Source organism: Monodelphis domestica, chromosome 2 (genome assembly GCF_027887165.1).
Source record: "Monodelphis domestica isolate mMonDom1 chromosome 2, mMonDom1.pri, whole genome shotgun sequence".
Lineage (NCBI taxonomy): Eukaryota > Metazoa > Chordata > Mammalia > Didelphimorphia > Didelphidae > Monodelphis > Monodelphis domestica.
Window position 1 is genome coordinate 257,522,947 of NC_077228.1, and position 144,179 is coordinate 257,667,125.

At 36.9% G+C, this 144,179-nt stretch overlaps 1 protein-coding gene across 8 annotated transcripts; it reads right to left on the reverse strand.

The window, feature by feature from the left end:
- Nucleotides 1–13,525: 13,525 nt before the first annotated feature.
- Nucleotides 13,526–103,385, reverse strand: NDEL1 (nudE neurodevelopment protein 1 like 1). 8 transcript variants are annotated; one of them, XM_007483115.3, is made up of 10 exons: nt 103,043–103,385; nt 81,214–81,363; nt 68,128–68,225; nt 48,313–48,466; nt 47,140–47,288; nt 40,261–40,397; nt 38,765–38,938; nt 32,863–32,954; nt 30,363–30,514; nt 13,526–15,530 (listed from the first exon to the last, which is right to left on the reverse strand). In XM_007483115.3, the coding sequence occupies exons 3-10, from the start codon at nt 68,211–68,213 to the stop codon at nt 15,440–15,442; spliced, it is 1,035 nt and encodes a 344-aa protein (XP_007483177.1). In that variant the 5' UTR covers nt 68,214–68,225; nt 81,214–81,363; nt 103,043–103,385; the 3' UTR covers nt 13,526–15,439. The 8 variants fall into 8 exon arrangements, with proteins under 8 accessions (XP_007483177.1, XP_056673511.1, XP_007483180.1 ...); XM_056817533.1 differs by lacking the exons at nt 81,214–81,363; nt 103,043–103,385 and adding exons at nt 23,771–23,805; nt 102,577–102,754; XM_007483118.3 differs by lacking the exons at nt 81,214–81,363; nt 103,043–103,385 and adding exons at nt 23,771–23,805; nt 68,662–68,892.
- Nucleotides 103,386–144,179: the final 40,794 nt, after the last annotated feature.

Below are 144,179 nucleotides of genomic sequence, written 5' to 3' on the forward strand. Positions count from 1 at the left end.
TTCTTCTAATTACTATAATAGTGAATATAATTTTTGAGTTACAAATAACATTTCCCCCATATATATATATATATATATATATATATGTAATTTGATCTAATTGTAGCCCTTAAAGAAGAAAGTTTGAATAAACATTTTCCCCTTTCCCTCTCTTTCTTATTTACCTTTTAATGTTTCTCTTGATCTTTGTGTTTGGATATCACACTTTCCACTTAGTTCTGGTATTTTCTTTACAAATACTTGGAAATCTTCTATTTTGTTGAATGCCCATACTTTCCCCTGGAAGCATATAGTCAGTTTTGATGGGTAGGTGATCCTTGGTTGAAGACCCAATTCTTTTGCCTTTCTGAATATCATGTTCAGGCCTTGAGGTCCTTTAGTGTGGAAGCTGCCAGGTCTTGTGTGATCCTGATTGGTGTTCTTTGGTATCTGACTTGTCTCTTTTTGGTTTCTTGTAGAATTTTCTCCTTAGCTTGAAAGCTCTGGAATTTGGCAATTACATTCTTGGGACTTGTCTTTTGAGGAGTTAGTGTAGAGGGTGTTCTATGAACTCTTTCAATGCCTATTTTCCCCCCTTGTTCAAGAACATCAGGGCAGATTTCTTGGATGATTTCTTGTACTATGATGTCAATATTTCTGTTTATTTCTGGCTTTTCAGATAGACCAGTGATTCTCAAATTGTCTCTCCTTGCTCTGTTTTCCTGATCTGTCATCTTGTCAGTGAGATAGTTTGTTTTCTTTTATTTTGTCAGTCTTTTGACTTTGCTTTATTAATTCTTGCTGTTTTGCAAGATCATTGTCTTCCAGTTGCCTAATTCTGGTCTTTAAGGACTGATTTTCCACTATAATCTTTTGATTTCCCTTTTTGGTTTGGTCTAGCCTGCTTTTCATGGCTTCAAGCTGTTTCTCCAATTGGGAGTTCTTGTCCTTTAAACTGTTATTTTCTCTTTGAATTATTTCCCATTTTTCTTTCCAGAAGGCTTCCATCTTTTTGATAAGCTCCAATTTAAATTCTTTCAAGAGCTTGTGGACAATTTCCATTTTTTTGGAAGGTTTTGGCTTCATTTGAATTTCCTCCTCTATTTCCTCTGTAGCCTTGGTTTTTCCTCTGTAAAAATTTTCCAGGGTCAACCCCTTCTTCCTATTTTTCTTGGAGGGAGGTTGTTGCTCCTGGGCACAATTTGCCATCACTGTGGAGGTTTTTCCTTCCCTTTTTAGTCAGAAATCTGAGATGGGCAGGCTCTCTTTGTATGGAGCTAAGGAGCAAGGATTTTGCCTGAGGCAAGCTCTCAAATCTCCACAGCTTCTGCTGTTTTCTTACCTTCTATGTGCTATTTTCCTGAGAGAGCCCACAGTCTGCGCTCTTTAGCCTGCTGAGGTTTCAGGTGTAGCTGCTCTCAGGGGTAGGTCTTTGGTGGTCTTAGTCAGCTCCCAAGGACCTAGAGACCCTTACTCACTCTAGAGGTGTCCTTTGCTCACTGATTCTGGCATGAGCTGGCTCTGCCTCTGCCTCCGTAGGTGGGGTGGGGGAGGGTAGATCAGTTTGCAGTTTTGGTCGGAGCCTTTTTCACCCTTATTGTGTGGAAATGCCCAAATCCCACATACCTTCAATTCTGCACCCTACTGTAGAGTCCCTTTGTTCTTATGAATTTAGTTTTTTTGGTCTTTTGATGTAGTCTATATCAGTGGGTGCTGAGGACAGGATGAGTCTTGAGTCTAGACTGCCGCCATGTTTACCCGGAAGTCCCAGACTCAGTTGTTTTAATGGAATTTCTCTTCCTACTGGGTTTAATGAATAATATACAAAAATGGTGATCGATCAAAGTTACTGTTTCAATTAATTTTAGTTGATTTTTTATTCTCTCATCAGTTAAATAATTTGTTAGAAACAATAATCTTTATTTTACCTGAACTTGTTTTTCTTACTCTATAACCATATTTGGCATTTTTAGAACTATATTAACAAATAGTAGTGTTGAAGAATACCTTTGTTTCACCTCTGATCTTAATAGATCATACTATATAGAAAAATATAGAAAAAAACTTAATAGAAAATACTATAATTTCTGCGACTCTGGGCAGGTCACATCCTTAGTCACCTAGCCATTATTGTACTGATACTTGAGCCTTGCTTGGAACTGATACTTGGTGTCCATTCTAAGGCAGTAGGTAAGGGACTTAAAATTATTTTAAATTATTAATTAAAATGTTCTTAAGAATAAAAAACACTTTACCCTTTCTGCATATCATACACATAATGCTGGTTCCTGGTTTTTATAGATGCCACTAAAGTTCATTTATTTATATCTTTCTAGTGTTTCTCACAGAAATAGGTGTTTTGTCAGAAGTCTTTTCAGAATAGCAGCATTTCACTTCAATTATTTTTGTTATAAATATTAATAGTTTCCCTCATATTTAATCCAGCTTTACATTCCTGGTGTGAAACCATCTTGTTTGTGGTATATTTTTTTTTAATATATTGCTGTAGCTTCTTATATTTTGCCTAATAATTTTACATTGATGTTGACTAAGAACACAATAGCACCTCATTTTACAGAAACTCAGCATTCAAATTCAGGTTTATGGTTCAGGTAATCAGCAATCAAAAAAAGAAAGGCAGAAAAATATGTGAAATAAAAATTTTTATTTACATTCTAAATTTGTGCCATATCCCTGTGTGGTGTAAAGTCTTGTGGCAGTTGCTTTGAGAAGCATTAATTTGTAATTACTTTGTTTTGCCCCAATATTAGCTGCTGTATCAGTCTTTGTCTGGGGTTCACACTTGTAACAAATCATGTCCTTGTCAGAGCAGTACTTCTGTTTCATTAACTCGATTTGCCTATTTATAATGGTTGCAAAATATAGGAGTAGTCATGCTGGTAGCTCTCATAATCTAGGTATGTTTGTATAAGAAATACTTATTAGACCTTGGGGTTCGTTATTGTGCCCTGTGGGTCATATAAAACAAGGTCCTACCATTTTCTTTTTCTGTCTCTCCTTAGTATAATGAGCCCCTTCTTTTTCCATTTTTTGCATTTATATAAAAATCATTTGAATATTTGATAGAATTTTCTTTATAAAGCTGTTTCTGTGTTTTTCTCTTTTTAAGGAGTGAATTTTTAGCTTGTTCCATCTTTTTCTGATACTGAGTTATTCTGTTAATTATGAGCATGTTATATTTTTATAAGTATTAATTCCCTTTATCACTTTTGAATGGTTTCTTAGATTTTCATCTCCAATTATGAAATCTTTTAAATTTGGTCCCAAGACGGAATTCCTTTTATATTATCCCTGACAAGTGGAGAATATTTAAGTCTCTGCTTAAAGGCTTCCAACAGTAATGGAGACACCAGACATCCTATATCCAATTCTACTTTTGTACAGCATTTATTATCAGGAAATTTTTCCTTATATTAAGCTAAAAATCTTGCTTTCTGCAACTTTCCTCCATTCTGACCTCAGTAAAATTTGTTTCAAAGGCATCCATTTGGTATTGTCTAATTAATCTACTCATTTCCTGAGAATTCCTGATATGGTAGCTTTGGCCAAATCTGGCACACTACTGAAATAACAAAGTATCAAGAAACCAAGAGTTGGAAGCCTTTGCAGAACAGCAGGAATCTTTCTCTAATACTCTAACAGGTAGAAGGTATCCAAGCACAGGGAACCCCACTGTCTATGTTTGAGATGTTCAAGTTCCACAATTAAAACAAATAATGTGATATAATGGAAACACCACTAGAATTGGAGTTAGAGGATCTGGATTCAAATTCTACTACCTATGTGTTCCTGGGTAAGTCACAATTAAAATTTCTGAACTTTATCTTCATCATTGGTAAAGTGGAAGGTGGTGGAGGCAGAGGGGGATAATACAAATTCTCTTCTGAGGTTCTTTTCCAGTGCTAATATGTTTCCACTGGCTCTACATGTCCAAGTCTCCTTCATCCTTACCATCCTTTTCCTTTCCTCTATTCTCTCACTCAACTCTTTACAATCTTTCAACTGAAATGATTCTCTCCAGTTACCAACAATCTGATGCTTCCAGTAGCTTCATCTCAGTCTTCATCAATCATATCCTCCTGGATACTCTTCTTTGCGGTTTCATGACACTTCTTTTCTTGGCTTTCCTATATATCTTGACCATTCCCTTCTTGGTCTCTTTTGTTTGGACCATCACCTTTTCTATGCTCCAACTGTATGTATATCCAAAGGTGCTCACTGCCCATTAGGCATTTTGAACTAGTTGTCCTATAGGCATCTCAAATTCTAAATGCCCAAAATAATTCATTATCATATATTATCATAAACCAAAAAATATTGCTTTAAGAAACTTCCCCATTTTTGTTGAGGAAATCCAGTTACCCGAGTTCACTTACTTCAGAGTCATCCTCCACTCCTCACTGATCCTCATACCACATATCCAATCTATTGTCAAGCATTATCATTTCTGCCTCCACATGGTCATTCTGCTCAGCTACTGCTGTAGTTGAGATACTCTAATGAGTATCTCATTTAAACTATATATTGCAAAGCCCCCTAATTGGTTTCCCTGCCTTGTCCTCCCTGCCTTGTTCAATCCATCTTCCACATAACTAGCAAAAGCTTTCCTGAAGCATTTATAAGGCCATTCGACTTTCCTCTCCTATTCCTTCTTGGATCAAATAGTCTCCCCTGGCATTTAAAGCCCTTCAAAACCTTGTTCCGATCTATATTTCCAGTCTTTTTGTATATTTCTCCTTCTGATTCATTCTAAAACTGGTCTTCCTATTTCTCAACCATTTTGCTTAAGTTGTGCCTCATGCCTCCCTCCTCCTGCCTGCCCCTAAAAAATCTCTAAAGCTCAACTTAAGCATTAATTTTTATATGAGGCCTTTCTGGAGCCCCCAGGTACTAGTTCTTGCCCTTCAAATTACATTGGATTTATTTCTTCTTTATGATATATGTGATATATACATGTTTTACATGTATGTATGTATATGTGTCCCACATAAAACCTGAGGCTGAGATAAGTTCTCACAAGATAAATCTTAGTACTGAAGTGTTGGATGCATACATATATACACACACTATATATTTATATATATATATGTATACATATATATATATGTATACACATTTATGTAAATATCTCCTAATTTAAGCTTTTAAGCAGGGATTTAATTTTGTCTTTGTATCCCCAGCACCTAGCACAGAGCTTGGGATACAGGAAGTATTGAATGAATGCTTGATAAATTCCACATGATGGTCCTTAAAGTTTTGAAGATATTTGTCAATCTGCAGGAAATTGTCTCTTACTCAAACTAAAAATTCCCAGATTTTTTATTCAATTATTAATAAGCATGATTTTTAATTCCCTCATTCACCACATCCTCCCCTACTAAATATTTTTTATCAAAAATCTTTCCCAAAATGTCATTCTCAGAACTGAACATACAAGGGCAGAAAACTGCAGGACTACCACCATCCTAATCCTGAACACTCTCCGAATACAGGGAAATACATTCATTTTGCCTTTTTTTTTTTTAAACCCTTACCTTCCATCTTGGAGTCAGTACTGTGTAAGGGCTAGGCAATGGGGGTCAAGTGACTTGCCCAGGGTCACAAAGCTAGGAAGTGGCTGAGGCCAGATTTGGACCTAGGACCTCCCATCTCTAGGTCTGGTTCTCCATCCACTGAGCTACCCAGCTGCCCCCGCTTTTTTTGTTTTTAGCTGCCACATCAGACTAAATGTTTGAAGTTACCTCAGTTCATTTTGGGATTATACTCACCTACCTTGGAAGAAACTAGTGGTCAATAAAAGTTATCACACAGCCTCTCTTCTATAATTTTTAATGATTATCCAGTAACATTTGGTACAAGACAATGTTACAGAAATAAATGTCTTATATTTACCATATTGAAACTGGCATTTTGTTCATTCTCTTTGCCCTGGAGGAAAAATTCCATTACATATGTGGGCAGACGGGCCTCTGGCTGCTCTTGAGTTCACAGAACCGCTACAATGACATCACTCATTAGTAGGGAATTGAGTCTACTGCAGAGTGGAAAAATCTTATTTGTAAGACATAACTATATATGGTGAAAGCAGAAAAGGCTATAAGGTGAGTACTTGTTTTCCCCAATATCAATATTATATTTTATATAGTACTTTCATTCTAGGATCTTTAAAAAAATTTCATAGGAGTCTAACAAAATATTAATGATCATTTCTCCTCTAAATTTGCACTGAATTTGCAATCCTTATGTCAAAAGCAGGGCCATATAGTTTCCCAGAAGTCCACATCTGAAATGACAATTAGTATTTTATTTACAAAAACTTAATTCTCAAATATTTTCAGGAGTGGATTTAGCCAACAGTGAGAGGTACAGCTGAATGTGAAGGTGGCCAACTTGAGGTCTTTGGTTTAGTTGGTGTGCTTTATTTTTTTAATCTGACATGAGAAGAATGAAGGAAAAATACTCAGAAGGTGTCAGAAGGGTCTACAGACAAGAGTTTGAGGGCAACATCTAGCTTCAAATCTGCATGGAATCTCCTCCCTTCTGCTTTAGCTTCATCACAAGTCGCAGGTAGCTGTTGCCTGAGGATGTACAGTTAGTTACAGGCAATAAGTTGTGGCACAATGGTGAAAGGAAACAAAAGAATGGTTCCTTTTATAGGAAGAGACACCTTAGACCTCCCTAGAGGGGTCTGGGTAGCAAACTAGTTTGTGGTCAAGGATGAAGATACCTTTTGTGAGGCAGCTCCAAGCCTCAGTGAAGATTTTCCTCTGTTCTCTGCCTTGCACAGCTCAGAAAAACAAGCCCTGTTATTCTATGGTTTAGTCTGTGGCTTTCTCAACAGCATATAACCTCTCAGCTTCTCCCCAGGGCTCCCTTCCTCCCCACAGCCTTCCAGCTTCTCTCAACAGAAACTCATTTGGCTCTATAACTAGAAGGCTCACTTTGAGCCCTGCTCGATAGACCACAGGGAGCCAGCTCCTTTTCCAAGGTAAGCCTCCAAGTAGCATAAGGTTTAGGAAAAAAAATAAATAGGGCAGGATTAGGGGAAGACTGTGATGGTAGCACCAGGCACCTAAGAGTCTTCTAAAGGTTAAATGTAATAGGGATAAGCTGGCTTGTAGTTACTCTTTGCCCACTTTCAATATAACTGCATGAAAACTTTGGAGAAGGAAAAGTTGATACTATGGCTCATTTTCATTGGCTGCAGTCAGAACTGATGACTTGGGAACTGTTGAGTTGAAACAGAAGTGGTGAAATAGGATGCACTCACAAGGGCCAACCCACCTTTCACTCCTTCCATTGCAGCTTCCAAAGAGGTGCTGCTCTGAGCTGCCAGAGAAGCACAGGCTAGCTGGCCAAATTCCCTTATCTTAACTGTTCTTTATGACTCCTCAGTAAATTGTGTTTCTGATGGTTATTTGGGAACACACCAGTGGAGACTCATGAACACCAGTACTAGAAACCCTAGCTGCTCAGTTATCCCTAGAATCATCAAAGTACTGGTCAACCAACCCTCTAGGACCCCTACCTTTTGAAGGGGACTGTAGGTTAGGGAACTAATGCCACAGTGTTCTCAAGAGAACATGACTAATGCTCTAATAAAGGCTCCAAGTCAGCTCACCCAAATAGGGCCATGCAAGGAAGAAGTTAGTGTAGTCCATCCATCACTCCCCCACCAAATAATAGTTTGTATGACAGTGGGCAAGCTATTCCCTTTTATGGACTTCAGAATTATCTATAAAATGAAGGGATTGGAACTCCCAGTCCACAATAAAATTTTTCAAGATCATAAATGAAATGTTGATAATTATTTGGAAAAATGTTCAACCTCATTCATCAAAGGGGCTAAAACTACATTAAAACTACTTTAACCTATCAAATTGGCAAAAATTATTAAAACAAACTAGATTGTTCAGAAACAAGATCCCAGTGAAATGATAAACTAGCAGAATCTTTTTCGACATTACATAATAATCATTTCTGACCCATTAACGTACCAAGATTTACTTTTTTTTTCCATTTTAATCACCTTTCAAAGATTTTTATGGTGTATTTTTGTGTATTTTTTTTGAAAGCTTGAAGTATCTAGATGTATCGCAAAAAGGAAATATGATATAATAGCCAACTACTATAATGCAAATCAAATGAGGAATCCTGGAAATATAGAATGCATTTTGTAAAGGAGAGGCACAAGTGGGAAAATGCTGGCGTTTCAGTCAAGGGACCTGGGTTTGTATCTTAGCACTACTTTTTACTATGTCTTTGAACAAGTCAAAACTCTTTAGTTCTAAGGTTTTTCCTCTGTAAAATTAGGTTAAATGAGAATAGGATCAGCATTTCTGGGTGAAAAGGACTCTCATCATTTAGTACTTCTAATTATTTAGTACAACCCCTTCTAACTAAATTTATGATCCTAAACTCCTAAGATAGTAAGGAATGCAAAGTGGGAGGGAAAACAAAACAACCAATATTTACCACAGAAGATAAAATGGGAATTGATCAAGAATCCTAATAAGCAGTGACAAAAATCATAGCATTTTATGCTAAAATTCATTAAACACAAATAGTTGTAAAGCGAGCAAAATTGATTATTAATGCTTAAGGGGCGTGCATGTTTCACAGAAGCTGGAATGAGTTTCCTTTTTTGAAGGTGTGGAGGCTACCTTCAGGTTGATCTGGGGCTGTGATGTCAAACTCAAATAGAAATGGATCACTACAGGCTATATATTGACTTAGAAAACTGAATATTAACATCTAAAACATTGTTTAATTGAATTTTTATTCATTTTGTTAAACATTTCCAAATGACATTTTAGTCTCGTTCAGGTTGTACTAGTCAGTTTTGCCATCCCAAAGACGCTGAGTCACATCTCTGGTCTGAGAGATTAGGGCAATGGCATTGCCTTCTTCCCATGTTGAGCATTATGGGCTCAGTCAACAGGGAGGAGGTTTGTTGGATTTCTCATTAATGTGTCATCTTTCTGACTCAGTCTGCTGTTTACATTTTTTATTTTCCTCTCCTCCCTCGCCCCCCCCCCCGCCCCACCAGCCATCACCCAAATCCCTTAGTGATGAAAGCCCATCCACCTTCTGGAAGAAGTTACCCCTCCCCAAGGGGCCCTAACAGACCACTGCCCATGAGACTCTATTATCAATGAAGCCTGTTCTTAGTTCTCATTCTTGCTTTTCTTTCCTTAGAGCTTCCTATCTCGATAGGATTTAACACATTCTTAAACAAAATCTCCAAGTCAGAGATCATACATCGAGCCTGTATACATTTGGTACCTGTCCTTATTAGCCCTGGCTTGTGTTTAGACCATAAACTGTTCTTCTACCTTCTGCTCTTAAAAAACAAAAACACATTGATATCTATTTCTAATGATGAATTGCAGACTTTCATTTTATGTACTGTCATTTTTCTTTTTCTGGCAATCTAGCCCTTGTAAAAACCTTAGCAAAACTACTTGTAATACACTTATACTCTCCTCTCAATTCTTAAGCATCCATCCATCTGGCAAATCCTACAGTGTCAGTGGGGTGGGTGGGGTGTCTTGTTTCTTCCTTTGGAAGGGTTCCCTCTAAAACTAAAAGTGTGGCAGCTTCAGAGTACCACGTTCCTATATCTGGCCATCAGTCACCTATGGATACCTTCTCCATTACCCTTCCCCTATTTCAAGCTTGTCTTATTTAATCATAACATCAAATGTTTTAGGTCAGGCAAGTGCCAAGAAGGCACTTGAAATACTCATGAACCATAAAACGAGATAACAAATTTACTTACTTCCTAAACTTATAACTGGGCTTTTTATGCCTCAAGCAATGAAGGAGCAAAACTTTAAGCTCTGGTCTTCCATAACCACCAAATCCCACGGGCAGTCTTCTTGCATGACCCACTGCAAATTACCCAACAAACTGGCAAAAATAATTAAAATGAGACAAATCGTTGAGAACAAGCTGTTGGCTAAATTAAAACACTAATAAATGTTAGCTATTGTTATGCTATTATCTTCTATAATGCAAACAATTCCTATCAGGATTGTTGTGATGATAAAATTAAATAAAAAATATGAAAGGCTTTGCTGGTGGCAAAGAATTGGAATAGGTATCTATCATCTGGGAAATGTAATGGAAGATTACTATACTGTAAGAAATAATGAATAAGAAGAATTCAAGAGAATTATGGGTAGACTTGCATAATAATTGATTCACAGTGAAATAAGTAGAACCAAGAAAGCAATAAACATAATGGCTATTACAATAGAAATGAAAAGAATGAAAAAATGTCCAATGGCAGATTTAATTACTGGACATTTCTAATTGGATGTTCAGTAGGTATCTCAAATTAAATATGTCCAAAACAGAATTCATTTTCTCTCATTGGTTGCCCTACTCCACTTCCTAACTTCTCTGATAGAGGCACTATTGCCCTTCTAGTGAACCCAGGTTCACATCATCATCTTCAAATCTACCTCATCTCACACACCCAATTAGTTGCCAAATCTATGTCATTCTCATGCTCAAAAAATTCCAGTGGCTTCCCAGAGCCTCTAGGATAAAATACAAATTCTTCTTGATGGTCCAGTCAAACTGGTTTGCCATTCTTCACACACAACATTCTTCCATCTCCAAGCCTTGCAAAAGCCATTCCTCATAAAATAATGTTTAAAAGTTAAAAAAAAAAAAGCCGTCCCTCATGTTTGGAATGCATTCCTTTCTCTCCTCCACTTTGTAGAATTCCTATCTTCTTTCAAAGTTCAGTCAAACTACTATCTCCTTTTAAAAAAAAATAATTTCAGTTCCAAATTTTCTCCCTCTCTCCACCTCCTCAACTCATTGAGAAAGCAAGAAATATAATACCCATTATACATATGAAGTCATGTAAAATATTAGCTATGTCTTGCTGTCTCTTAACGAGGCCTTCTTGGTTATCCCCAGCTCCTCATGCCTCCACCACAAAATTATTTTTTCTAAATTCTGTGTATTTATTGTTGCTCTTGTTAAAAATTAAACTATCTGGGAGCAGCTGGGTAGCTCAATGGATTAAGAGCCAGGTCTAGAGATGGGAAGTCCTTGGTTCAAATCTGGCCTCAGACACTTCCTGGCTATGTGACCCTGGGCAAGTCAATTAACCTCCACTGCCTAGCCCTTACTTCTTTCTGCCTTGGAACCAATATACAGTATTGATTCTAAGACAGAAGGTAAGGGTTTTAAAAAAATGTTAAGCTTTTTTGTTTTGCTCTTCTCTCTCTAACACATATTAGGTATTACTAAATGCTTGCAAACTGACTGAACTTATCCCATTAAACCTTTTCCTCCTGAATTAAATTCAGTTTCCAAATCCTTCTAATAATACTTCCCTCCTCTCCCTTCCCACTCTAGCCTAAGGTTCTCATTACTTATAAAATGTATTTTTATATGAACCTAACTTGTTTCTCAGTATCTATTCCTGCCCTTCCTATCCATCCTTCACAACATTGCCAGAATAATTTTCTAAGTCAGTCAACCTCAAAAAACCTTAAAGTATCCCAAATTGCCTATTAGATGAAGTATGATTTTCTTAGTTTAGCTCTAGGCCCCTGTGGTTCCAATCTCATCCTCATAGATGGTTTCCTTGAGCAAAACTTACCTATATTCCCCTCTCCTGACGACATTCCATTCTTTCTGGTGTTCCATGCCCTTTTACATTCCCCTCTTTGAGATAATGCTCATCCCCGTAAGTCCATCTTTCAAGGTCTAGTTCAAATAAATGCCAGCCATCTTCTATGATACTCCTTTCCCCCAACAGAAGTGATCTTTCTCATAGCACTCAGGCTCTGATCATGCCTGTAGACATGTAGTAGATATGATCTGTACAACAATTAACTGTATACAAGTCTGTCTCTTACTTGATCTGGGAGCAAGGCTGTCTTTATTCACCTTTACTTTTTGGTGGCACAGATAAACAATGATAAATTATGATTCTCTATTAATTTTATGGGGGTTTTTTTGAATGAAAATGTGCCTGTCTCTCTGGTCATCTTTGTTTCTTATCTTCACTTCCAGCTTATATTTTGTGTCATTTCGAAGAGATTGTTCATGGACGCCTCAGATGACCTCCAGGTTTCTGCTACCTTAATCATATGAATTGCATTAATTGGTCACCAGCATCCTTACAACACTAGTCAAGGAAGATCTGTAAAAGTGGCAATTCTGACAGAGTTAAGATACTGAAAAGGATCCCTGATGGTGACAATACAGGTTTTATTTAGAAGAAAACACTAAGGAGATGTTGCAATAAAATCCCAGGCTTCCAAGGCCAAATATGATAAACTTACCCTCATTATTAGGTAAGTACTTCCAGCTAAGAAAGACAACTTCTTTCAGTTTATCCCTTGCAATAAAGTGTGTTCTTGGACCACAAATTTCACACACAGATTTAAAGCTAGCAAGGGCCTTAGTGATTATCTAGCCCATCCCCTTCTCATTATACTGTTGAGAAAACCAGGCCTCCTTAATGATTTGTCCAGGGTTGAAAAGACAGTATATGGCTGGGTTGGGACTCAAACCAAGAAACTTCATTCCACTGTGTCTCTGTACCAGTTTGCTCTTGCATCATATCACCAAACAGAACTATTCCTAGAGGAACAATTACAGATGATGGAACTGAAAAGGCAAAAAGAGTACAAGCAGCAAGGAATGTACAAAAATGGTGTATATATGATTGTCATGGCTATGACAGCTAATGGAGTCCTGTTAGCAGGATGAGAAGGAATGGAACCAACTGACCTTTTAGGTGTTTAATAAATGTTTACTCACTAATGTTTATTGACTAAAGTTACCAGGTTGACCACTTAGAAATAAAAGAAAATTATGCAGGAACAGATTGAAATTTATCCAAGAGTACATAGAAATAAGCTCTAGGAAAGTAAAGGGACCTTAGCTACAGAAAAAGCTAATGATCACAGATAATACTATAAAAGACTATTGGGAATCACTGAATATCAAAAGTGTAAGTGACCTCAGAGACAACAGATTTTTGAACTAGAAGCATCCTTTGAAATTATCTAGTTCAACCACCTCCATTTTACAAATGAAGAACCTGAAGCCCAGAGAAGCAGCTTGCCCAAAGTCACACATCATGTCTTCTGATTCCAAATAATTGTTTCTCCTGTCCCATGATCACCTAGCCCAATAAAAATTTATATGTTGATGTTTACAAAGTACTTTCTTCATAACAACACTGAGAAGTTATTTGTCCATGGTAGCACCTATATCTAAAACAGGATCCAACCCCTAAAAATTTAAAGTTGGAAAACAATATTCTTCCACTACATAGGTTGCAACTTTAAATAAAAAAGATTCCATCAGTGAAAATAGGTAGGCCTCATTTTTCATTGCTGCCTTAATAAACACACTCTACCTTCCCTAGCTCCTGCACAGGCCCTTGCTCCTGCACAGGAAGACATCTATGTCAGGATTCTGTCTTGTGAAAAGCTTGTTTACAACCCAGATTCCAAAAGAATGCAGTATGTCTAAAAGCAGAGACTACTTGCAATATATTTTATTATTTTTACAAATGTGGAATATCACTTGATATTGCTTATTTATTTAGCATTATTTAGTTTCTGTTTGCTCTTAATGCCAAGTTCATCTGTTATAACAAAAGCAGAATTCAAAACCCGCTGTACAAAGAGCTGTGAGCATCAGTCTGCATGTTTCTGAGGCTATTCTTGTCACTTCTATCAAATACCTGGAACCTTCTCTCACCTGGTATCAATCAGCAAGCCTGAGAGATGAGGTGAAAATTCTGAGTTGGAAACTAAGAAGCCTAGTTTGAAATGACCTGAAACTACAGAGTGACAAAAGTGAGTAATATCTCATTTGATAAAAAATGGTGGTAGGATACACCCTATATACCTACCCCATAAACTAACTCTAACAAAATACAAATACACTCTGCTCCCATGGCTCCATTAGTCAACCTGGCCTGCTTCTGATCTTGAGATTAAGGATCTCTCATTTTATGAGCACAGGTGGTTAGAGAGAGAGAAAAAAGGGGGGAAAAGGCATATGCCCCTGAAAGTAAAATGTAGGTCTCTTCCTTCCATACCTGCCCTAACACCCTTAAGGAAGTTCCATGCACAGAAAAAGTCAATTCCTCTTTCTGATTTATTGGATCAAAGATCTGAACTTGAGTCATTAGTATTCTCTAGCTTTTGCTTTCTCTCATACAGACAATAAATCAACTTCAATCTTCTCTTTCTGTAAAATTCACTGTTTCCACAAAAAAGATCTTTATTTTGATGAGAAGTGTTTTGTTGTTTTTTAAACCACATGATGATCTTAATACAGCTGCCCTGTAGGACACCATCCTAAGTCATTAAACATGCCAAATGGATTCGGAATAAATAAAGCTACAAAGCCCAAGTTATGTACAAATATCTCAGGCAATTATGTTTACAAACCTATATACAATCAAACAAATGTAAACAGTAAATGCAGCATGTGAATAATCAAAGGATGTACAGGAAAAACATGTAAAGTCCTACCCTTCTGAGGGCAGTCTTCTCTTTGCCCCTTGGAGACGGGCCACTCAACTCCTCCCAATTCAACTGGTTAGGCCCACTGATAATAAAACAAAAGTGCTAGCATTTTTAACTGAAGGATCTTGGAAAGCGGGTGAGGGGGCAGTCAACCCCACCAAGTCTGAGGCACAGAAAGAAGGAGACACACCTCACAGCTGCAACATCCTTCAGGACGGAGTCCCTAGGGCTTCCTGGGAACCTTGTTCATTGCTGTCCATGAGCTAGGACTAAATGCTGCTCTGGGTGATGGGAGCCTAGAGAATTGCTAACTGCTCGAAAGACTTCAGAAGGTACAGGAAACATGTGCCCTATGTCCTTGACTATCATGAATATGGGAAAGAAGTGAGGCCCCAAATTACAAGTCTTTTTTGCTATAAAAGATCCTTTTGTGGGGAAGGAAGGTAGATGTCATGGGGTGGGGGTGGGGATGGAGAAGCTGTGGGGAAGGACACACATTAATATGGTCTTTTAGTGAATTCCAAGATTTGCACTGGTCCTATACTCAAATGAATTCTACCAGAACAGCAAGGAAGAGCTGTATAGGCTGAATGGGGTAAGGGAGAACTTCTATATCCAGAGAAACCAAGTAATACACTATCAGCTTGTGACCCATGAAAGTGCAATCATGTGAAACCAATGGGCACTATGGTGAGAAGAGAAAAATAACCAGGGTTAACATCGAGCAGAGTCCTGAAGGGCAGTGGGCACGGTGTTTGCCATGGCATGCAGCTGGCATGCCATCTGCTGGCTACAGGAAGGCAGGTGGATAGAAGGGCATGAGCTGGGCCTTGCAGGTGTGGGCACAGACAGGTGAGGCGTAGGTACATCCTTGTTCATCAGTGGAGAGCTGAGTCCTCCCCCTGGACACTGGGTGCTCACACGCTCAAAGGCAGCATACCTGGAGCAGATGATGGTCTGGAAGAGCCCAGACCAGTTGGAGGAACTTGGTCAAGGCCATTTACTGTCCTGGGAAGTGATAGAAGAGAGAGAAACAAAGATATCTTTTAAAAATCACTGTGCAAACATCATGAAATTCCCTTTCATCCCCAAAGCTACCCTCTACCTTCTAGGAACAGTTCCCTAATTGTGCAAAGGGGTACTTTGGTTATGTCTCCTTTTAAGGACTATGTGTCATGTTCTGGCCACTTGAGATTAGAATACACAAAACTTTCTTATGAAAAGAACCCAGAGAATGTAGGTATTGGCCCCTAGTGCACACTCTCCCAGTTAATCATGCACAGTAATTATAGCATGACCAGCAGCAGCTCCCTCAGAGCCACACCTCCAATATGGAGATTAAACAATCCCCAATTCCAACAGTCCATTCAGGAGCCAAAGTGCTGGCACCAGAAGTGTGCCAGACCTTGGGGATTGCTTCAGTGTTTTAATACAACAAAGAGCTCTATTATAGAAGAAACTTTTTGCCCTCTCCAGGAAAATCTCTCAGTTGTCCCCCAGGAGTCTCAGTTCCAACTGTAAGAGGCTCTCTCTTTCTCTCCTTTCATCCCCTAGTGAACAAGCGGCCAAGCAAAAGAGTAACCGCAAGATTCAGAATTTGAGAAAGAAGAATTCCATGCTCCTTAGCAAGCAGAGATTTTACAAGTCCCAGAAATTTTATAATATATATTTTTGAACTAAAGTCAATGTATAGTTTAAGAAGAAAAGCATATGAAATAATCTATTCTGCTCAAAATGAACATTTAACATATGTTAGAGAGATGAAAGTCTGGAAATTTGTTTTGAAACTGGTGGTGGTGGTGAGAATCAGTGTGGCTTTTTTCTGACATGAGTAGGGGTAACAAAAAGAAATTCTCAAAATTAATTTTATTCTAGGGTTCCATCTCTCACTCTAAGTCCACAAGGAGCTATAATTACCTTTTTCTGCCACCACCAAACCCCCTCCCCCTACTAAAGCACTCAACTATGAGGTAGGTTTCAGAAACTGTCAGCATCAAAGCAGGAGGAGGCTAGGAGAATACAGGATTGACTCTTTCTGATGGTCAAAAGAATTCTCTTTTCCACCCCTATGAGTAAGTCTCCTTCTAAGAAGTAGAAAAGTCTCTATGTAAAGTGAATAAGAACCCAAAAAGTTCATAGGGAGCATTTCAATATCATAAGCCAGTGTTTTAATTCTAAACACTCTAGGAAGCAAAATATACAGTTGATAGCACATTAAGGAAAAAGAAAGAAAACTTCAACAGCAAATTAAGGGGTCAGTGACTTCATTGTAGAAACTGACCAAATCAAAGAAGTGCACATAAAGTGGGAGTAACCCAGTCCTGAGATTATAAAACTACATTCAGGATGACTTTAGCAAAGAGAAATGCTTCATGCAGAGAAATGCAGATCATGCAGCCTAGTATGAAAATAAGCATACAGGAGAACTTATCAAATGAACAACCATGATGGGGCAGGTCATGAATCGTTTTTGTTATAAGAGGGTTTAAAGGGGGAGGGGAAGAAGGGGATATTAAGGCACAACATTTTTGTTTGATTATTGATTGAGCATGAATACTAGTGACTTGTTTAGAGTATAAGCAAAAGCAAAAAATGGCATACTGCCAGTAATATGAAATGAAGATGAAGACCTAAATACAAATGATGCTTCAAAGTGTGTTGAATATTCAAGTAATGAATGCCAATTCAACCCATCCTATTAGGAAGCTTGCTTATTTCTATTTTCCATTGTGTATTGACTTAAATGACATATACAACCCTGGAAATGGCTGTCTGAAATCCATTGAATAGAAGTTAGATGACACTAGAAGTTTGAAAAATTATAGAAGGGATTTGACCATTCAGCTGGAAAATGAGTTAAATGAACTATATCACCAAAAAAGCTAATGCAATCTTAGAAAGGCTTAGTACAAAGATTTATCAAAGATTTTACAGTAAAAGAATGAGTTCTAGTTTAATTAATTCATTTATTCATTTATTTAATTAAAGTCAGAGAGATGCTAGTGATCAGCAGGATTCCAGAAGAAGGTGAACAAGGTGATAAAGGGATGAAGGGTCAGCTAAAGATATCTCACTTAAAGAAAAAACCTAGTCAGTCAACAAGCATTTGAATAGTAGCTACTATGTGCTGCATATTGTGCTAAGTGCTAAGAATACAAAGTAGAGTTTACATAGTCATGGACCTCAAGTTCACAAGCTAACCGGGGAGATAATAAGCAAACCACTCAATATACAAGGGTACACTGTGTAAATGTACAATGTAAATCTCACTAGAAAAGGCATCAGTAGTAGAGAAGACAAGGAAACATCTCTTGCAAAAGATGAGATATAAGTGGAGGCTCAGAGGTGAAAAGAGAAAGCACTCCAAGCATAGGAGACAGCCAGTGCACAGGCACAGAGGTGGAAGTTGGAGTATTGTGCTCAAGAATGGCAAGAAGGCCAGTGTTGTATGAATCATAGAGTACAAAACAGGGAATCAAGTATAAATAGAATGGGAAGATAAGAAGGAGCTAGGTTGTGTAAGAATAGTAAAAGTCAAACGGGTAATTTATTAATGCACTCCTTGAAGTAACTAGAAAAGTAAATGGAATTTACTGAATGTTGCCTGGGGGGTGGGTGGATGGGGAGTGTCAGGCCCTTAGGAAGAATGCTTTGGCAGCTGAGTGGAAGATGGACTGGATTGGAATAAGGCAGGAAGACCCAACAGAGGGCTATTTCAAGAGTACAGGTGCGAAGTGATGAGAGTCTGAACCAAGGTAATGACTGTGTAGGCAGAGAAAAGAAATGGGTGAGAGATGTAGTAAAAGCAGAAACTTGGCAAAAAGACTGGATATATGTGAGCTAAGTATTAGTGAGTTTGGGAGGCCAGTTGGTATTACCCTGGACATTAACAGAAAAGTTCAGAAGAAGGGAGGCTTTGGGAGGAAAAAATAATGATTTCTGTTTTGAATGTGCTATTTGCAATATAGGATATCCAATTCAAGATATCTAATGACAGTTGCTGAAGCAAGATTGAAGGCTAGAAAAAAGTTGGATCAATTCACATGAAAACCATCTGATCGGAGATCAGAGTTGAACTCATAGGAGCTGATAAGATCACCTAGTAAGATAAAGAGTTAAAAGAAGCCTCAGAGGTACATTGATCTAGATAAGGGAGGAAAATTATATTATTATAGCATTTCTTTCAAAACATTGTAGAAATTGGGGGCAGCTGGGTAGCTCAGTGGATTGAGAGCCAGGCCCAGAGACAGGGAGGTCATGGGTTCAAATCTGGTCTCAGACACTTCCGAGCTGTGTGACCCTAGGTAAGTCACTTAACCCCCATTGCCTAGCCTTACCACTCTTCTACCTTAGAACCAATACACAGATTCTAAGACAGAAGGTAAAGGTTAAAATAAAATTATAGAAAACTAGTCTTCCCAAGAAAGTCAAAGGGATACATGTCACTAAAAGATTCAGAACCACTGATATAAAAGGAAAAGAGAAAAAGGCCCAGGCCAAACCTTTAAGAAACATCCAGCAAGGAGAGGAGGATATGGCAAAGTTGGGACATATTAATGCATTTCTGGTAGAGTTGTGAATTGATCCAACCATTCTGGAGGGCAATTTGGAACTATGCCCAAAGGATAGATAAAAGACTGTCTGTCCTTTGATCCAGCCATAGCACTGCTGGGTTTGTAGCCCAAAGAGATAATAAGGAAAAAGACTTGTACAAGAATATTCATAGCTGCTCTCTTTGTGGTGGCCAAAAATTGGAAAATGAGGGGATGCCCTTCAATTGGGGAATGGCTGAACAAATTGTGGTATATGTTGGTGATGGAATACTACTGTGCTCAAAGGAATAATGAACTAGAGGAATTCCATGTGAACTGGAATGACCTCCAGGAATTGATGCAGTGAAAGGAGCAGAACCAGGAGAACATTATACAAAGAGAGTGATACACTGTGGTACAGTTGAATTTAATGGACTTCTCTACTAGCAGCAATGCAATGATCCAGAACAACTCGGAGGGATTTATGTGAAAGAACACTATCCACATTCAGAGGAAACACTGTGGGAGTAAAAACACACAAAGAAAAATAACTGCTTGATTACATGGGTTAAGGGAGATATGATTGGGGATAAAAACTCTAAATGATCAACCTAGTGCAAACATCAACAACATGGAAATAGGTTCTGATCAAGGACACATGTAAAACCCATTGGAACTGCGCGTCATCTACGGGAAGGAGTGGGGGAAAGAATATGATTCTTGTAACCAAGGAATAATGTTCTAAATTGACTAAATAAAATTTTCAAAAAAAAAAAAGAAAGAAAAGAAACATCCAGCAAAAGAGATTGAGAAAGATCAGATAGGGGGATTGGGAAGAGTAGTTTCATGAAAACCTAGAAAGTAGAGATGATCAGAATAAGGTAACTGATATTTTCAAAGGCTGAGGATCAAGAGGCAATTAGATTTAATGAGACATAACTGTCCAAGTATTTAAAGGGTCTTCATGTGGAAGAGGGTTTAGATTTAATACAAGAGAAAAAAAGACCACGGAGTAATGGCTGGAAAGCAACATGGTACAACAGGGAAAGTGCTATATTTAGAGTATGAGGATCTATGTTCAAAGCTTGACCCTGTTTGATAACAAACAACTCACTTCCCTTTTCCGGGCCTTAGCCTCCTCACTTGCAAAATGCAGAGGCTGGACTAAATAATCTCTAAGGTTCCTTTCAGTTCTAAATCTATCATGGTATAATATTATAAGTTATAGAAAGAGATTTTAGTTTAACATAAGAAAAACTAACAGATAGAACTCTCCAAACATGAAAAAAAATGTTTTGGGAGTGTATATTCCCTCCCATTAGACAGGTAACCCCCTTCTTCTACTTCAAGCAAAAGTTAAATGACTGCCAGTCATGTTGTAGAGGGGAATCTTGTTTAGGAATATATTGGACTAGATGACTTCAGAAAATCCTTCCAACTCTGAGATTTTACACTTCAAGACAGGATATAAATAAGTCATTTATCCAGTTTTCTGCACATTCTTCTGAGTGTGAGAATGTCAATAAATTCCCCCCCCCCTATTGAGACCTTGTCTGCTCTTCCCTGAGTGAGCACAGAAGTATAAGAAATAAGATCTTAAAAGAATCAAAAGATTTCTAATTTTACTCATACTTCAACGATTTGCTTCAAATCCCAGCTGTTCTGTTGAGCATTCAGAGTACATACTCATAATGCTCACTGTTATGCCTAATATGAGAAACAATAAGGTCTATGAGACTGTCATGTGCAAAACTTCAAATTTTGGCTTAAGTTATAGCCTATAGCCTTTAAAGTGTTAATATTTCTTGAAGCATATCTTCATGAATAGTCTCAACAGATTTTTGTTGCTTGAAGATAATTTCACAAAGGGTGACAAATAATTATCTTAACATGTACTAATAAAAAGATCCATCCCTTTTCTTTCATCCCAGTGATACCAAAGAGAACATTCAACTTGGAATAATAAAAGATGAGAAAAAGAGTCTCACCTCTACCACCTACTAGTCATGCCATCAATTCTCAATCTTTAGGCTTACAAATCTGTAAAATGAAGTTAGTAATTGTAATTCTTTACCTCAGAAACTGTTGTGACAATCAGATGTCATAATATATGCTCTTTTTCTTTTTCTGAATACCAAATGAAAAGGTGGGTATCAAAGGAGGGGAAAGAATTAAAGGGAGGTAGATAACAAACAGAAAAACACAGGCAAGAGACACATAACAGACTACCCCTGATGAGACTATTATCTGGGACTTTTAAGTTTCCATTAGAGGAGAGGAGTTAAATCTAGGCCTCGTAGACAAACAAGATATTAAAAAAATTAAATATCCATTCTGAGTAACAAGGGCAACAATTTTTTTTTAATGCTTGCTAATTCCTGACAAAAGGGAATTCTTTCTAAAGTTCAGGCTCCAAGATAAACTTCTTAGAGGCTTCTTGGAGACCTCTAAGCAGCAAGTGCTATTGAGGTAGTCATAGAAGCATCAGAGTTAAAAATTATCTATCTCAAATTCCTCATTTTACAGGAAAAAACAAGTACTATAGAGATTAGTGATTAGCCTGAAGTCAAATAGGTAGTCAATAGAAGAGCCAAGGCTAACCTAGGCTTCCCACATTTTCCCAAAGCTGAAAAATGTGTAATTTTAGTCACAGTGCTATTCAACCACCATAGTGACACTCCTGGTAAGAATCAAGGATTCAAATAAGAGATCACTAAAATCTAAATGGAAGACTTAACTGTGGGGATGGGCATGGGCAATATTAAATGTGGTCTCACTTAAAGGGAAATTCCCACACAACAAAAGAGTTCAGTACAAAAAGTACCAGAATAAAAAGAAATCAAATTATAAAAGCAGAGAAAATCATGAATGAAGACAGCCTCAGAAGAATCAGTCATATTTGATTATGTGTGACTCCTAGCTCCACTTTACCCATAGCCCTGATATTAGTCACTAGTGCCAAAACTTGTCACTACACTTAATTCAAAGAGTTCTGTGAGAATCAAGAGAGGTAACATATGTCCTATGTCTCTGTCTAAAAGACAAATGGAAAAATAGCTATTTGGAAATAAGGAGAAAGAAAGGGGGAGAAGGGAGAACTGAAAATATAAGCATGGTCTTTTGTTCTTAGGGCATATTTCTACCCAGAACTTTCTTTAGGTTACCATCAGAGGAAGGAGTTAAGTCTATGGCTTATTAAAAAAGTCTAACTACCAAACTATTGAAAAACAAATCCCTAATTACCTAATATAACACAGGTAGAAAGTTCAGAAATAGCTGCTTGATCCCTGAAAAGAAAGAATTTCTGATCAGCCAGCCAGTTAACCAATTTACTATGAGCCAGATGTTGTACTAAGCACTAGAGATACAAAGACAAAAAATACAACACCTACCCTCAAAGATTCTTTACTCTAATGCAGAAGATAACACATATCTAATTAGTTACATATATAATATAAATACAGAGTAGATGGTGGCAATCTGAAAGAAGGTATTAGCAGCCGGGGACACTGGGAAAGCTTCCTGCAGAAGATGGGCTTTGAGATGAGTTTAGAAATCAGGGAAAGAAAGAGAGAGAGGTGAGAGGAACAGAGAATTCTAGGTATAGGGGATATTGAAGGAACAGAGATGAAATATGAGGTATTGTGGTTAAATTACAAGTAGGCTAGTGTTGCTGAATTATAGTGTGTGGAGGAGAATTAAGGGTAGGAAGAAGAGGTTGTTCAGGTATGAAGAATTTTAAGTGCCAAAGAGGGTCCTTTAAATTTAATCATGGCACTGGAACTCACTATGTAGATAACATGGTCAACCCTATACTTTAGAAATGTCATTGTCTAGATGTGTGACCCTCACAAATCATTTAACCTCCCAACTGCTTAACTACTCTTCTATCTTAGACACAGTACTGTTCTACTGTTCTAAGAAGGGAGGGAGGGAGGGAGGGAGGAAGGGAGGAAGGGAGGAAGGTTGGAAGGGAGGAAGGAAAGAAGGAAGGAAGGAAGGAAGGGAGGGAGGGAGGAAGGGAGGAAGGAAGGAAGGAAGGGAGGGAGGGAGGGAGGGAGGGAGGGAGGGAGGAAGGGAGGAAGGGAGGAAGGGAGGAAGGAAGGAAGGAAGGGAGGGAAGGAGGGAGGGAGGGAGGGAGTGAGGGAGGGAGGAAGGAAGGAAGGGAATATCATGGCAGCTAAGTGGAAGATGGATTGGTATGGAGACAGACTTGAGGCAAAGAAACCAGTTAGAAAGTGTTTGTATTAGTCCAGGTATGAGGGAATAAAGGCCTTCACCAGGATAGCAGCTATGTGAAACAAAAAAAGGAGGTATACAAGAGATGTTATGAAGGTTGAAATGATTAAGATTTAGCAACAGAATGGATTTGTGGGGTGAATGAGAGAAAACAAGAGTGGTTTGGTAGCACTAGAACCAGAACTGAGGCTCCTTCGGATCTTTTTAAAAGTAGAACATAGCAATATTTTAGGCAGCTCAAAACAGGTCACCAATGAGCTATAAACTGATTAAGACTAAGAAAACAATAAGAATTACTTGAGTGCAGTTTCTGTCTTTGTATCCCCAGCACAGTGCTGGCACAGAGCAAATCTTGTTTGCTGAATTGAACTAAGTTAGGCCCATGCAGTTAGTATGCTGAATTTTGGTTAATTTTTTTTTCTATCAAACACCAGGATTCAAACAATGCACCCAACCACAGTAAAATAATTCAATTACCCATGAACAAGGTGGGGAATATGACTTTTTCTTGCCTAAGAAAAGAAAAAAGGAAACAATTTATGTAAATAGCAACACACACTATTTTCACACTATTCATGAAAAATTAACATGTGCAAATATGTACAAGGCCCACAAGAAATAAAATTGCTTAAAGAATGTTGGCCTGATATAAGCCATTATATTTCCTTTCTAGCATTACACTTTAGTAGGTATCAAATGGTAATCTGCTTTTGTTTTATTTTTATTTTAATTAAATTATCTTTTCAAACAATCATTTTCAGAGACAAAAAAAACATACACACACACACAGAAAATGTGCAATCATGAATCTCTATTATGCACAACTTGGGTGTTTCTGTCTTAAAATCAATACTATGTGCTGGTTCCAAGGCAGAAGAATGGTAAGGGCTAGGCAATGGGGGTTATAAGTGACTTGCCCAGGTCACAAGCTAGGAAGTGTCTGGGGTCACATTTGAACCCAGGACTCCATGTCTCTGGACCTGGCTTTCAATCCACTGAGCCATCAGCTATGTAAACCTCAAAATTCCTTAGACTTATAAATGTTGGAAATTTCACCATTGGGATATTTCATACTTGGAAAATTTCTTACTGATAGTCTATTGGAATGGGAACCCCATTGGCATGGGAGGTTCCTTCTCTTCCCTTCTTAAGATTACTTTAGGACAGAAACCTTTTGCTGAACAATGGAAAGGACTTTGACCTATGCTTAAGCACAGAACAGGAATTTCTTTGAGTCATGATTGATTTTAGAATTGATACAATGGAGATACTTGGAATAAATCTCCACCCTATTCAGTCCTAACAGGATTGAGTAAGGGCTGCAGCCTAGATCAAAATTTAATTATTCCAAGCTCTACCCTACTCAGGTTAACAGGATTTAGAAAGGGCTGTAGCAAAGGAGCAAAGATTTAATCATTTGAAAATATGACCTTCAACAGACATGTGCAAAAGCCAGAAACCTCTGGGCGGTCCTGGGTTAAGCTAGAGCCTTCATTGGCACAGGGAAATTGATGAACAGTGATTGGTAGATGGGAGAACTGAGGGGAGGAACTTGGATGGTGTCCTGAAAGATAGGGGGTCTGAAGACTCGAGGGGTTTTGGAGTAGTTGGTCGGTGTGGTTCGTGTGGGCTCGGAGAAGCTTGCTCTGGCTACCGGGAGCCATGAAAGACCATTCCCACAGCAATCAGCTTGGGTTTTTCAAAGTATATAATCAACAGTATATAAAAGCATATAAAAGCTCTGCTTATGTATTTCTTTCTGAACTTCCTTCGGCTCTTTTAAAAACGTTTCATTGATGCTCTTTCCTTCCTAGGGGGCACCACTATGACTATCCCTCTATGCTCCAGTACCCCACCATCACCACCACACACACACAAAAAGGTTCCCCTTGCAACAAAGTCAAGCAAAACAAATCTACCCAAAGGGTGAGAACTTTTTTTTTTCTGTGTCTCACATGTTTTAAATTTAATTTAGATCATTGAGCAGCTGTATAATTCAAGCCAAGCTCCAAGAACGTTTTAAGCCTAGTCCACCCATGTAAGTTTTGAGGGAAAACTCAGTGGCAAAACATATATTTTTTTAGTTAAGTGACACAATAGGGAAGAACTAAGAGTTTAAACAGGAAGTGGGGATTGGGGACACATTAATTAATGTAAATATGGCAATATATATTTTGTGGATTTATGAATTAACAATTAACAAAAACCCTCAAATAACCAGAACTTTTCTACAACCCATACTCTAATGGAGACTTTTAAGTTTATTTCCAGGATGTATTCCAGGACCATCATAAATACATCCTACTTATTCAACCAGAAGGTTGAATTTGTATTTAACAGTATTTCAAAATAGCAATCTTCATGAAGATGTCCTTAAAGCACTACATTAATACTGAATCATTAAATAAAAGATTCCATTGTCATTAATATAATATGCTGTCTCAGAACAGTGAATTAATATTGTTTTTTAAAATGTTTAATAACACAGGCTGAAATTAAAAGGTCTTCTGGTTATGCCTTAATTAACCAGAACATTCAACTGACAAAATATCCTTGTTTACCAGACCACATAACTATTAACACTATTTTTAATTGTTCTTAAGAGACAATTTGGATAAGACAACTTGAGACTTTATACATACATGCTTATTTTGTGCAAAGAATAATAAAGTAAATGTCCTGAAAATTAATTTTAATAAGTTTACAAATGGATATTATATAATTTTAGAAATGTGCTATGAATTACCTTCCCAAAAAATCCCTAAGAACTCAGATGTCACCAAAAAATATCACTTAAGAATGAAGAAAATGGTTTTAAATTATATATTTAATGATAAAGATATTTCCAAACAAAAAAATTAATCATATTCTAATCACATTTTAAAGTACTCCTTAAATCAAATACTTAGTAGAAAATGCTATACCAGAATGCTCTTGATTGCCAGTGGGAAATACAAAGTCTCATTATACTGAAAATGCTTTTAAGACTTTTTGGCCTTTTAAAATTAGGGATGGGGCAGACCTATGTTCACCAGGTAAGTACTCCTAGACAAAGAAATCCCTCTACTAATGCTAATTTGCACCTTCTTTGCAACTCAGAATCTCAGAGTTGCCTAGAGAACTGAAATGCTAAGTCACCTATCTGAAGTCACACTTAAGAGTACATGTTGAAGGAATGACATGAACTCAGGTCTCCTTCCCAGCTGACCTTCAATGGTCAGTTTTCTTTTTATTAAGCATTTTAAATTACAATTCTGCCTCTCCAAAGTTCAAAAAATGAAAGTAAGACAGCCATTTGAATAGTTGCTGCTACTACTACTGTTCCCTGAACAATGTCCTCAAGTGATATTTGTCACTGGTTTGTTTCTAATGTTGGCAAGATGGTACAATGTTATTTATTTAAGAGTAGGGGAAAGAAAAACTGACTATAAGACTGCAATTTATATCTACCTTCTTTGCAGATAGATTCTCCTGCATTGATGAAAAGTAAAAAAGGAAGACAAACTCAAAGTAAAACTGTGTAAAAATCATGTAAAAAAGATATATATATAATGGACAATGCTTTCAAAAAAACACAAGTTACAGAATCATTGAATGTAACATGACCATTAAAGATGGGAGAGATCTTAATGCTCATCAGGTTTATGGGACAAGCAGACAGTGAGAAAGTGGCTTGCCTTCCCTCTGAGACTATCTCCACTTTATCCCGTCTATATCTTGTTTGTACATGTTTTCTCTCTATATTTTTTACTTTCTTTACAGACATTTTTGAGTTTATACTAAAACTTTCTTAAAATGGTTGTGCTTTTCACCTCCTTTATACTAAACTTCTCTTACTTTGCATTAGCCCTAAAATAGCATATTAATCTTTGACTATGGGTCAGTGTTGTGAATGTCAAATAAGGCACCTTAAACAAAAGATTAACAATAAATACAACTTTCCCCATCAAAATAATTCACTCATTTTCTTTTTGAATCGTCATCTCTCCTTCCCTACTTCTACACCCCCTGTTAGAGAAGAAAATCTAAGCTAGAGTCATAAACTATTAGAGATCATCCACTTTGCTTGACTAGTAATTTGAGTCCCAGAAAGATTAAGTGCCTAGAAATATGAAGCACAGTAGTGATAGACATGGGGACTCAAATTCAGACTAGGAATCCGCAATTCCCTATATGCCAAATGGCAAATGAACTGCTACTTATCAGTCCCTTCATACAATCAGAAGAGAAGACTACATCAGACAAACGAATACCCATCACTAGTTGACCCATTTAGAGAGTTGTGAGAAGAGAAAAAATTACAATAAAAGCCTAATACTCCAACTGTTTTATGAAAAAAACAATATCCCACCAAGTACCCACACCAACAATAAGGTCTGAAAGTGTTATATAGTTGTCTCATGTTAAATGATTCCAAGAATGAAATTCCCAGAGATAAATCCAAATTACTTATAAACTTATTTCTCCAAAGACTGCCTCTGGCAGACATGGCTACCTTTAAGTTTCCAAAAAGACCTTTTTTTTTGCCATAGATATCAATCAGTCAATAAGCATCTATTAATTAACACTCCAGGCACTGTACTAGGTGCTGAAGAACTGCTATAAGTTCACAGTTCCAAACTTGGCTGCTGGAAGGGACAGTCGCTGTCCTTTAGACTCATCCCTCACCCCTACATGGTTGCTTGGATTTCTCAAGCTCACAATACCACATATAACAAGCTGTCATCTAACTCATGAACAAGGAAAAAGAAAGAAATCTTAACAGCTGCCAAAGAATTCCTATGAAACTACATTGTGGGAAAAGAGAAATGGAAGAAAGGCCTGGGCAATATAACATAGAACCTAACATCTTAGAAACTGCAGAATGGTAGACCTTAGAAATCATCCAGTCCAATCAGTGCCACCTACAATAAATAGGCACCAAGGGTCATCTCTGGAGAAATGTCTTCTAGATAGGCTGGTAAAGATTATTTTGATAATTTGATACATTTTGCCATTGGGATTTGTTTAAAGATAGGCATACAATAAAGTTTTTAAATCTCTTGGCTTTTTACGAATCACAAAATACCAAAGGTAATTTAATACTGTTCTAAAAGTTGGCACATCCTGACATACAGCAAATAGCAATAAATAAACCTCAAGTTAACTGAAGTCAGAGGGAGGGTGTCCCTTTGCCCAAAAGAAGCATCAGAGCCCCATTTGGCCCCAACGTGAGTCCTAACCCAGTAGGAAATACAATGACCATCTGACTGACGCAGATTTATTTTCCTTCATGTTTCTAACTAGCCTTATTTCCTCAGCCTTAATTCAGTGACCTGAGAGACTGAACATAAAGTGAATAAAGTTCCCAACCTATAGAAGGGTTAAGGTTCCAAAAATGTATCTGTAAAGTCAGGTATTTGAAGCCAGGAACACATTTTTCCACAAAAAGTACTTTAAATTGGTGGCTAGATTCTTAGGTCAATTCACAAAAACATCTTTTTATCAATAACATGCTTATATAGTATTATTTTACAAACTATGCTAGGATGCACAATTAGTATCATATCAATCATCCCAAGCTAACACTTACAACATTGTTTCTATGGGAAAATGTATGCAGTACAAGATCTCCCTCCATTCACCCATCATCTATCCACTCTTCCTCCCTCATCCCCAGCGAGTTATTAGAAGACTTCCTACAACTGGAGAGAAAGCTCTTCTTCAGCCTGAGCACTCCTCAGGTATTCGAAACTGTATATGAGAATGGAACAATGGGGAATTCTGGACTGAATTTAATTTCCCTTCATCTTGATGGGAATATACATATTAGTATGTCTATAAGAAAACAATATATTTGATCAGTGAAATTACAGTTTATCTAGTGGCATTAACAGGATCAATAGATTTCCAAGAAAACATGATTCAAAATGTAGAGAAAACAATATAGGAAAGGTAACATAAATTTACTAGATAAAAATGTAATGGACCTTCTAGATATTGTTTGCAATACCCATATCTTATATAAAGGAGGCCTATTCCCTTTAAATCAGAGAAAAGCATGGCCACTCTTCAAGTCTATCCAAAAAATTACTTGCATCTTACAAGGAGGGAGTATACACAAGAAACTCCAAAAGACAGAGAAAAATCACTTACTATTCAATACATAATTAGGATCAATAGATCTAATTAATGTATGTCTTGAAAGTAAAATGCCTTAATCTTATTAGTAATAATACTTGCCTGGCTCCCAAGTCAAACTTTCAGTTATATGTGTTTATGCAAATAGAGTAAAAAGCTACTTAAATACTCCTTGGGTTGTTAACACCTTTTACATATTTGTCACAGCTAATAAATAAAGCAAGAAATGCAGACTCCCTTGACAGTCAGTGAAATCTTGTAATAATTAATGTTTTGCTTTTGCAGGGAAAATAGGAGAAAAGAATTTCCTAAAATAGTTAATATTAGTGATAGATGACTCAAAAACAATTCAATCAAAGGTACCATTAAAAGTATTTACATTTTTCAGTTAGTCCAGAATTTTTTCCTTTTCGGCCCACAAGAGCAGAGTGATCCCTACTGCCCAAGAAAGATAACTGGCAAATTTCATTTCTTAAAGGAGTCTGTTATCCTATGCACTGGTTCCAAGGTTTGGGCAGAGGCCCTAAGGGGAATAAGAATTATATTCTAACCTGGTTGACAATGTCACATAAATGTAGTTCTCAGGGTTAGATTTGGATTAAACTGAACATTTTCTTGATATTTGCAACTATTATTTATATATTATGATTTCAAGTACACCAAGTTTCAATACACAATTGGTCATTTAGGGTCACTTAGCAACTTTCCTTGTCTTACTAAAAAAATTTTAATTCCCACATTTTTTAAGACTTACCCTTTATTATGTTTTGTATGATAGCACATGTATAACCTATATCAAATTGCATACCATTGCAGGGAGGGGAGAGGGAAGGGAGATAAGAATAAAATTCACAATTCACAATTTTAGATAACAAATGTTAAAAACTATTCTTACATGTAAATGAGAAAAAATAAAATATCACCAAACTTAAAAAAGAGAAAGACTTACCCTTTATCAAAGAAAGATGTATGCCCTGAACGAGAGAACTTTGTGCTGTTGCTATTCACCAGGCCACAATTAACATTCCCTGAAATATAGGATTTCCGTGATGCTTGATCCTTTGCAAAATTCCTGCAAGCAGCTAATTTGGATTCTAAGGCCTAAATAAAGAAGAAAGGGTAAATTGATTGTCAAAACAGTATCTGCATAGAAGAATCTGTATTTCAAACTTGCATCCTCATAGATAACTGACTCCACTCTCCCAGGTAACAATAATCAGTTAATAAAAGAAGTTTCTTTGTGAAGAGCTCAAAACACTTTATAAACTTTATGAATTATTACTTAAGAATTCTCTGAAGATTCTCAAAGTAATTAAAGCTCATGCCAAAAAGTGCTCTAAATCACTATTAAAGAAATGCATATTAAAACAATTCTGAAGTACTACCCCACACCTATCAGATTGGCTATGATGACAGAAAAGGAAAATGACAAAACTTGGAGGGGATGTGGGAAAATTGAGATACTAATGCACTGTTGGGAGAGTTGTGAACTGATTCAACTATTCTGGAGAACAATTTGGACCGATGCCCAAAGGTCTATAAAATAATACATCTGACCCAGCAACACTATTACTAGGTTTATTCCCAAAGTAATTTTTTTAAAAAGGAGAAGAGACCTATATGTATAAAAATATTTAAAGCAGCTCTTTTTGGGAGGGGCATATCAAAGAATTAGAAAGTGAGGGGATATCCACAATTGGGGAATGACTGAGTAAGTTATATTATATTATATTATAATGGAATACTACTGTGCTATAGAAATGACAAGCAGGAGGAACTCACAAAAACTTGGGAAGACTTATATGAACTAAAAGGGAATGGAATAGTAGAACCAGGAAAACATTGTACACAGTGATACTATATAACGAACAACTGTGAATAATTTAGTTATTCTCAAGCAATACAATGATCCAAAATTATCCCAAAGGGCCCATGATAAAATGCCCTCTGCTTCCAGAGAAAAAGAATTGAATGTCTGAATTCAGACCAAAGCAAACTTTTTTCACCTTCTTTCTTAATTTTTTGAGTTTCCATCCACCAAAGGATTAATATGGAAAAATAACAGGCCTTTAGAAAGACCATTTTGGTAGAAGGCATATATATATGCCTTCATGTCAGTGGCAGATGGACTGTATTGGAATAAGGCAGGAAGATTGCAAATGATTGCTCATGCAAAATCTACATGAGATCACTTTCCATTTCAACTTGGGGTGGGAGTAAGGAAGAGAATTAAAAAATAAATGTTCTCTGAAAAATGTTGGAAACTCTTTTTACATGTAATTGGAGGAAAAGTTTAAAAAAATTAAAATGAGAGGATCATACTAGGGAAGGGAACTCTGAGTTCCCTTCAAAAATATTAAATTTAAACACAAAAGTAATGAAGCCAAGGATAGAGTTCAGATTGCCTCCTTATCCATCTAGTCCTCAACTCAACAGAATATATTCTTCTTCTTTTTTTTTTTAATATATTTTATTTGATCATTTCCAAGCATTATTTGTTAAAGACATAGATCATTTTCTTTTCCTCCCCCCACCCCCCATTATATTCTTCTTTCAAAGAAATGATACTAAACATTTCAACAATATCCAAATATCATCTTTGAGCTCCTCTAAATCTAGCTAGCCTTAAGATAGTAAAAGAACGGTAATTTTAAAAAACCAGTCTTCTGACTCCAAATATAATGCTCTGTAAAAGTACAACTTCTGAAATATAAAGAATGTCTATTTTGCACAAAACTAATAAAGTCTGCTAATATTGCTAGGCTTTATTATAATTTTTGTTTTATATTTCATGTCCATAATTAAATTGTTAGCAAAAAAAGGTAATGCCAATTAGTTCTCGTAGAGCCCCCAGTTTTGGCAAACAAACTTCTATAGGTTAAATTAGCATGTTAACTACCTGATCTATCCCATTATACCCATTTAATAAATGAGCAAATATGAGAGGGGGGATGAATATTGATTCTTTTAGTAAACTGATTATAATATAAGGAACTAGGGACACATGCATGACATTATAACAGTTCACATATATAACACTTTAGTATTACAAAGCTCTTTCCTTACAACTATGTGAAGAAGGTATCATTCACTAATTAAATACTTGATCTGAGAAATTAGTATAAACCTCTACTCCATATATTTAACAGAACTTTCAACAAGTAATGAAACTAAGACTGGAACCTGAACTCCTTCCCCCTTTCCATTTACCTTAGAGGATTATGATGAACCAGCATCAAATGCAGGAGAGGAAAGCAACTCAGTCAAGTAACCAAGACAGACTGATCGTGCCTTGTTAAAAAACAGAAATATAGAGGCGATTTTCTAAAAACGATATCCAATGGTTTCTCAGTTTAGACATTTTCTTTATAGTAAGAAGGGTTCCTTTCTATTTTTTATTTCTAACCACGTGGTAGCTAAAATTTTCAAAGGATTAAATGAATACTCACCCCTACTTTCCGCAAGAGATCCCCCACAATGTTTAATGCTGATATCCTTGCAGAAGGAGTTAGTGGGCTGGTACCAAAACCATTTGGTATACCTAGAAGAAATAAAAACATGTATTTAGATTTGTAGTTCTCAAGTTTTGTACATATTAGATTTTTTTATACAACTTGCTTTTCCGATCTTAAGTATAACTTATTTCATAACTCCCACCCCACTTTTTTATGATTAAGTTAGTCCTAAGTGTACACACATCCCCACCCCCACCCCCTTCTCCCTCATGTCTTCTGATTCAAAGGCAAAAGAAAAAAATGATTTGGCACTGGCATGAAGCCATAATAATTCAGGATTTACCACAGGCTTTGCTCTCCACTGGAAGTAAAAATAAAAATCAAGATAAAGTGAATAGATTCTGTTACTGTTGAAACTATCCTCATTTGTAATAATAACTACAATATGCAACTACTATTTTCAAGAAAGAATTTTACTCATGAAATAATAATTTAAAATTTAAGGTTATATATAGTGTTTTCTGCTCCACTGAACACTTTATTTTTATTTTATTTTTTTAAAGTTCATACTTTCCATCTTAGAATCAATACCATGTATTGGTTCCAAGACAGAAGAACAGCAAGAGCTGGGCAATCAGGGTTAAGTGACTAGCCCAGGGTGACATTGCTAGGAAGTATCTGAGGCCAGATTTGAACCTAAGACCATCTCTAGGCCCCTCTCACAATTCACTGAGCCACCTAGCTGCCCCATCCTGAACACTTTAAATACATTATCTCATCTGAAAATGCAGAAAGCTTATTTTGAAAGCAAAATGTAAAGATTGAAGAACCTCTCCCAGGCATAAAAGAAAATTCTAGATAGAGTAGGCACAGGCAATCAAAAAATCTATTCTCAATTATGTACTAGTTTTCATTCATTTAGCTATGGATACCAAATTGAAATTTATGATGAGGAAAGGGTATATGTTTATTCCCTCTGAAAAGGTTGAAACAAGAAATATTTTTATAAAACCTTCCACAAAGTTCTGCTCCAATTCTTCATTATAATATGGATATAACCCTGTGTTCTTGAATGCACTACCCCCCTTCTGAGACCAAGCATGCTAGGAATCAGTTTTTCATCTCAAATTACACCATTGTATCAATACCAAAAATTCTCTGACAGTATAAAACTAATTTATGTTAAAAATCCTACCGGCGGGCATCTGGGTGGCTCAATGGATTGAGGCTCAGGCCTAGAGATGAGAGGTCTTAGGTTTAAATGTGGCCTCCAACACTTCCTAGCTGTGTGACCCTGGGCGAGTCAATTAATCCTCATTGCCTAGCCCTACCACTCCTCTACTTAGGAACAAATAATATTGATTCTAAGATGGAAGGTAAGGATTTATTTTTTTTAATTCTACAAAGTAGAGGCATAGATGGTTCACCAAAAAAAAATGTTATAATTATATGTAATGGTGAAACACTAGAAGCTTTACTAGTATGCACAGGAGGAAAGTAAGGATTTGTCTCTTAACCAGATATTTAACATAGTTTATAGAAATGCCAGCAACAGCAATAAGATGGAGGTATAGGGAGTTAAAGGTATAAAGATAAGTAAAGATTATCCCTGTGGGCTGATAACATTTTGGTTTACTGCCAGAAACAGCATGGTTTAGTGAAGGGAGAACTGGCTCTAGCAGGAAATCCTAAAGTACTGTACCAACTGTATGATCCTGGAAATGTTATTACCAGTGCTACAGAGACTAGAAATTTTATATTCTTTAGGATTTAAAACTGTAGAGGTGGTGCTCTCCTACAGACTGGTTAGAGGGATTTTCTTTATCCAGCAATTCCCTATACCACTGAAATTACAGGTCTAGTACCTAATTCTATACCTATGATAATGTACTTTTAAAATTCTAGAGAACATCAAAGAAACAAGTCAAGCTAAAAACTACAAAACAAACCAACAAATATTAGTATTTCTACAAAAAATAACAAAAAATATGAAGCAATAATAGAAAGAAAAGTCCTATTCAAAGTGAACACAAAATTCAAAAAAATCTGGGAATCAATTTACCAAAGCACATTTAATACCTTTATAAAAACAATTACAAAAAGTTCTTTAAAGAAATAAAGAACTTAATAACAGAAGGGATATTTGGTAGTAAAAGCTAATAAATATTAAGCTAATGAAGAATGATATTATCTAAATTAAATTTAAGATTTAGTGCACAAAAATTAAACTGCCAAAGGGCTTATGAAACTTCACTAAGACATAACAGAATTTATTTGAAAGGATGATGAATCTGGAATGTTAAGGACTTTAAAATTTTTATTTATTTAATTTTTAAAGCCCTTACCTTCCACCTTAGAATCAAGACTATGTATTGGTTTCAAAGTGGAAGAGCGGTAAGGGCTAGGCAACTGGAGTCAAGTGACTTGCCCAGGGTCACACAGCTGAGAAGTGTCTGAGACCAAATTTGAACCCAGGACCTCCCGTCTCTGGGTCTGGTTCTCAATCCAACAAGCTACCCAGCTGCCCCTTTAAGGACTTTTTTGAAAGAAGGAATAGAACTTCCTGAACTTAAACATAATATAAAGACATAGTTATTAAAAAATATTTTAGTACTAATCAAAAATATAAAAAGTGGATCAAATGCCCAGACTAGACATGGAAGAACCAGAAATAATTTAACTCAATAACAGTGTCAAAAGAACTCAAAAACACATTTAGGAAAGAATTCCCTATTTGATGAGAATTACTAGACAAACTAGAAGGTAATCTGGTAGCTTTGGATCAACAACTTGAAACAAAAAGTATAATTAGTTCAAAAAGGCTACATGAATCTAGATATTAAAAGTCATGCCACAAAATTAGAAGAGAAATAGATTTTAATCCTTTTACAGTAATGACTAAGGAGTGAATTCTTAAAGAAAGGAGTCAAAACAGTTTGTGGGAATGGGGGGGGAGGGGCAGGAGGGGAGGCAGCTAGGTGGCTCAGTGGATTGAAAGTAAGACTTAGAGACAGGAGGTCCTAGGTTCAAATCTGACCTAGGCAGAGTGGTGAATGTAAGATATTTGCTTCTCTTTTCTCTATTAATTCTTCCATTTTACTACTCTTTTTTAAAGCCTTACCTTCCATCTTAGAATGAATACTAAATATCAGTTCCAAGGTAGAAGAAAAGTGAAAAGGGCTAAGCAACTGGAATAAAGTAATTTGCCTAGAGTCAGAAATCTAGGAAGTGTCTGAGGCCAGATGATTTTGCTCTTAATACTTTTCCCATTCTGCTTCTTTCCTATCCTAAATCAATCACTTTCAGGCACTCTTTTTGGTTTGGATTTATCTGCTCTTTTCTATGGATGTTTATCTACCTGCAATTAAGGTATGTTTTTCTTATTTTAGGTCTGTACATATTTTAAAAAGAAGCTATATAAAGCAGCAGTCATCAAAATAATATGATACTGGCTAAGAGACAGAAAGGAGGATTAGTGGAATAGACTTGGGGTAAGTAACTTCAGCAAGACTGTCTATGATAAGCCCAAAGATCCCCCAGCTTTTGGGACCAAAATCCACTCTTTGATAAAACTGCTGGGAAAATTGGAAGACAATATGAGAGAGGTTAGGTTTGGATCAACATCTCATACCCTACACCAAGATAAACTCAGAATGGGTGAATGACTTGAATTTAAAGAAGGAAACTCTAAGTAAATTATGTGAACACAGAATAGTATACATGTCAGATCTTTGGGAAAGGAAAGATTTTAAGACCACGCAAGAGTTAGAAAAAAATCACACAATGTAAAATAAATAATTTTGAATACATTAAATTAAAAAGGGTTTATATGAACAAAACCAATACAACCAAAATTAGAAGGGAAGCCACAAATTGGGGGAAAATCTTCATAACAAAAACCTCTGACAAAGGTCTAATTACTCATATTTATAAAGAGCTAAACCAGTTGTATAAAAAAATCAAGTCATTCTCCAATGGACATTTGGGCAAGGGACATGAATAGGCAATTTTCAGATAAAGAAATCAAAACTATTAATAAGCACATGAAAAAGTGTTCTAAATCTCTCATAATCAGAGAGATGCAAATCAAAACAACTCTGAGGTATCACCTCACACCTAGAAAATTAGCTAACATGACAGCAAAGGAAAGTAATGAATGCTGGAGGGGATGTGGCAAAGTTGGGACATTAATGCACTGCTGGTGGAGTTGTGAATTGAGCCAACCATTCTGAAGAGCAATTTGGAACTATGCCCAAAGGGCGCTAAAAGACTGTCTGCCCTTTGATCCAGCCATAGCACTGCTGGGTTTGTACTCCAATGAGATAATAAGGAAAAAGACATGTACAAAAATATTCATAGCTGCACTCTTTGTGGTGGCAAAAAACTGGAAGATGAGGGGATACCCTTCAATTGGGGAATGGCTGAATAAATTGTGGTATATGTTGGTGATGGAATACTACTGTGCTCAAAGGAATAATAAACTAGAGGAATTCCATGTGAGTTGGAAGGACCTCCAGGAATTGATGTAGAGTGAGAGGAACAGAACCAGGAGAACATCATACACAGAGACTGATACACTATGGCACAATCAAATGTAATGGATTTCTTCATTAGTGGTAATGCAATGATCCTGAACAACTTGGAGGTATCTACGAGAAAGAACACTATCCACATTCAGAGGAAAAACTGTGGGAGCAGAAATACTGAAGAAAAACAACTGCTTCATTACATGGGTCAAGGGAGATATGATTGGGGAATGATCTAAATGATCATCCTAGTGCAAATATCAACAACATGGAAATAGGGTCTGATCAAGGACACATATTCCCAGTGGAATTGCGCGTAGGCTATGGGAAGAGGTGGGGTTAGGGGAGGGAGGGAAAAAACGATTCTTTTAACCAAGGAATAATGTTCTAAATTGACTAAATAAATTAAAAAAAAAAAAGCTAGTTAAATGGCATGTTTTTCTCTTAAATCGAATAGTTTTTTAATTTGTACATTTTCCTACTGTTTTCTTTTCCAGGTCACTGTCCAAAAAATGGTTTATATATCTACTTCCTACTGCCTCTTTTTGGTTTTTAAAGTCCTTTATAATCTATCACTTCCTACCTTTTCAATCTTGTTCCATACTCCTCTCCATATACTCTATGATTCAGAGACATTAGCTTTCTCACTGTTTCTTGAAGGTGACACTTCTCCAGATTCTGAGCAGACTCTGGGAACACCAATTGTTCATAACGCCTAGAAGATTCTCCCTCCCTGTCTCCATCCCCAGTTTTTTAAGCCTCAGCTAAAGTCCACATTCTGTAAGAAGCCTTTTCCCCCAGTCCTCTTAATATTAGTTCCAAAACTCTGGCAGTATCCTCCAATTATCCTGTCTATATTTCATTTGCACATAGCTCTTTCTACATTGTCTGCTCCACTGGACTGTGAACTCTTCAAGAGCAAGGGCTTGTTTTTGTCTTTCTTTGTATCTCCAGCATATGTAGCATGATGCCTGGCCCACATCAGGCACTTAATAATGCTGGCTGGCTGACTAATTGACTAGAAGTCTTTTAATAAAGACTAATTAAATATGATATACTTGACAGAGAATTGGTTTCCAAGTCAGGAAAGTCCAGTTTTAAGCCTTGACTCTGATGCATCCTGGCTATGTGATCCTGAGAAGTCAATTAACCTATGAGTGCCCCAAGCAACTCCTAAGATTACACATCACAGAGCAATTGTTAATCTGCACTGGAAAAGAAGTTTTCCAATGAGTTATTTCCATATGAGTATCCTTATGCCAAGGATATCCAAGGCCTGGTCCACCAGTATCCCCAAATATCTTGCTTAAAATCATCAAACTATTCTAAGTTGGTATTCTACTCCTAGGAAGAAAGAAACTATTACAAACCTTTTGGTGAAGGAAAGCTGTTCTCAGTCCCTTTCCCCACAGGAGTGGCTGGCAAGGAGAGGGATGCCTGGACAGCAGAATCCATTTTTTCACAGTCTAGAGTTGGAGAACTAGGAGCTGACTTTCTAGTTACTTCTTGTTGCCTTTCACGTACTGCTAGTTCTTGTCTTAAATCTACAATTAAAAAAAATTTTTTTAGGTACTAACTTAGTGAAAGTTAACAGAGATAAAGCATAGGGTATTTACTAAGGAAGCCACACCTGAATGCGCACCTATATATGTTCCACCATGAATATACACAGTCCTTCAGTAATTTCTCAATTATAAATTTTTCAAGCCATTCAATTTCTCTTATTTACATATCAGATGATGTTTACTGGGTTAATGCAATGACTCTAGTGTTTAGATGATGTCTTAGAACTTTTAAAATGTTTATACAGCTCTGCTTCCAAACTGTCCCTACAACCATCATCCAAGAGGGAAAGGTCTGTGGAGGAGTCTGCCATGTGGGTTCCTACCTCTATCCACTGATGATCAACTGTCAGCAAGTAAGCCTAAGAACAGCACCCCACACTGCTACTTCTAATCTGCCTTAAAAAAAGCAAATCTTGTAGAAATGTGATCTGTGTAGGTACTGTAGCTATCACTTCTTTGGCAGTTACTAGGGGTCCAGAAAAAGAAAGTTTTTACCACCTGGGAATCATCAAATAATCTGACATCAGAAAATGATATGGTTTTGTAAATGGAAACAGTACTAAAAATGAAGTATTACCATCTGTTTTACCATTGTATCTTAAAGATCCCTAAACCTTTCCATCTAACTTGTAGCTGAAACTTTCTTTTTTATTGTGTGGCCCATTAGGATATTCCTTTGAAAGCAGAAGCTATTATACACAGTAAGCATTTGAAGACTTTTTCCATCATTCAAAAAATGTTAAGTACCTACAATGTTCAAAGCCTTAAAAGTAATTACTTGTAAAGAAATTTATGCCTACTACTAGCATGTAATGTATTCTCTTAACATGCTAATGGGGAAAGAAAAAAAGGCTGAGAACATAGATGTTGAATACACAACAATAAATCTAAAGTCCCTGAGAATTGGATGAGTTCTCTAAAGCAATGGAGATCCACTAAATACCCAGAGGTAAGTGTCAGGATTAGGAAGAAGCAGCAGCCATAATAATAATAGCAGCTAAAAAACCTGTATGTGTGTGTCCCAAAGTCTTCAAAGTACCGTACATATTTTACATGTTGTCTTATTTGATGTTTAGGATAACCCTGTGAAGTAAGCCCTATTGTTATTCCCATTTTACAGATAAGGAACCTGAGAATGAGTATAGTTAAAATGATTCACCCACGGGAAGGGTAGTAAATTTCTGAAGCAGGATTCAAATTCAAATCTTCTTAACTTCAAATCTAATGCTCTGATCATTATGCCAGACAGAATGTGAATAAATTGTTTTGGACCAATCACTACAGAGAAGAATCAACTGTACCTCTTGCTTCATCCTTTAGCCTCTGTACAGAAACCAGCAAAGACTCCTTTTCATCAAGTTCACTTTCCAAAAATGCATTTCGTTCAATGGCTTGATTCAGCCTTTGTTCAAAGTCTTCAAGGGAAACTATTGTTGCTCTAAAAATAAAGGCCAAATATATTAATAATATGGAAATGGGTCTTGATCAATGGCACATGTTAAACCTAGTGGAACTGTGCCTCAGATACAGGAAGTGAGGAAAAGAACATGAGTTTTGTAACCATGGAAAAATATTCTAAATCATCTAATTAAATAAAATTTAAAAAAATAAAAATAAAGGTCAAAATATTATGTTTTCACAAAATAAAGTGTTTACATGCAACATATGCAACAGTTAAGACAAAACAAAATTTTTGCTTTCTTAACTATTCCACCCAAAATGATCTCTTGCCCTCCCTCTGAATTCAGACCATTCTTAATATGTGTAGTATATACGTAGTATGCTACAGCATCGTATAGTGGATAAAGGAGTGGAAGTAGTTCTGAAACTTGGATAGAATTATTGCCTCAGAAACTCATTAGCTACATGATCTAAGGCTCTGGATTTCTCAGTCTCACTTTTCTCATCTATAAAAAAGATAAGTATACTACTAATCCCACAGAGCTGTTGTGAAAAAACCTACAAACCTTCAAGCATTATGTAAAGGTTCATTATTACTACTCTTAATATGTTGACTTGACTTGAACTGTGAATTTTTTACAATATTTTCTCTCTCCAATTCAACTGTTAGTTTCTTGAGAAGAATCATTTCTCTTTGTACTCTTCTTACCTTCCTTCCCCCGCCCCCCAACCTGGGGATATAAAGCTTATGTGTATATGCAGGTGTTATGAGCATTCACATACCTAGAGACTAAAATGAACACAGCTCAGAATATATACTCATAAGAAGTGTCAGATGCTCGCTGTGTCTAAGCCTCACTCTTATCTTCTGTCAAGAACTCTGTTGTCAGGATTCTTGCCAAAAAAAATGCAGACAAGAAAGAAATGAACTATCCCTTACCCTCAAGATGGTACATATCAAGCCATTTTAAGAATTTTAATCCTACTTCAGTCTCAAAATTCAGCAGAAGGACTTACATAACCCTGACTTCTGATGGACATTGAAGGTTCAGAAACAACTGCAGAGGATTCCCCCCTCCTTTTAAGTCAGTAAAAGTATTAACCAAATAATCCCAAAATGCCTAAGGACAAAAAGCTTCAAAAGGTCCAAGTTCTTCACTGGAGCAATACTTCACATATTCACAACCTTCAGTTGTGTTTTTAACCTGAGATTCCCTTTCTTTTTCCTGACCTCATGCTGGACCTTTAATGACACTGACCTTGGTCAAATCATGGCATTACCTGAACCATACTAGTTACATGTTCCCTGTTTTGAAAAATGGAATACTTCCCCAATGGATAAGTGGTCAAAGGACAAGGACAAACAGTTCTGCAAAGCACAAATGGAAGCTATTAAAAGCCATATGAAAGAGGGAAGCTGGTGGCTTAGTGGATTTGAGAACTAAGCTTAGAAACAGGAAGTCCTGGGCTCAAATCCGGCTTCAGACACTTCCTAGCTTTGTGATCCTGAACAAGTCACTTAAGCTCTTTACCACTCTCTTCTGCCTTGCAACTGATACAGAGTACTGATTCTAAGATGGAAGGTAAGGGCTAAGAAAAAAAAATGAAAGCCTGTTTCAAATTCACTGATAAGAAAAATGCAAATCAAAACAATTCTTAAGTTTCACACCACACTCAGGAAATTAGTAAAGATGGCAAAAGATGGGAATGGTCAATGTTTGGAGGAATTGTGGAAAGACACTGTTGTGGGCCATGAAAAAATTAAACTACTCTAGAAAGAAATATGCAAAGAAAGTTACTAAAATATCTATATCCTTTGACTTAGATATCCTGCTATTATAGATAGAACCCAAAGCCAAAAATAGAAAAAAAAAAGGTCATTTTCTTGGAGCAAAGAACTCGAAACAAGTTAGAATCCTGATGACTAGAGAATAGCTCCAGAAATTATGGCACATGAATTCAGTGGACTATAACTACACCATATAAAATAAAGAATACAAACAACACAGAGAAAAATGGGAAGATTTATATGATATGAAAAAAAAAACTATCCACAGCTAGGAAAACAATGTCAGTCACTAAAGTTTATTAAGCATTCACTCAAAAATAGAAAAAATGATTTCTGCCCTATAGTAGCTTACAGTTTAATGAAAGATGAAAATAACTAAATTACATACAAGATATATTATCAAAGGGGAAGGTACTAGCAGCTAGGAGAATCAGGGGGCAACTCAAATTGAGTCTTGAAGAAAACCAGGTAAACTAAGAGGCAGACCTGAGGAGAGACAGGATTCCAAGTATAAGAAATAGCAGTGCAAAGGCATGGAAATGAGGGATGTAATGCTGTGCAAGAAACAACAAATAAGTTAGTAGGGTTAGATGACAGGTTATGTGAAGAAGAACAAAAGTATAGAGAGGAAAGGGAGGAAAAGGTCAGGTTGTGAAGAGTTTTAAGGCCTTTATATCTGATCACCACTGGAGAGTGGGGGGGGGTGAGAAAAGGGGCAAGAGAAAAGGGGAGGAAGGGAGGGAGAAACAGAGAGAGAGAGACAGAGAGTAGTGTGGGGATAGGGGAATGGGAGAGGTGATATGATCAGATCTGTGCTTTAGGAAAATCACTTTGGAAGATGAGTGGAGGATGGATTTGTGTGGGGAGAAACATGAAGTAGAGAGATAAATTGGAAAGCTGTCATAATTGTAGGCAGAAAGGAACTAGTAGGTAGGGAGAGAATGAAGATTACATAGTAAGGATGAAAGTGGGAACAATTTGCTAGAAAAGATGGAAGGGCATGACAGAAAGATAGAAAGACAGTGCTGTTCTAAATACTTTGCAGTAGGCTTAGCTCATTTCAAGATCTGATCCACTATTCACACAAGTTTATGGCATTCAAATATATTCATCTTTGATTAAATGATACTCCTTCCTTGTATAATATATAAATCCTTTTAAAAGTCTGTTCTCAGAGAAATTCTTGTATAGTCACACTGATTTTCTATGTCACTGACTAGGATTATTAAAGTTTTTATTGTCAAAATTTGGACTTTTAGAATTTCTCATCCTGAATCATTATAGAGTCTTTAGTGTAAGAATAATTTCATCTTTTCTCTGACCCTCTTTAAATCAACTTTCTAAATACAAGAATATTCATAGCCACACTCTTTGTTGTGGCAAAAAATTGGAAAATGAGAGGATGCTCTCCAATTGGGGAATGGTTGAACAAATTATGGTATATGTTGGTGATGGAATAATTGTGCTCAAAGAAATAATGAACTGGAAGAATTTCATGTGAACTGGAAGGACCTCCAGGAATTGATACAGAGTGAAAGGAGCAGAATCAGGAGAACATTGTACACAGAGACTGTTACACTGTGGCACAATCAAATGTAATGGACTTCTCTGAGGGATTCATGAGAAAGAACGCTATCCACATCCAGAGGAAGAACTATGAGAGTAGAAACACAGAAGAAAAACAACTGCTTGATCACAAGGGTCAACAGAGATATGATTGAGGATACAGACTCTAAATGATCACTCTACTGCAAATATCAATAATATGAAAATAGGTCTTGATCAATGGAACATATAAAACCCAGTGGAATTGTACATCAACTATGGGAGGGGATTGGGAGGATGGGAGGATGAATCTTGTAAGCATGGGAAAATATTCTAAATTAACTAATTAAAATTTTCTCAAGATAAAAAAATAAAAATTAAAAATTACTTAAATATAAAAATAATAAATAAATAATCTGTACTTTCATTTTCCTTGCTATTACAAAAATCTAAGATAAAAAATACTTATTCTTAAGGTTCTCCTGACATATGCATATCACACTTTTTCTTTGTGGGTCAGATTTAAATCTGGGATTAAGTCCTTTCCTTTGCTATCAGACAGGCAATATACAATGCAGAATCATACTTCCAATAGCTACTAAAGGGAAAGACTATTAAAATCCTCTCTCATTACCACAGATGCCTCTTGATAGTTTTACATTCATCTTTCACTTTCATTCACCTTCAAGGGTGTGTCTATGATTCAGTTTAAATTGATTCATGTTCAAATGAATGGTGAGATAGAAAAGCAAATGTGATTTGCAAAGGGGAAGGGAACAAACATTTATATTGTGCCTACTTCATGCCAAGCACTGTGTTAAGTGGTTTACAAATAACTCATCAGATCTTCACAATAATCCTATGCAGGACCCATTATCCCCATTTTACAGCTAGGGCAAACTCAAGTTATTTTGAATTGAAGCAAATTGAAGCAAAAAGCAAAAAGAAGTTAAGTAAATTGCCTAGGGTCACATGGCTGGAAGTTAGATTTGAACTCTGGTCATTCTAACTCTGGACTCAAGTGTGCTAGCCATTATTATGCCCCTAGCTACCTCAGGATCCTGTATCTCTCTCAAGATAGCATGTCTTTGAGGTGGGGCATTCTTCCACAAAAACAAACAAAAATATCTAGCCCTTCTCTTCATGGGAAAACAGAGCCCTCAGAATAGAGGAATCCATCCCAAAGGATCCATGGGTCATTAAAGAAAGTCTACTCTCAAAAAAGGACTAGAAACTAAGTAAGCCTATATGGACTCATATTTTAATGGATCACCAGAATACACAGAAATCACATTTTAAAATATTAGTAGTTTCATGAAGAAGATCACAGGATCTACCTGTGACCCAGAGTTCATATAGTCAAATTCCCTCATTTTATAAATGAGGAGATCCCAGAGATTAAATGACTTGTCCGTAGCCATGAACTGAAGTCCTATGAATCCAGAGCTCTTTCCACTACATCACAATGCCTCACATATTTAATCTAAGACTTAATTAATAATAGATTGATTTACTTGAACAATGTACTAAGGTCTTAATGGCAGGTTTGTACTTGGCCTATGCTTCCAATTGAGTTTATTTCTTAACATGAAGAAACAAATCAGAAAAGAATTCCAATCTGAGTTTAGGCTGAGAAAACTGTTCTGTGGATTTGGTGCCTTCTTATTCTATGTTGTAGCTGTTTTTGTTTTAAAACTAGAAACAATAAATCCCTGCTACCTAACTCTAAAAGAAAACCCAACTGGTGTAAAAATGGAGATTTGAACCCCAAACTTCAATCCCCAGAAGTCCTTGAGAATTCCCAAATTGCCCTCTAATCTCCCTGAATCTCACCTGAGTGCGAGATCACAAATTATTATTTAAAGGGACTCCACCTACTGCTCGCTCTCTTGGCACACGTGGCTTGACCAGGCAGGATGTAGAGTGAGTGGTTATGAATGGGCTCTCTGGGCCTTAGACACATGCTTTCTTATTTTGTATTTTCTTTAATTCTTAATCTTTAATAAACCTCTAAAAATATAATATTTTAGCAGAGAAACTAATTTTAACTGTTACATCGGTAAACCCTCACATTAAACTTTTCCCTCAGGATTACAACATAGGAAATCTAGTAATTAGTAAACATATATCCAGTGGATAAGTAATAAGAGAAAATCTTGATCACAAAACTTTTTAAGAGAATGCAATCATTTTAGGAACCTACCTGAAATGCTCATTAAGTTTTTCAATACATTTTAAAATAAAAATGTAAAGATAATTTTTATATTACCTATCTTTCCCAATATGTCCATCCTCTTTCCTCAGAGTAGTGTTGAATTGCATTTTCCCTAGTATCAACAAATTTGGAATATTCTTTCATGTGGTTCATAGTTTGTAATTCTCCTTTGGGGAACAGAACTGTTCCATCTTGTTTCTGATTCTTTCTTGTGGAGTATATTACTGCTTTGTATTATAATTTGACATTTTGAAGTGCTATTTAGCTTTCATCCTATCTTTTTTCCACTGTTTCTTTTACTATTCTAGATCGTTTGTTTTTCCAAATGAATATTTTTATTATTCTGTCTAGTTCTACAAAGTATTCCCTTGGTAATCTGATGGCTTTGGCATTAAATGTGTAAACAAATTTAATGCTGCATTTTTTATTATATTGGCAAAGCCACAACTGTGAACATTGAATATATTACTGATGTATTTTTAATTACTCAACCAGCAAGTACTTATTAAAGGCCTATTATGTACTTGGCATTGTGCCAAAAAGAAAAGAAATAAACTATCTGTGGAAAAAGAGAGGTCCTTTCCACTCTCACTGCAACCATTTAGTTCCTAATTTCTCCTTATCTAGTATTATACTCTCCTAACTTATCTTTTAGTCTTCAATTTATTCTTCATATTCCTGACCCCATAATCTTCTTTACCATGGCATCTCCAATTTGGAAGTGACCTCATAGTTCACCTAGTCCAACACCAGAACAAGGATAATGGATACCCAATAGCCCTTGCTTGAACATGTTCAATGAAAAGTTCATGTCTTCCAGTGGAATTCATTCCATTTCTGCATATCTCTAATTGTTAGAAGTGTTTCCTGATATCAAATCTAAATTAGTCTCCTTGCAACTTACTCCCAATATTTCTTGTTCTGTCCTTTGTGGCCAAGAACCAGGCTAATCTCTCTTTTACATGGCAGTCATTCAAATTCTTGAAGACAATTACCATGTTAACCCTAAGTTTTCTCTTTAGTGGGCTATTAAGTGGGCTATTAAGTATTCCTAGTTGCTTCAACTGGTAGATTTTCAAGGTCTTTCAAGACTCAGCTCATTCAGATTATTATACTTCTGTTAAACAAACAAACATAACATTAGATGTTTGGCCTTCATGTCACACTGCTGGATGAGTGAGTTTATAATCCAACTACAGAGGGGAAAAAATTTAAATGTATATCACCTACCTTTTTGCTCTCTCCAGGTCATCATTAGCCTGCTCCAACTCTCTTACATACTTATGTAATTGTTCTTTAATGGCTCGTGTCTGACTCAAATCATCTTCCAAAACAGAGACCTGCTTATAACTCTGTGCATACTGATGTTCTAGTTTCTCCTAAAAGTAAAAGTCATGCCACTTAGTAATTAGATTTCATACAATTTATAATCAAACAGCTTTTAAATATCAAAAGAGGATAGCTAGGAAATTGATATCTACCTCATTTTCATTTTAATCTAGTCTTAAGATTTTGTTGATGTAGGGAACTCATATTATGAATATTCCCTAAACCAACCTAATTTATAATTTGTATTTTAGAGAACTACATAGGGGCACTGAAAGACTTTGGCATGCTTCTATTCACACAATTAGTGTGTAAATGAGCCCAGTTCTTCTTAATTCCAAAGGTAGCTATTTATCTTATAAGCTATGCTCCCTCTTAAAACTACAATATGAAAATCTGCATAATTCCATGAGGGTAAGAGACAATATTATAAAAATCAATTTTTCATTTCTTCCTCTATGCTCTATTCTAGAGGCAGTGTCTATAAGAATCCTAGGCTCAGAAGCAAGAAGATCCAAGTTCACTAGGCTCGGAGGCAGGAAGACCTAGGTTCAATTGCCTCTGTCACTTAATAGTTGTGGAACCCTGGACAAGCCATTAAAACTCTAAGTTTAAGTTCCCTCATCTTGAAGGGACTAGAGACTTCCAAATTCCTTCTAGCTTCCTCATATATGGTCCAATAGTCAAACAACTCTCTAAGCTTCAATTACTAAGTCACAGATTTAGACTGTCCTTTTTTAGTGGATGGAGCTCTCCACAATGACCCAACTATAGATTTTCTATTGCTCTACATGTAATCCTCTTAGCATTTCTCTTTTCTGTTTATCTTTCACTTTATCTCTTTCTTACTTTCTACCTTAATAAGACAGGGTATATAATGAAAGTAAATATTTAAAGCACAGTGCTTTGCATATGACAAATATGTAATAAATGCAATAAATTCATTTATCCATTCATTTTCATTTCCTGAATAGATATCTCCATTTTAAATGCCAGTAGGCACAATTCTTACATTTCTCTCTAAAACAAAAACATAAGTAACTATATAGTTGATCTTATAATGAGACTTTCAAATACCTTTAATGCTTCCACTTCGTATTTCAATCTTTGGTTATCAGCTTGTAAGTCTCTATTTCTTTGTTCAGCCTGTACTAGCTGAGCCTCCAATTCTGCTTCTAATTCTCTGCTTCCTTCTTGGAATTCAACCAGCTCTTCCTGTGCCTCTTGAAAACTATGTGAGAACAGAGAAGGAAAAGTTATATTTTATCTTGTATCACAAATATTTAATGACTTGATGACAGGTTTATAATAATTCAAGTAAAAAACAACATGCACTCAAAAAACATACCAAGCATATTAAGTAACTAGTATGTGCAATGTATTTTAATAGGCAGTAGGGGAAAGACAATTAGGGCATAATCCCTGTCCTCAAACAGAAAATAAACATAGGGATTAATATATAAATTACAACACATATACATATACATGTATTTTATAAATTACAATTATATAAATGAAGCTGATGGAAGGAGATAGCACAAGAGAACTCATATCCTCAAAAACAGCAAAAGAAAATGCAAAACAAAAAAAAAGGTGGAGTTACCAAAAAATCTTTAAAAAAAATAATTTTTCAAGAAAAGGAAAGGGATCAAATTAATAAACAAATAAAAGTTCAAATAGGACAGATATATTATAGACTGAAATAAAGTTGAATAAAGATACAAGAAGGAAAAATATAATGAATTAAAGCAACAATAGCCACAATAATGAAGTAAGAACATCATTGGGTATAATAATTCAACTGGTGGAAATAAAGGAAGAAATTAAATTTATGAAATGTGAACAAGATGATGATGAAAATATAATTGGAAATATTTGTGAAAAAATAAAAGGTTAACTGAGAAATATTAACTGTTGAAGTCAAACTCAGAATGGTGAAATCAAGGAAGGAAACCACAATGTAAGGTCAAAACAAAGAAATGACAAATCTGAAAGAGAAAGCTCTGAGAATTAAAAGGCTCTCTGTGACATGCAAAATTATCAGTTCAATCAGAACTTGGCAGTGCCCCTCAGATAACCAGTTCTGTTTCCACATAGGCCCTCATTGCTATAAATAAGAAGAACAAATAGTAAGCATCCAAATTTCTAAAGGAGAAACTAGTGGAGCTCAAAGATGATAAGTAAAACTATACTAGTGGGAAACCTGAACTTTCCTCAATCAGAATTAGATAAATCAAACAAACAAAAAAAGAGGTAAGAGAAGTGAATGAAATTTTAGGAAAATTAGAATTAGTAGATAGATATATGGAGAAAAATAAATAGGGACAAAAAGGAATACACCTTCTTTTCAGCAGCACATGGTACATTCACAAAGATTGACCATGTAAGAGGGCATAAAAACTTGGCAAACAAGTGCAAAAGAGCAGAAATGATAAATGTAACATTTTCAGATCACAATACAATAAAAATAATTATTAGTAAGGGTACATGGAGAGGCAAATCAAAAATTAATTGGAAATTAAATAATACGATTCAGCAAAATCAGTTAAAGAACAAATCATAGAAACAATAATTTCATAATAATATCATTGAAGAAAATGACAATGATGAGACATCCTTTCCAAATGCAGCCAAAGCAGTACTCAGGGAGAAATTTATACCCTTGAGTTCATATATTAACAAATTAGGGAGAGCAGAGGTCAATGAACTGGGCATTCAAATAAAAAACTAGAAAGTGAACAAATTAAAAATCCCCAAATGAAAATTAAATTAGAGATCCTAAAAATTAAAGGAGAAATTAATAAAAGTGAAAGTAAAAGAACAATTGAATTAATAAACAAGACTAGAAGCTAGTACTTTGAAAAAACAAATAAAATAAAGTACTCGTCAATCTAATTTAAAAAAGGAAAAGAAGAAAACCAAATTGACAGTATCCAAGATGAAAAGGAGACCTCACATCAAATGAGGAGGAAATTAAGGCAATCATTAAAAACTATTATGCCCAATTATATGGCAACAAATATGGCAATCTAGGTGATACAGATGAATATTTACAAAAATATAAATAGCCTAGACTAACAGAGGAAGAAATAGATTACCTAAACAACCCCATATCAGAAAAAGAAATTGAACAAGCCATCAAAGAACTCCCTAAGAAAAAATCTAGATGGATTCACAAATGAATTCTATCAGACATTCACAGAACAACTAATGCCAATATTATACAAACTAATCAACAACTTTAGTAAAGTTTCAGGACACAAAATACACCCATACAAGTCATCAGCATTTCTATATACTTCCAACTCATCCCAGCAACAAGAGTTTGAAAGAGAAATTCCCTTTAAAATCACCATAGACAAGATAAAATACTTAGAATACATCTGCCAAGACAAACACAGGAACTATATGAACACAACTACAAAACACTTTCCACACAATTAAAACTAAATCTAAATAATTGGAAAAACATTAATTGCTCATGGGTAGTCGAAGCTAACATAATAAAAATGACAATCCTACCCAAACTAAATTTACTTATTTGGTGCCATACCCATCAAACTCCAAAAAAACCTTTTTTACAAAATTAGAAAAAAAAACAATAACAAAGTTCATTAGGAAGAACAAAAGAACAAGAATATCAAGGGAAATAGTGAAAAAAAATGTGAAGGAAGGTGGCCTAGCAGTCCCAGATCTCAAACTATATTATAAAGCAGTGATCATCAAAAACATATGGTACTAGCTAAGAGACAAAAGGGAGGATCAGTGGAATAGACTTGGGGTAAGTGATCTCAGTAAGATAGTCTATGATAAACCCAAAGATCCCAGCATTGGGGACAAAAAATCCACTATTTGACAAAAACTGCTGGGAAAATTGGAAGAGATTAGGTTTAGATCAACATCTCACACCCACCACCAAGATAAACTCAGAATGGGTGAATGATCTGAACATAAAGAAGGAAATAATAAGTAAACCAGGTGAACACAGAATAACATACTTGTCAGATCTTTAGGAAAGGAAAGATCTTAAGACCAAGCAAGAGTTAGAAAAAATTACAAAATACAAAATAAATAATTTTGATTACATTAAATTAAAAAAAGTTTTGTACAAACAAAACCAATGCAAGCAAAATTAGAAGGGAAGCAACAAATTAGGGGAAAATCTTTATAACAAAAACCTCTGGCTGGGAGTCAAGATGGCGGCATAGAGGCAGTGAAAGTTCAGCCTCTGAAAACCCTTCAGCAGCAGTGGGAACCTTTGGACAGGCAAAGGCCCTGGACTGCAGGGAGTACCTTGCAGGCAGGGCTGTGCCAGGCTCACAGCGTTGAACACAGGTGGTAGGGAAGGAACTGGAGAGGGAGCACAGAGCGGGCAGCCTGGTCACAGCAGCAGACACCCTCCATGTTGCTCTCGCCTTCCAGGAGGTTTTTGGCCTCAGGGCACATCCAGCCCAACCCAGCTGGACTTAATCCCATTGAAAGTCTTCAGAGATCAGGGAAGTTCAAACTCCAACATCCCTCCCCCACAGACTGCACTGAGAGATCTCCTGACAAAGCTCCAAGAGGGGAGACTGACAGAAAACCCCAAAACCAAAAAAAAAAAAAAAGAGAGAGAGAGAGAGAGGAGGAAGAACACAGACAACTGCAGGGAGTAAAGAAGGGGTTAAATGAGCAAACAACAGAAAAAGAAATTACAATTGACAGCTTCTATACAGGCAATGAACAGAGAAGGAGGAGGAAACATCAAGCAATAATACAGAAAACCCAGGGAATTGGATACAGGCTTTAGAAGAATTCAAAATACAATTCAAAACACAATTAAGAGAGGTTGAAGACAATTGGGAAAAGAACTTAAAAACTAAGACAAGTCATCTGGAAACAGAAAATAGTGTCTTGAAAGCCAAAATCAATCAGCTTGAAAATGAGGCAAAGGAGATGAAATATGAGGCAAAGAAGATGAAAGATGAGGCAAAGAGGATGAAAGATGAGGCAAAGGAGATGAGAGATGAGGTAAAGAGAATGAAAGATGACTTCCAAAGAAAATCAGACCAGAAGGAGGATGACCAAAAAGCCAGGGATGAAATCCAGTCTTTAAGAACCAGAATACAACAACAAGAATTAAGTGACTTCACAAGGCAGCAAGACATTATAAAACAAAATCAAAAGAATAAAAAAATTGAGGAAAATATGAAGCATATCACAAAACAGAAGATTTAGAAAATCATTCCAAGAGAGACAACTTAAGAATCATTGGTCTACCAGAAGACCATGACAAAAGAAAAAGCCTGGACATAAAACTACAGGAAATTATTCAGGAAAACTGCCCGATTTCCTAGAACAAGAGGGGAAAGTGGAGATTGAAAGAATCCACAGATCACCTCCTGTATTTAATCCCCAACTGACAATACCCAGGAATGTTATAGTCAAATTAAAAAACTATCAGACCAAAGAAAAGATATTACAAGCTGCCAAGAAGAAGCCATTCAGATACCACGGAAACACAGTGAGGATAATGCAGGATCCGGCTGCATCCACACTGAAGGACCAAAAGGCATGGAATATGATATTCCGGAAAGCAAGGTCTACAACCAAGAATCAACTACCCAGCAAAACTGATTATATTTTTACAGGGGAAAGTATGGTCATTCAATAAAATAAAAGAATTCCAATCATTTGTAAAGAAAAGACCAGACCTGAACAGAAAATCTGATGCCCAAGCACAGAACTCAAGAGAATCATCAAAAGGTAACTAAAAAAGAGGGGGGAAAAGAAAAAATATTTTAAGAGACTCAACAAGTTAAAATGATATGTATCCCTATAAGAAAAGAGGTCATTGGTAACTCTTAAAAATTGTTATCACCTGGGCAGCTAGAAGAATTACACTTAGAGGGAACAGTGACAAACTGTATAGGATGAAATGACAAGACATAAATAGGTATATAGATATATGTATGCATAAATACATATACGTGTGTGTGTGTGTGTGTGTATATATATATATATATATATATATATATATACCTAGAGCTAAAAAAGAGGCTAATACTAAAATAAATGGGAAAAGAAACAAAAGGGGGTAAATTTATATGTCACAAAGAAGCTCATGATAGGAGGTGGGAGAACAACAATACACTGGAAGGGTAAAGAGGTTGGAGATAGGAAATACTCAACTCTTACATGCATTGAAATTGACCCAAAGAGGGAAGAACAATCCAATCCATTGGGGCAGAGAATAGATTTGCGCCCTATAGGGAAGTAGAAGGGTAACAAACGAACTGGTGGGGAGGGAAGAGAACAAGGGAGGGAGAGGGTGAGGGGGTAGTTTAAAAAGACTGCAAAGAAAATAAGGGGGGTGGGAATAAGAAGGGAGGGGCATAGAAAGGGAAATAAAATAAGGGTGGGAACTATGGAGACTGATTAAAAACAAACATTGGCATAGAAGAAATAGTGAAAGAAGAAAAGGCAAGACTAGGAGTAGAAATCAAAATGCTGGGAAATACAGAGCTGGTAATCATAACTCTGAATGTGAATGGAATGAACTCACCCATAAAATGCAAACGAATAGCAGAGTAGATTAGAACTCAAAACCCTACCATATGCTATCTACAAGAAACACACATGAGGAAGTTATATACACATAGGGTGAAAGTAAGAGGATGGAGCCAAATCTTTTGGGCATTAAGTGATAAAAAGAAGGCAGGAGTCACAATCATGATATCTGACAAAGCCAAAGTAAAAATAGATCTGGTTAAAAGAGATAGGGAAGGTAATTACATCCTGATAAAAGGCAGTATGGACAATGAGGAAATACCAGTACTCAACATGTATGCACCAAATGGCATACCATCCAAATTTCTAAAGGAGAAACTAGTGGAGCTCAAGGATGAAATAGATAGTAAAACTATACTAGTGGGAGACCTGAACCTTCCTCTATTTAAACTAGATAAATCAAACTAAAAAATAAATAGGAGGTAAGAGAAGAGAATGAAATCTTAGAAAAATTAGAGTTAGTAGATATGTGGAGAAAAATAAATAGGGACAAAAAGGAATACATCTTTTTTCAGTCTGTTGAAAACACTAGAAAGTATAGGAATAGAAGGACCTTTCCTAAAAATAATAAACAGTATATATCTAAAATCATCAGCAAACATCATCTGCAATGGGAATAAACTAGAAGCCTTCCCAATAAGATCAGGAGTGAAACAAGGATTCCCATTATCACCTTTGTACTAGAAACACTAGCTATAACAATTAGAGAAGAAAAAGAAATTGAAGGTATTAAAATAGGCAATGAGGAGATCAAGCTTATCCCTCTTTGCAGATGATATGATGGTCTACTTAAAGAGTCCTAGAGAATCAATCAAAAAGCTAGTCGAAATAATCAACAACTTTAGCAAAGTTGATATGTTGGTGATGGAATACAATTGCTCAAAGGAATAATAAAGTGAAGGAATTCAATGGGAATTGGAACAACCTCCAGGAATTGATGCAGAGTGAGAGGAGCAGAACCAGGAGAATATTGTACACAGAGACTGATACACTGTGGTACAATTGAATGTAATGGACTTCTCCATTTGTGGCAATGCAGTGATCATAAACAACTTGGAGGAATCTACAAGAAAAACCACTATCCACATTCAGAGGAAACACTGTGGGAGTTGAAACATAGAAGAAAACCTACTGCTTGAATACATGGGTTGAGGGGATATGCTGGGGAGGTAGACTCTAAATGAACATCCTAATGCAAACACTAACAACATGGAAATAGGTTCTGATCAAGGACACAAGTAATATACCCAATGAAATTGCACATCAGCTGCAGGAAGGGTAGGTGGAGTGGAGGGAGGGAAATAATATGATTATTGTAACCAAGGAATAAAGTTCTAAATTGACTAAATAAATTAATTAAAAAAAAACAACAACAAAAAACCCTCTGACAAAGGTCTAATCACTCAAATCTATAAGGAACTAAATCAATTATACAAAAAATCAAGCCATTACCCAAATGATAAATGGGCAAGGGACATGAATAGGCAATTTTCAGATAAATCAAAACTATTAATAAGTACATGAAAAAATGTTCTAAATCTCTTATAATTGGAGAAATGCAAATCAAAACAACTCTAAGGTATAACCTCACACCTAGCAGATTGGCTAACATGACATCAAAGGAGAGTAATGAATGTTGGAGGGGATTGTGGCAAATTTGGGACATTAATGCATTGCTGGTGGAGTTGTGAACTGATCCAACCATTCTGAAAGGCAATTTGGAACTATGCCCAAAGGGTGCTAAAAGACTGTCTGCCCTTTGATAGCACTGCTGGATTTTTACCCCAAAGAGATAATAAGGAAAAAGACTTGTATAAGAATATTCATAGATGTGCTGTTTGTGGTGGCAAAAAAATGGAAAATGAGGGGAAGCCCTCCAATTGGGGAATGGCTGAATAAATTGTTATATATGCTGGTGATGGAATACTATTGTGCTCAAAGGAGTAATGAACTAGAAGAATTCCGTGTGAACTGGAATGACCTCCAGGAATTGATGCAGAGTAAAAGGAGCAGAACCAGGAGAACATTATACACAGAGACTGATACACTATGGTACAATTGAATGTAATGGACTTCTCTATTAGTAGCAATGAAATAATCCACAACTATTTGGAGGGAACACATGAGAAAAAACCCTATCCACATCCAGAGGAAGAACTGTGGGGAAAGAAACACAGAAGAAAAAGAACTGCTTGATCACATTGGTAGATGGGGCTATGCCTGGGAAAGTAGACTCTAAATGATCACCCTAGTGCAAATCTTAATAATATGGAAATGGGTCTTGATCAATGATACATATTAAATCCAGTGGAATTGTGCATCAGCTACAGGAAGGGGGAGGGGGGAAGGGGGGGAAAGAACATGAGTCTTGTAACCGTGAAAAAAATATTCTAAATCATCTAATTAAATAAAATTTTTTAAAAATGAATTGTTACCCACCCACCAAAAAAAATAAAAATAACAATAACAATCTCTGGAAAATTGGCCAACTTTCCTCACCATAACAACAGCAAATGATCAAATGCCACCAATGGGCAGGTAGAACCCAAGAGCACTGTGTGTAATTAGAAATCTTGAACCCTTGGACTTCATCTCCCAGAATCTTTTTCCCTTCATCCACATAGTGTCCTTACATACTGTACATAAAAGTTTGCTCTAATCCTGCCTTTTTAACTCTTCTTCCTGTGCTCTCCTCCTGGCTCTCTTCTGGCTTTTGGCAGACCAGGAAACTCTCTCTTTGCTCATGCTATCATTTTCCTTTTTCTTCAAGTTATTAATAAATTCTTATAAGAATATAATACTTGACATATTTGAATATTAATTTTTAATCTTACAATTTGGAATTATAAATGCACTTCATTGACACTGATAATACTGCTTCCAACTTGGGCCCCATAGATTTAAAAATGATACTTGGCATATATTGTAGTAGTAGTCTCTCAGTCACCGAGGATGACGATTGTCTTTGTGCATTTTTGTGCACAAAGACACTTGTGTGTGAAGATTTAAGTGGAAAAGTTGGTGCACAGAAACAGTCCCACTCTCTCGGCGTTGGAAGCCTGGGTCCATTGGCACGAAAAGTTGTTACACCTGGAGACTTCCTCAGCTGCATTGGATGGCCGTGTTGTCTTTTGTGCTCCAACATGCCCTAAGCACTCCACAGTGCCTTGCTGTATCGCCATCTCAGCTGTTGAACCTTCTTGTTGGTTTCTTCCGCCTGTTCCGCCGAAACAGTCTTCACATGCTGGGTGAGCAAAGCCCTAGTTCACCAGGGGTCGAGGACGACCCGATGGCTACCCTCTGTGAATTTTAAAAAGTCTCCATCTTGGTCTAGCACCAAAAAATTGTGCACACCCACACTACACAGGCATGTGCTAGTCAATGACAAATCAGAAATAACTAACTGCCCACCTGGGCTGTCCTAAGCCAAGCTAGAGCCAACCATTGGATTTTGTGAGACACAGGAAGTGAGGTAGGGAACAGCCTCTGGAATTCGCTCTCTTCCTGTGGAGAGAGCTAGACGGGAGTTGGTGTTAGGAGCTTGGAGGGAGAGGACGCCCGCAGACAGCTTTCCTTCAGATTGGTCACATGAGTTAAGGACTGATTCTTTCCACCTGGGCCTTTGGGCCTAAAACTCCCTCTGCCTTGGTCAGAGGTTGAGTAGCCCCTTTCCCTTTTCTCTTCTCTCCTTCTCTCCCTATCCTTTTCCCTACTCCCAGTGTGATTAAACCTCCATAAACTTCATTCTGACTTGAGTGTTTCATTTTAGGAATTTCATAAGTAAATTCCTTGGCGGCCATTGTTCAATATTACATAAATCTTGTAGCCACATTCTTAACCATTACAATATTATAACCTCTCCCCAAAACCCACAATTTCTACCATTACACCTCACAATGTTTAGCCAGTCTGTCGAAGCCGTTGCCCGGGGTGTGGCCACTGCCACATGCTAGCAGCTACTAGGAGCCACACGTGAGAGCTGGGTGTCAGGTGGGGGTCAGAGGCTGGAGAGCTGCCCTAGGAGGGAGCCCTCCATACCAGAGATACTACCCCTCCCTGAGCACCCCATACACTCCAATTAGCATATACATAGTGCTTTAATGTTTGCAAAGCACTTTGAAAATATTATCTCATTTTATCCTCACAAGAATTCTTGGAAGTAGGAGATACTATTATTTCTACTTTACAAATAAGGAAACTGAGTTTTCAAGAGGTAAGGTGGTTTGTCTTAGGTCAAATAAATAGTAATGAATTTGACTTCAGTTCTTGACAAAGCTATCACCTTGCTCATCTTCAGGTATTTCAGGACCCACCTTCTCAGTAACCCCAGAAAAAAATTAGTCCTTGACTTCATCAAGTGATTAAAAATCAGAAAGGGATATGATTTTATTAGTGGAAACAACATTAAAGAAGGTGCATTGACATCTACTTCAATACTGTACCCTAAGTACCATGAGATCTTTTCATCTAACTTTTAACTAAGATCTTCTATGTACTGTCTCCTCTATTAGAATAAATAAGAGTAGGGACTCTCTCCACTTCCATTCCCAGTGCTGAACACAGTGAGTTAAGTATTTAAAAATTCTTTCTCATTCATTCATTCAAACTTCAAATCTACAAGAAGATTTTATATACAAATATGACCCAAAAACAAGTAGTTCCAATATCACAGGGTCTTTTGCCCAAGCCAAAGGAAACTGTTGGGATTTTTTTTTTAGTCAAATGACAATGTAATTAACTTCAAAGTCAGCTATCCTGCAAAACCAAACATTTTTCAAAGACAAAAGATGAAACATTTAAGAACCCACAAAAATAATGAATTTTAAAATAGAATTTACCTAGGGGAAAATCATCATAAAGACATAGGAGACAAAGAAAAATTTTACAATCATATGAATCCAATATAAGTTCTATAGTAAAAAAAAATAAATAAACTATGGTAGTGTTGTTTTGATTTCCTAATTTGGGGGAGATAAATTATGTCAGTAACAAATAGTAAAGGTGAAAGAAAGGAATCTTTTGATTATGGGCATTATAAATGAAGAAATAAAAGTGGCCTAAATAAGTAGGAAAAGTAAATATGACAATCTCATTTCAAGAACTAGGAGGGGAAGTGGTGGCTTAATAACAGCAAAAGGATAAAACTGTTCAATAATCCCTCCAAACCAATCTTTAAAAAGCACTTCAAAATTATAAGAGTCAAAAACCAACAGCAAGACAGCTTGAAGGGGCTCTTCCACTGAATACCTGAAAGGTAGGCAGAAAGAGTCAATTTTCACAGGACAAGGGGGAACTAGAAGAAAACTGTATACAGAGGAGTGCTGGCCAACCATCCCCCAACCTGCTGCACAAGGTTCTGAGCCTGGATATAGGCCAATTTTGGGATCCTGGGACTCTGCATACAACAACAGATTACCCTAGAACTCAGATCCACTCCTTGAAGTCCCAGGCCCTGGCACCACTTGCCTCAGTGAGGTCCAGGAAGTCCAAAGCCCTTGGTACTTTCAAGTCTGTGCTGTAGTGAAGACCTAGTTCCAAGGGCAAAATAGTTCACAGGGTACAGTCCTGCAAGCCAGCAGCAGAGGAGACAGAATCATTGGCTTTCAGAATTCCCACACAAGCAAAAAAATGCTAGGGAAATGAGCAAAGAGCAACAGAAACACCTAACCCTAGAAAATTTCTATGGAATAGAAATAGGCGACTAAAAGATCCAAGCACATGCAAAACTTCAAAGAAAAATGGAAATTGGTCTCAAGCTCTGGAAGAATTCAAAAAGGAATTCAAAAATCAAATAAGACAGGTTGAAGAAAAATGGGGAAAAGAAATTAAAGTAATGCAAAAAGAAATAATGTCTAAAAAAGCAAAACTGACCAACTGGAAAAAGAGGCACAAAAATCCAAAAAAACAGAATTGACCTCCTAGAAAAAAGAGGTCAAAAAAATTATGAAAAAAAAATTTCCATGAAAAGTAGAATGGAAGAAATGGAAAAGGAGGATCAAAAAGTCATGTAAGAAATTAATTCTTTAAAAATTAGAATTGTTAGCAAATAGAAGCTAATGACTTCACAAGACATCAAGCAATAATGAAGCAAAATCGAAAGAATGAAAAAATAGAAAATATGAAATATCTCACTAAAAAAAAAAAAACTGACCTGGAAAATAAATCCAGGAGAGACAATTTAAGAATAGACTACCTGAAAGTCATGATTTAAAAAAAAAAAAAGCCTAGACATCATATTACAAAAATTTCAAATCATATTACAAGAAAATTTCCCTGATATTCTTGAACAAGAGGATAAAATAGAAATTTAAAGAATTCATAGATCACCTCCTATAATAAATCCCCAAACGACAACTCCCAGAAACGTTATAGCCAAATTCAAGAGTTCCTAGGCCAAGAAGAAAATACTACAAACAGTCAGAAAGAAACAATTCAAATATCATGGAGCTGTTGTCAGGATTACACAGGATCTGGAAGCTTCCACATTGAAGCCACCAGAAAGCTTGGAATATGATATTCCAGAAGGCAAGGAAACTGAGTTTACAACCAAGAATCAACTACCCATCAAAACTGACTATATTCTTTCAGGGGAATATATGATCATTTAATAAAATAGATTTTCAAACATTTCTGAAGAAAAGAGAAGCATAAAAAGGTAAATAAGAGAAAAAATTTAAGGGTTTCAATAAGGAAAAATTGTTTACATTCCTACATTGGAAAGATGATATCTATAACTCTTAAAAATTTGTCATCATTATCATAGCAGTTAGAAGTAGACATAGACCTATAGAGGGTGTGGTAGTGAGCTATTTAATAGGATGATATGAGAAAAAAAAAACCTAGGGGAGAAAAAGAGGATATTACTAAATGGGAAGAGAGAAACAAAATGGGATAAGTTATAGTACATAAAGAGGCACCGGGAGGGGTGGGGAGTGGGAAGGAAATACTATTACAGTAGACAGGAGGATGAAGATGGTGATGGGTAATATTTAAACCTTACTCTTATTGGAATTGGCTCAAAGAGGGAAGAATAGCCAGATTCATTGGGGTATACAGAATCCTATCTTAACCTATAGAGAAGTAGGAGGAGAATAAGAAAGGAGGTGGTGAGAAGGGGAGTAATATGGGAGTAATATGGAAGCAAACACTGGTATGGAGGGAAAGAATGAAAGGGAAAAGGGCAGGATTAAAAGAGGAAAACAAGATGGAGAAGAATACACAGATAGTAATCATAACTTTGAATGTAATGGGATGAACTCACCAATAAAACAGAAACAGCAGAGTGGATTAAAAAACAGAACCCTACCATATGTTGTTTACAAGAAACACATACTTCACTTTGCATTAGTTCACTTAAGTCTTTCCATACTTCTCTCTACTGATATTCATCATTTTTTGAATGATAGTAATATTCCATTACACTGATGGACCACAATTTGTTTACTACTGCTCAATCAATGGGCATCTAATCTACTTAGTTTCCAATTTTTCTTACCACAAAAAGTGCTACTGTTACATTTTGGTGTATATGAGGCCTTTTAAATCAATAACTTCCTTGGGTTATTTGCCTAGCAGTGGGTCAAAGGATATTAGACATTTTAACTGTATAATTCCAAATTGCTTTCCCAAATGGTTGCACTAATATAATATAGTTCCACAAAAAAGCATAAATGTGCCTATCTTTCCTTAAACCTCCAACACTAATAATAGACAGGAGATTCTAATGTTTCCCTTAGGATTCAAATTGGTTACTAGAAAACATCAACAGTTTAAAGGGCATGAACATGCCGTTCTGTATTAAAAATGTCCCAAATCAATAAAAATTACAGAACTACAACTTAAAGCATATCTGAGGTTACATTCACACTCATCATACTGGCAAAGTTGAAGAAAAGGAAAATGATAACTATTGGAGGGGCTTGGGGAAAACAGGCACATTAATGTACTGTAAGTAGAGCTGTGACTTCGATAAAGCTATTTTCCTTTGCAATTCTCTTAATAGTGGTCATCAACAGATATATGTTTGTTTGTAGTTTGCATTTCTTCTTTTGACATCTGGTTGTTAATATCCTCTGACTATATATTTCAGGAGTGCCTCTTGTTCTTAAATATTCATATCAATCCTTTATATGTCTTGATTATCTAATTAGAGAAATTTACTGTGCAGATTTTTCCCAGTTGTTTACTTTCTAAATACTGATTTTGCTTATTCGCTTTTCAATTTTACATAATCAAAATTGTTCATTTCATCTTTTGTAATCATCTCTATAAAACTTAAGTCAAAAACTCTTTCCCTCTCTGTATATTTCTCCTTTTCTAATTTATCCTTACACACTAATTCTTAAATAAACATTACTAGATAAAAGAAAGGAAGAAGTCACTAGAAGGGTAAAACAAAACTGCCAGAAACAAGCAACACTTCTAGAAGAAAGAATGAACACTGTGCAAGATCTTCAAAGAAATAAGGGAAAAGCATGTTTCTAAAACTAGAAAATATAGTGAAAATAATTCATAAAGGACAGTACAGCTAAGAACACAGAAAACAAAACCATTCAAAAACTCAATGAAATTATGTATAATCTTAGGATCTGAGTAACTCCAAAAAATGGCAGAATTAAGAACTCTATAAACTGAAGCAATAGAGATGACAAAGCTTTTGCAAGACAATCCAAGAACTATGAGTATCCCAGAAAAATGTGTTCGAGAATATGAATGCCATATTCCTAGAAACTACACAAAAAAATTCTGTTCCTAAGTTTTCTAACTAAATGTCAATAATCATTTGCCCTTCCTACTATATCAATGCTGTCTCCTTAGGAAGGATGAGTGTGCCTTAAGACAGCATTGTTAAAAACCAACTTTATGCTTGGCAAAGAATCAGAAACATCCCAAAGAAGAGTGTCCCACCCAAAACAGTGAATCATGGTGCAGACTGTCTCTGAGAAAGTACAAGGATATCAAGGCCAGTAAGCTAGTGTTCACTCTAAGCAGTGAAGGCAAACCATTTATAGAGACTGAGTGCTCAAACTGCAACCCTCATGCTACAGGTGAGTCTTACCCCAAACAGGAGAGGGAAGAAGTGCTCCCACTGGGTTGCTGAGGGCAGGTCATGTGAGAATTGTCCTCATGCATGCATGGAGGGGAAGGGGAGCAGTCCCCTCCAGCACACTCTGGAATGTGTGCCATAGGTTCACCAACATGACTCAACCCCCTTAGGTTATTTTTTAAAAATAATTTTTGTGCTTCATATTTTTGTAGAAATTCTTTCCTTTAAGATTTTAATTTTGCCATGTATAGGGCAGCTGGGGGCAACTAGGTGACATAGCAAATATAGCACTAAACTCATCTTGAGTTCAAATCCAGCTTCACTTACTGAGTGACCCTGGGCAAGTCACTTAACCCTTTTTTGCCTCCGTTTCCTCATTTTTAAAATGAGTTGCAGAAGAAAATAGCAAACCTCTCCAGTATCTTTGCCAAGAAAACCCCCAATGGGGTCACAAAGAGTTGGACACAAGTAAAAAACAACAATTTTCACTATTTCATCCCAACCTTAGAGGCATTAGATAGAGCTTAACTCAAGAACTTCAACAGATAGATCACTGGGTCTGGAGTTAGAATAGTCTGAATTCAAATTTGGCCTCAGATGCCTACTAGTTAAGTGACTCTGGCCAAGTCATTTAACCACTGCCTGACTGAATTTCCTTAACTATAAAATCAGAATAATCATAACACCTATTTCCACTAGGGATTGTTAAGAGACTCAAATGAAATAATATTTGTAAAGCACAAAAAGTGTCTGACACATAACAAATAAATGTGTCCTTTCTTCTATTTGTTATTAATTCACCCTGATCACCTTAAAAAATGTTGCCAATTTGGATTCCATTTTTTAAAAAATCAAATTAGCTAAAACTTCATCAATTTTATCTGCATTTTAAATAATTGAAGCTCAATTTTCAATAAATTTTCAATTCTACTTATTTTGCCCCCCTTTTCAAAATCTCATTTGAACTTTGTTGGTTTTTGAGTTTTATTAATGGTATGCTCAATTTACTTATCTTCTCTGTTGTATTCACATAAGTCTTCAAGGATATTGGATTTGCGTTTTTTTTAAGCAATATTGAAGGAGGAAAAAGTGGTATGCTTTTTGGTGTAAACTGAACTATTATAACAACAACAAAAAAAAGCAGAGAAAAGGAGCAATGTTCAGTTCTTATTTTGCTTCTGTTTTCTAGTCCAAGGAGAAAAAAACATGTGAAGTGAAGGCACGGAACAAAAATAGCCAAAGGAAGCTAAAACCCAAGATAAGTAGGGAGATAGTGAGAAAGTACCTTGTTCTCAAAAGGTTCAAATCACCCCATATCCCTTACCCTCTGTGGTTTCAGAATTTCCTTCCTAATAAACAAAGCAACTCTGTCCCTCCCCACTATCCTGTTTCTCCCAAATAAGTTACACCTCCTTAGAGCCAAATTCCAATAGTGAATCTGATTCCATCAGGTCTTGGTGATATCTAATGAGGTCAAATTTGCCTCCTTGTATTAGAATTTCTTACTTACTTAACCATTTTCTATGCATGTTGGTATATCATTTGAGGTCATGAGTTTTATTACTGATTCCCTTCTTGAATTATTCTCTTAGGGATCCCTAGATGTCTCTAGTAGAGATGTCTCTACTGTTATATTATTCTTAAATTGTAGATATAGTATTCTATATTAAGTTTGATAGCTATATAATAGGAAGCTTTCTTCTTCCCACTTCCTTTTCATATTGAAGCATTTTTTAAAATTAGATTTACAGGACCTCATCACATTTTTATCTATTAAACTTCCAAATTCTATTTACTTTTTTGGAATTCACATGAAAGCAAATCCTTTTTTTTCATTATGCAGCATTCAAAATATTACTGGAGATTACAAAGTCTTGAGCAAGAAACTGAATACAGGCAAAGGTGGTATTTTTGCCACTGCCATCAATAAAAAGGAAAATACTCAAAAGAAGTAGGCAGATTGGAAAAGTGATTAACTGATTAAAATGATGATGCCTGTGAAAAGGGGAATTTTCTAGGACCTATATTCATTCAAGGTACTATCTGCTTCCATGACAGTAGAAGTTTAGGTACATCTAAAAACATCCCATATGCTGAACATGAATTCAGCTCTGCATCATGTCTAGTCAATATTCCCAATTGGGAAACAGCAGGGATCCACATAAGATTATAATCTTTTCCAATGTTAGGAATGATATATGATATCACCAAAGCAGATAAAAGAGAAGACTAGACTGACATGAACAGAGTGTGAAATAGAGAGTAGAGTCAAAGGACACAGAGGATCAGTCAGAATGGAGAACTAAGAACCAATAGAGAATAAAGCCACAAAGTTGAAGGAGAAAAGAACATCAAGAAAAGCAGGGATCAAATGCCCCAAACCACAGAGGTCAAACAGAGTTATGAAAATGCCATTGGATTTTAACAATTAAGATACTGTTGATAATCTTGGAAAGAAGTTCAGAAGCCCAATTGTATAGTGGATAGGTTTCCATTTTAGATGGAACATAAAAGATTGTGACCAACCTAGATTGCCTAATAAATATCACACACACACACAAAGAAAGAAACTGACAAGAAACAGGAATGCACAAGAAAGAGAGAACTCTACCAGTACTCTCAGCAAAAACAATCAATAAGGTAGAGGAAAAAAAACAAGTCTGACCTCCAGCAAATGGAGCCTGAAGCCAGAGAAACTTTGCCCTTTCCTATTGGAGTCATAGTGGGAAAAGAGTCTGCCTATATTACTTAGGGAAATGGGGCTAAGCACTAGGAGGCCATCTAAAAAACCTCGAGCTAATATTTCTAGTAGAGCCACTGAAAGAGATAGTTTCCAGAATTTTTGGCAGTAACCTCCTAACACTATCCTGAGTGCTATACATGACAGTAAAGCCTATTCCTGGCTAAGACCAGTATCTGCATTGTGCCACCAATAGGAAGGGAAGAAAGAAAAAGATTCTAAAAATGGGTGAAGCCTAGTCCCATCCACTTCATCAAGAACTACAACAGAAGAAGCATCTAGACTACAGGAAGGACAGGTCCAAGCAGGATATATCCATCCCATCCAAGGGGTACAGGCTGGCCCTAGTACAAAGTCTCAACCCAGGGTCTGATATTGAAGATAAGATTCAAGAGAAGAAAACTCCAAATAAAACAAAGAAATATTATGGATTAAAATAAGTCCAAGGAGGTAAATCCAGAAGGACAAAGTAACTCAGTAAGTTCAAGTAAAGCCTCACAGAAACAAATGGCTTGGACACAAGCACTTCTAGAATAAATATTTTAAAAATTAAATTAGAGCACTTAAGGAAAACACTGGAAGAAAAAAAAAACAACTTGGAACAGGTGGAAAAATCTTACCCACATGGTGAACTCTCAGAAAAAAATAGAATAGAGTGAATAGAAGTCAATACTTCAATGAAACAAGAAGAAATAGCGGGAGTAATGAACTATTAGTAAAATGTTTCTACCATCAAAAACTGATCTGAAAAAAAGAAAGAGATCATTTAAAAATAAGTACAATCTTTGAAAACCACAAGCAAACAAAAACATCATACTACCCATAAAAGAAAACTTGTTCAAATCTATGAGAATCAAAAGACAATATAAAAGCATCCATAAGGTCACTTCTTAAAAGAAAACCCTGTTTAAAACACCTAGGAATGACCTAGCCAAAATCCAACAATTCCAGGTCAAAGAAAGTAAGCATCAAAGAATAAAGAGTCTGTAATGGAAGCAAGTAATGACAGACAGGATCACAAAAGACCATACTGCAACTTATAAAGAGGAAATATTGAGAATAAACATTCCAGAAGACAAAAGAAAAAACTTACAAAAAAGAATAACTCAGCTTGCAAAACAGTATAAACCAACAGGGAAAAATCAAGTATTTTTCCAAAACTCTTATGCTATGTTCTAAGGCAGAAGAGTGCTAAGGCCTAGGCAATGGGAGTTTAGTGACTTGTCCAGGATCACAGAGCTAGAAGTGTTGGGGGTCGAATTTGAACCCAGGACTTCACATCTCCAAAATTTAAGATGCTTGATAAAAAGACTAGAGTGGGTCTTTGAAACACAAAGGAGTCAAGAGAACATAGAAGGCAAAGATCTGGAAACAAAATAGGTGACCATAAAATGAAAAATGGCTAGACACATTATGGTATATTAATGTAAAGAAGCATTATTGTGCCATAAAAAATGATGAAAGGAACAGATTCAGAAAAATCCATCACCTTTGAGGTAGATGCTATTATTATTCCTATTTTACAGTGGAGGAAATTGAGGCAAATGACCAATGAGTGACTTGCCCCAGTTCATATGGCCAGAAAGTGTGTAAGAATGGATTTGAACTTGGGTCTTCCTGATTCCAGAGCCAGTGTTCTATCCATTACACAACCTAGCACATATTATTTACTTAGTCACTGAATTACTCAACCCTTTGGGGAACAGTAGCTTAAACAAAGGTCTGTTTGAGTAACAGTTAGGATATGTCTGCTGTGTTTAAACAAACTATATCAATAACAAAAGAAAAAAGGAAATGCAGCCATATTCATTATTTATTCAACAAACAAGAAATGAAAATAAAGCACAAAAATTGTAAGAGAGTTACAAATTGTACTTTTTCAATTAAATGTAATATTTTCTTTATTTACTATATTCACAGAGTCAACAGATTTAGCTGAAAAGTTCCTTAAAGATCATCTAATCCAATTCCCTTCAATTTGTAGATGAGGAAATTAAGCACAGCTTATTAAGGGAAATGACTTGTCCAAGATCACATGAATAATACAAAATATAAGCACCCTAATAAAAAGCATAATAAATAAACTGTAATACAGTTATCACTTCCACATGGCAACTTTACCCACTGCAGTTTTGCTATATCACAGGTTGGCATAAGAAATTAAATGGTAATTTTTGGGAGAGTTTTACAGAAGCTGCAGACTACTTAAAGACCAGCAAATACAAAAAAAGATTAGAAACTCAGGAATGTATACATCCAAAATTTACAATAAGGTCCTGTAACCACTCCATAAGAGAAAAAAAATCAGACTACTTTTTCTGGTAAGAAGAAAAAGCCAACGAAATTTACACAGATATTCCAGATCATGGAATACCATGCCCCACTCCTTCAATATAGAAGGAATAAATGTATAGACCACAACCCATCTCCTCTTTGCAATTCTGGAAATTGAAACTTTATTTAGTATTAAAATGCTATTTTAAAATAACAGTAAAAAAAACATGACTTAGGTAGATATTCTATTATTCTGCTTCCTACTGCTCTTTTCAACCTTTACCTTTGTTTGTATTTCAAGGAAAGTCCCTTCCAATAAGCAGTTTCCTCCTTTAAACTTGAAAAGTCTGGTATTTCCTCACCATCCATGGTCAAAATAGTCTGTAAAGACAATAACATTGAAAAATTTTAAGAATTGGGCATGAGAAATAGGAACCATGTAAACACACACATATATATATTTTTATTCATTCTAGAACAGTACAACTCATTCTCTGGAGGAAACTGAATATCAAAGATTCTAGGAAAATGGAATTCTATTACTTCTTTAAAGTTGAGTCATCAATTTTAAACTTACTTCCTTCTGCATAGTACTAATCATAGAGAACACCAAGATCAAGAATAGTCATAAAAGGCACATGAAGTCTTTTCAGTTGTAGCTAAAAGGCTATAGAAATTAATAGACTCCACTGTATTATATTGTGGTAGGAACAGGGACCCCTGAATCTACTGCCTTTTGAGTAAAGTAGAAATAATGGAATGCCAGGGTAGCTCCTGCTAGAATAGCAATGCAGTTAATTACTTGAAGAGCACTTGCCTCTGAAACCATTTGCCACCCAAGAATTCTAGCAAATAGTTCATTATTTCTTTGGCTTTAACTTCTAGCACTCCAGAAACGATTACAAGTAAAATGAATGTCTACTCTTCATAATGTCTCCTCCAGGTAGTCTTCTCTTTACTGAAAGTTGAAAGTTTTTACCAAGCTCTCTCTTTTCTTTTCTTTTTGAAACTTGTGATTTCATTAGTGTGGGCAGCTCACCATTAGTACTGTTTCTGTAACAAATGATATTAAAAGAGTGTCTGTGCCATGAAATTAAGTAACTTGTATCCAAGGTCACACAACCTGCATATATCAGTCAGGACTTGAACCACGGTATTCTTTACCCAAGGGGGGATTTGATAGGTACACAGAAAGGAAAAAAAAAGTTGATCCTTTACTTGACTGAGTCTTATATGGTCTTAAATTGACTTTCTGGAATTCCCAATCAAATTTAAAGGCACAGTTTTAGGATAAAGATCCACATTAACCCACAGCAGACAAATTAGTAATTCAGGCTAACTCAAAAAATGAAGAGTCTCAAATTTAGCTGCAGCTTAGATATAAAGGCACATTGAAGAGGTCTAAGAAGAACCCCTTCTTACCAATTCAAACATTAAAATTAAAATTACTAAAATGCACTCAATTTAACTTTGTCTTGTTAACCTTTTTAACAAATGAACTAAATTTCTGAGAAATATTAACGAGAGCTTCATGAAATAGATAGTCTTTTAAATAAAAACTTTATTTCCTATGGTCTTATGGAGTCTAGTGGGTATTAACAAAATGGTTATATAGCTAGTAAATGTCATAAAGAGGATTCAAGCTGAGGTCTTCCTTACACTTCCTGATCTCTTTTCATTATGCCTCTCAAATCAATTACTTGGTTCTCTAACATTCTGTATGCATGAAGAATAGTTTTTGTTTGTTTTTTTAAAAGGTCAGAATGACTTGACCACAAAATGTATGAAATGAAGTAACATGTAATAGAAGTTAGAGTCAGGTTGCAAAAGATAGTGTCAAACTGTAGAATCTAAATTTTCTCCTAAAAGTAACAGATAATCATTAGAATTACACTGAATAGGAGAGTGACCTGGTCAAACCTGCAATTTTAGAAAATCATTTTAGAAGCTGTGTGAAAAAAAAAAGGAAGTCTTTGTAGACAGATGAGACAGGGGAGATCAATAAGGATGCTATTGCTAAAGTCTAGGTAAGAGGTCACAAGATAAATCTACTAGTGATTATGTGTGATTAAAGAAAAAGGATGACCACCAAAACTGTTACAAAGGCACAAACAAGATTTGGCAACCACAGTAAGATGAGTGAGAGAGAGAAGTCAATGATAATGCCAGTGTTGGAAACATGCATGACTAGAAGGATGGTAGTGCTCTCAACAGAAATGGACAAATTCAGAAGAGTTGGGGCTGGGGAAAATAGATTTATTTGAGCACATTGAATTTGAGATGACTACCAGACATCCAAGCTGCAAATGTGTAACTGTTGACGGTAAGACTCCCTATGGAGAGAGAATACTATGACTGATCTGCATAGAGGTGATCATTAAATTTATGGGAGCTGAAGAGGTCACCAAGTAGAAAGTATAAAGACAGAAAAAAGAGGGCCTAAGACAAAAGCCTTAAGTGTACCTGCACTATTAAAGAGCATGATATGGATATGAACCAACAAAGGAAATGAAGAAAGAATGGTCAAACAGGTAGGGAGAGAATCAAGAGACAGCAATATAACAAAAACCCAGTGAAGAAAGAGTATCTGACAAGAAAGGGTGTTTAATAATGTCAAATGATGTCCAGAAGTCAAGAAAGAATGAAAAGGGGCCACTAGGCCTGGAGACTGGAGGACCAGGTTCAAATCAGGTCTTAGAGATTTCCTAGATTTGTGAGCCTGGAAAAGTCACTTAATTCCCATTGCCTAGCCTTTCCATTCTTCTACACTGTAACCAATACTTAGCATCAATTCTAAGAACAAAGATATGGTTTAAAAAAAGAAAAAAGGAATGGCAAAAAGGCCATCAGATTTCATAATTAAGAGCTCATTGTTAATGTTAAGTGAAAATAGTTTCAAATACCTCTCAAAGAAGACAACAAAAAATAGAAAAATTAGAAAGAATTTTAAAATTATAAGAAAATAAAAACTAAAAATGAATAATATAAAGAATTTAAATCTGCTAAATAAAAAATTAAATCAATAAACATTTATTATACCTCAACTCCCAACAAGCATTTAGTTATATGCCTACTATATACCAAGCATTGTGATAAGTGAATGGAAATACAAGAATGCAATAATCCCTCCTCTCAAAGAGCTTACATTCTAACAGAAGAGTTGTTCAGTTGTGTGTAACTCTTCATGACCCCATTTGGGATTGGTTTAGCTAAACAACTGGCACATGAATGCAATGGAGCATTATTGCACCATAAGAGAATTACCAAAAATTCAGAGAACCAAAGGAAACAGGAATTAGTGCAAACTGAAGTAGAATCAGGAATACAAATGCAGCAATGGAAATGGAAAAAAACAAAAAACAAACCCTGAAGACTATAATAACCTAACTATGCATATTTGTTATGAGTTTTCTTTTTCTTGTCTTTTCAATGAGTCCAGGGGAAACGAAGGAGAGAATTTGGAACTGAAAATAAAATTGAATTTTTAAAATAATTATCATTATAATGTCCAAATCTGGCCTCAAAAAAATATGTAAAAAAAAATATTTCATTTCCTTCTTTGTAGTGGAGGGAGGCAGCCTATACAGGGGTTGGTATGAGTGTGTACCATTATATAAACTGTCAATCTAGATTGGTGTAATGGCTAGTTTTATGCTGAATTTAAATTATAAGTGGTGATTCTAAGTAGGCCAGGAAGGTATATATTTGTAAATGAAAGTGATAAAAGACAAAAGAAAGTGGGTAGCTAGGCAGATTGAGTGGACTGAGAGCCAGGTTTAGAGATGGAAAGTCCTGGGTTCAAATTTGATCTCAGATACTTCCTAGCTGTGTGACTCCAGGCAAGTCACTTAACCCCCATTGCCTACCCCTTACTGTTCTTTCTGCCTTGGAACCAAAACATAGTATTGATTCTAAGAAGGTTTTTAAAATAAGTATTAATAAATGTTTTTAAAGTGTCTGACAAAGGTCTAATTTCTCAGATATACAAAGAACTAAGTCAAATTTATAAGAAATCAAATCATTTCCCAGTTGATAAATGGTCAGAGGATATGAATAGGCAGTTTCAGATGAAGAAATCAAAACCATCAATAATCATATGAAAAAATGTTCTAAATCCCTCCTGATTGGAGGAAATGCAAATCAAAATAACTCTGAGATACCACCTCCGATACCTAGCAGAGTGACCAATATGACAGTAAAGGAAAATAATAAAATTTTGGGAAGGGATGTGACAAAATTGGGATACTAATGCATTGCTGATGGAGTAGTGCATTGATCCAACCATTCTAAAAGGCAATTTGGAATTATGTCCAAAGGGCTTTAAAAAAAAATGCATGTCCTTTTATCTAGCAATACCACTTTGGTTTATATCCCAAAGAGATTAAAAAAAATAAGAAAGGTTCTGTTTGTACAAAAATATTTATAGCTACCCTTGTTGTGGTGGCAAAAAGTTAGAAAATGGGGGGGGGGATGTCCCTCAATTAGGCAACAGCTGAACAAATTGTGGTATATGATGGTGATGGAATACTATTGTGCTATAAGAAATGATGAACAGCTTGATTTCTAGAAGAACTGGGAAGATCTACATTCACTGATGTGAACTGGAGTAAAATAAACAGAACCAGTACTGTACACAGTAACTCAAACATTGTGGGACAATCAAATGTGATTGACTTTGCTACTAAAAGCAATGCAATGATCCAGGCAACACTAAGGGACTTATGAGAAAGAATGCTATCCACATCTACAGAAAGAACTCTGGGAGTAGAAATCCAGAAGAAAATATGTGATTTATCACTTGTTTATATGAACTGGGAATTTGGTTTTAAAAGATTACTGTTACAAAAATGAATAATATAGAAATAGGATTTGAGTGATACTATATACATAAACCCTTGTGAAAAATGAAATAAAATAAAATGTCTGAGCACAAAAATTTATATTTCATAAATCAAGATAAATATTTTACTAACAAAATATGAGAATTTTCAGAAAATTGTTGCCTAAATCACTAAATATTCAGAAAAAGGTTTCAGACAGAGGGGGGAATAGGAGGGAAGAGCTAAAATGAAGAATTATTTTTGGTTAAGTGAAGGGCTAAATTCAAATTACATAGTTATTAATAATACTCGCCACCAAGATCATTGACTCTAGCCATCTGGAGACACTGTCACCTCTTGATAATCCATTCAGTTCTGTAACTAGCACCTTAGGACAAAGTTGCCCTCACTGTTCACTGGGAGGGCTAAGTAGAACCTTTCACCTCAATCTCTGGTACCTAGCCAGCCCCAGAATGCACTTCATTCTAACTATCCCAACACCTAGATCTAGCCACATCAGGAATTTTGCATCATCTCTGACATGGCAACTTAATTCCCATCCTCTTGTCATATCCAACTCTACAATTTGTGCCCTCAATCCTATCCTCATCCTTCTCTACATCATCATACTCTTTTGTTCTTTTGTTCATGTTCTCTTTCCCCCAATTTTCAATCTCTCCTTATCAACTGGCTATTTTCAAAGAGGCTCATATTTTTCCACTTATTTTAAAAAACCTTTGCTACTTCAAAGGTTCAGATATTAGCCTCAATTTTGTTCAAGTATTGAAATGTTTGTGTCTGTTGACTATTATTAAATTCATAATAGAAAATAAAGTGGAGAGAGCACTGGACTTGGAGTCAGGAAGACCCAAATTCAAATCTGACAGGCACAGTATGATCCTGGGCAAGTTATTTAATCTCTGTTGACTCAGCTTTCTCATCTGTATGGGAATAATACTAGCATCTACCTCTCAAAGGTGTTTGGAGGATAAAATGAGGTATTTGTAAAGAGTCTTGCAAACCTTAAAACTATACAAATGCCTAGCTTTTACCTATTATTAAATATTTGCTTCACTTTGCCACTGCCTAAAGCTATCATCCTTTTCTTTCTTTCACAGCCTAACACATAGAAAAAGCTATCTTCATTGTCCACTGTCCACTGATGTTTCCAAAGTTTCCAATAATCTTTTTATTACTTAAACCAATGGTGCTTTCCCAGTCCTTATTCTTCTTAAATTCTATTTATAATTTGATAGTGCTGACCACTCCTTTCTGCTATATTCTCTTTCCTACCTTTTCAGTCACCACAGTATCATGGTTTTTTCCATACATATCTAACAGATCCAACTGCTCTTTCTCAATCTCCTTTGCAAGTACATCATCCATGTTCTAACTCCTACATGTGGGAGTATCCTAGTGCTCTTTCCCCAATCCTATCCCTTCCTTTCTCTATTCTCTCTCCTGATGACCTCATCAGCTCCCATGGATTCAACTACCACCTCTATATAATTTCCAAATCAAAATAATCAATCCTATTCTCATGACTGAGCTCCAAACTTTTCAATCAATCAACAAACATGTACAAATACAAAGAAAGAAACAAACACTACTCTCATCTGCATCTGGACTATGGTCATCTCTGGAAAGACCTTCTTCATGGACTGAAGCAGAGTGAAATAAGCAGAATTAGGAAAACATTGTACATTGTAACAGCAATATTGTGGAATGAGCAACTGTGATGATAGACTAACAATACAATGATCCAGGACAATTCTGAGGAACTTATGACAAAGTATGATATCCACCTCCAGAGAAAGAACCTTTGAGAGTTGAAATACAGATGAAAGCATATGATTTTTCAATCATTTATTTAGGTTTATGTTTTAGGGTTTTTATAAGATTATTCTCTTACAAAAATGGTATAATATAACTCAGATAGAATCTCCTGCCAGCAGTGGGAGAGGGGAAGGGAGATAAGTTCAAACATATAACTTAGGAAAATTTATATGGAAATTTGTTATTACATGTAATTGTTAAAAAATTTTAAATAGGGGGCAGCAGGTAGCTCAGTGGATTGAGAACCAGGCCTAGAGATGGGAGGTCCTAGGTTCAAATCTGGCCTCAGCCACTTCCTACACAGTATTGACTCCAAGACAGAAGATAAGAGTTTAAAAAAATTTTTTTTCAATAAATAAAAAGCAAAAGGTTTTTTTTTAATTGAGAATCCTAACATAAATGGAATAAAAGCTACGTTAAAGAAAAAACAATTTTAAAAGAGAATCCAGGAATATATTATTCACAGGAAATGTATTTAACCCAGAAAGATAGAATGAAAGGGTCACCTGGAATTTATCATGCCACCACCAAATTACAAAATTCAGAAATGGCACTGGTGATATCAGATATGTCAAATTCAAACAAAAAAGCATTTAGATAAAACAAAGGCGTTAAAAGGTTCCATTCAAAACTATGCCCAAAGGGCAATAAGACTGAGTGCCCTTTGATCCAGCCATAGCACTGCTGGATTTGCACCCCAAAGAGATAGTAAGGAAAAAGACTTGTACAAGAATATTTATAGCTGCGCTCTTTGTGGTGGCCAAAAATTGGAAAATGAAGAGATGCCCTTCATTTGGGGATGGCTGAACAAATTGTGGTATATGTTAGTAATGGAATACTACTGTGCTAAAAGGAATAATAAAGTGCAGGAATTCCATGGAGACTAGAACAACCTCCAGGAAGTGATGCAGAGCGAAAGGAGCAGAACCAGGAAAACATTGTACACAGAGACTGAAACACTGTGGTACAATTGAATGTAATGGACATTAGTGTCAATACAACGTCCCTGAACATTCTGCAGGGTCCTAGAAGAAAAAACACTAGCCACAAGCAGAGGACAAATTGAGGGAGTAAAAACACCGAAGAAAAGCAACTGCTTGACTACAGGGGTGGAGGGGACATGACTGAGGAGAGACTCTAAATGAACACCCTAATGCAAATACCAACAACATGAAAATGGGTTCGAATCAAGGACACATGTGATACCCAGTGGAATCATGCATCAGCTATGGGAGGGGTGGTGGGAAGAAAAGAAAATTATCTTTGTTTCCAATGAATAATATGTGAAAATGGCCAAATAAAATAATGTTAAAAAAAAAGGTTCCATTCAAAAAGAGAGTATATACAAATGAAATATATGGAAGAAAGCCAAGCTACTAATAGGTATATTTTTTAATGCTTCAAATCACTAATAATGAGAAAAATGTAAAAGGAAGCAACTCTAGGATTCTCTCTCATGCCCACTGGGTTGACAAAGCCATTAAAAATGACAAATATTAGAAAGGCTATGGGAAAACAGGCATATTAATGCATTGTTATAGTTATAAAAATTACTACAGCCAACTATGTACAATGATAAACATATACAGGATAAACTGGATGAAGGAAGACTCCTTGTAGAATATGGGATTTTATCTGGAAGCTAAGGAAGGAGAGCATTCTAGGCCAATAAGTGAAAATGTATCAAGTGGTGGCACATACCTATAAGCTATGGCTCTCTTGAGCTCAGAAATTCTGAGCTGAAAGGCTAAGTCAACAGAGTTGTCCACAGCATTAATGATGAGCCACTAGGAGCAAGGAGGAGCAAACTGGCTCAGAGAAACTGTAAACAGAGAAGGTAAATGCTAATAAGTGTGGGGTTGGTCCAGGGAATAATCAGAGAGGGAAAGGAGATGCTATAAAAATAGAATGTCCAGTATTTACCCACTGAATAGATATAAGGGATGAAAGAAAGGAGTTGATGACCCCTACACATTGTTAAATACCTAGATGACTAAAAGGATAGAAATAATGGCGGTGTCCTTCAACAGTAATAAAGAAGTGGGGAGGTCTTGAGCATGGGAAATAGGGAGGAAAATTAATTCAGTTGTGGGTTTTTTTTTTAACCTTCTAAGGTTCTAAGACCTTCTGTCTTAGAATTAATACTAAGTATTGGCTCCAAGACAGAAGAACAGTAATGACTAGGTAATTACGGATAAGTGAGCTGCCCAAGGGCACATGGGAGGTGTGTGAACCAAAATCTGAACTCCTGTCTCCAGGTCTGGCTCTCTATCTACTGAGCCACCTAGCTGCCCCATGAGTTGAGCTCTGACAATGTTGGATTTAAGATATTGATAGGACATTCAGTACAAGGTACCCAGTAAGTGTTTGGAATATTGGAACCAGAGGTCAGAAGAGAAAGGTTAGGGCTGGACAAAGATTTGAGAATCATCTACATAGAGTTACTGACTCCATAGAAACTGATGAGATCATCAAATAAAATAGTGTAGAGGGAGACTCAAAGAGGATCCAAGACAAAATGTTAAGGGACGCCCACAGTAACAAAAATTACAGGGGAATAAAAGGGAAATAAAAGAAAAGAACTAGTCTAAAGAGGTGAGTGACTCTTAAGACTAGAGGATGGCTGAATGAATTGTGGCACATGACTGTAATGAAATATAATTGGGTCACATAAAATGACAAAAGAAATTACTTCAAAGAATACTGGGTAGTATAAAATGATACAGAGTAAAGTGAGAACAACTTATGCAAGGACAGCAACACTGTAAAGAAAAATAACTTTGAAAGACTTAAGAAGTCTGTTAAATGCAATGTCCATCTAAAGACTCCAGATGATAAAATATAACAATTACCTAGAGACAGAGAGGAGATGGACACAAGGCACAGAAAGAGTGATATACAAACTGTGCAGATTTGTTTTGCTTAAAAATGCTTGTTCCAAGAATTTTCTTTCCTTTTTTCCCTCCTCTTGGTTAATCAGGGGAAGAAGGGTTAAGAAGAATGGATGTTAGCAATAGTCAAGCCAATAAAAGAGGGTCATTGAAATATTTTTTAATTCATAGAAGATAACCAAAGACATTTCAAGGAAGCAAAGACAGATAAAATAATTTTGAAAATAATATCAGAAGCAGCTAGGTAGCTCAGTGGATCTAGCACCAAACCTGGAGTTAGGAGGACCTGGGTTCAAATATGACCTTAGCTTTTGACCCTAGACAAATCACTTGATGGATCTGTGAAATGATATAACCATTCTGGAGAGTTATATGGAACCATGCCCAAAGGGCCATAAAATTACATATACCCTTTGATCTAACAATATCACTACTGGGCCTGTATCCCAAAGACATCAGAGATAAGGGAAAATGACCTACCTAGACAAAAATATTTTTAGCAGGTCTTTTTGTAGTGGCAAACTGAGGAGGTAAACATCAATTGGGGAATGGCTGAACAAGTTGTATTATGTGGTTATAATAATACTATTGCACCATAAGAAATGGAAAACAATTGTCAAAAATTGATTCTACATGTAATCAAAAAGTAAAAAAAATTAATCATTTTTAAGAGACAAAGGTTTACAAAAAGAGAATATGCAGAAAGTAAGTGATATGAAATGAAGAGTTATAACTTCATTGAGAATTCTGTTGTATATATAGAAACACTCTTTTGGGGAGAGTACTTAAGTTCATAATAAAACAATTTTTTTTTAAATTTTAAGAGGTAGTAATTGAAATGAATCCTGAAGGGCCTATCAGGTGGAAATGATGAAATGAGTGTGTCTTCCAAACATTAGAGACAGCTAGTACAAAGGTACAGAGATTAGTGTACTGTGTCAGGAATACATGAGGACAACTTGGCTGTCTCAAAGAAAATAAAATGGTGAGAAATGAATTAAAGAGGCTGGAAAGTGAAGCTGGGGACCAGTTTGTGAAGGGCTTTAAAAAACAATATTTTATCCTAGGGACAACAGAGAGTCATTAGAGTTTAATGAGTAGGAGAGTTAAAAAAATTTTTTAATTACTTTGGCACTATGTGGAGAATGGATTGGAATGGGGGAGGCACTTGAAATAGGAAAATCAATTAGGAGGTCAATGCAATAGTCTTTGCAAGGAGTGATTGGGCCTGGACTAAGACGATGCCTATGTCAGATGCAAGAAATGTTGAGAGAAGTGCTCAGATCATGCCCCTCCCCTCCCTTTCTCCTTCCCCTATCTGGGACTAGGGACTGCAGGGAGGCAGCAAGGAGGGGCCCCCTCTCCCACCATCCAGCCAGGCCCCATCCCCTAAAAGATCTCTAATTTCTTCCTTCCTTCCTGGCCAGTCACCAGTGGGGAGAAGGGGAGTTACCCCACCCCCCAAAGGCTAACTAGCTCTCTTTCCATTCCTTGCTCCCATCCCCACATGGGTCACAACCCAATAATCAGCAGGAAAGGCTGGATGTAAGGTCAGGAGCTGGCACCACTCATCCCCAAAGGGATGCAGAAGGCAGCTTGTCAGGGAGTTGGTGGGGGGGGGGTCAGGTCATACAGTCTGAGGGCTTGGGGCAGGGTCTGACACAGGGTCTCTAAAAGGTTTGCCATCACTGGTTTAGAATAAGTGTCAAAAATGAGACTGGCAACTGAGAGTGGTAGAACCTAATTAAAAAATAATGGGAATTAACAAAATAAATACAAATAGAGCACAGATAATGTTAATTTGTGATTTTCGCCTCACTGTCCTCCTCCATTTCTAATTTTGACACCACTCATTTATAAAATGTTACATATTTCCCTGATGCAAACTAACAGAGGCTATTCCGTTTTAATCTTTGTTTCACACACTTAGCACAGCATCAAACACATAGGAGGAACTTAATAAATGCCTAACAGAAGATTATAAACAGTAATTACCTTATAAAATAAGATGCAATGGAGGGAAAAGTTAGTTTCAAGAAAGTCTGGTTAGAAACACAACAAAGCAAAAATCTTCATTTGAAGTGAAACTAAGGGTAAAGAGAAAAAAATGGAAATTGCATGTCTAAATTTTCATAACAAATTCTTTTCTTCATTAACAGTGGAGGTACCATATTTGGACTCAAATACTAAAGTATTGAATGTGCTTCTTAACAAAGTAGAAATTGAAAAGCAAAAATGGAAAGAGCATCTAGACTGGACCAAGTATATGCAAAGAAGTTATATCTTTAGGAATACAAAAAAAACCCAACAGAATATTAATAATTATTGACCCATATACATACTTCTCAGACCTATTAAGTTTTTAAAAGCATCCATATATTTTATACATATATATGTATATATATATATATATATATATATATATATATATATATATATATACACACACGATGAGACTATCCTTAGAATTATAGTTGATTCCCAATAAGCATTTCTCCCTTCCCTTTTAACAAAAAAAAAAAAGGTAGGGAGGGCAGGGGGACTTCTGGCTAACATAACTGCCTGAACAGAAGGATGGGAACCCAGTTCCTATTATATCTTCTCCAACAAAAACCTAAATATCATACCAGACCAAATAATGGCCAAGGAATATAATACAGTAAATAACTGAATCCATCCCAGCACCATACAAAAAGCAAAAAGCCCACAGGCAATGGGAAAGAGAGAGAAGGTCCACTAGAAAAGTCAGGACCAATGTAAGCAAAAAAGAAAAAAGTCTCTCAGGCAACCACAGATGGGTCAGAGATGTTAGTAGCCACAACAACCAATACAAGTAAACTGGGACACTTAGACTTAAAGGTTCTGAGCTCCATAGCACTCTGTCCTAGAAAGTCATAGAAGGCCCTGAAAATTCAGTGTTCTAAATATTAAAGATCCCACTAGCATTCCTATCAGAGACACATCTGAAGGGTCCAGAGATGAGCAAGCTGACTAACCTACCCAAAAACATATCAGTGGATATACCTTGGCACAAAGCCCTACTTCAGGAAACCAGGCTGTATCTACATAAAAAAGAAGATACCAACTACTAGAATTAGAATTATTACAGATCTGGAAAATAATTAAAGACCCAAAGAGACAGTCTATAAGAAGTATCAAACAAAAACTCAAAAGAAAAAATGGATTTTCCGCAAGAATCATATGAATACCTGGGAAGAGGTTTTTTTTTTTAAATGAAACAAAAGACATAGCAATAGCTTTTATAAATAAAAGAACCACAAGGTTAAAAAATGAGCTTAGAATATAAAGTGTTAATATGAAGTATACTAAAATAATGTCTGAAAATTAGGTAAATCAAATATAAATCAATGACTACAGGAGACAAAAAATGTTGTAAATCAAAAGATTATAACAAAGACAAGAACAACCACAAAACAATCACATGATAGCATATGCAACATTCTATACCTATAGACCCTCAGACCTCTGAGAAAAGGGATCTGTTAAAATCATCTATTTTACAGGAGTAAGACTAATCAATATAATTAATCTAAGTTTGAATAAACTAATAGGTTTGTATAAACAACACTTTAGAGTGGTCTCTACCTTTAAACTCATACAGTATTCCATTATGCCTATTTTCATTAACTATAATAAAACATTTGATTTGTGATACAAAACAGCACTTTAAAGGCCAGATATTTCCAATTTATAGATCAAATCATAAAGATTCTCTGAAAGATGCAATAGAGAGAATTTTTTGTTCAATGATGGTGTGATTATTAGTATCAAGCAAGGCATAAAACAGGGAGACATGCTCACCAAAGGTGTTTGCCACCATCATGGAGGATGTCCAGTGCAGAGTCCAAATGGAAGAGGGAATTCCCTATAAATGGTGAAGTCCTCCAGATGATCCTGTTTGCAGATGACATTGTGTTGATAGCATCAAGCCCAGGAACATTGCAGAGACTCCTAAATGAGATCCATAATCACTCAAGAGTTTGCCTAACTAACCACCCAAGGAAAAAGTAAGTGGATGAAGAACATCTATTTTCCAGACTATGATATGCAAGTGGATAGACTATCCAGAGAGCTGGTTCACAACTTTCTCTAGACATATATCCAATAGTTGGTTGCTGAACAAAGTTTGAGAGTACCAACAGCTAAATAAATGCTTATATACAATTGTAATATTTTGCCCCATTCCAAAAATTTTCTACCTGCTAAGCAAAAAGACGTGGTAGCTAAGAACAATATTAATTTAAAAGATAAACACACATGTAAAATATTACATGTTTCCCATAGGAGAATGCAATATAAGTGAGGAGAGGGACTAAGTGCACATGAGAATTACTTCATTTTTCTTTGTTTCATAGCCAAAGAATTAATCACCAAGTATCAGCCTATGGATGGCAACATTTTCGTACTTAACCAGGTTGGTCCTTGAAAAACCTACAATCTGTTGCTGGGACACAACTAAGCCTTTATAAAAAAGAAAAATATGCCACAGCTTACATTGGCATAGACCCCAAGAAATCAAAATTGCCTCCATATCACAATGACACATTAGAAAAGAACTTAGAAATTGCTAATTGCCTCGTTTAAAACAAAATTTAAAGTCTAGAAAATTTGGCTAAATTGGAAGACAGACTATGTGAACATAAAATACTTTCACTCCATAATATACAAGTTTAACGTGAAAATAAATTCCCCAGGTCTTTCCATCTCCACTTTATCCCATCTCCTTCAAATTACTACCAATTTAAACTTCCCTATGCAGAGATAGTCATATTACCCGTGTTAAAAAAAAAAAAAAACTTTCAGTGGATCCCTACAGGCTACCAAAGTACAATTCAAGTTATTGTCCTTGACATTCCTCTGCATGTTCTATGCTCCAGCCAAAATGGACTTCTCTGTCTCCACTTCCCCACACACCCTCAAAAAAACAAAAAACTGTCCTTCATTTTCCTGTTTGCCTTTGCTACTCCCAGCATTTCCCAATTGTGGCATGTTTCCTTTCCCCATCTGTTTGTTAAAACCCAAAATACCACCTCTTTTATGACAACTTTCCACATCTCCCATTGTTGGTAAATAAACTTTCCTCTGATGACTTCCATATGCCTTTTGTTCTGTGCTTCTCTAATGCACTTCTATATATACTGTATTACAGTTATATCTGTGTCTTATCCTACTACTAAACTCCAGTTCTCTGAAGACAGCAGCTTAATTTTTTATTTTCCCAAAACCAAGAACATGGCTCTGTGTACTGATAGTGAACTGAAGGAATTTCTGTTACTATATGTTTGTACTTGAGTTTCTGAGAGGTAGTCAGAAATTCTAAATAAATAACATAAAGGTTATTATAAAGATTGCAGTATAAGTCATCTGAGCCAAACCAAGGAATACGAGCCACTTCTACAGAATTCCCAGCATCAGAGATATCTATTACCTCTACTACTAACTTTATAAATGCATGTACTACCTTCTATTGAGAACACTACAGAAGTCACAGGTTTACAGCTAGAAAAGGCAAGGATCATAGAATATAACTCATCATTTTACAGAAGAGTTAACTACAGGTTAGAAAGGTTAAGTAATTTGATCAGTCACAGAGAGAGCATTTAAGACAGAATTTGAATCCAGAGTTTCCTGACCCTAAATTCAATGCTCTAGGAGTTCCAACTCCAAATATAATAGTGGAAGAAGCATTAACAGAAGTCCTTCAACAGGTTTCCTGTCTGAGGACAAGATGTATCTTCTTCATCTCTACGTCTATTGCTGGGTTTCTTTATAATGGATAGGTTATCTGCCCACACTTCATGAAGGGGAACCTTTCATATTACTCAGAAGAAAAAAAAGTCTAAATAAAAATCTCAACACGAATTGTCACAGAAAATGTCTACTGTCAATATGGTGAAAAATACTAACATTCAAAGTATATTTCACAGTAAAATTTGAATACATGTCAATAATACAATGTCAAATGCTTAATAAATGCTTACTGACTGATTGAGCTGGACAGATGGGATAACCTCAAAAGTAGTTGATGAGTGACAACAATAAAGGGACAATCTGAAAGTGGCATTGAGAAACAAGTCTACATTCTCCTAGTGCAGTGTGTCAAAAGGGAAAAGAAAAGATGAACTAATAACAGACTGAAATGGATATTGTGCCTTCCAAAAGAGAGCCAGGATTCCATGAGTGCCAAAAGAAAGAAGAGTCTGAAATGAAGATGAAACCACTGACCAAAGGAAGTCTGTTAAGAATAGAATAGAGAAAGGGGCTTTAAAAGACTGCCTGCCCTTTGATCCAGCCATACCAGTGCTGGGTTTGTACCCCAAAGAGATAATAGGGAAAAACATGTGTACAAAAATATACATAGCCACACTCTTTGTGGTGGCAAAAAATATATTGAAATATTGAAAAAAAATAATGAATTGAAGCAATTCCATGTGAACTGGAAAGACCTCCAGGAACTGATGCAGAGTGAAAGGAGCAGAACAAGAACACTGTACACAGAGATTGATACACTGTGGCACAACCGAACATAATGGGCTTCTCTACTAGCAACAATGCAATGATCCAAGATAATTCTGAGGATCTTATGAGAAAGAACACTATCCACATCCAGAGAAAGAACTGTGGGAGTAGAAATGCACAAGAAAAACTTGATTGATCACATGGTTCGATGGGGATATGATTGGGGATGCTGACTTTCTTTTTTCCTATGTTTTCTTTTTTTGTTTTAATTTAAATTAATTTATTTAGTCAATTTATAACATTACTTCTTGGTTACAAGAATGATATTTTTTCCCTCCCTCCCCTTTCCCAACCCGTCCCATTGCTGATGCTCAATTTCACTGGGTACTACATGTGTCCTTGATCAAAACCTATTTCCATGTTGTTGGTGTCTACATTAGGAATGTTCATTTAGAGTCTACATCCCCAGCCATATCCCCTCAACCCATGTATTCAAACAGTTGTTTTTCTTCTATATTTCTGCTCCCACAGTTTTTCCTCTGAATGTGGATAGTGTTTTTTCTCATAGATCCCTCCAAGTTGTTCATGATCACTGCATTGCCACTAATGGTGAAGTCCATTACATTCAATTGTACCACAGTGTTTCAGTCTCTGTGTACATTTTCCTGGTTCTGCTCCTTTCACTCTGCATCAATTCCTGGAGGTCATTCCAGTTCACATGGAATTCCTCCACTTTATTATTCCTTTGAGCACAATAGTTTTCCATCACCAACATATACCACAATTTGTTCAGCTATTACCCCAATTGAAGGGCATCCCCTCATTTTCCAATTTTTTACCACCACAAAGAGCGCAGCTATGAATATTCTTGTATAAGTCTTTTTCCTTATTATCTCTTTGGGGTACAAATCCAGCAGTACTATGGCTGGATCAAAGGGCAGACAGTCTTTTAGTGCCCTTTGGGCATAGTTCCAAATTGCCCTACCAAATGGTTGGATTAATTCACAACTCCACCAGAAATGCATTAATGTCCTGACTTTGCCACAGGGGATGCTGACTTTAAATATCACTCTATTGCAAATATTGATAATATGGAAATGGGTTTTGAACAATGATACATGTAAAACCCAGTGGAATTGCTTGTCAGCTCCAGGAGGTGGAGGGGTGGGGGAGAGGAGGAGAGGAGAGAAAGAACATGAATCATGTAACCATGGGAAAATATTCTAAATTAATTAAATTTTTTTTAATTTAAAAAGAATAGAATGAAGAACAAGAGGGTACAATAGAATGCAAGAACAAAGAGGGATATTGGGCTAAAAAGGCAAGGCTATTGGCAAATAAGGATGAATGGGAGCAAAAGGAAAAGAATTTTCACCTTCACAGAAAGCAATTATGAATCATAGGAATAGAATGAATAGGAATTTACCTCCACAGGACAGAGTAAGAATCTGTTGAATTTATTTACTTTTAGATCTAATTTCAAAGGAATTTATACTTTTTTTGCAGCAAACATAAAAATTAGAAGCTACATGCTATGGCTATTAGATGGTAGCTAAGTAACAATTATTCAGACAAGAGATATGAAGAACCCCAGAACACTAAATAATGTTAAATGTTCTAATGTGTTCCAAAATGTTCAGGGTCTCTTCATGGCATTCAAGTGGAATGACATATTTGAAATAGGTCTAGAGTAATTATATAATTTACAAACATCTAAAACAAAAATGCACCTAATACAATGAAAAGGGTCAACACAAAGAAAAGGTCTTGAAACTTTTTTTAAATTAATATTCATTAACCTTTACAGGTTGGGGAAAGGGAAAGACTATATCAATTAATAGACACAATCTAATCTAGATCTAATTCGATCTAGTTTTATTTTAGAGGAAAAAATCAGATTCCACCTATCTGCTTTTTTTTCACCATATGAAAATATGACCAACTTCTGGGTAAACATGGCAGCAGTCTAGACACAAGAATCATCCTCTTCTCAGCACCCACCGATATAGAGTACCTCAAAAGACCAAAAAAAACAAATTCATAAGAATGAAGGGACTCTATAGTAGGGCACAGCATTGAAGGTATGTGGGATTTGGGCATTTCTACACTATAAGGGGGTGAAAAAGCTCCCACCTAAATATGAGTTGATCTACCCCTCCCCCACCCCACCTAAGGAGGCAGAGGCAGAGCCAGCGTGGGCCAGAATCAGTGAGTGAGTGAGGGGCACCCCTAGACTTAGGAAGGGGCACCTCTAGGCCCTTGGGAGCTGACTAAGACCACCAAAGACCTACCCCTGAGAGCAGCTACACCTGAAACCCCAGCAGGCTAAAGAGCACAGACCGTGGGCTCTCTTGGGAAAATAGCACATAGAAGGGCAGCAAACAGCAGAAGCTGCGGAGATTGAAGAGCTTGCCTCAAGTAGAATCCTTGCTCCTTAACTCCATACACAGAGAGTCTGCCCATCTCACTCAGATGTCTGACTAAAAAAGGAAGGAAAAACCTCCACAGTGATAGCAAATTGTTCCTAAGAGCAACAACCTTCCTCCACAAAAAAAAAAAAAACACAACAAAAAAAAAACACAAGAAGAGGGGGTTGACCCTGGATAATTTTTACAGAGGAAAAACCAAGGCTACAGAGGAAATAGAGGAAGAAATTCAAATGAAGCCAAAACCTTCCAAAAAAATGAAAATTGTCCACAAGTTCTTGAAGAATTTAAATTGGAGTTTATCAAAAGGTTGGAAGCCTTCTGGCAAGAAAGGCATAAAATAATTCAAAGAGAAAATAACAGTTTAAAGGACAAGAACTCCCAACTGGAGAAACAGCTGGAAGCCATGAAAAGCAGGATAGACCAAACTGAAAAGGAAAACTAGTCTTTAAAGACCAGAATTAGGCAACTGGAAGACAATGATCTTGCAAAACAGAAAGAATTAATGAAGCAAAGTCAAAAGACTGACAAAATAGAAGAAAACAAAGTATCTCACTGACAAGATGACAGATTAGGAAAACAGAGCATGAAGAGACAATTTGAGAATCACTGGTCTACCTGAAAAGCCAGAAATTAACAGAAATCTTGACATCATACTACAATAAATCATCCAAGAAAACTACCCTGATGTTCTTGAACAAGGGGACAAAATAGACATTGAAAGAGTTCATAGAACACCCTCTACACTAAATCCTCAAAAGACAACTACCAGGAATATAATTGCAAAATTCCAGAGCTTTCAAGCTAAGGAGAAAATTCTACAAGAAGCCAAAAAGAGACAATTCAGATACCAAGGAACACCAATCAGGATCACACAAGACCTGGCAGCTTCCACACTAAAGGACCACAAGGCCTGGAATATGATATTCAGAAAGGCAAGAGAATTGGGTCTTCAACCAAGGGATCACCTATCCATCAAAACTAACTCTATATTTCCAGGTGAAAGTATGGGCATTCAACAAAATAGATTTCCAAGTATTTGTAAAGAAAAGACCAGAACTAAGTGGAAAGTTTGATATCCAAACACAAAGGTCAAGAGAAACATGAAAAGGTAAATAAGAGAAGGAAAAAGGGGAAAAAATTTTTTTATTCAAACTTTATTCTTCAAGGGTTACAGTTAGATCAAATTATATATATTAATATATGGGGAAAATGTTATTTGCAACTCTCAAAAGTTATATTCACTAATATAGTAATTGGAAGAATCATTCACAGGAAGAGATTGGGGCAATAAATACTATAAAATGATATGCAAAAAAGAAAAAGGGGGGTAATCAAAGATGGCACCAAGAGATACTTGAAGAAATAAAATAAATAGGATAATCTTTATCACACAAAGATATGCATGGGAAGGGGAGGGGAAGAATACTCTTAGAAGGAGAGGAAGAGAGTGCTAATAGGTAATACTTAAATCTGACTCTCAGTGAAATCAATTCTGAGAGGGAAGACCATCTAGATCCACGGGGGGTCTTGAATTCTATCTTATCCTACAGGGTAACTGAAAAGGGAAAACTAAGAGGGGGAGACGGGGAGGGAGTATAAAAAGGGAGGGAAAGAGAGGGGGAAAGAATTTAACAGACCCTAAGAAAACAAAAAGGGAACAAAAAGGGAGGGGCCAGAAAGGGAAGCATATTAAGGGAGGGGATTAGGGGGAATTGATTAAAAGTAAAACACTGATTTAAAAGGATATAGCAAAAGAAGAAAGGACAGAACTGGGAGACGATATAAAAATGTCGGAGAATACACAAGTGACAATCATAACTTTGAATGTGAATGGGATGAACTCACCCATAAAAAGAAAACAGATAGGAGAGTGGATTAGAATCCAAAATCCTACCATATGTTGTCTACAAGAAACACACCTGAGGCAGGTAGATACTCACAAGGTTAGAATTAAAGGTTGGAGCAAAACCTATTGGGCCTCAACTGATAGAAAAAAGGCAGGAGTTGCAATCATGATATCTGACAAAGCCAAAGTAAAAATAGATCTGATTAAAAGGGATAGGGAAGGTAAATACATTCTGATAAAAGGGAGTATAGACAATGAGGAAATATCAGTAATCAACATGTATGCACCAAATGGTATAGCATCCAGATTTCTAAAGGAGAAACTAGTGGAATTGAAGGAGAAAATAGATAGTAAAACTATACTAGTGGGAGACTTGAAACTACCACTATCAAATTTAGATAAATCAAATCAAAAAATAAGAAAGAGGTAAAAGATGTGAATGAAATCTTAGAAAAATTAGAGTTAATAGATATATGGAGAAAAATAAATAGGGACAAAAAGGAATACACCTTCTTCTCAGCACCACATGGTACATTCACAAAGATTGACCATGTACTGGGTCATAAAAACAGGGCAAACAAATGCAGAAAAGCAGAAATAATAAATGCAACCTTTTCAGATCAAAACACAATAAAAATAATGATCTTAAGGGTATGTGGAGCCTAATCAAAACTTAATTGAAAATTAAATAATATGATTCTCCAAAATCAATTACAGAACAAATCATAGAACAATTAATAATTTCATTAAAGAAAATGACAATAATGAGACATCCTTTCAAAATCTATGGGATGCAGCCAAAGCAGTACCCAGGGGGGAATTTATATCGAGTTCATATATTAACAAATTAGGGAGGGCAGAGGTCAATGAATTGGACATGCAAATCAAAAAACTTGAAAGCGAACCAATTAAAAATCCCCAGAAGAAAACTTAATTAGAGATCCTAAAAATTAAGGGAGAAATTAATAAAATCAAAAGTGAAAGAATTATTGAACTAATAAATAAGACTAGAAGCTGGTATTTTGAAAAAAAAAACAAAATAGACAAAGTACTGATCAAAGGAAAGAAGAAAACCAAATTAATAGTATCATAGATGAAAAGGGAGACCTCACCTCCAATGAAGAGGAAATTAAGGCAAACATTAAAAACTATTTTGTCCAATTATATGACAATAAATATGCCAATCTAGGTGATATAGATGAATATTTACAAAAATATAAATTGCCTTGATTAACAGAAGAAGAAATAGAATTCTTAAATAATCCCATATCAGTAAAAGAAATTGAACAAGACATCAAAGAACTCCCTAAGGAAAAAAAACCCAGGGCCTGATGGATTCACAAGTGAATTCTATCAAACATTCAAAGAAAAGATAATCCCAATACTATACAAACTATTTGACATAATAAGCAAAGAGGGACTTCTACCAAATTCCTTTTATGACACAAATATGGTACTGATTCCAAAGCCAGGTAGGTCAAAAACAGAGAAAGAAAACTACAGACCAATCTCCTTAATGTGAACATAGATGCGAAAATCTTAAGTAGGATAGTAGCAAAAAGACTAAAATAATAACTAAACTAAACTAAAAATAATAACCAGTATCTATCTAAAACCATCAGCAAACATCATCTGTAATGGGGATAAACTAGAAGCCTTCCCAATAAGATCAAGGGCGAAACAAGGATGCCCATTATCACCTCTATTATTTAACATTGTACTAGAAACACTAGCAGTAGCAATTAGAGAAGAAAAAGAAATTGAAGGTATTAAAAATGGCAATGAAGAGGCCAAGCTATCACTCTTTGCAGACGATATATGATGGTCTACTTAAAGAACCTAGAGAATCAACTAAAAAGCTAGTGGAAATAATCAACAACTTTAGCAAAGTTGCAGGATACAAAATAAACCCACATAATAAATCATCAGCATTTCTATTACCTCCAACACATCTCAGTAGCACGAATTAGAAAGAGAAATTCCACTTAAAATCACCCTAGACAATATAAAATACTTAGGAATATATCTGCCAAGACAAACACAGGAACACACTACATGTATATGAACACAACTACAAAACACTTCTACACAACTAAAACTAGATTTGAACAACTGGAAAAATATTAACTGCTCATGGGTAGGATGAGCTAAGATAATAAAAATTACCATCCTACCCAAACTTATTTACTTATTTAGTGCTATACCCATCAAAATACCAAAAAAATTTTTTACTGAATTAGAAAAAACCATAACAAAGTTCATTTGGAAGAACAAAAGATCAAGGATATCCAGGGAAATAATGATAAAAATGCAAAGGAAGGTGGCCTTGCAGTACCAGATTTCAAACTATACGATAAGCAGTGGTCATCAAAACAATATGGTACTGACTAAGAGACAGAAAGGAGGATCAGTGGAATAGACTTGGGGTAAGTGACCTGAGCAAGACAGTCTATGACAAGCCCAAAGATCCTAGCTTTTGGGACAAAAATCCACTATTTGATAACAAACTTCTGGGAAAGTTGGAAGACAATATGAGAGAGGTTAGGTTTGGATCAACACCTCACACCCCACACCAAGATAAAGTCAGAATGGGTAAATAACTTGAACATAAAGAAGGAAACTATAAGTAAATTATGTGAACACAGAATAGTATACATGTCAGATCTTTGGGAAAGGAAAGATTTTAAAACCAAGCAAGACTTAGAAAGTCACAAAATGTAAAATAAATTATTTTGATTATATCAAATTAAAAAGTCTTTGTACAAACAAAAGCAATGTAACAAAAATTAGAAGGGAAGTAACAAATTGGGAAACCTTCATAACAAAAACCTCTGACAAAGGTCTAATTACTCAAATTTATAAAGAGCTAAATCTTTACAAAAAAATCAAGCCATTCTCCAATTGATAAATGGGCAAGGGACATGAATAGGTAATTTTCAGTCAAAGAAATCAAAACTATTAATAAGCACATGAAAAAGTGTTCTAAATCTCTTATAATCAGAGAGATGCAAATCTAAACAACTCTGAGGTACCACCTCACACTTAGAAGGTTGGCTAACACAACAGCAAAGGAAAGTAATGAATGCTGGAGGAGATGTGGCAAAATTGGGACATTAATGCATTGCTGGTGGAGTTGTTAATTGAGCCAACCACTCTAGAGGGCAATTTGGAACTATGTCCAAAGGGCATTAAAAGACTGTCTTCCCTTTGATCCAGCCATAGTACTGATGGGTTTGTACCCCAAAGAGATAATAAAGAAAAAGACTTGTACAAGAATATTCATAGCTGCACTCTTTGTGGTGGCAAAAAATTGGAAACTGAGGGGATGCCCTTCAATTGGGGAATGGCTGAACAAATTGTGGTATATGTTGGTGATGGAATACTATTGTGCTCAAAGGAATAATAAAAGTGGAGGAATTCCATGAAGACTGGAACGACCTCCAGGAAGTGATGCAGAGTGAGAGGAGCAGAACCAGGAAAACATTGTACACAGAGACTGATACGCTGTGGTACAATCGAATGTAATGGACTTTTCCATTAGTGGCAATGCAATGATCCTGAACAACTTGGAGGAATCTACGAGAAAAACCACTATCCACATTCAGAGGAAACACTGTGGGAGTAAAAACACTGAAGAAAAACAACTGCTTGATTACATGGGTCGAGGGGATATGGTTGGGGATGTAGACTCTAAATGAACATCCTAGTGCAAACATCAACAACATGGAAATAGATTTTGATCAAGGACACAAGTAATACCCAGTGAAATTACACATGGGTTGTGGGAAGGGTGGGAGGGGAGAGGGAGGGAAATAATGTGATTATTGTAACCAAGAAATAATGTTCTAAATTGACTAAATAAACTAATTCAAATGGGAAAAAAAAAGAGGGAGGAGTAACATGGGTAGACACTGGTTCTATCACCTACCTCATGATGGCAACAGATCCCCCAATATTTAAATGCTTGTAAGGTTTTATTGGATAATCTTCCTATGGGAAGAATAAAACAAAGCAAAACCAAAACAGCCACACAAAAACAAATATCTCCCCCACCCCAAAGGAATCACCATAAAGAAAAAAAAGGGCAAAAGGAAAAATTGCTAAGAACAAAATTCAGAAATCCCAGGCTTTTCCTCCTCCTTTCAGAAGGACTAAGTCTTAGATTTCAACAATCTGATGAGTTGGATGATGCCAAATCTTTACAATTTACAGAGGTGATGGGTCTCCTTCATGGATACAAGTTGATACTGAGGCTGGATCTCCAAATAATATATCCCACTTAGTATTGCCTTGCTCAAGCAACCAAAACATCTCTTCTCCCTTAAAACCATACCAGGAATATGATACTAAAACTGCTCCTTTATAAGTCTCGAGAGAGTGCTGCATTCTTTCATGGAAAATAAATAAGGACTCTTCCTCCCTCCTTTACTCAGGAATTCAGAAGAACTATCAAGTAGGCTTGTGGAATTCCCACTTTCTTCCAAGTAAACACACATTCACTATAGTTATATAGTACAACAGTTTCACCTTCCTCATGTTAATTAGAAGGCCAGGAACCTCCCTACAATACCAAACCTCTCTTTGGTTCCAAGTCTCTTCTGGGAAGTTGGCAGAATCATCCCAGAGGAAAGGAAGCTTTTCAAACAAAAGAAACCTAAGCTATTTCTCCAGGGCATTATGGAGCCCTTTCAGGAGAAAGACTTTAAGGAGCAGGGATCTCAACTCCAAGGAAGAAATAAAGAAGGGTCAGAACTATGTTCAAAAGCAGTCCACTCTAGTCAGGTAAGTCTTCCTGAAGACCAAAACTAAGAAACTGATGGACCAGAGAACCCTTCTCCTTCCTATGGTGACCCTGAAGGAGTCCATCATGGACATGCCATCATGGACATAATTTCTTAGCAGTTGGACACCTGATCTGAGCAATCAAATAGATGGATGCTGCTGCTGCTGCTCCTTATCAGTAGGGATAAACTTTTTGCCCTAAGATGAGACAGTGAGATTTTATGAATTGGGGAACTCATATTATTAGGTGGGTATCACAGCTGGCACAAGAAACCCAGGTGGGCTAGAATAGCCGATTTATCATTGGGGGGAATCATAAGGTTCGGTATCCAGCACAATATTGCATCACCACCCCAATGTCCAGATTAGCAATAGAACCACTCCTCGGTTTCTGCAATTCTTGTAATGACTTTAACCTGGTTGTTTAATTCAGCAGTAAACATTATAATGATCAGGCTGGCTGCAGAATTCTTAAAGGAATCTAAGATAGGCAACACCTTGGCTTATGAGTCCTTTAGACTCTTTGTGCAGTAAGTAATCAACTGAAGTTGGCTTTGTTTCTTGAAGTGGCCCTGATAGAATGGGGTTATGATCCCACTGGCTTCAGGTCCCAAGAAGGATCTTCAACAAGAACTCCAACAGGCTTCTAAACTTTTTGTGAAGTCTGAGACTGGATGTTCTGTGGCAGTGAATCACTACATCGTATGGTATCCTTTTTCAACTTTGGTAGGGAGTTTCTCAGGGGAGCTGAGAACAGTTGGAACCTTTCACCTTACAGTCTTTGTAGGAAATCCTCATCTACTTTTTTCAATAAAGAATAGAGAATATAAAACACTACTTAGTAATTAGTAAAGAATTCATTATCCTAGCACCTGGTACAGTGTCATGGTTAACAGGAGTCTCAATTCGTTCCAATTTCTGACCTAAAAAGTTCTGACTTGCCTAGCCTATAAGAGTAAGAATAAAGTATATCTAAAAAGGCTAAACAAGAACGTATTTTCCCCAAGTCTTGTAAATCTAACTAAAATGTCTTTAAAATGAAAAATAAATGGGGAACAAATGCCTATCCATGTAAAGTATCAATACTGTCCTTTTGTCTTCCCCACAGAGAGTCAATAATACAAATTAGAATATTAATAATAGAAAGCCACAAACAACAGAGGGCTACCCTTCATTTTAGGAGACAATGACAATGTTCAAACAAGCCAAGATACCTAGCCAAACATTTTATATGCATGTATTATTTACAGGTATGATGAAGTTTACTTATTTACCAGCCCAACTGTCATTGAATATCTTCCTGCAATATCGTTTGAATATTTGATCCCTCTTTTCAACAATTAGTACAATGTGGAGTGCTATTTCTGGAGGCAGGGACTGCCAAATCAATTCCAACTTGGAGGCTTACTACCTCTGTAACTAAGTAAGTGGCAAGTATAACTTTGGGCCTCAATTTCCTTCTCTGAGGTCACTTCCAATTCTAGTCTTATGATCTTTTGATCCCCACAACCACTGCCATAGTTCAACACCTTTAAGTATGTCACAATAGGTTCCTGGCCTTTCAGTTTCTACTTTGTCCAATCTCAAATGCTGTATCTAGAGTAATCAAGCAGAGTAATACATATCTTCAATATGGAATACCATGCTTCAATGACTACTTATTACCTAATGAATAAATCCAAATTCCTAGATTAATGTATGATAAAGCTGAGCTTTAAATGTTAAACAGAGCAGCTTTATTTTATTCTAGAGATAGTAAGGAGCGAGCCATTCAAGTTTACTGAGTTAAGGAGTGACATAGTCAGATCTGTGCTGGAAGCTCTATAGAGAATAGATTGGACAGGTAAGGGACTAGTCAAGAGGCAGACACAAGTGATGTGCTAATCATCCCCTCCCAAATTCTACAGTCCAGCCAAAATGTCCAACCTTCTTTTCTCTCATTTCCTTCAAAGTTCAATTCAAATGTCATTTCTTAAAAGAGGTCTTTTTGGATCCTGCATTGTTGGTGTCTTATCCTGCCCTGAAATTATTGTATATGTGCATGTCACTTCCCACAATAGAACATAAGCTCCTTGAAGAAAAAAATTGTCACTTTTGTTTTCATTTCCCTAACACCTAGCATAGAGCCTGGCACAGTAGATGTTTAACAAACCTTTATTGGTAGGCGTCCCTAATGCATAGCATAATTCTTTACACACAGCTAACTGAACTGAAAAAGAAAAATTAAAAAAAGATACATACAGACAAGTAGATACCAAAAATGCGATATCACAGAATTTCAACATGTGGAAATATTAAAGATCAACTGCTTCCACATTTTAAAGATAAGTTTTGTTGTTTCAGTAGTGTCCAACTCTTCATGACACCATTTGGGGTTTTCTTCGCAAACATACTGGACTAGGTTGCCATTTCCTTCTCCAGCTCATTTGACAGATGAAGAAACTAAAGCAAACAGGGTTAAGTGACTTGCCTAGAATCACATAGCTAACAAGTATCTGAGGCCACTCAGATCTTCCTGACTCCAGATAACCCACACTCTATCCACTCTTTCACCTGTCCCTTTAAAAGTTATACCAAGATGGGCACCTAGATAACCTAATTCATAGAGCACCAGGTCTGGAGTTGGGAGGACCTAGATTCAAAACTGGCCTCAGACACTTCCTGGCTGTGTGACCCCTAGACAAGTCACTTAACTCCAATTGCCTAGCTTAATAATGGTGAACCTTTTAGAGGTAGAGTGCCAGACCCCCACCAAGTGCCCCATCCCACCCTTATCCCACACTGACAAGGGAGAAAGTATTTCCATTGGGCTGCTGGGCAGAGGGGCAGGTGATGTGAAAAATGGCATCAGGCATGGTGGAGAGAGGGAAGGGGAGCTGCTCCACCACATGCCCACAGAGAGTCCTCTGTGTGCCACCTTTGGCACTTGTGCCATAAGTTAGCCATCACTGGCCTGGCTCTTCTTGCTCTTATATCTTAGAGTTGAAAAGACAGAGTAAGAATTTAAATAAATAGAAGATATAGGAAGTGAGAAAAACTGATTAAAAGACTTGCCTGACTTCATCTAAAACTCTTACAGACACTGTGCCTTTCACAGAATAATATATTGGTCCAAATATAGATCAGACACTTTTCCTCAAAAATGTAGTTGTACAGGTTAAAATTAAGGGTTTGACTAAAAAACATTAAAATTATAAACCTTTTATTTACAAGAGATGGAAAGAGTGAAAGTAGAGAAATACAGAAGACATTAACCTATCTAACTAAATATTGTTTCAGTGCTTGGCTCAGCCAAGACTTATTAACCTTAAACTGGAATTAAATTCTCTCCAGAAGACAGGAAGGGAAAGCCAGCTATCCACTTACCAAGTTCCCTCCAAGAGGCAGGTCAAGATAATGACTGGAGCTGAAGGTGATTCCTGAGGCCAACTTTCTTCCTTGAGCCGACCTTCTTCTTGAAGTTGACTTCCTTCCTGAAGTCCAGCTCCTTCTTGGAGTTGACTTCCCTAGCCCCAGAAATTCAGGGCCTTTTATGGTGGCTCCTTGTCACTTCCCCCTTTCACAAGGGACAATCACAGTTTCCAAATTGTCTAGCACTGCCTGGGCAGTGTTTGTGGGAACCAGTTCGCACCTTCTGGAAGGGTGAATAGTCATCAAAAGGATTCACAGTTTCTGAGGGTGTGAACTCTTACAAGTTTCTGACTGTTTGAGTTAAAAAAAGGGTGGAGCTCTCCAAGTATCTTGTTGACTTCTCATCTAGCACTACGTAGGGTGTGAATTCACTAAGTGGTTTGCAAGCTCCTCAAGTTTGTGTTGTTTCAATCAAAAGGTAGACAAAGAAGAGTTAATCCTGTCTTCACAATCTAGTAAGGTACTTAAGTTACTGTTAACTCAGGATCGACAATAGAGTAAAGAATTCTCTTTCACATGGCTTATATAAAATCTGCCTTATGTTCTATATTTAGTGTTTCTTTTTCAGCCTTTACTTTTATTTTCCTTTGAAATATATTTCATTTGGAGCCAACAGTTTTACATAAGGCTAATAAAGAAACTACTCAATGGAAAATAACTCTTACTACACAACCTGACAAGAGACACACAAAATTTCAGATATATACAAATGCCTCCAAACAGAGTTATAGAAGAAGGGGATAAAGTCTAATAAGTTTTGTGATACATGAAACATAAGTTAGTGGAAAAGTAAATTTATAAAAAACTATTTGCTACTGTTAAAAAAAAATTTAAGTAGATCAGTGGAAAAGACTAGATAAATAAGAAGCAAATGAACACAGTAGCGCAGTATTCAATAAACTCAAGAACACTGGACACGGACTAAGAAAACTAAGAAGTAATTTCACAGGAATTGGGATTATATGCCCAGTACCTTATACCATATACTATATATAAGCTCCAAATGAATCTCTGACCTAAATGTAAAAGGGTACATTATAAAAATTAAAGCAGCCTACTTTTCTGGGCTGATTGCACACTACTCCCTCTCATAAATTATGTTCCATTCAAACTGACCTATTTACTGTTTCCCAACACACATTATTCTTCCACCTCCATGTTTTGTACAAACTGTCCTCTACACAGACAAGTATTATAATTCTTTCTTACTTCCCCTCTTATAATCCCCAGCTCTTTTCTCAAAGTCCACCTCCTTAAAAGAGGCTTTTCCTTATTCCAGTTGTCCTCACAACCTTTCTCCCTCACTTTACCTCAATCACTGTATTTTTTAGTACATCTGGTATAGTTATATCCTTAAATATATATCCTTCGAATAGAATATAAGCTCCTTAATAGTAAGGGGTTATAACCCCAGCACTTCATACATCTTTTTATTTATATCCCTACCAGAGTGCCTGGTATATAAAAGGAGTATGGTTGACATGAAGGAAATGCTCCAAATCATTAAAGAGAAGTGCAAATTAAAACAATCCTGATGCTTCATCTCATACCCAAATTGGCAATCAATTAAAAGCAATTATTAAATGCTTACTATATGGTAGGCATTGTGCTAGAGATAAAAAAAAAAGAAAAGAAACATTCCCTTAAGTGTGTTCACTTAAATACACACAAGAGAAACAGAAGGTAGTGGGGACAGGGAAAGTACTAGCAGCTGTGAGAAGGTGGAAGGAAGGGGATAAAATTTTAAAAAAAAAAAAGGTAGAGGGGGCAGCTGGGGGGCTCAGTGGATTGAGAGCCAGGCCCAGAGACAGGAGGTCCTGGGTTCAAATCTGAACTCAGACACTTCCTAGCTGTGTGACCCTGGACAAGTCACTTGACCTCCATTGCCTAGCCCTTATCACTTTTTTGCCTTAGAACCAATACACAGTACTGATTCTAAGGCAGAAGGTATGGGTTTAAAAAAAAAAAGAAGGTAGAATTTGACTTGAGTTTTGAAGGATATTAGATATTCTAGAAGAATGTAGTCTAGGCACAAGAGAGGGCCTGTGAAAAGACACAAAGATAGAATGTCATACAGAAGATCCAGCCAGTTTGGTTGGCTTATAGAGTGTGTCAAGGCAAGTTAGCAAGCATTTATTGAATACTTTTAGTGTGCCCTAGACACTGTGATTAATTCTGGGAATACAGAGAATGCAGGGGGCAAAAAACAGTTCCTGGTTCTTAAGGTACTCACAATTAATGGGAGACAAGATGCAAACAACTATGTATAATGCTTATACATAGATATATACAACATAAATTGAAAATAATCTTGGAGGGAAGGCATTAAGATTAAGGAAGTTTGGGAAATTCTACAGGAGAAAAAACAAGCTGAGGCTTGAAGAAAGACAGCAGAATGAGGAGGAAGAAAGTCTCCCTACCTCAAGCTTCTCCCCACTCCAATCTATCCTTCATATAACAGCCAAAGTGATTCTCCTAACTCAGAGATCTGACCATGTCATTCTACATATGCACTCAAACTCCAAAAGCTCTTTATTAGCTCTGGCATTAAATAAAAACACTTCACTTTGTCATTTAAAGCTTTTCACAACATAGCCCTTTTTTAAATTTCCAAGTCTTCACAGATATCACTTCTCTCCACACTTTATGGTCCAGACATATTGCACCACTTCCTGTTGTTCTTATATGATGCTTCATCTCCTGTTTGTATGCCTTTTCACTGGCTGTGCTATCATGCCTGAAGGCTGTTTGTCCTCACTTCAAACACTTGAAATCTCTGATTTCCTTCAATTCCTACTTCCTGCAGGAGACCTTTCCAGACCTTCCTTCCCCTCTAATGTTATCCAGAAATACTTTGTATATATGTTACAAATACTTATATACTAAGAAGAACTCAGAAAAAGTTGGGAAGATATCTGATGCTGAGCAAAGAAAACAAAATGAGGGGGAAAATATAAGCAATGACTACTAAAATATAAGTGAAATGCTATAAAAAAGGCAGCTAAATTGATTAATTATAATAACCAATCTTCATTTCAAAGAAGAGATAAGTCTCCCTCTAGTCAAAAAACAGAGAACACTGAATATTCTCTCAGATATGATCTATGTGTCCACTTGTTTTGCTTAATTCTTTGTCATAAGAGAAGATCCTATATAGGGTGGGATTATTGAGAAGTGAAAGTAATGTCAAAAATCAATAAGCTTTTTTTTAAAGAAAAAAATCAACTTAGATAACATTTATCTTCAAATCAAGCACTAAAGCCAAATACAAAGTGAATTCTTTCTTAATAGAGCCCATTCCTAGCAACATTACTGAAATGGCACCACTAGTTTACCAAAAAACATGGAATTCAAATTTTCTAAAGTGGGTATTAGCTACTCAAGAGGTTCAGGAAGGCAAGGCCTATAATCCTTAAAAAGGTTGCATACAGTTATACAGTTCTCCAAGAATTCAGCAATGAATTATGCTTTAAATTCCCATCCATAAAAAAAGTGCTTCATAAGGATCCTATGAGAACAGACACATGCAGAGCAAAATGAAACATAACAGAAATACTCAAGAAAACTTAAGATCAAAACACTCAAAGGTCTGGCAGCTAGAAGACTTACTGGATAGAAATCCAGGACCTGGAGGTCCTGAACTCAGGAGGTCCCGAGTTCAAATGTGAATATAGATATTTCCTGGCTGTATGACCCTGTGCAAGACACTTAACTACAACTGCCTAACCCTTACTGCTCTTCTGCACCTTGGAATCAGTATTTAATATTAATTCAAAGGTAACTATTTTAACAAATAAAAGCAAACAACTTATTGAAAATAATCTTTGAACTTAGAACACAGAAAGATCTGGGTTCAAATTCCACTTCAAACATTTATTAGCTGCATGACCTAGGAAGACAAATCACTTAACCTCTCTGGGCTCCAGTTTCTTCATCTGTAAAATGAAAGATTGGACTCAATGATCTCTAGGGGTCCCTTCTACTCTAAATCTAAGATCCTGTGATGGAGGAGAAAGTGGCATTAACATTAAAGAACTGAATTAATGAGAGGAAAATCAGTTTGGAATAAATAGAGGCCTTACTATATGGAGAAGTAAAATTCTCCCAGAGATTGGGGCTTAAATATCCAATTTGAAATTTGTTCTAATACACTGATGAAACTAAACTTTTTTTCACAATAATGCAAACTTCACATATGAAGGCTATGGGTTCTAAACTATCAACTATAATCCAAGAAAGTTATCAGAGAGTCACTGTAGAGTGCTGAAGTCAAAAAGGACGATCTCCAGCCCCAACATCCTTTTACTTTATACTCTCAAAAGAAAAAAAGAACATAGTAGTTAAAGGTGGAAGGAACCTCAGGTATTATCTAGTCCAGGACCCAAAGGATACAGTGATAGAGTTAGTATTAGTAGCAAAGCCAGTCCAGTACTACCTTGAATAAATCATGGTGTATCTTACACCTCAAATACTCTGAGCCATACTGGTCATTACAGCTTAGGTCCTTACTTAAGATCCTGGAGATTGGCTAAAAATGGTCAAAAATAGGCAAAAGAGCTTGATCTCACACACCCAAGTAAAGAATCTCAAAATCAACTTTAGGAGTATTCTAGTAGCAAAAGACAATAAACTTTTATGTGGTCATGAGAGAGCTAGCTATGGTAGCATGAGGTTACCAAGCTGGAGAGGGTCAGGGGTCAGCTTGATCAGGAGAATTTTATTTAAGGCTTAGGTTAGAAAGTTTGGGTGTTAGTCTGGAACAGAGAATATTTCTAATTATCTTGACCTAAGTTACTTATGAATTTCTATGTTCTCTTTTGTTAAAAAACCCTCATGGTAGGAAGCATATGGAAATGTGATAAAAAAAAAAAGAGAGAGAGAGAGAGAGAGAGAAAGATGTTGATGTAAAGCAGGGCACCTTGTTCCTGATGGCATCTCAATAAAGAAAAATTAGGAACCAGTTGCAGCAAATCTATAAACCTAAATGGTCAACCCTTGGTTCAATTACCCAGGAAAGTACATTAAGAGAAACAGTGTCTTTAGCTAGAGTTCCAGTGATCTGAAAGATTTAGAATGTGGTGAAAATTGAAAGCCCTGGAGATTCAATTAAAAATCTGAACCCATTACCAAAGAAACCTTTTCTAGATCAATTAAGGATTGGAACCTTGAATACCACAGAGACAACATACTAGACTCCACATATTATCTGACCCAAAATTATCATCAGACCACAAATCTGACCTGGCATAACAATTCTTACATCAAGCAGTACTATATTGTATATGGTACAAAGGCATAGCTATTGACTAAGAAATTAAGTTCTTATTAAATAAGATTGCAACAGTTATCTTATTAACTCAACATATCCTAGCCTAAATTTGTGTTTGTATTTGAAAAGCTTTATGCTACAAGTTACTATACTTTAGCAGCCAACAACTCCTGTCTGTCAAATATTTTTTTAAAGCTTCTTGTTAAAACAAAAATATTCCAAGTTTTCATTTATTTTTAAAAGTTTCCTAAAGACTTCAATTTCCCTCCAGAATTGAAGCCAGAAAATAGAAAGGAAGAAAGCTAATTACACTGAATCCAACTGAATTAGCCGAGTTTTTGGTCCCAGCTCCACTTTCATATTGAAATTCAATTTAATAAATATTAAGTGCCTACTATGTGCCAGGCTGCTGGGGATACAAAAAAGCAAGATAGTCTCTGCCCTCAAGGAGATTACAATCTAATGGGGAGACAAGGTGCAAATATGTGCAAATTAAGCTCTATATAAAGGATGAATAGTAAATAACTGAGGGAAGGCAACGGAATTAAGAGGGGCTGAGAATTTCAGCTAGGTGTGAAAGGCATGAATAGTGTATGTCAAATTGCAAACGAAGTACCACCCAATTATAAATAAGCACCATCATTCAATTACATATTTGAAGAAAAAAAAATAATTAACCCGCAGTTTAGTATAAGGGGAAAAGCACTAGCTCTTAAGTCACAAGACCTAGGTCCAAATCCTATTTCTGATATTACCTGTGTGCCCTTGGACAAATCACTTAACCCACCTAGGTCTTAGTTTCCTTATCTGTAAAATGAGGGGGATCGGATTAGATAGATAGCCTGAGGTCCCAACCAGCTTTCCATCTAGGACTCTATGAAAAAAAAAAATGAGTGCTATGTCAACACTTCATCTGTCAAACTCCAGAAGCAACCTGCAAACAAACACCTGGGTGACATTTAACGGACCCCAAGGCCTTCCCCTTGGGAAAGGAGAGCAAGAGTTTGGTGGCGCCGCCACAACCACATCCACATCCTCATCCTCTGCCCAGCTCGGCCCCTCCTTGCACCACCAGAGCGCCGGTGCCCGCCGTGCCACGTCCCAGACCGTCCCCGCCGCGCGCTGCCTCCTCTGATTTCCCTGCCCAGGGCCCTCCGCGCCGGCCTCCGTCTCCAGGGAGGGGTGCCGGGGCTGGGGTGGGCGCGGCTCCACTCCCGCAGCGGTTGCGCAGGACTGACTGTCAGTCAGGGCCAGGCTGGCCTGGGCGCGGCCCACGCAGGTGGGCTCCTGGGGCCAGCAACCTCTGAGGAGCCGAGCCAAGCCAGCCCGGCTCGGCCCGACCCCGCCCGAAGTCCCGAGGCCGCCGGCCGGCTAAGGGGAAATTCAGCCGAGGCCCGAACAACCCGACCCAGCCCTTCGACGCGTCAGTCTCACCTGAACCGTGTCAAACGGACATGTTCGCGGACCAGACCGGACCGGACCGGACCAGACCCACGCCTCGGCGCCTCGGCTTCGCCGCCTCCCTCACCTTCCCAGCGAGCTCGCTCTCGTCGTCGTCGTCGCTCGCGCTCGCTCGTTCTCGCTCTCTTCCCCAGTGCCGCGTCACGCGCAGCACCGACCTCCGCGCGCGATACTTCAGGCGGGCGGGGCCGTCACAGGACTCTCTGTGACGCAGCGCTGGGAGGGGGTGCGGGTTCGGAGCGTCCGTGTTCCCAGTACCGAGGGGAGGAGGGGAAGGATGGCGTCATGGGGACGGAAGCGGGGTTGGTATTCAGGCTACTGGCCAGCCAAGGCGTTCTCTTCTATAGCCACGCAGGAGTGGGAAAGCGTGGCGGAGATCTTGCGCAAGCGCTGAGGGCTGCCGCACAAACCTAAACCCAGAAGCCGCTCCGCCCTTCTTCCTCGCCTCTCATCCTGGAGCTATTCCTGGGAAATCGTTGCCTCCCTGGGCAAGGTGAACAAGCTGGGTCAGGTTGAGCTCCCATTCTCCCTTCTGGCTCACCGCTGTGTAACCTTGACAAAATCCTTTTCAACTCACTGGGCTTCAGTTCCTTCATCTGTAAAATGAGGTTAGGCTAGATTAGTAGTTCTTCAATTTTTATCTTTAAGATACCTTGACACACTCAAAAATTACTGAGGAACACTCCCCCTAAAAAAGGAGCTTTTATTTATGTAAATTATGGCTATAATATTTATTCAAATCTCAATGTGTTCAAAATTAAAACATCTTAGTATTGTTGTGAAAATGTTTGACCTAGTGGACTTCCTAAAAATATCTCAGGGACCCCCTAGACCACATTGCGGAAACCCATAGACTAAAGGAACTACGTGGTCTGTTCCTGATATCCCATTCTGCAAAGGGTTTCCTTGTCCTAGAAAACACAAAAGCCTGATACTGCACCCCTCCTGTTATCCAAAAACGTTCCCCTCATGCTGCATTCTTTTATACTTTTTCACTTTCAAAACTGCCCTTTTTTTAGTTCATTTTAACCTGATTTAGAAAAACTGGAAACGGAGACTTGTGATTTATCCGTGTGGTGGGATTATTAGAATGGGAGCAATGGACTGGAGGAACGTTCCAAAGGAAGGCCAGCAGCATGATGTGGTGACTTTAGATAAAAGAAATAATAGACATTCAATGAAAAGGGAAGAAAAGAAAAGGTGTGGGAGAAAAGAAATTTAGCTTCAAAGATGATTCTAACCTTAAAGTTGTTTCCCAATTAGTCCAAAGGTAAAATACTTTTATGAGACCACTTTAATAGGTAAACTAAACTATTTAGTTGAGAAATACTATCAGTTTCCTGTATAGGTATTGATATGTATTATATCCATGGAATTTTTCAAGGGACTGCCTTGCTTCTTGGTGTAATAATGACTTGTAATTCTCTGTCTCAGCTCCTCAAAAAATATACATTCCTACATTCCTAACATAGGTTGTAATCCAACCAAAGTTAGGGAATCTTGTCATTTCACTATACAAAATGCTAAATTTGAATGAGTGAATTAGCTGTCATCCTTCAGGGCCATAAAAAAATAAGCCCAATTTGTTAAATGCCTATTTCTTTCCAGCTCTAAATTAGTTACGGTGTCATAGTCCTTGACCCAAAAGAGTTTACACAGCTGGCAGATAGTTAAACATGTGAAACAATAAGGAAATAATAAAATAAAAGGAGTTCCAAAAAAAAGGAGACATCAGTGTAGGCTATGGTGGTCAGGAGGAGAAAAAAAAATCAGGGAGGAGGTGAAATATCACCAACAAGTTAATGCTCCAGTCTATGCTTCCCCAATCCCTGCCTTTCCTGGCAGTCCTACTCTCAAGTCCTTTCAGAGTCTGTCTTTCTCTTTCAGGAACAGTAGGCTTTTAGAGCAAAAGGGGAAAAAAATAACTTCCCTTCACTGGCCCTCTTTGGGCCTCAGTTTCCTCATCTCATCCAATCTCCACATTTTACAGATGAGAAAATTTAGACTTTATTCTAATTTCACGTCTCTTTCCTCTGGACCACACACAAAGGATAGTATAAGTAGGAAAAATAAAAGCTAAAAATGAATTTGGTGTGTCAGGACAATGAGACCAGGTTGACTGAATAGAATTCTAAATGAGGCATAATGGGAGAAAAAGTGAGAAAGGAAGGCTAACACCAAGATTATGGGTACTTTTGAATGACAGGAAGAGGAGGGAGTCCTCTTGATGACTCCAAGGTTTTAAACCTGGGTGACACAACAGTGACTAAATCACAAGAAATCAGGAAGCTGAGTGGGATAACTTCTGGGTAGAAGATGATGAGTTTAATTTGAGACAGAGAATTTATAGCTGGAATGAAATTTATGGTCTAAGAGGCCCGCCCCCTAATTCTACAGAGGAAGAAACTGAAACTTTGAGAAAAGTGGCTTTACCATCATAAAGTCACACAGTTTATACATGAAAAAGCCAGTTATCAAGGAATATTTATTGAATTTGAGTAGAGAAAGCAGACTATCCATTAGACAGCTATTGGTTATTGGACTGTAGGTAAAAGATAAGAACTAGAAAAAAATACTTTTGGAATTATCCATTTGCAAGTAGCAGGCAGGAATTAAACATGTACTATTGAAGATAGCTACACATCATTCACAAGATTAGGAAAATTTGGCCATCTCCAGATTGTGATGGATGAAATCTGAAATAACTGAGGAAACATAGGTTTCAGCTTCTGAGCATATTGATTTATTAATAAATACTTATTGATAATAAATCAGGACCAGGCCTCCTCAGCTTGTCACTGGACTCCAAAGGCAGAGGAAGACAGATTTTTATGCATTAAAAGAATATAATGAGATGTGAACCAGGAGACAAGATTAGGTAATCTGATTTCTAATTGGAAGAAATATTAAGGGTTTTCAAGGTTTAGAATGAACAGGTGCAAATCCCTGATATCAGAAAAAAGAGGTATCCACCTCCCCAAAGTATCTGTATTCAATGAAAGGAACAAGGAAATAACTGATTGACTAGCATGAGTCCAGTTTTCAGATAAATTGCTTGAGATATGAGAAAACTCTTTGCATCAATCTTCAAATCCAACTGGATTTCTAATCAGCATAATCTAGGTCCTTAGTTAAGGATCCCTAAGCAATAGGTACAGATGGGGCAGCTTCCTAGCCACCCAAGGCTAAGTTCAAGCAGTGCAATAAAGTTTTCTCACAGTTTCCATAGTTGAATAAAATTTTCTCACAAGGCAGAAATTGAACTAAACCCATAATTAAATAGAAAGAAAACTGAGCTAGATCCAGAACTGAGACAAAAGATGGAATGGTTCACTCAAGTCCCACAATTCCCTCATTCTACTCCTTTGAATCCTTTTCTTTTTTTTAAGCTGTCTTTTCTTCCCAGATTGCATGTTGATATGACTTTTAATCTTTGTTTTTGACATTTTGTGATCCATTTTCTCCCCTTCCCTCTCCCAAGATGGTAATATGATATAGATTATACATGTGTTATCATACAATAAATATTTCTATGTTTATGTTGTGAAAGAAGACACATATTACACAGGAGAAAAATTTATGAAGGAAATAAAGCAAATAATGGTATGCTTCAATTTGCATTCAGACTTTGTCAATTCTTTCTATGGCAGTGTATAACCTTATTTGTCATTAATCCCTTGGAGTTGTCCTGGATCCTTGCATTGCTGGTAATAGTTGTCATTCACTATTAAGTCAGATGGATGCAGATCATATCATACTATCTTTCACAGTATATTTATGGCTTTATTTTGGGATTTGGGTGTGCTCTTGCAACAGTGACCAATTGAAGTGTATTTTGCATGATAATACATGTATCTAGTTTGGATCTTGTAATTTTGGAAAATGTTTAAAATTATTATTACATGTAATTGGGAAAATAAAATTGAAGTAATAAAAAGAATTGATACTAACACAGAAGGTAAAGATTTCAAAGGAAAAAAATCAGACTTGAAAACATGAATGATAACACATACAACATGTCATATTACCCCCTCTTAGGGAGGAGAAAGGAGAAGGACAAAGGGAGAGAATATGGATTGCAAAAAGTCAGAAAATGCTTATTGTATTAACATGTAATTTTTTTAAAAGAGCACAATACAACACAACACAACTAAAAAATAGTTGTTATTCACAATTGATCCTCATACTTCGTAGCTATTAATATTTTGGTTCTGCTCACTTCACCTTGCATCACTTCATATAAATCTTTCCAGGTCTTTTTTTTGTTGTTGTTATCATCTTGTTCATCTTTTCTTATGGCACAATGGTATTCCATTAAGCATATACCAGTACAATTTGTTCAGCCATTCTCAATGAAGAAATTAAAACTATCTTTAGTCATAAAAAACAATGTTTCAAATCATTATTAGAGAAATACACATTAAAACAACTCTGACCTATCAAACTGGCTAATATGACAAAAATGGAAAATGACAAATATTGGAGGGGATGTAGAAAAATTGGAATACTGATTTACTGTTGGTGAAGCATTTTTCATGTTGTGACAAGACACATATCGCATATACAGCAAAAAAAAGTGAAAGATGGCATCCTTTGATCTACAATCAGATTCCAACAGTTCCTTTTTTTGTCTGTGGATAACATTTTTTATCAGGAGTCCCCTTGGGATTATCTTGGAACCTTGTTTTGCTGATAGTAGTTTAGTCCTTCAGAGTTAATCATTGTATAATATTTCTATCACTATATAGACTGTTCTGGTTATGCTCACTTCGCTTTGCATCAATTCATATAAGTCTTTCAAGGTTTCTCTGAATTCCTGTTTGTCATTTCTTATGGCAAAATGATATTCCATTACAACCACATACCACAATTTGTTTCAGCCATTCCTCAATTGATGGACACCCCTTCTATTTCCAATTCCTTGCCATTATAAAAAGAACTGTTAAAAATATTTTTGTACAGGTCCATTCCTCCTATCTCTGATCTCTTTGGGACACAGACCCAGTAGTGATATTTTCTGGGTCAAAGGGTATACAAAATTTTATGGCCCTTTGGGCATGGCTCCACATTGCTCTCCAGAATAGTTGTATCAGTTCACAGTTTCACCAACAGTGTATTAGTGTTCCAATTTTTTCACATCCCCTCCAATACTTGTCATTTTCCACTTTTGTGACATTAGCTAGTCTAATAGTTGGTACCTCAGAGTTGTTTTCATTTTCATTTCTCTACTAGTCATTTGAAGCATTTTTTCATATGACCAAAGATGGTTTCAATTTCTTCATCTGAGAAAATGAAGAACATCTGCCTGTTCATATCCTTTGTCCATTTGTCATTTGGGAAATGCTTTGTATTCTTATAAATTTGACTCAGTTCTTTATATATGGGAAAAATTTTTTAAAATAATCTGTCCTAGTAACCACTCTAAGACAGAAGAGCAAGAGCTTGTCAGATGGGATTATGTGACCTGTCTAGGGTCAGACAGCTAAGGAGTATCTAAAACCTGATTTGAACCCAGGTACTCTCAATTCCAAGCTTGGTATTATAGCCACTGAATCACCTAACTGACCCTATTTTTTTTTCTCCTCAAAGCTGAATTTATTGGGAAGACAGAGACAGGCAGAAACATCTCACATGGCAAAAAAGAAACATATTTCTCTATATATTTGAGAATATTTGTTAGAGATACTTGCTACAAAAAATTTTTTCCCAGTTTGCAGTTTTCCTCCCAATCTTGGTTGCATTGGTCTTGTTTGCACAAAACATTTTTAATTTAATGTAGTTAGTTATCTATCTATTTTACATTTCCTAATGTTCTCTATATCTTATTTGTATATAAATTCTTCCCTTATCCATAGATCTAACAGGTAAACTATTCCATGCTCCCCTAATTTGTTTATATCATTCTTTATTTCTTAGCCATGAGTATATGGCATGAGGTGCCTAGTTTCTGCCATACTGTTTTCCAGCTTTCCTAGCAGTTATTGCCAAACTTGAATTCTTCCAAAAGCTTGGATTTGGAGGTTTGTCAAACAGTAGGCACTACTTTGATTCCTGAGGGAAGGGACCTGTCTCCTACTCCATGAATCATGTATCTATAAGCTAAATCTATGATATTTTCCATATATTCATCATCAGAATTACATAATTGAGGCTGGGGCTTACAAGAGGAGAGATTTACATGTCACCAAGGTAACTTCAGAAGACATAAACACCATGAAAACAAAGGCTAAGCCATACAATGATGATTGATCATCAATGTTAAATAACATCAAGTCTTCTTGTATCCTAATAATTAATCAATGCCCAATAATCAGTTAGTCATCACATTTTGTCCTAAATTCCATGTAGTCATCTAGTCCATGGAAATAGCTTCTTTTGGACATCCTGAAATAGATCTTATTCTCAGGATAGTTCTCCCTCTCCAGGTCAAAATCACTTGCAGAAATTCCTGGTTAATTCTGCTATCTGTGAGTAATAAGACTTAATACAATTTACTACAAAGCCTTAAATATAGTTTTCCAACAACTTGATCACATGGTAAAAAATAGCTCAAGTCTTATAGTTCTGATCCTGATAACAACACAGTTATAAGAAAATGTATTTTTCCAACATTTTTTCCAAGCTTGGAGTCAATGTGGTTCACTCAATCCCCACAAGATTATACATTGTCCCAGATCCCATTTAGTTTTGTTCAGAGTTCTGCATGATATAGGTCTAGAGTTTCTACCTTACCCTCTCATTTCCCCACAATAGGGATTAGTTTTCCTAATAATAGTAACCAACACATAGCACTTTGAGGTTTGCAAAGCATTTTACAACAATTTCATTTTATCCTTGGAAGGTAGATATTATTATCCTCATTTTACAGATGAGGAAACTGAGGCAAACAGGTTGATTTTCCCAGCATCACACAACTTATTAAAAGTGGATTTGAATTCACATCTTCTTAATTCCAGATCTAGTACTCTATCTACTATGTGCCACCTAGCTTCCCTAGCTAAGCAACAAATCTTATTCTGGGACCTGATCGGCCCCTGCCTCCCTTGATTTAGTTTCCTAGTCATCCAAGGGCATAAAAAGTCTTGCCCACATGGAGTTAGGGTCCCTCCAATTTGGTGGATATCTAAAGATCCCTTGAGTAACGAGATGCATTTTCAAAGGGAATCATAGAAAACTCTGTCACAAAGACTTTATAAAACTATATAACGATTATACAAAACTAAGAGCCACTGTATCTCTGTTACATACCCTTTCTGTATTGGGACAAAGGAAGCCTCATTCAGTTCATTCAATTGTTCAATCACTTAAATTGTTTCATTTCATCTCAAAACTCAACTCTGAACTTGGAGGGTGCTGATATTAGTTAATGTTGCCCCTAATATTGACTGGTAGTCCCTTAGTAAGCTAATAGGTATTTGATTATGTAACCCAGGAGACTCCCACAAAAAACAAGTCTTCCCCAACTCCAGAGTACACTTTGGGAGGCTTCTCAAATTCTCTGGCTTGTCCCTACCCAGACAGTTTGAGTACTTCACTACTTGAAAACCACTTAGGGTGTTACCTTATAAGCTCATGCATAGTTCATAAGGCTCAGAGAATAAACAGGTTTGTTTACCAGACAGACAAATAAAACTCATGGAGTGGTTATGGAAAAGACAACACCTAGCTACTGAGCAGCCTCTTCAGTAATACCTTCTCAGAAGGCCCCCAGTCTGTCTCACATAGCTCCAAAATACTCTGTGTATCTCCTTCTAGGGCTTTCATAATTTATTCTTATGAACATGGTTTATATGGCCATCTGCCATCAAATTGCCTAGAGTTACTTGGAGCACCCCAAATGAAAGTATCATCCTCATTCCCGTCTTTTCTTTATCCTCAGTTATTCTGCTTCCACCATATCATAGAATGTTTCTCTGACCTTAGTTCTCCAACAGATGGTCTTAATCTTTTATTTTTCTCCAAGGTGTCATGTGCTCTAAGCAGAAGACTTATTAAGCATTTACTGTGTCAGATACTGGGCTAGGCACTTAGTAGACAAATGCAAGCAAGCAAAAGAGTGGGTACTCCAAAGAGGCAGGTGGAGAAGTACCCAAACAGCAATATGATTTGGTTCAGGAAGTGAGGAAGTGGTCAGGTTCCTAGTGAGATAAGGCAAAAAGACACTTGTTAAAGCCCAAATTCTAATAAAATTACTTCATATTCGTTGCTAAGAAGTTAACAAAAAGTCTAGCAACCCTTAGCTTTTTCCTTTTCTTTTTTTTTAAACCTTGCCTTCCTTCTTAGAATCAATACAGTGTATTGGTTCCAAGGCAGGAGTGGTAAGGGTAATGGGGGTTAAGTGACTTGCCCATATAGCTAGGAAGTATCTGAGGCTAGATATGAACCTAGGACCTCTCATCTCTAGGCTAGGCTCTCAATCCATAGAGCCACTCAGCTGCCTCCCCTTTTTAAACCCTTACTTTCTGTCATAGAATTGATATTAAGTTTCAGATCCAAGACAAAAAGAGCAGTAAAGTCTAGGAAATTGGGTTAGATTAATTGTCCAGGGTTACATAGCTAGAAAGGGTGTAAGGCCAAATTTGAACCCAAGATCTCCCATCTCCAGACCTGACTCTTTAACCACAAAGCCACCTAATTGCCTGTCTTGATTTTTTTCTAAGGAGACAAGAAGCTGTGCTTTAGTCACCTTAGCCAGTCAATTCTCCCCAACAATTTCAAAGCCTTTTAAGTTTCTACTTTAATCCTTTGTGGGATAGAGCCTTAGGAAAAGTTAGTCTAGACTGACAGACACTACTACTGGGAGCCCTCAACCTCATTTAGCCAGCATGCCAAATGCCAACCCCTCATCTCCATTTTCTGTCTAAATGGCAGCCCCCCAGCCCAGCCATCCATGGTCATGGCCAACCCCATTATGTACTTGGACACCTTTGTCAAATAACAACCCCTAGACCAAATTTCTTTCAAGCTATTTGAAGACAAAGGTCTAAAAATAGCAAACTACCATGTTCTAAGGGTATTGGAAAGAAAAGATTTATATATAAGGGATTCTGCTTCCACATACCTAGTGTTCATGTGCCAGGGTCATAGCTTCTTACACCACGATGGCACTGGTAAGTTCATCTACAGACTTTTACAGAGAAATTTGCTGATGAAAAGTGCATTGGTCCTGGCATCTTGGTAAATGGCAAATGACAAATGCTGGACCTAAAACAAATAACTTAAATTTTTCATTTGAATTGCTAAGACTGGTGTGGATGCCAAGCATCTTGGTCTTTGACCAAGTGAAAGAAGGCAAGAACATCATGAAAGCCATGGAGTATTTCAGATCCCAGGATAAGACTAGCAAGATCACCATTTTGTTACTCACCTTAATTACCAAGCCATTAGTTTCTGTAGCCAGGGACAGTACTCTCAAACCTTATCTGCTTTTATATCTTGTAAACTGTGTTCTTACTTGCTTCAATTCTCTTTGGACTTCATTTCCTTTTTTCCTTCTATGAATATGACTAGACTTCAGAGTGAAGATTATGATCATGAAATAAAAACCAAACTACATAAAAAAAAAGAAAAGTTAGCCTCCCCCATTGGTATAGCATCTCAGTAGATTTCCTCCTATTATTCCCCATTCCTTGGTGGCAAGATTCTTAAAGGATGTCTAAAATATTGGTGTCAAATGGAAATGGGGCCACTAAACCAAACATCAGGATCCCTGCAGGATATACATTGACTTCTTGTTGTTTAGTTGTTCAGTCATGTCCTACTCTTCATGACCCTATTTGGGATTTTCTTGACACAAACCACTAGAGTGATTTGCCTTTTGCTTCTCCAGTTCATTTGAAAGATGAAGAAACTGAAGCAAACAGGGTGAAGTGACTTGTCCAGGGTCACATGACTAGTAAGTGTCATGGGCTCAATTTAAACTCAGGTCTTCCTGACTCCTGGCCTGGTGCTCTATCCATACCCTAAATATTGATTAGAAAACTAAATATTAATGTCATATCTTGTTGTATTTTAAATTTTTTGTTAAATATTTCCAAATTACATTTTAATCTGGTTTGCTCCCCTATTAAGGAGAAGCTTGCTGCTAAAGGTACTCAACAGCTCTACTTCAATGACCCTACTAGGTCTTTTACTAGACCAACCCTAATCTAGGAATGCAAGAAGCCTGGGATAGGAAGTCCTGGAAAAGAAAAATAAAACTAGAAAGATATCAGAAACAAAAGACAAGAATTGAAATATTGCCCTGACAGTCACCAACTTTGGGAGAATCTTTTTTTAAGCTTATTTAATTAATTAATTGAGAATATTTTTCCATGGTTACATGAATCATGTTCTTTCCCTCCCCTCTTCCTATCCCCATCCCATAGCCAATGAGCAATTCCACTGGGTTTTACCTATGTAATTCATTGATCAAGACCTATTTCCATATTATTAGTATTTGCACTAGGGTGATCATTTAGAGTCTACGTCCCCAATCATATTCCCATCAAACCATGTGATTGAGCAGTTTTTTTCTGTGTTTCTACTTTTGAGAGAATCTTAAAGACCAGAATCAATTCTTGCATTCTTCCCCTCCCACCTAACACATTTTGAAAGGACAGTTTCAGATTTAAATATTCTGGCTACTTTTTGTGGTGGTGGATGACAGTTCTTGCCTAGTATTCTCAGGCCTTTATCTGTCATGACTTCACCTTCCCTGGGAGTGGGAGGAGGGGAGGGGAAGGGAGAAGTTTTCCTCATTGGAGGATGACTAAAAGATGATTTCTATTCTTCTGAAGGGGCTGGGCAGAGAGTTTCAGATCCACCCTTCCCAACAATAAATGTCACCCATGCTCTTGTGACAAGGAAATCACTTTAAAAGACTGATATATATTAATTTAAGGTCGCCAAGGAATTCAGCTATGTAATTCCTAAATGAAAACTCAAGTCAGCCATCAACCTTTTATAGAGTTTAATTACAGACAGGAGGAAGAAAGGAATTAGAGAGAGAGAGAGAGAGAGAGAGAGAGAGAGAGAGAGAGAAAGGGGAGAGAAGGGAATAGGGCTTAAATACCCCATCTGTTTAGGCTGGGCCAAAGAGCCCAAGCCCTTAGATAGCTGGGGCAAAGAAAAGAGATTAGTCCCTATTACTCACGTGACCAAAATGGAGAAACAGTCTCAGAGGCCCCCACCTTCAGCTTCCTTCAGAGCAAGCTTCTCAGAGCACCTCTCCAACCACTCAGAGCCAAAACTCTCCAACCCCCCTCAGTCCTCAGACCCCTCTATCTTTAAGGAAACCATCCAAGTTCCCTCCCCTCAGTTCTCACATCTACCAATCACTGTCCATCAATTTCCCTGTGCCAATGGTGGCTCTAGCTTAACCCAGGACCACCCAGAGGTCTGTGGCTTTGCACATGTCTGTTGGAGGTCATATTCTCAAATAATTAAATCTTGATCCTTTGCTGCAGCCCTTCCTAAATCCTGTTAGGACTGAGTGGGGTGGAAATTGTATTTTCCAAGACCTGGTTCTGTCATTCCAAGTATCTCTATTGTATCAATTCTAAAATCAATCATGACTCAAAGAAATTCCTGTTCTGTGCTTAAGCATAGGTCAAAGCCCTTTCCATTGTTCAGCAAAAGGTTTCTGTCCTAAAGTAATCTTAAGAAGGGAGGAGAAGGAACCTCCCATGCCAATGGGGTTCACATTCCAATACACTATCAGTAAGAAAATTTCCAAGTATGAAATTTCCCAATGGTGAAATTTCCAACATTTATAAGTCTAAGAAATTTTAAGGTTTACACTCTCCTAGGAGAGGAAGGAGTCCAATGGCCACTGGGGAGTGGACTGGTAACAACATGGAGGGACTTTATCCTTTCAGATTATCCTAAACCAAAGGATTACATTGAGCCTGTCTTTTTCTACTTGGCCTACTGTGCTAGGGCCCATGTCTAACTATTCTGATACTCTTAGGGCATACCTTACCTAGGTCCTGCCACTGCTACCCATTGCTTTTGGGGCCTACCTGGCTTTCATCGTGTCACTGACAGAGGGGACGGCTCCACAGTCCACTGCCAATGGGGCCAAAGCCGTTGCCCATGTCTCTGCCACTGGAGCCCATGCTGCTCCCTGCTGTGGCTACTGTTATTGCAGCCCATGCTGTTTCTTTCTGTCACTGAACTGAAGTCCCAATGCCCCCGTGCACGCGCACGTGCACGCGCGCGCGCGCGCACACACACACACACACACATTCTGTCTGGGCCAAACTTTGCCATCTATGTCTCACTGTAGCCCTGAGCACTGACATGGCACTGCCACTGTCTTCCTTTGCAAGACAGGTGTCACCCCTTGGAACCTGACTCTTCCTATTTCATACAGGGAATAGCACAGACCTCCTATGCCAGGCTAGCACTACTTCAGATACTGCAGTTAGCTACTGCCATTGCTAGGGTCTGCCTCTGCCACCCTTTGCTGGACTGAGTAACTCCTATCCTGGGATCCAAGTGCTTCTCCCTCCCCCTGCTAGGTCCTGAGCCCCAGAGAGGAGGCTCCTGCCACTTCTCAGGCAAGAGGACTATAAGTACTTCTGTTTCTGGAGCCTGATCTCTATCCCTCATGTTATCAATGTTGGGCCTGGCACTACCCTCTGCCCCTGCCCCTCACCACTGTTGCTTTCATGTTGTCCCATGTCGTGAACCAGGGTGACACTTCCCCTGCCTGATCACATTGATAAAATCAAGAGAGGCCAAACAGAAGACTCCGGCAACTCCAAGGTGTTCTGACCAGATGGATCTGGGTTGGATTCCTCTTCCTGTTAATTGTCCTTCCCTCTGATGTGAGAAATTCCTCCTGCTGCCAGTCAGCTGTGAAAATCCTCTGCTCTAGACTTTGAAGATCTTAATGAGGTCAGGGATGGGGGCTGGGGGTGGGAGGTGTAAAACCCATAGAGATTTGAAGTGCTTTTAGTCTGACACATTTTGGGAAGTGAAAATCAGAACCCAGGTGCAAACTGAACAAGCATCTTAATGCTGCAAAAGCAGAGGCTCAGATGCACTCACTAACACTCAGGAAAAGAAACCCCAAACAAAAGAGGAGACCAAACTCCTCTAGGCCAGTACATGAGCTCTTGGCTACCCTGTACATACATTAGTATTTCTTTAAGTACAGAGGGCTGATTCTTAAAGCCTCAAATCTACTAACCCTACTTATCACTAGAGAGAGAAGGGGGAGGGAGAGAGAGGGAAGGAGAAGAGTGGGGAAGAGGGAAGGGGGAAGAAGGAGGAGGAGAAGGACAAGAAGAAGAAAAAAAAGAAGAAAAGGAGGAAGAAAAGAAGAAGAAATGAAGAAGAAGAAGAAGAAAGAAGAAGAGGAAGAGGAAGAAGAAAGAAGGAAGGAGGAAGAGAGTTACAGTTTTAGAGAAAAACAAAATGTGTATCTCTTTTAAAAACTATTTAAAAAATATAATCCTAACACAATTCATGTGACACAATTCTTAATGACCTTCAAAATACCATATTAAAATTCCAAAGTAATTCAGCACAGTTTTTAATTTTTCCAAAATCATAATCTCATGGTGGGGGTTGGTGTGGGAGTGGGAGTGGCCAGTCCTACCATAGTAAGTGGTCCTGGAGATCACAATTACTTCCAATTACAAAAATTATGCAAATTCAACCAAAGACTTTTTGCTGTAATTTTCTTGAGTACATAGTTCTTAAAAAGACAGAGAATATTCATATCCATCTCTAGATATTAAGTGGTCGCTGTTTCTTTCTCAGGTGTGAAAGAAGGAACACTATATGAAAGAATCCAACATCAATAGAAGCGTTACTGAAAGCACAGAAGCCACTTTCCTTTTCACTACAATAATGATTAATTCAGTAATGGTTCAGCCCTTAATCAAAATCTTGCCATGGAAATGTGTGAATTTGGTTCTTATTTCAAGAACTGCTCTGTTTCTACATTGCTGTGACCTTCCTAAGAGGGAAGGCTCATAAATATTTATGAAACAACCATTTAAAGAATGTATTATAAGGAGTGCAGCTAGGTGGCTCAGCAGACTGAGAGCCAAGCCTGGAGATGGGAAGTCCTGGGTTCAAATCACTCAGACACTTCCTAGCTTTGGGATCCTGGGCAAATTATTCAACCTCCATTGCCTAGCCCTTACTGCTCTTCTGCCTTGGAACCAATATACAGTATTGATTCTAAGATGGAAGGTAAGGGTTTAAAAATAAATTAAAATATTTTAGTATAGGAGGATCTAACTTTGTTCATTGACATGCTGGATATGAGGGAAATATGGGTTTGAAACAACTCAGAGAGCTCAACTAAGAAAGAACAAGTATGTAAGATCCTGGGAAGTTATACAATGCATAGGTTATACGAATTCCCAATTTCTTTCCTGAGACTTTGTTAGACTTTTTTTTTTCAGAGTGTAAGGTATGGTGTCTCTTGACAACCCTTTACATAAAGAATAGTTAATGATGAAAAGAACAGAAAAAATGTTTTTGTGCAAAGGAAGATATTAATGTTAAATTGCTAAAAGCTGAAGAGCATTATTTCTATTATGAACAGTTTTATATATAACATTTGATATAAATAGAAAAAGAACGTTGTTTTAATGTGTACTGCTAAAATGTATGTAGCTAGCTAGGTGACTCAGTGGATAGAGTGTATCCTGAGCATTTAATAGTTCCTGGCACATAACATTGACTCTACTACTGTTTGCTTCTACAGGTTATATACCAAATCTGGTCCACTGATTAATTTCTCTATTTTTAAGCCAGTGCCAAATTAATTATTAATATTTTGAAGTACAATTGAAATCTAGTACTGATAAATCCTTTTCCTGCCCCCTCACCTTTTTTTCATTATTACCCTTGAAATTCTTTATTTTTTGTTCCTGCATGGGGATTTCATTATTATTTATTTTCTAACTCTATAAAATATTCCTTTGGTAAGTTAATTGGTATGGTTTAGAAAAAAATAAATTAGTTTAGATAATATTGTCATTTTTATTATTTTATTATCATTTATTATTACATGAGCTCAACTTACCCATGAGGTAGATAATGTTCTCTAATTATTTAGGATTATCTATTTCAGTAGAATATTTTCTAATTGGATTCATATAGTTCTGGTTGAATTCTGATAGATACACTCATTCTTTGGTTATTTTGAATGGAAATTCTCTTTTTAACTCTTCCTACTGGGTTTTGTTGATAATATACTGGAATTCTGTATATACAAACAAATAGGTGGTACAGTGGATAGAGTCAGGAAGACTTGAATATAAAGCCTCAGGCAACTAGGTGGCTCAATGGATAGAGAGCCAGGTCCAGAGATGGGAGGTCATGGATTCAAATTTGACCTCAGATACTTCCTACCTATTCTAGGCAGGTCACTTAACCCTCATTGCCTAGGGATTTACTGCTCTTCTGCCTTAGAGCTAATACAGAGTGTGGATTCTAAGACAGAAGGTAAGGGTTTAAAAAAATGCAAGTGAGAATATAATAATATTTATCTTCTATGGTTATCATGAGATGAAATGAAATAATATTTGTAAAATATTGTAAAACAACCTGCAAAGCTTAATGGGGTATATAAATGCTCATTATTATTATAATTTATGTGATTTTATTTTATATCCTACATCTTTGTTAATTTTATTGTTTTAATTATTTTAGGTGACTAGCATTTTCTAAGTAAATCATTATATTATGTGCAAAAAACATTACTTTTGTTTCTTCTTTGCCCATGTTTATTCCCTCAGTTTCTCTTTCTTATCTTATCAATACAGCTAGCAGTTTTTGCACTAAGTTAAATAATAGGAGTGATAGTAAACATTTCTCCTTTTCCCTTCCTCATATAGGAAAGGCCTCTAACTTTTCTCCATTATAAATAATGTTTGCTACTATATTTGTAAAGATGTTATTTATTATGTGATTTCTAGAATTTTTAATTAAAACATGTTTGATTTTATCAAAAAGCTTTTTAGTATCTATTGTTCTCATATATAATATATTGTTCTCAATAATAATATATATTGTTATATATAATTATATTATCATATGAATATATGATTTTATTATCTATATTATTAACATGTCTTATATTTATAGTCTTCCTTATTTTGAACCAACCTTGCTTATAAAGCCAGTCTGGTCATAGTGTTTAATCTAATATGTTATTGTAGACTATGTATTAATATTTTATTAAAAATTTTCATCAATTTTCACTAAGGGTATTTGTAGCTTTTTTCCTCTGTTTTGTCTTCCTTTGGTTTAGGTATCAAGATCATATTTATATCATAGGATGAGATTGGAAATATGGCCTTTTCAAATAGTTGATGTATTGGAATTAATTGTTCTTTGATAGAATTCACTTGTAAATCCATTCTAGTTTTGGAGTTTTCAATTTTATTAATGTCTTCTTTAATTTTTAGAATTTTTTACTTTGTTGGGGTTTTTTAATTTTATTTAATTAATTAATTTTTGATTTTTTTCCATAATTACATGAATCATGTTCTTTCCCTCTCCTCCCCCCACCCCTCTCCTGCCAATGAGCAATTCCACTGGGTTTTACATGTGTCATTGATCAAGACCTATTTCCATATTATTAGTATTTGCACTAGGGTGATCATTTAGAGTCTACAACCCCAATCATATCCCCATTGAACCATGTGATAAAGCAGTTGTTTATCTTCTGTGTTTCTGATCCCACAGTTCTTCCTCTGGATGTGGATAGCATTCTTTCTCATAGATCCCTCAGAATTGTCCTGGATCATTGCATTGCTGCTAGTAGAGAAGTTCATTGCATTCAATTGTACCACAATGTATCAGTCTCTGTGTACAATGTTCTCCTGGTTCTGCTCCTTTCACTCTGCATCAGTTCCTGGAGGTTGTTCCAGTTCACATGGAATTCCTCTAGTTCATTATTCCTTTGAGCACAATAGTATTCTATCACCATTAGTTGGGGTTTTTTTGATTTGTTGTTGTTCAAATTTGTTTAGTTTTGTGTCTAATTCATTAACCCACTATTTATCTCTTTCATTAATAAAAGCATTTAGAGATATAAATTTCCCCCTAAAAACTGCTTTAGCTGTCATATACATTTTGATAAGCTATCTCATAGGCATCATATACATACTTAGACCAAGCTGGCTTTCCTCACCCCAATTCCTGCTGCAAAGCAAATGTTTTTTCCCATACATTTACCTCAAACTAGACACAAAGGCCTAAGAATTAGTTCTTCTTGGATATTTAAATATCAGAAATGTGGATCTTCAGGGTCCTCTATGACATCCCAGGACAGAGTGCTATTCCCATCTGAGTGCTGCCCCATCAATCTGATTGCTAGTCCTGAGGCTTCCAAGGTCCCCACTCTGGAATCTAAAGATAAGGAAATGTTGGCCTTTCTCTACTCTGGCATAATGACCATATGACACAGGGTCTCAAATAAGCAAACTTGCCTCTGGAAACCCTGGATTCATTGTCCCCTTTTTTTGTCTATTCTCTGATTTCAGGTAAATGAAACTCTATCTGGGATGGACAAGCTTGGAGACAATTGTGTTTGTATGAGAAGTCCAGAGGTCCTGGGTCCCATTGCATGGGAACTGAATGGAAGCTGCGGGGGTGGGGGTGTTGTTTAGAAATTTAGTACCCAGCAACTATTCCAAAACTCTTGGAAATAATAGTGAATAGAACTTAGTGTCAAGAAAACTCATCATGAGTCCAAATCTGGTTTCAGATACTTACTAGCTATGTGACCTGGCAAGTCACTTCATTGTATCTGCCTCAGTTTCCTCATCTTTGAAAAAAGCTGGAGAAGGAAATGGCAAACCACTGCCAAGAAAATCCCAAATGGGGCCATAAAGAGTTGGAAATGACTAAACAACAAAAATGGTCACCAATAAGAGAATTTGCCAAAGCCATTTTGGAGTTGTTTAGACACTGAAAAACAATTCTACAAACTATTTCATGTTCTGATGAGGTTTGAGTATCAGCTTGTCAATAGACTGTAATAGTAATTATAAATTACTGAATTCTGTTTTGAGTCATTTGGTCAGTCTTTCATGATCAGCATTTCTTGTGTGGGTACAAATAAATTACCTGTTTCATGCCTGACTCATAGTGTACATAGCTCCCACGCCCCCTCTGGGAGGGAACTATAAACATGAGCTATAGCCAAAATTATAAGTAAATTTGTCCCTGTGGCACTGAGGTGGAGGTTTTAATAAACTGAAAAACATTAGAACAAAAAGCTTAGCCTTTCATTAGGGGCTAGCCTTCTCAGGATTGAACTTAGTCTAAACTATATGGCTAGAGATAAAATAAGGAGTAGCTGCAGTACCTCAGAACTCATGTACCCAACAATGGCTCCTTGAGGTTGTACATATATTCAGAATCATAAGGTAACTTTGGTGTGTGGAGGAAGGAAGCAGGTCAGAGAAGCACTAACAGTTGATGGTATCAAGTAAAGCTCCATGGAGAAAATAGTCTATATGTTGAGCTTTGAAAGAAACTAGGGGTTCTAAGAGGCAAAGGAGAGCAAGGACTACATTTTATTTCTAGAGGACTAGATAACAGACTTACACAAAGGCTCCAAGGATACATGATCAAGTGTTTTATGTGAAAGAACAGTGAAACATTCAGTTTGGCTAAAGTATGGAGTGTGTTGTGATAGAGGTTTAAACCCAAGTACTGAGTGACAGTCTGGGAAGCTGCAGAAGTTTCTCATCCACATCAGGAGGTTTGGAATCTTGAGAAGACAAGAGATTCTGGGAGAGGGACCATTGGTCTCTCAGTCTTGAGATAGCAAAGAGGAAGATCTGATTTAAGACTGGATCCTAAGCCAGAGACTCAAATCTCTCTCCTGATACCTGAGAGCGCCATTCCAACAGGTCCCAAATAGAAGTGGAAGAACCAGAGAAAAGACAAGAAACAGCTCAATAAAATCTCTCACAGCTCCTAGTGCCCTGGGTCTGGACTTTGCTCTGTTGAAGCCAAAGACCAGGATCTATCATATCTGAACCTCTTGGGGCCCAGGGCTGCCAAAGCCTGGGTTTCTCAAAACTTTGTGGCTGGGAGGAAGATATAGTACACAAGGACTTCCTTCTTCCCTCTTTCCTTTAAACTTTATCCCTTTAGCCATCTTCCTGGTTCCCCTGACTCTAACTATTTAGAAATAAAAGATTGTTACCCTTTTCCAACTGACTCCAGAGTGAGTGAAAGGAATAGCTAACTGAGAGAGAGAGAGAAAGAGAGTTCTCTCTCCCCAAGGGAAGGAGTTCATATTGAACTCGGACAATATAGGGAAGTAGAGAGGCAGACCAGGTGGGAAGCCATAGGTGAGGGAGGTTGAAAGGGGGAAAACACAGACTCATTCCTCCTCTCTCTTTCTTGGCTAATTTAACTACAGTTACCCCCTCCTGTGACCTGTCCAAAGAGGGAGGGGACTCCATCTTCTCTCCCTCTCCTTTACCATCAGATATACCCACTATTACAGTGTGAAGAACGACTGTATAATAAGCCTGCAAAAGTGAATTAGAGCCAGTCTGTGAAATGCCAAACAGAGGAATCTACATTTGATCCTAGAGGTAATAGGATAAACGCATTGAGGGAGAGTGAGGAATCATAAGAAAAAGTGAGGATGACTCCAAGGTTATAAACTGGGTGATAAGAAGTATTGTGGTGGCCTTGACAGAAATAGGGAAGCTTAGAAAATGGGATACATTTAGATATGATGAGTTTGAGATATTTAGAGAACATTTACTTATTATAGTGTAAAGAATGGGGGGGGGGGGTATCTAGAACTCCAAGGCATCTCAATCAGGAATATTTACAGGAGGCTGAGGGTTTAGGCCTAAATTCCATTTTAGACTTATAGCTACTGATGGGAGCTTCAGATAGAAATTGTTAGAGATCTACAACTGCTTGTAAAAGAAAAAATCCTGGGAGAAAACTCCTGAGCAAAACAGAATTTATTATGAATGAACATTTCACCTAAATTGATAGTTTCTACACTTCCCAACAGACTCAGAGACCCAGAGCTTTGTACTGAGACAGTATTTATTCTCAAACTAAATTTCACAAATTCAGTTGAGAGGAAGTCTGCCAAGGGGGTCTTTCTTGGCAAGAAGGTCAAGCCTTCCCTTGAAGGTTGAACAACTTCTTGACAAGAAGATCTAAGGTTTTTCTTGACAATAAGGTCAAATTTTTTCATATCTCATGTCCCTCTATTCCATATAGTAATAATGAGGATAACCAAGGTTATTCTATAGCTTCAAAGCAAATGAAATAGTATGACTTTTCTGTCTTATAAACTCCAGGATATATTCCAGAATGTAGAAGGCAAGTACAAACTTCCTTGGCAAGGATCTCTTTAGGGAATTTTATTATTAATTTAAAGCATACTATAATTATTGATTACTGATTCTCATATACAGTGTTACAGACAAAAGAGTGGTTGCCTTAAACCGTGACCGAAAAAATATGTTTCAAGATTTTGAATTGCCAAAACTGTAAAGATAATTTTAGTGTCTTGATTTTATATTAAAAATAAAGTGGTCACCATGGGAAAATTCCCAAAATATGAAATACCCAAGTCAGCTGGGTTTTATGGAGATTTTAATTAATACAAATTAAGGAATTAATGAAAGGGGGAGAGAGAATAAGAGGAAATAATGAGAAAAGGGCTAGGCCAGTCTAGGCTTAAGCCCTAAGAGAAAGACTAAATCAGTCTTTTATCAACACCACAAGATCCTTCCAAGCAAAACTCAAGTGTTCAGAGAGACCCTCCAGTATAGCTCAGGAAGCTGAACTAAGTTCAGCCACCGAGAGAAAGACCAGCCTCCAATTCAGCTCCATAGCTGAATTAAGTTCAGAGGCCTTCTGACCTCCTTTTAAAGAGAATTTTCTCCTATGTCACCTCCCCTAAGTTTTCACATCTACCAGTCACAATAGACGTTTTCACAGGACTGACCATTCTTAATTCACATCTTCTTTAGTTCTCAACTTCTCTGGGTAGACTAAAACTTCACACCTCTTTTGTTAAGCTTGTCTCTTGCAAGTTTGCAAGTTGCCTGACCTTTTAGTGATTAATTTGACCTTCATAGGTACTTAGCACCCTTTTGTATTAGATCTAAAAATAGACTTAGCTTAAGGGCTTTTGCCTCACTATAAGTATGGGTTAAGTACTTTTTCATTGTTCAGTAAGGAGTTTACAACTTTATCTTCCCCTAAAGTATGCTTAAATATGGGTGGAGTAATGTTAGAGTTCTCACATTCCTGATCAAGTACCTTCACTGTTTAAAATGGGGAATGGTCTTAACCAAATGTTCTAAGGTAGAGTCTGAGAATTTTTAAGATTCACAACAGTTACATGATTCATTAATAATTAGACTTATTAAATCTATTATGATTATGACTTATTATTATAATGTTCATTATCTAATAAGATTATATGCAGGGGCAGTTAAGTGACTCAGTGGATAGAGTGCCAGACCTAGGGATGGTAGACCCTGTGTTCCAATCTGAGTTCAGATCCATCCTAGCTGTGTAACTCTGAGCAAGTCATTTAACCCTCATTGTGTAGTCCTTTTCACTCTTCTGCAGTGACAGTATTGGTTCTAAGATGGAAGATCGGGTTGGGGTTTGTTTGTTTTTTTTCTTCATTACAGAGAATATTGCAGAAAATTGCAGAGAATATACAGTTATAAGAGATATTACATAATAAATATAAACTGAAGTTACTTAAGTAGATTATCTTTTACAATCTCAAGATATATATCAGAGTTAGATAACCTCTACTTGGAAATCATATTACATAAAGATAACAATTCTACCTTATAGCATACATATGTATGTCTGTGTGTGTGTGTTCAGTCATTTCAATAGTGTCCGACTCTTCACGACCCCACTTGGGGTTTTCTTGGCAAAGGTACTGGAATTGCTTGCCATTTTCTATTATAGATGAGAAAACTGAATCAAAAAAGATTTTTTTATTAATTTTTTAACAAAATTTAATTGTAAGATTTTTTTGTTTTAAGTTCCTTGGAGTCATAACAAGCAAGTGTCAGAAACTGGATTTGAACTCAGGTCTTCCAGCCTCCAGACCCAGATACTAGAATAGATACAGATAAAGATATAGACATATTTATAGATATAGTTGATATAGATATATATAGATGGTATGTGAATATGTGTGTGTGTTTAAGGGTAGGATTGAAACCACCCTATATATTTTAGCCTTTATGCCATAACTAAATAAGAATGTCTCAATCACTCACTCATACTCCTTGGACTAAGTATGAAAAGTCTTTGAAAGCCAAACGATGGGATTAAATGAGTCAAAGGATCTATTATAGCTATTATAACTGACTGGGAATTTTGTTATAACATCTAGATTCTGTATATTTGGTTAGAATGGAAAAAATTCCAAAAATTAGAGTGTACATGGAGTTCATGCCAAACTCCCTGAAGAGGAACTATCTGATGAGGAAGGAGTAGCTTTGTATTCAGCCTTGGCAGGGTCTCCTTTCTTCATTTAACTAGAGGAGGACTTTTTTTGGCTTCAAAGGGTCCAGAGGACATGGGACTTCCAATTTTCCTACTGGTGTCCTATCATCACTCCCTCTCCACCAGATGCAGCAGTAAGCTCCCATCTTTCCATCAGCACCCTAAGGTTGTTCCAAGATAAGCAACATCTGCTTTGCGAACCAAGAACATAGATTCAATATGCTTAGAAGTAACGTCTTTAGCACTCAGGAGTGGGAGAAAGGAATTCTGACAACTTTGCTTCTTGTACGCTCTAATTTTGACACCAATTTCTCCTGAAGTCTGTATGTCCTTGTAGAAGAATAAGTCACAAACTTTTCTCTTTTGGTTGTGGGTGTGGAGAGGATGTTTTGATCCAGTGCTGCTAATCTGACACCTTAGTAAATATCCCTTTCTTAAAGCCTCTTAAATCTGGATGACTAAACTATCTTGGGGTAAAATTGAACTATTGTCAGTCTTGGGGTTGAAGCACAATGAATGGGGTTTGAGTCAATGGCATTAGAGAAAGAAAATTACAATACTTAGGACTCCAAAGGGGAGATGCAATTGTTCTTATTCTGAAAAAGTGAACCCAGAATATTTGCTACATATATATGATCCTTTCCCCCCCATTATATTTTAAATTCCTTTAGAACAGGGACTGTTTTCATTCTTTCAGTATAAGGAATGCTGCATGGAATATAGTAAATGCTTAATAAATATGAATTCAATAGGATTGAAATTTCCACATCTCCCCTTACTCATACTGGACCAGAAAGAACTACACTTCAAATTAGACATTCAAGGTCCTGGTCGTAACTTCCATGAACTCACCATTTCCTCATTTTATTCATGTCACTCACAACTGACAATAATGTTAGTTACCTAAGCAGCTGACTGATCCTTTGACTGAATTCATTCCCCTTGAGCTTTGGAGGTATGCAGTATGGTGAAAAGACCATTCATTGGGGCACTCTGCCACTAAGCCACTGTGTGACTTTGAACAAGTTATTTCCCTTCATCAGTAAAATAAAAAGATTGAACTAAATGACCTCCAAGGTCCCTCTTAACTTGCGTCCTGTTGTGCCCTCCTAGGGTTGTTCTCTTTGCAGGGAGTGCCCTATGCACCCAATTCTTTCCAAATCCTTCTCTTCTCAGAATATATGTGGCCCTGGGTTTTAGTGCCTTCCTTTGTGGCTACCTAACCTTATAAATAATGGCATACAGAAGCATGAAATCAGCTGAAAACAAACAACAAAAAAAGCATGATGCAAACAGGAAGGATGGAACTCATAGCCCTTATAGAAAGAGCAGCAAGGACAGGAAGTAGGTTTGAGGTAGGAAGTATTGCAAACGGTATTTAGAAACAAAGCCACTGACTGGTAGGGCAAAGACCAGTCTTGCCTCCCTAACCTGGATTCTGTTGTTGTTGTCATCAGTCAGGTGCTACACTTTGTGACTCCATTTGGGGTTCTATTGGCAAAAAGCACTGCAATGGTTTGCCATTACTTCTTCAGATCCTTTTTACAAATAAGGAAAACAGACTTGCCCAGGGTCACCTAGCTAATAAAAGTCTGAGGTTACATTTGACTCCATGCCCAGCACTCTAGTCATCCAATATTGATTCTAATGGAGTAAAATCTCAATAGTTGAGAAGAAAGGGAAAAATAAGTTTCAGGATGACAGAGCCAGAAAAGAGCCTAGAAATCATCTAGTCATTGGATCATCAATTTATAGAGAAAAGAGACCTCAACTTTAGCATCCTCATTCTACAGATGAAGAAAGAGGATTAGAAAGAAAGTGATTTGTTTAGCAATTCTCTGCCTCTACTTCACTGTAGATCTCCTCTGCTCTAATCCAACAAGACAGTATATTTCTACTTCACACACATTCCCATCCTCATATTTTTTTCTCATACCATATAGTAAGCCAGAAAGGGTTTCTTTCCAGTTCTCTTGGCTTTTTAGTTTAGATATATAAGAGACAAATTTGTTAGTTATCTAATTCTAAGTTTCTCTGTTTAGAGAGAGAAATCCAATAGGATCTAGATGTGTACTGCTTTAGAAAATCTATCTGCCCAAGTTATTTTCTAAATTTATTAGATGCGTTTTTTATTTTATCAGACAAAACATAAACAATAAGGTGCACCCTGGAAAATCATTTCCCTTGATCTATCTAATCCCTCTTTCTTGTTATTTTTTGTTCAGGGAAAGATAGAGCACCAGGTTGGAAGTCAGGAAGGCTTGAGAGTTCAAGTCTGACCTCAGACAACTACTTAATAGCTGTGTAGTCCTGTGCAAGTCACTTATCCCTGTTGGCCTCAGTTTTCTCATCTGTAAAAATCTTCTGGGAAAGGACATGGCAAACTACTCTAGTATCTTTGCCAAGAAAAAACCCCAAATGGGATCATGAAGAGTTGGACATGACTGAACAACAACAACAAATTCCTCCTTTAACCACTCCTTTTAAGGATTTTCTTTTCAACTGTGAAAGAAATAATTCACTCTTAATCTGACCATTATATCAATCACTTTCAAAGAGGAATCCTTCTACTCCATTTAGAAATCTACTCCATTTAGAAACTAGTTAGGCATTCAATAAGGATGAAGTAAAAACATTTCAGGATAGGACATTGTGATAGTTTTAAAAAGACTAGTAAATTTACTTATTCGGCTTATACCATTGACCTCAAATTAAAGTACTACCCTAATATTATTTTGTAATATGTAGCCTACAGGGAGGTCTTAGAATGTTCCCATACTTCCATTTAGACAACTAGGTGGTACAATGTATACAGAGCTAGATCTGGAGTTGGGAAGATTTGAATCCAAAATTTGTATCAGACATTTTACTAGATAGTTGACTGAGCAATTCATTTAATTTGTCTCTGCTTCGTCTGTTAAATTGGGGATTATAATAGCACTCCAACTTTCCAAGTTATTGTGAGAATAAAATGAGATAATATTTGTAAAATGCTTTGCAAACTTTAAAACATGAATGCCTGTTATTATTATTATCATATCAAGATTATCCATGTAAAGCTGTGAAGCTGACCATAATTACTAGTTAGAGGTCATGAAAAGTTATCCCAAGAAATCTCTGCCCACATCCACCTAGCACAGAGCCCTAGGGACTCTGGAATCCTACCCTAGAAGAGATCACGAAGCTAAAAAGTTGGAGTTACACTATGGCCTTTGCTCTGTTCCCCCTCCTTCTCTTCAATAAAAGTAGGCAAAAGGAAATGGATTCATTGTTGTGAATTGACTTCTCAAATTCAGCTGTGCGCTGGTAATCAAGTCCCAGATAGCATGTCCTAGAGTGCCACCTCCTGGCCACTGGTACTGTCCTGTGAATCTCAGTCCCAGACAGGACAGTCTACATAGATACAGCCATGAGTATGTTTCTTCAAAGGAGGCTTCTTCTGGTTCTGTTGAATTTAACTTATTCCCACCTCTGGGTCAGCGAGCCTCAATCTCTCTTCCAAACTTTTCATGTCATCCCTTGTACTGTCTTTGATCATCTACTATGCATCACCCCAATTGCTCTGGCTCCTGCTTCCTTTTATTTTTTTATTACTTTTCTTTTTATTTTAACAAGCATTTGAAAAAATTAATCTGTATTTCATTACTCTCCTCCCCCCCAGCAAAATTTTTTCAAATCTCAAACAAAGCCTCAATACTTAGCTATATAATCCAGCAAAACAAATATCCATATTGATCATCCCTGAAAATGTATGCCTTTTTCTGCATTTTAAGTTCATCACCACTCTGGCAGGAGGTATGTTGTATGTTTTCATCTTCATTATTTTGGATTTATGTTTATCATTACATTGATCAGAGCTCAAAAGTCTCTTAAAATTGTTTTTCTCTATAATGATGTTTTCATTGTACAAATTCTTCTCCTAGTTGTGTTCACTTTGCTCTGCATCACTTCATGAAGATTTTCCCAGTGAAATTATCCTGTTAAATTATCCATTTCATCATTTCTGATTATATAACATTTTATTACATTCATATGCCACAACTTCCTCAAAAAGAGGATACTCCATTAGTTTCACATTTTGATCTATCATGTTGTAAATATTTTTAAACATATAGATCTTTTTCCTTGATTTTTATATAGTAGTGATATATCTCTATCAAAGGGTATGCACAACTTGGTAACTTTCTGAGCATAGTTCCAAATTGCTTTTCAGAGTGGCTGGACCAATTCACAACTCCACCAACAATGAAGCTATCAGAACTGTTTTCCTATAGCTCCTCTAACATTTGCCATTTTTTTCTTTTGTCAACTTTACCATTCTAATATGTATGAAGTAGAACCTCAAAGTTGCTTTAATTTGCATTTATCTAATTATTAGTAATTTATTTTTTGTATATGATTATTAATAAGTTGGATTTATTTTTAAGACTCTATATCTTTGACCATGTATTATCTATTGAGCAATGGTTCTTATTCTCATAAATTTCAATCAGTTTCTAATATACCTTAGAAATGAAACATTTATCAGAGAAACTTGTGAAGATTTTCCCCCTAGTGTTTCCCTCCTAGTTTTTATTACATTAGATTTGTTCTTGGTAAAACTTTCTAATTTTATATAATCAACATTGTCCATTTTCTCTGGTATAATTCTCTCTGCCACTTACTGGTCTAAACTTCTTACAATGTAACCATTTGTATAAAGGTCATGTACCCATTTGGAGATTCATCATCTTGGTAATGGATAGCTTAAACCTAATTTCTGCCAGACCACTATCGGGTTTTTCCACCAGTCTTGTCAAATAATGAGTCCTTCCCCTAGTAATTGGGGATTTTATCAAATGCCATTCCACTGTGTTTGTTTGCTATTATATACTGTGTACCTAATCTGTTCCATTAACTGACCTTTCTCTATTTTTTTAAAACTAGTACCAAATTGTTTTAATGATTTACTTTGAAGCACAGTTTCAGATCTGGTACTTATTAGATACCTTGCCTTCTCACTTCTTTTCATTATTACCAATGAAACCTTTTGTTCCTTCAAATGCATTTCATTGTTACTATTGTCATTGTTGTTTAGTTCTATGAAATATTCTTTTGGGTGTTTGGTACAGCACTGAATAAATAAATTAATTTAAATACAATTGTCATTTTATTATGTTGGCTCTATATACCCAGGAGCAATTACTATTTATCCATTTTATTTAAGGCTGCCTATTTCTTCAAAGAGTGTTTTATAGTTAGATTCATATAGTCTATGAGTAAATATTGATAGATATATGATATTTTAAAATGTCTATGGTTCTGTTTCATGGAATTTCTTTTTAGCTCTTCTTTCTGGGTTTTGTTGGTTATATATAGGAATGCTGTTGATTTACATGTATTCCTTTTAAATCCCATAACTTTGATGAAGTTATTTATTATTTTAATTAATTTCTAGTTTATTCTGTAGGGTTTTCTAAGTACCTCATCCTATCATCTGAAAAAAGAGATAATTTTGTTTCCTTTTTACCTATGCTTATTCCCTCTATTTCTAATCCTAGAATTAATTTCTTTTTCTTTTTTCTCTTTATACTATATGGTTACATGATTCATGTTCTTTGCCCCCTCCCCTCTTCCCTCTCCATTCCCAGAACTGACAAGCAGTTCCACTGGGTTATAGACATATCATTGTACAAAACCTATTTCCATGTTATTCATAGTTGCAGTAGAGTGATCTTTTAACACCAAAACCCTAATCATATCCCTATTGAACTATGTGATCAATCATATGTTTTTCTTCTACATAGAACTAATTTCTAATAGTTATTGCTATAACTAGTATTTCTAGCCCTATGTTAAATAGAAGTAATAATGGTGGGTATCCTTGTTTCATCCTTGATCTAGGCCTCCAACTTTTCTCTTTTATATATGTTTCTTCTTAGATTTAGATAGATAGGACTTCCGGTCAAGATGGCGGCTTAGAGGCAGCAAAAGTTCACACCTCTGAAAACCCTTCCTTACCGATCACAAACCGAATGCTCCTAGGGCAACGAAATTCAAACTGAACAACAGGACAGAGCCGGGGAACCCTCCTCCAGGACTCGGATCAAAAGGTACGCCCCCCCAAAAAGCCAGAACCCTAGATCACTCAGATCTAAGGGGTAGGCAGAAGGAAGGTCCCAGGACCCATTCCCCCCCCCAACCCAGAGCGCTGAGCCCGTGGCAGAAGCAGGAACCTCAGGGCTGGCAAAAGGGCCTCAGGGCCAGCTATTCTGAAGGACACACCTTGAAAGCAACCTGAGTCAGTCCCACGGGAGCCCAACACAGACGGCAGGGAAATAGAGAGAGACGGGGGGGGGGGGGGCCTGTAGGCCCCTGGCTGGGTCCTTTCATCTAAGTCTCACCGAAGGCTCCTGCTTCAGGGCAAATCCAGTCCAACCCAGCTGAACCTAATCCCACCAGGAGCCCTCAGAGCTCAGGGAGGCCAGGACCCCTCCCCCCCTTAGAGTGCAGGGTCTTCTGAAAGAACAGAAACCTCAGGGCCGGCAAAGGCACTGAGGTACCTTGCGGACAGTGCTGTGCCAGGCTCAGAGTGTGGAAGTAAGGCAGCGGAGAAGCAACTGGAGGGAACTGAGAGCAGTAACACCCGAAAGGCCAGCAGGCAGGGGAGGGCAGACCCTGGGCTTCCCCGGGAAGACAGAGCAGCTGCAGAGAACAGACAATTTGCCTGGGGCTAAAGCCTCGGACCATCAGACAGATACACGAAAGGCCAGTCCTCCTCACTCAGATAGAGATGGCAAATAGTACAGAAGTACAAAAGCCTCCAAATACCAAGAAAAGCAAGAAGGGGGTGACTTTAGACACATTTTATGGAGCAAAAATACAAAATACAGAGGAGATAGAAGAAGAAACACAAGCAAATGCTCCAGAACCTTCCAAAGGAAATGGAAATTCTCCGCAACCTCTTGAAGAATTTAAATCAGAAATTATCAAAAAGATGGAAGCCTTCTGGGAGGAAACATGGGAAACAATCCAAAAGGAACTTGGCAATCTGAAGCATGAAAAAAAACACAACTACAGAAATAGCTTGACCAAACTGAAAAGGAAAACCAGGCTTTAAAGGTCAGAATCAGGTAACTGGAAGACAGTGATCTTGCAAAAGAGCAAGAATTAATAAAGCAAAGCCAAAAGACTAAGAAATTAGAAGAGAACATAAAATAACTCACTGACAAGGTGACAGATTTGGAAAATAGAGGAAGGAGAGACAATCTGAGAATAATTGGCCTACCAGAAAAGCCAGAAATAAATAATAATCTCAACATCATAATACAAGATATCATCAAAGAAAACTGCCCAGAGATTCTAGAACAAGGGGGAAATACAGGCATTGAATGACATTCACAGAACACCCTCTACACTAAACCCCCAAAAGACAACCCAAAGGAATGTAGTTGCCAAATTCCAAAGCTTTCAAGCAAAAGAAAAAAATCTCACAAGAAGCCAGAAAAAGACAATTTATATATAAAGGAATGCCAATCAGGGTCACACAAGACCTTGCAATTTCCACTCTGAATGACCTTAAGGCATGGAACATGATTTTCAGAAAGGCAAGAGAGCTGGGTCTTCAACCAAGAATTAGCTATCCATCAAAACTGACTATATGCTTCCAGGGGAAAGTATGGGCATTCAACAAAATACAAGATTTCCAAGTTTTTGCAAAGAAAAGACCAGAGCTCTGTTGAAAATTCGACATCCAGACACAAAGAGCAAGGAATACCTGAAAAGGGAAATATGAAGGAAAGGGAAAAGGAGAAAAATGTTATCTTTTTCTTTTATTCAAACTCTCTTCTATAAGGACTACATTGATATCAATTTATATATATTAATATGTGGGGAAATGTAATGTGTAACTCTCAAAAACTGTGTGCATCATTAGAGTAGTAAGAAGAATCATGCATAGGGAGCATTGGGGGCATCAAGATGATATGGAGAAAGGGGGGATAGAAAAGAAAAAGGGAGGGGGGAATCATTGATGGTACTAAGATATACTTCAAGAAATGGGGGGGGAACTAAATAGAATAATCTTTCTCACACAAAGATACACATGGGAAGGGGAGAGGAAGAATTCTCCTATAAGAAGGAGAGGAAGAGAGTTTTTACTTAAACCTTACTCTCAGTGAAATCAACTCTGAAAGATAAGAGCATCCAGATCCATTGGGATCTTGAATTTTATCTTACCCAACAGGATAAGGGAGAAGGGAGAATCAAGGGGAGGAGGAAGGGGGTAGGGAATACAAAAAGGGAGGAAAGGAGAGGGGGAGGGGGAGGGAAAAAAGGGAGGGGCTAGAAAGGGAAACATATCAAGGGAGGGGACTAGGGGGACTGATTTAAAGTAAATCACTGGCTTAAAAGGTTATAGCTAAAGAAGAAAGGTCAGATTTAGGGGAGGATATCAAAATGCCAGGGAGTCCACAAGTGACAATTGTAATTTTGAACGTGAATGGGATGAACTCACCCATAAAACGTAGACGAATAGCAGAATGGATTAGAATCCAAAACCCTACCATATGTTGTCTTCAAGAAACACACATGAGGCAGGTAGACACTCACAAGGTCAGAATTAAAGGATGGAGTAAGACCTTCTGGGCCTCAACTGATAGAAAGAAAGCAGGAGTTGCAATCATGATATCTGACAAAGCCAAAGCAAAAATAGACCTGATTAAAAGGGATAGGGAAGGTAACTACATTTTGTTAAAAGGGACTTTAGATAATGAGGAAATATCACTAATCAACACATATGCACCAAATAGTATAGCACCCAAATTTCTAATGGAGAAACTAAGAGAATTGAAAAAGGAAATAGACAGTAAAACCATATTAGTGGGAGATTTGAACCAACCACTATCAAATTTAGACAAATCAAAACAAAAAATAAATAAGAAAGAGGTAAAAGAAGAAAATGAGATCTTATAAAAATTAGAGTTAATAGACATATGGAGAAAAATAAATAGGGACAAAAAGGAATACACCTTCTTCTCAGCACCACATGGCACATTCACAAAGATTGACCATAGACTAGGTCACAGAAACATGGCATACAAATGCAGTAAAGCAGAAATAATAAATGCAGCCTTTTCAGATCATAAGGCAATAAAAATATTGATCAGTAAGGGTACATGGAGAACCAAATCAAAAATTAATTGGAAATTAAATAATATGATAGTCCAAAATCTGTTAGTTAGAGAACAAATCATAGAAACAATTAATAATTTCATTGAGGAAAATGACAATGGTGAGACATCCTTTCAAACCTTATGGAATGCAGCCAAAGCAGTAATCAGAGGTAAATTCATATCCCTGAGTGCATATGTTAACAAACTAGGGAGGGCAGAGATCAATGAATTGGAAATGCAAATAAAAAAACTTGAAAGCGAACAAATTAAAAAACCCCAGAAGAAAACCAAATTAGATATCCTAAAAATTAAGGGAGAAATTAATAAAATCGAATGTGATAGAACTATTGAACTAATAAATAAGACTAGAAGCTGGTACTTTGAAAAAAAAGACAAAATAGACAAAGTACTGGTTAATCTAATTAAAAAAAGGAAAGAAGAAAAGCAAATTAACACCATGAAAGATGAAAAGGGGGACATCACCTCCAATGAAGAGGAAATTAAGTCAAACATTAAAAATTACTTTGCCCAATTATAGGGCAATAAATATACCAATCTAGGCAATATGGACGAATATATACAAAAATATAAACTGCCTAGACTAACAGAAGAAGAAATAGAATTCTTAAATAATCCCATATCAGAAAATGAAATCCAACAGGCCATCAAAGAACTCCCTAAGAAAAAATCCCCAGGGCCTGATGGATTCACCAGTGAATTCTATCAAACATTCAAAGAACAGCTAATCCCAATATTATACAAACTATTTGACAGAATAAGCAAAGAGGGAGTTCTACCAAATTCCTTTTATGACACAAACATGGTACTGATTCCAAAACCAGGCAGGTCAAAAACAGAGAAAGAAAATTATAGACCAAATCTCCCTAATGAATATAGATGCAAAAATCTTAAATAGGATACTAGCAAAAAGACTCCAGCAAGTGATCAGAAGGGTCATTCACCATGATCAAATAGGATTTATACCAGGGATGCAGGGCTGGTTCAACATTAGGAAAACCATCCACATAATTGACCACATCAACAAGCAAACCAGCAAGAACCACATAATTATCTCAATAGACGCAGAAAAAGCATTTGATAAAATACAACACCCATTCCTATTAAAAAGACTAGAAAGCATAGGAATAGAAGGGTCGTTCCTAAAAATAATAAATAATATATATCTAAAACCATCAGCTAATATCATCTGCAATGGGCATAAACTTGATGCATTCCCAATAAGATCAGGAGTGAAACACGGATGCCCATTATCACCTCTATTATTTGACATTGTACTAGAAACACTAGCAGTAGCAATTAGAGAAGAAAAAGAAATTGAAGGCATCAAAATAGGCAAGGAGGAGACCAAGTTATTGCTCTTTGTGGATGACATGATGGTCTACTTAAAGAATCCTAGAGATTCAACCAAAAAGCTAGTCGAAATAATCAACAACTTTAGCAAAGTTGCAGGATACAAAATAAACCTGCATAAGTCATCAGCATTTCTATATATTTCCAACACAGCTCAGCAGCAAAAACTAGAAAGAGAAATGCCATTCAAAATCACCTTAGACAAAATAAAATACCTAGGAATCTATCTCCCGAGACAAACACAGGAACTATATGAACGCAACTACAAAACACTCTCCACACAACTAAAACTAGACTTGAACAATTGGAAAAGCATTAACTTCTCATGGGTAGGACAAGCCAATATAATAAAAATGACCATCCTACCCAAACTTATTTATCTATTTAGTGCCATACCCATTGAACTTCCAAAAAATTTCTTTACTGATTTAGAAAAAAACCATAACAAAGTTCATTTGGAAGAACAAAGGATCAAGGATATCCAGGGAAATAATGAAAAAAAAATAAAAGGGAAGGGGGCCTTGCAATCCCAGATCTCAAACTATATTACAAAGCAGCAGTCATCAAACAATTTGGTACTGGCTGAGAGACAGAAAGGAGGATCAGTAGAATAGACTTAGGGCAAGTGACCTCAACAAGATAGTATATGATAAACCCAAAGATCCCAGCTTTGGGGACAAAAATCCACTATTCGATAAAAACTGCGGGAAAATTGGAAGACAGTGTGGGAGAGATTAGGTTTGGATCAACATCTCACACCCTACACCAAGATAAATTCAAAATGGGTGAATGACTTGAACATAAAGAAGAAAACTGTAAGTAAATTAGGCAAATACAGAATAGCATACATGTCAGACCTTTGGGAAGGGAAAGACTTTAAAACCAAGCAAGACTTAGAAAGAGTCACAAAATGTAAAATAAGTAATTTTGACTACATCAAATTAAAAAGGTTTTGTACAAACAAAACCAATGTAACTAAAATCAGAAGGAAAGCAACAAATTGGGAAACAATCTTCATAAAAACCTCTGACAAAGGTTTAATTACTCAAATTTATAAAGAGCTAAATCAATTGTACAAAAAATCAAACCATTCTCCAATTGATAAATGGGCAAGGGACATGAATAGGCAGTTTTCAGATAAAGAAATCAAAACTATTAATAAGCACATGAAGAAGTGTTCTAAATCTCTTATAATCAGAGAGATGCAAATCAAAACAACTCTGAGGTATCACCTCACACCTAGCAGATTGGCTAACATGACAGCAGAGGAAAGTAGTGAATGCTGGAGGGGATGTGGCAAAGTAGGGACATTAATTGGTTGTTGGTGGAGTTGTGAATTGATCCAACCATTCTGGAGGGCAATTTGGAACTATGCCCAAAGGGCGATAAAAGACTGCCTGCCCTTTGATCCAGCCATAGCACTCCTGGGTTTGTACCCCAAAGAGATAATAAGGAAAGACTTGTACAAAAATATTCATAGCTGTGCTCTTTGTGGTGGTAAAAAATTAGAAAATGAGGGGATACCCTTCAATTGGAGAATGGCTGAACAAATTGTGGTATATGTTGGTGATGGAATACTATTGTGCTCAAAGGAATAATAAAGTGGAGGAATTCCATGGAGACTGGAACAACCTCCAGGAAGTGATGCAGAGTGAGAGGAGCAGAACCAGGAAAACATTGTACACAGAGACTGATACACTGTGGTACAATCGAACGTAATGGACTTCTCCATTAGTGGCAATGCAATGTCCCTGAACAATCTGCAGAGATCTAGGAGAAAAACACTATCCACAAGCAGAGGACCTCAGACACTTCTTAGCTTAATCTCAATTCCCTAGCCCCTCTGGTTCTTTTGCCTTAAAATCACTATTGATTCTAAGACAGAAAGTAAGGGCTTAAAAAAAACCACAGTAATATAGTCCTGGGTAGTCAAGAATTGAGATTTATAAGGACTCCTTCAGTAGTCCCTCCCTGCCCGCTTCCATTTAATCAGTCAGTTCTGGAATGACTTGATGCTTTGGTATGATACAGCAAATCCTGGAATGATCCTTTAGTCATTCCCCTTTCACAGTAACAGGGTGTGTGTAGCACTGCATCAGTTCAAAGGGTGAGACAACTTTCAATGACTTTCTTCCTTCATCTCTCCCAGAAGCTAAGCAGCATTTTTTTTTTCACTAGATATTCTGAGAGGCTCTGAACTACTCACCTGGCAGCCTGCCATGTGCTAATACATGACTACACCAACCCTGTTCTTGGAGCCTCTTGCTGACTTTTCCTGCCTTGTATTTCCTTCCTTTAAGGTAAGTGCCTGAATAGGGATCCCACATCTACCCTTGGAGGTAGATAATAGGCTTGTGAGTTCAAGAGTTTGGGCTATTCAGGTTACCTTGAACAGATGAGGGAGAATTTCTACAATGGAATGACAACCCCTCATCTGAAAGGGGAAGGAACTCAGTTGAGCTCTATTCTATCTTGGAAGACAAGGGCCTCCTGGAGAGAGTTGTATGGTTAGGGCAAAGCAGAGGGAAAGTGTAAAACATCTTTTTAGCAGTCCCACAAATGGCTTATAGTATTTTAAGGTTCATGAATTACTTTACAAATACTGACTCACTCAGAATAATACCTGTGAGGTAAATACTATAATTATCCTCCTTTCACAGTTGAGAAAACTGGTTGTGATTTGCCCTGGGTCACACAGCTAGTAAGTTGCTAAAGCAAAATTTGAACTCATGTCTCTTGACTCCTGGAGTGATAGTCACTTCCCAATCTTGGTTTTTTCATGTTCTAGTGAACATCCTCAGAAAGTATATCAGTAGTTACAAGTCATTGAATCCAGTCTTGTCTTTTTGCTGATGAACACTGAAAGTCTTCTTTGAATAGGTTTCCCACTCTTGGTTTCCTTAGTAATGAAAAATGCCAAGGAAGAGGAGAGAGAGCAAGAGATGGGACTTTGGTAGATTTCATTTGACAGTACCATGTGGTTAAGGAGAGAAAAGCCTGAAGTCTTTTCTTAACTTAACATTTTCTTTTATCATAGCAAACACAAACATACACAAAACAACCCTAAAACAGAATAAGTCCCCCCAAAAAAGCAAAAGGGGAAGGTTATCATGACAGATTCATGCCACTCTATCTTTTTTGTAGTCTATTGTTTTTTATTTGTTTTATTCACTGCATGAGTTAATGTCTTACCACATTTCTTTGATTTTTTTTGTTATTTTTCATTATCTAAGGTGCAATAAAATTATGTTGCATTAAAAAAAGTGCGTATTAAGAATATTTTGTGGGGACAAGCTGGGTAGCTCAGTGGATTGAGAGTCAGGCCTAGAGATAAGAAGTCCTGGGTTCAAATCTGACCTCAGACACTTCCTAGTTGTATGACCTTGGGCAAATCACTTAATCCCCATTGCCTAGCCCTTATCATTCTTCTGCCTTGGAACCAATACACAGTATTGATTCTAAGATGGAAGGTAAGGGTTAAAAAAAATAATAATTTTAGACCCATATGTGATCTATATTATGTACTCCTTTAGGAAGTCCCTAGATATGAGCCAAACCTAAACTTTAAGTAAATTTTCTCCAGTGCTCAGGAGTAGAGGCATAATGAAGCAAAGAACTTGAGAAAGAGAAAAAAAGACTTGTCCAGAGCTTAACCTGATCCCTGAGCATATTAATCAAGAGCTGAGAGCAATCCATTAGAATTGAGGGAAAGGATACAGTGCCCCAGCTTCCTGGGCCCTGTAATGGTTCAACTTTTTACTCAAATATTATCTGAAAATGGGATCTTATCTAAGCCATTACCTCTAAACTATTTATAATTTTTAAAATAGTTGTATTAATTCCACCAATGTTTTGTTTACTTCTGCTCTTCTATGATTTTTTTCAATTCTCTTGCTCTTATTATTACTACTGATATTTGTAGTCAGGGTGTTGGGTGCTATTCTGATTCTGTTTTTGAAGGGTAAGATTTGAGTAAAGATTGAAAATCTCTTCCCAACTTTGCTCTTCATACAACTATCCTTCAAAATCTTGATCTTGTGGTTCAGAAAGAGTCCCTCTTAGCCACCCAAAATACTTCCAAACAGAAGGCACCTGGTCTAATCCCATTCCTGCTCTTCTTTCCACTGCCACCATCCCAAGGAGAGATCATTTACTGGGTTTCCAGCCTTCCCTTCTGCACTTTCTCCTAGAGTAGCCTTTCCATTCTCTGTTATAGTGATCAGTAGCCTTTGTGCTGAGCCTTTGTAGAAAATATATCACTATTTTACTACCATGTGAGGAAACCTCATCATAAAGACATTCCTGGGCCTAGTCTCCTGCAAAAAGGAGAGCAAAACTTCCTGAACAATACTAGATTCCTGGACAGTTTGGGGACCCAGTCTTCTAGGAAGGGAAGAGAAGATACCTAGAAAGCATCAACCCTTTAGAGGTAAGAAGATCAGGCTCTTAGCTCTAGAGTTAGGGCCACAGTAAGTTCATTAGCATTTATTAAACTCTTACCATGTGCCAGGTACTGTGCTAAGTGCTGAGAATGCAAAGAAACACAAATAGTTCCTGTTCCCAAGAGATCACATTCTAAAAGGGAAATCAACATATAAATACCAAGGGACTTAAAAGATCAATTCAGTGTAGATGGAAGGTAATCTCAGAAGGGATGATACTAAGAACTTAGAGGACTGGGAAATCCCTCCTGCAAAAAATATTTGAGCTGAGTCTTGAAGGCAGAGAAACTGAGGAGGGAGATCATTCCAGCCTTGAGGGACAGACACACAAAGACAGGGGACAGAGTGCCATATTTAAGGAACAGCAGTATTCAGTGCATGGAGGAAAATATAGCCTGTGAAGCAGAGAAATGTAGGAAGGGGCCAAGTTGGAAAAAATGTACCCAAACTTTCATTTCTGTCCTAGTAACAACTCTAAGGCAGAAGGGCAAGGGCTAAGCAATGGGATGTTAAGTGCCTTGCCCAGGGTCACTGGATTTGAACCCAGGTCTCTCTTATTTTAAGCCTAATGTCCTACTCACTGAGTCACCTAGCTGCCCTGCAAACTTAATATTTTATCCTGCAAGTAATAGGATCAATTTTATTCATCAGAGTTGGGGGGTGTTATAGTCAGATATACACTTTAAGAGAATCACTTTGTCATATGAGTAGAAAAGAGGGGAGAGACTACAGAAGACAAAGAAACTAATTGGAAGGCTATTGTAATTGTCCAGGAAATTAATTTTTAGTTGTTTCAGTCATGTCTGAATCTTTGTGACTCCATCTGGGATTTTCTTGGCAAAGATACTGAAGTGGTTTGCCATTTCCTTCTTAACCTCATTTTACAGGTGAGGAAACTGAGGCAAACAGGATTAAGTGACTTGCCCAGAGTCACACACTAGTAAGTGTCTGAGACCAGATTTGAATTCAGAAAGATGTCTTCTCATCTACCAGGAAAAAAGTTCCGCACAAAAAGTTCCATTATATGGAAAAGTGAAAACCTGGATTTTCCCTTTTGCCACTGCTAGGAATTTATTTGGATAGTACAAATCCAATGGAAAGTGGTTTGCCTATCTAACATCCCCAAGTTCATTTCTCTTGTAGGCATTTAACTCTGAGAATAGTACTATAGGCTGAAGTTCCTTTTGGTGGAGGGACTCACCAGAATGTTTAAGGGTGGCTTCTAACAATCCCAAGATTATTTGTTTTCTTTCGGGTAGAATCCAAGTCTACATGGCAGTATTATAAAATTAGAAGCCTGTGTAGGATCCTGGGGATAGAAGATGGAAATCACCAGAAAGGGATTATTTATGCTATTGTCCAGTCATGTTTAACTTTTTATTACTCCATTTTCATGAATCCATTTCTTGGCAAAGATTCTGGAGCTCTTTGCCATTTCTGCCTCCAGCTCATTTTTCAGGTGAGGAAACGGAGGCAAATAGGTTTAAGTGATTTGTCCAGAGTCGTACAGCTAGTAAGTGACTGAAGTCAGATTTGAACTCATTCTTCTATTTGAACTTGAGTCTTTCTGACTAGGCCCAGCACTTTAACCTCTCTACTTACCTATGAGATGCTCCAAATTCTTGGTGTTGTTTTATATTTTCATTGTAGCAAAATAAAGGTATCTTATATCTGATACAGTGTTACTTTGGGGACTGAGGCCTTTGTAAACATGAATTATATTCTGAAGTTTTAAGAGGAAATTTTGGGTGAGAACAAAAAAAAACCTCAAAGAGATATGATTTTTGAAAAGACCCAAGATTGAACTCAAAAAAATGAGTCTTCCTGACTCTAGGGCTACCCATTTCTATACACTGTACCATCTACCTGCCACCAACTAGGAGAAAAGTAGTTTAGGGTATAGTGAATTAGGTAAATTATAGGTACACAATCACACACTGCTCAATTAGTGAGGCTCAAAATATTCATTAGTGTCTTCTCTGTCTCATTCCTCTTCCAGGATGCTGACGCTCCTTCTAGCCCTGGTTCTTGGTATTATCACCCTTTTCTTCTGAGTTCACTTTGCTAATACCCTCAATACAAGGTTTAGCAGTTTTATCAGTTCCTTTGGTATCTGAAAAAGCAGGGTTCTTTTCTGTCTGGCCTCTAGGTTCACCCTACAGCTCCAGATCAGAACTATACCACTCTACCAACCCCACATTATACCCAGAGGCTACCTGAACTCAAATGCACTAACATTTCACTGCCATTCTCTGTTGTGATAGGAAAAATATTTATCAGGGTATGTGCTGCACAGTCTAAGAGAGCTTTACCAACACTGTTTGAAGACTAGGGAACATCTTTACCTTCTCAACTCCACAAAAACCCCATTTCTTTTATCTCCCTGGACATGCATCATTTGGTTTTTTTCAAATTTAAACATTTCTCTTAGTTTCATTTTTTTCCTTTAAAGGTATTAAGTCATTCTCTAGACTCACTTGGCCAAAGGAACTAAGGCTTGACCCATTGACAGAAGTTTCCCAGTGTCCTAAGTACAAAAGCCGGAGCTGAAGATGTCAGGAACTCCTCTCAAAAGATACTTCTAATATGCATCAACACAGACAAGAAAGCTAGACCCAATTGAATCAATGCTATAGCCTTTCTATTCCATGCTATGGCTAAGCAAACTTCTTTTTGTTAACTCTTAGATGATTTATAAAGGTCTCACTTCACAGAATTCAAAGCATCAAATAGGCCTGGACCTAAAATACTGTGGTTCTTCCTGCTTCCCCTGAGCTACCCATTCAATCTTGACGAACACATTTTATGTGCTCACATTTTCTCATACAATCCCAGAACCACGGAGCCAAATCTGGGCATCACAATGTACATAGTACAAAGAACAGCAGCTATAGAGTCAGAATTCTGGCCCTGAACAATTTGAAGGATGGATAACACCATCACCACTCTCAGCTTCTGTTTCCTTCATGAACTTGGTCATATTCAAGGTCCTACAATGTCACCAGTAGATCTCTCTGATGTTTCCAGAACCCTGGAAAACTTCTGGGAATCCCATTGGTCTGGGAACCACTGAATTTTCCTTATACTATCTGTTTGCCCATGTAAAGGATGACAAAGGGACATGAATAGAATCATGCTTGTTTGATGGACAAGCATCTTGGTGGCAGTTGAGAGTCAGCAAAGAATTCTCACAGTTCTGCTTATTTAGCTCTGCGTTAGTTCCCACAAATCTTTCCAGCTCTTTCTGAAATTATCTTGCTTATCATTTCTAATAGCACAATAGAACTCCATCACCAACATGTACCACCATTGTTCAGCCATTCCTCAATTTCCAATTCTTTGCCACCATAAAAAAGAAGCTATAAATATTTTTGTACAAGTAGGTCCTTTCCCCTCTCTTATTATCTCTTTGGGATACAGAGTCTGGATGAAAGAGTATGCACAGCTTCATAGCCCTTTGGATATTGATCCAAATTGCCCTCCAGAATGGTTGGATCATCACAGCAGTACTGATTCTAAGGCAGAGGAGTGGTAAGAACTAGGCAGTGGGGGTTACGTGACTTGCCTAGGGTCACACAGCTAAGAAGTGCCTGAGGTCATCTTTGAATTCAGGACCTCCTGACTTTAGGCCTGGCTCTCAATCCATTTAGCCAA

Excerpts from the sequence above, each read along its gene's own strand:
- NDEL1 (XM_056817533.1), bottom strand. The coding sequence starts at position 102,648 with ATGAGGATGTGGATGTGGTTGTGGCGGCGCCACCAAACTCTTGCTCTC. Across the intron at positions 40,398-47,139 it reads GACCTGGAGAGAGCAAAAAG|AGCAACAATAGTTTCCCTTG; the intron begins GTAGGTGATATA and ends CTTTATTTTTAG. Across the intron at positions 32,955-38,764 it reads CAGCTTTCCTTCACCAAAAG|GTATACCAAATGGTTTTGGT; the intron begins GTTTGTAATAGT and ends TATTTCTTCTAG.